The sequence below is a fragment of the Symphalangus syndactylus genome, chromosome X (assembly GCF_028878055.3).
Source record: "Symphalangus syndactylus isolate Jambi chromosome X, NHGRI_mSymSyn1-v2.1_pri, whole genome shotgun sequence".
Lineage (NCBI taxonomy): Eukaryota > Metazoa > Chordata > Mammalia > Primates > Hylobatidae > Symphalangus > Symphalangus syndactylus.
In genome coordinates this window covers 108,039,679-108,164,884 of record NC_072447.2, presented here as the reverse complement: position 1 = coordinate 108,164,884, position 125,206 = coordinate 108,039,679, and the positions used below count along the sequence as shown (strand labels likewise).

The window sequence follows — 125,206 nt, the reverse complement described above, 5'->3', positions numbered from 1 at the left end:
GTTTGCGCGCAATTTGTAAATCTGCTTTGGTGTTACATTTGTACAAGAGCTTTATGAACATGCAGAGTTTAATATTTGTGTACATTTAAGAAATATTATAAAAAGAATTTACAGAAATGTTTGGGTGTGAGAGAATTTTTTTTTTTTTTTTTTTTTTTAAAAAGAGGTCCCAGGCCAGGCATGGTGGCTTATGCCTATAATCCCAGCACTTTGGGAGGCCGAGGCAGGCAGATCACCTGAGGTCAGGAGTTCGAGACCAGCCTGGCCAATATGGTGTAACACCATCTCTACTAAAAATACAAAAATTAGCTGGGCGTGGTGGTGCACGCCTGTAGTCCCAGCTACTTTGGAGGCTGAGACAGGAGAGTCGCTTGAACCTGGCAGGTGGAGGTTGCAGTGAGTCTGGGCAACAAAGCGAGACTCCGTCTCAGGAAAAAAAAAAAGAGGTCTCTCCATATATTTCTCAGTGAGAAATACTGACATAGATACGGATAGCAGTACATAGAGTTGGTGCACTGTATGTATAATGTTTACTTAAATATATAGTAATAATGTATTAATACATCTTAACCAAGTTTTTAATCACTGGAGTTGATGACTGTTGGGCATCCTGCCTTCTTGTCTCACTTCGATTTGGTTTGTCCCTTGGGTGTACTTCACCTCAATGGATTTACCCAATTCATCTCTCCCTTCCACTCTCCAAGATCCTTCCTAATTTCTGTTTCTCTGAAAATGTGGGTGGGTATAGTAGTTCCTTATTTTCTCTGAAGATCTGAGCCTGAGAGCAAACCCTGGGGTAATCTGCCTTGAAGTCTTCAGATGCGTAATTTACCTACCAGAGAGCTGATGGCTGCAGGAAGAGAATGAGTGGTATCGAGAATTGTCAACTAACTTTTATCATTTTGTTTACCATTGGATAGAAATATACTGGACTTGACCCAATAATTGGTGATCTAACCCTTATAATTTTTTCATGTGATTGATGAGCTCAAAGTGTGTGTGTGTGTGTGTGTGTGTGTGTGTGTGTATTTAGCTGACTCAAATATCACCAACAAAATCTGCTGATAAAACAAAGCTTGAATTTCTTACGTATTTTGGCAAGGAAAACCTCAACTTCCACAAAGCTTTGGCAGTGTTTCAGAGGGAAATGTCTGGGCAGAATTTATTAAGAATTGGAAGTTTGATTTAAGGTGGATATTTCAATGTGGGGTCTTGATTAAGACTGGGCAAGAATCATTTTACAACAATCCAGGATTGGTGGAAGCAGCAAGATGAAGATTTTGAGGTGAGGAATTCAGAGAATTATAGGGTACAAACTGTTGATGCTTTCCATTGAAGAGGTGGTAGGTCTTTCAGGAAGTTCTGTGAAAGATGTAAGAATTAGATCCATTCTTTTTGCACATGGATGTCCAGACGTTCCTACATTATTTATTGAAAAGACTATCTTTCCTCCATTGTATTGCCCTTGCTCCTTTGTCAAAGATCAGCGGACATTTAAGGAAAGGATGAATTTGGCTTGGGAGAAAGAAGGTTAGTGAGGTTTTTAAAGTGAGTGACATTTGGCCTGGGCTTTTAGAAGAGTAGGCCAACAAAAGATGGACATTTTAGATGAAACATTGTAACACTGAAATTATGGATCATTCCTGTGATGAAACTAGTGAATTTGAAAGATAGACTTAGAAAACGTTTTTGATAATAAATGGTGTGATATCAATCATATACAATCATAGAAACCCTTATGAACAAATGTGAACCTGAAAGAGCCAATCCTTCAAGATGAATCCGGAAATGCTAATGGCCTAAATTTAAAATAGAGAGCCAAACAGCCATTTGCCGACTAGAGGTCATACACTCACTCTGAGTTCCCAAAAAACCTCCACCTTTTTAACTTTGGGACTTTTAGAACTCAGCTGCATCAACCAGAGCTCAGCCACATCAACCAAATGGGGCTCAGCTGCTTCCACCAATCAGAACTAAGCAAGTTTGTATCCTTCATTTGCATAAATGGATGTGATTGGGAACCTGGGTGTGAACTTTTGCAATTAAACCTAAACTCTCTTTTGTTGTCTGGAACACACCTTCATTTTAAACCTGTTTGCAAACTGTTCAGTGGAATAAAGTCTCTTTCCTCTAAATTCCTTTTCAGAACTTTTGTTCACACCCTTAAGGGTTGATGGCAAAAAAATTTTTGAGAAATACCAACCAAGGGGACGATTATACCATTTTTATATTTGTCCTTGTATAATTTTCTTCTTCTTTTTTTTTTTTTTTTTTTTTTTTGAGACAGAGTCACGCTCTGTTGCCCAGGCTGGAGTGCAGTGGCACGATCTTGGCTCGCTGCAACCTCCACCTCCCAGGTTCAAGCGATTCTCCTGCCTCAGCCTCCTGAGTAGCTGGGATTACAGGCGTGCACCACCATGCCCGGCTAATTTTTGTATTTTTAGTAGAAATGAGGTTTCACCATGTTGATCAGGCTGGTCTCAAACTCCTAACCTCGTGATCCGCCCACCTCGGCCTCCCAAATAGTACAGGGGTGAGCCACTGCGCCCAGCCTCTTTCTTCTTCTTTTTAAAAAGAACATAAGATATATTGTTCCCCTGTAAAATTCTATCCAGTCTAATGTTTAAGTACTTTAAAAATTTTAATGAATGGGGTAATTCAACATTCTTCAATTGCTCTTACCAAACCTTTGTTTAACCATTGTTACAGATAAGTTAGGAAAGTCATATCTCCTCTTTGATGTATATGTGTGTTAAGCAAGTAGCTATGATATTCTTGCCTATGCTTTAATGAAAATCTTGTACACAACTAAAATACTCCATGAGACTTACAAATATTGTAATTTATTTGACTAATGTAGAAAGGGCTTTTCAGAAACAACCAACATTTCTCAGATCAGTATGAATTTTTGGTTTAATGATATTTTCTTAAGAAAATGTTTGTTTTAGTTACCAAAAGTAACCACTTAAAAGACCCTCCATAATCTGATTTTTTTGGAGAGGAAGATGATCATATGTTTTGCTAAACAGCAAAAATGGAATTAAAATAAATTATGATATATAATATATGTAAATAAAAATAATAAAAGGAACCAATTACAAGAGGTCATAGCAAAAGGAATGTATTAAAATATATTCAGAAATAGGTAATCCTAAAGAAAGTTATTATCTTGGTTCTTTTATTGTAGCTACAGGAATGGATTTAGTCAAGTGAGATTAGAATCAGTGACTATACATTATTTACTATGTAAATAATAGGATATATATTTTGGAGGAGATGCTAGATGTTTTGAAATTTTCATCCTTGCAAATATATATTTCAACAATCTGGTCATTTTCAACCTGAACATTTTTTTTCAATCTGAACATTACTCTTAACTAGTACTTGTACACTTTTACAATATTATGATTGAAGTTTGTAAAGATGATCCAATATGTCTTCTGAATCATAGAAGAATTATTAAATTAGGATATGTTTTTATTATTTGCAAGCTGGTAATCCGGTCTGTTGTTGTTTCTTTTTCTTTTAACACTTCTACACTAATCGGAGCATCCTTATCGGGTATCTAACCTTGGGCTCATTCTTTGATCATCTTTGATAACACAGAGTTTACACTCAACAGACATATAGCAACCAACAGCTGATAAATTTAAGATTCATGCTATTATAGCAGTGTCTATCACAAAATAATTGTGACAACTAAAATTTTAACAAATGCCACATAACTCTTTTTAATAAAAACATAATTTTTCCACAATGAAGCACAAACAAATATCTTCATTTCTAATTTGATAGAATGTAGTCTGCTGGTGTCATCAAGACAGTAGATTTCAGGAATAGGCCAGATCTCATTTTAATCTGAGTTAGGACAGATGTTCAAGTTTGACTTGAGAGGTCTTATCCAGTTACATCTTAACTCACTCCTGACTTCCCCAGAGATGGGTACGATGGCTCTGCCTACAACAGAGGGCCTACAGAGGGACTTCTTTACATGATCCTCTGACAAACATGAGCTGAGCATGATGAGTATTAGGGTTCCCTAGAAGCAGAGCCTAAGGTGGGGCATGATTCTTGGGCCAGTGATTTAGAGCGAGTGCTCTCAGCAGCAGGGGAGTGAGAGAAGCAGGATACGGCTGGAGGAAAAAACCTAAGCTCACTGGAAACAAGCTCTAGCCTAATCCCAGGAGGAGCTCTGGAGTAGGATTTATACCACAGAATTGGTCAACCTTGAGGCAAGGTACCCTTGTACTCTCATCATCAGTTAGTCATTGCTTTTGGCTGCAGGGTTGTGTGTGTATGGGTTGGGGGTATTAAACAGCAATCTCCCAGGCAATGAACCTCTTCTGCAGACTGCAGTTCTGCAGAGAAGGAAGCAGCTGTATTTATCAGCTAATACCCACAGCAGCTGGGGGATGGATCTATCTGCCTTGTAAAGGGGGCCTGAACTGGTCACCAGCTGTGTAAAACACTATGCTATAGAAACACTGTCATATATATATGTTAGGACCCCAGAACAGCTCTTAAGAAACAAATAACTGAAACATACTGAAGAAAGCACTGCAGAACCTGAACACTTAAATTATGTACATAGAACACTGCTTCTAAAAATATGCTATGAGTACGACTAAGGATGCTAGGAACACATCTCCCTTTCTAACATTGGGTTTACGAACATCCTCTCCCCTCAACTACCCAGTTTGCTTAGCAGTAGTAGCTGGTGGTGAATTCTGCTATTAGGGCAAGATGCCCAGCAAGGAAAGAACTGGGTTGGTTAGGAGAATTTAAGGCAGATGAAGTCTCTGGAATGGGGATATGGTGTGTAGGGTGAAAGGAGCTAAAAGGGAAAGGTTTCTTTGTGTATGAGACCCACTCACCAATCTCCACCATTTGTTTATTTCTACCGGCCCTAGAGACACTCTTGTCGGCTCATCTTTCCTCTGCCAACACTTTTGCTTTGCATCAGGATTTTTCTCTTTCCTCGCCTCTGAAACGACTTCTCACAGCTCTACCCCTTACACTGACATTTTCTAATAGTTTGACAGCTAGAAATAATGGAGAAAATTAAGTAAAAAGTCTTTCCATGCTACCTCTGTTATTTTTGTTTTTAAATTTGGCCAAGCCCAGACATGTGTGCTATCGTTGGGTGTTGGGGGAAAAAATAAAAGACAAGGTGATTTGTCTGCAATTCAAACCCAAGAGGGTTTCCTAGATATGGAGTGATGGGTTCTGAAATGCCAAATGAGAAAGAAGGTCAGGGAGCTACAAAAGAGGTACGGAGGTAGGGACAAGGCAGTGCTTCATTTACCTTCAGCAAACCTGGGAATTTACCTTCTCCTTCAGTCCCTTCACCATCACCAATCCTTCCCCTGAAAAAACCACTGTGGACTGCCTGATGATAAGTTGGGAAGTGAGAGTGGGTGGGTGTGGAGCAAGAATAACAACATCCTGGGTACCGTACATTCTGAAGGAACAGAGGGAATTCCTGTTTTGTTTTAACCTGGGACAGAGGGGATTGCCCTATTCTCTCCAGGCTGAGGCAGTAATTCCTGACTCTAGGGACTGCTGATATGGAAATTCCTACTACCACTCTGGGTGGAGTCAGATGAGTATATTAAAGAGTCTCTTTGTACTGTCCTAAAATAAGCAAGATCTTTGCTAATATCCAAGCTTTACAGAACGGTGGGATGAGGTGAAGGCCCTGTACCTTTATCCCCAGTGGTCTTCAGTACTATAGGCAGTAATGGGGCCTGTGTGGCACAGTGGAGGGCAATGAGTGAGCTGGTTATGCCAATTCCTACTATAGTTACCTCCTTGGCTGCCAGCCTTCAATGGAGAGATCTTTGCCTTACTGGGGTCTACCCTTCTGCTTCTGAAGAGAACCTAGTCTTTCTGTATGGGCATTGAGGCAACTCTTAGGGTGGGGAGTTGGGGGAGAGAGAGCACTTGAAAAGAATTTATGGTGGCCTTTTTCTCAGTGATATTTGAGAGATACCAGGACACATCTGAATGTCTCTGAGTTTAAGTCTTGGCTCTATTTGTTATTAGCTCTGTGACCGTGGGCAAATTATTGATTTATATGCAATCTGACTAATGAGGTTTCTTAGCTGCCTTAAGCAGACAAAGAGGACAGGAAAGGGTAATACACTTAAGAACCAGCAAAGGGTTATTGTGAGGATGAAGCAATAACAACAAAATGGGTTTAAAGCACTTATCAGTGCGTGGTCCATAGAACTGCAAACGTTGGATTTTGCTTATTTTAGGACAGTACAAAGAGACTCTTTAATATACTCTTCTGACTCCAGCCAGAGTGGTAGTAATTTCCATATCAGCAGTCCCTAGAATCAGGTATTACTGCCTCAGCCTGGAGAGAACAGGGCAATCCCCTCTATCCCAGGTGAAATGATTATCATTTATTATTTATTAGAGGTCTTAGGTGAGATCAAATTCAATCATAATTTATATTTCAATATACTGCTTAACTTCATGACAGACAATGTTCTAGGTGCTCCTCACATGTGAAATTTTAATATTTTTACTGCAACTCTGGAGGTAAGTACTATTATTATACCCATTCTACAAATGAGAAAGCCAAGGAATAGCATGCTTGAATCACTTGCCCAAGATGCCATGTTTAGACAGTGGTACAGTGGGGATTCGAATGCGGGAGCTCAGGTTTCAAAGTCTGTGCTCTTTACATACGCAACTAAAAAGTCAGACAAGAACCAAAAGGAGATGGAGAATGGAGGGGAGAAAGGGCACAGGTTCAAGGTGAAAGGTCAGAAACTGCAAATTCGGAGTTTGGGTTGGTCTAGCAGCTTAAAGGCGTCATCATGAACTGTTCACCTAAGTAAGTTAAGCTCCTGTTTGAGAATGATTGATAAGCTTGCAAGCCAACTTACAAACAAACTGGGGAAATGTTCCAACAGATGACTAAGTCTTTCAGGTCTTTTTACCTGTGTTTTTCGGTCTCTTTACCAGATTAGTCGCCTGGCTCTCCCAAACAGACCGGCCGACGGACGTGGTCGCGAAAGGGTTAATGTCGAGGCGGGTGCGGGGGAGGCGGAAATGGAGCGAGCGGAAGCAAAAAGGATTGTGGGAGCTCCGTTGTGCGTCGCTTAAGTGAGGGCGGCGGATGGGCGAAGGTCCGGTGACTGCGACTGCCGCTGCTCTCCGAGGCCACAGGAAAGGGGCCGTCGGTCGCCGCCATGACAGCGAGCGAGGCGGAGGTTTGTAGCACTTCTTATGGGCTGAGGGCGTAGACACATCCTGCTTCCAGCCGAGTAGGCAAATGGGAACGGAAGTGATAGGGGATCAGAAGTTGCGAGGGGATGAGGAGTAGGGGGAACTGACAAGTGGACGGACCCGGCGGCGAGAATTGATTGCGTAGCTGTAGGATTAAGGGGCGTGTCAACTGTATTGTGTGTGTTGACACTGAGATGTGTGAATCTTCTCATTATTTTTAGCTGGGGACAGGCGGGGTCTATGGGGGAGGGGGCGGACGGATGAATGGAGGATAAAATCAGGGCGAAAACGTGTTGTCTGCCGGGCACCAGTACATCTGAGTCAATCTCAGCAGGATGATTTTATTGGAAAGATCTGGGTCCCTGGTTTCAGATTCTGCTATTGATGCGTTGATTGATTTCCCTTACCAAAATACCAAGTACCTGCTCTGTGTTGGGTACTGCACTAGAGGCTCCGGATGAAGAAAGGAATTAGGCTTTTTCCTCGACATTTACAGCCTGCCGGTTGCTATCTGCATTTGGAGACAGGCTATTACAATACAGGGAGACAGAGATAGATCCTGTGTTATGAAAACCTATTGGGTGCCACCGAACTCATCTGGAAGTTGAGATCTGGGACGGCTCTTTGATGCGGTGACTTAACATATATTTTGAAGACAAAATAAGCAGGGCAAAAACGAAGTGCAATTTTCCTCCAGGCACCTTCCCTCCTTGTTGAGGTGAACTGGAGAACCGAGTAGCATTTAAGGCCCAAAACTAGTTTATTTCTTTTTCTTTTCTTTCTTTCTTTCTTTTTTTTTTTTTTTTTTTGATAAGGAGTCTGTCTACTTCTGTCGCCCAGGCTGGAATGCAGTGGCGTGATCTCGGCTCACTGCAATCTCCGCCTGCCGGGTTCAGGTGATTCTCCTGCCTCAGCCTCCCGGGTTGCTGGGATTAGAGGCACCAGCCACCACTCCCGGCTAATTTTTATACTTTTAGTAGAGACGGGGTTTTACCATGTTGGCCAGGTTGGCCTCGAACTCCTGACCTCAAGTGATCCGCCTGCCTCGGCCTCCCAAAGTGTTGGTATTACAGGCATGAGCCACCGCGTCCGGTCCCCACAACTAGTTTATTTCTGGTAAGAGCATTTGCCCATCACAATGGCACTTCCAGGCCCCTCTGGAAGAATCAGTCTTACGTGAGTGCAAAGCCTGCAAGCTCTGGGTAGGACTACAATGGAGATGCCAGTTACTTGGTTTTCCAGCAAACTCGGTTGACAGCAGGGAATTGTGCACCCACTGGAAATCCTAAGCAATGTTTTAAAGCTTCTGAACAAGAAAAGCAGCCTCTTTGTTTACCAGAGAAACAACAGTATAGCAGTCTAAGTCAGTGGCTCTCAAACTTTCCTGTGAATCAGAATCAGATGGAGGGTTTCTTAAAACAAAGATTGCTAGGTCCCATCCACAGAGTTGCCCCTACAGTTGGTCAGGAGTGGACCCCCGAATTTACATTTCTAACTAGTTCCTAGGAGATGCTGATACTCCTGGATATGGGGCCATACTTGGAGAACTATAGGTCTAAACGGAGCTGACAATAAATCGGAAAGAATATCTCCTGGAATCCCTTAGAACCCGGGAGGCAGAGGTTGCAGTGAGCCAAGATTGCACCACTGCACTCCAGCCTGGGCGACAGAGTGAGACTCTGTCTCAAAAAAAGAGAAAAAAAAAAAAAAAAAAAGAATATTTCCCGTAGGGAAGGCTAGCCACACTCCTAAAGGTCAAGCATGTCTGAATTCAGACACAGTAGATATGAAATAAAATTGACTTATTTGACACTGCTTAGAAAATCTTTTTATTTTTATATTTGTATAATTTTATTGTATATTAACAAATTGTATACATTTATGGAGTTCAAAGTGGTATTATATGTATACAATGTAGAATGATTAAATCAAGCTAAATAACGTATTCATCACCTACAATTTTATCTTTTTTTACACAAAAATGACTCAACATGGAATTTAATAGTTTTTTTGTGTTGCTAACATTTGAAATGTACTCTTAGCTCTTTTGGAATATGAAATTTTGAAATATCACCACCATTCCATTCTCTGCTTTTGTGGGTTCCATTGTTTTAGATTCCACATACAAGTGAGAACATGAAGTATTTGTCTTTCTGTGCCTGGCTTATTTCACTTAGCATAATGTTATCCCGGCTCATCAATGGACAGATTTTCCTGATTTTTGAAGATTGAATAATATTCCATTGTGTATGTGTAGCACATTTGCTTTATCTGTTCATCCACTGATGGACACTTAGGTTGATCTCATAACTTGGCTATTGTGATAAATCCTGCAATGAACATGAGAGTGCAGATATCTCTTCAACATAGTGATTTCAAATTCTTTGGGTATATACCCAGAAGTGGGATTGCTGGATCATATGGTAATTCTATTTTTAGTTTTTTGAGGAACCTCCATACAGTTTTCCATAATGGCTGTACTAATTTATATTCCCACCAACAATGTATAGGGTTGCCTTTTCTCCATATCCTGGCCTGTTATCTTTCACCTTTTTGATAATAGCCATTCTGGAAGGTGTGAGGTAATATATCATTGTGATTTTAATTTGCATGTCCCTAGTGATTAGTGATGTCGAGCATTTTTTCTTATGCCTGTTGGCCATTTGTGTGTCTTCGTTTGAGAAATGTCTATTCAGGTCCTTTGTCCATTTGTTAATCAGGTTATTTGTCTTTTTGCTATTGAGTTATTTGATTTCCTTATATATTTTGGACATTAACCCCTTATTAGAAGTAGGGCTTGCAAATATTTTCTCCCAATCTGTAGGCTGTCTCTCCCCTCTGTTAATTGTTTTCTTTGCTGTGCAGAAGCATTTTAGTTTGATGTAATTCCATTTGTCTAGTTTTGCTTTTGTTACTTGAGCTTTTGGGGTCAAACCCCAAAATTCATTGCCCAGACCAGTGTCCTGTAGTTTCTTCCCTAGGTTTTCTTCTTGTAGTGTTATGGTCTCAGGTCATATATTTAAGTCTTTAATAAAATTGATGTGTTTTTGTTGTTTGTATGTTTTGGATGGTCGAGCAAAGATCATCTTCCTGAACTAAACAAAGCAAATTGTTGTTCTCCATTGTACTTGTCACAGTGACTTATACCATAAATTGTTTAAAAACACAAAGTAGCAGTTTTCTATTCAAATCCCTTGCTGATTTTTATATATTCAAGTAGTTGTTTACAGTGGAGTTCACACCTCCACTGTATCAACAACAAAAAAATGAAGTGTTCCTAATTCCTGGTAATAAATTATGTTTGAGGTTAAAAATTAAAAAGATAATGTGACAAGCTAATTGACAGAGAAAGATTAGTATAAGAAGTCAGAATTGGTAGGTAGTTCCCCCCCACCAATAAAACCCTCCCTTTAGAAGAAATACAGTTATTCACTGCATAGTGGCATTTTGGTCAACGATGGACCTCTTATATTATGGTAGTCCCATAAGATTACAATGGAGCATTTATAGAAACCTGATATACAGCACTTGATACTGGCATTGCAGATCAGTTGGGGTAATGATTGATGTTCATTATTGGTACTGGGACATTTTGTTTTCCATATGAGAAAAATATATATATACACACACACTCTAGGTTTGTGTAAGTATAGTCTACGATATTCTCTCAATGAAATTGCCTAACGATGGATTTCTCAGAATATATTCCTGTTGCTATGCAAGGTGTGACTGAAATCACTTTATTTACTCTAGAACACAGAATCAGAAATTACAGCTTAATTTGAAGCCTTCCTTTAGGGGTTGGCCCTAAACAGACTCCTGGAGGGTGGCAGTCCACAGTTATACCTCCCGTTCAAACCCCCTCCCATGACCCTGAAAAAGGCTAGGACACATTTTCAGAAGTTTCACTAATCATTCTAGACTCTTGTCAATGCTTCATCCCAAATCTCGCTAGGCCAGTTACAAAACAAAATAAATGAAACCCCAAACCAAACAGACACACGTAAAAAGACAACCAAAAAGTCCATACAAACTGGCCTGAGTCTATTGTGAGTCTTTGTAGGGGCCAGCAAGGTGCTAGGATGGCCAGTGCCTTGGATGTTTCAGAAATCTGTTCTCAGGCCGGGTGCGGTGGCTCACGCCTGTAATCCCAGCACTTTAGGAGGCTGAGGCAGGTGGATCACCTGAGGTCAGGAGTTCAAGACCAGCCTGGTCAACATGGTGAAACCCTGTCTCTACTAAAAATACAAAAATTAACTGGGCATGGTGGCAGGTGCCTGTAATCCCAGGTGCTTGGGAGGCTGAGGCAGGAGAATCACTTGAACCTGGGAGGCAGAGGTTGCAGTGAGCCGAGATCGTGCCATTGTACTCCAGCCTGGGCGACAAGAGCGAACCAAGAAAATGTGGCACATATATACCATGGAGTACTATGCAGCCGTAAAAAACGATGAGTTCATGTCCTTTGTAGGGACACGGATGAAGCTGGAAACCATCATTCTCAGCAAACTATCACAAGGACAAAAAACCAAACACCACATGTTCTCACTCATAGGTGGGAATTGAACATTGAGAATATATGGACACAGGAAGGGGAACATCACACACCGGGGCCTATCGTGGGGTGGGGGGAGGGGGGAGGGATAATATTAGGAGATATACCTAATGCTAAATGACGAGTTAATGGGTGCAGCACACCAACATGGCACATGTATACATATGTAACAAACCTGCACGTTGTGCACATGTACCCTAAAACTTAAAGTATAATAAAAAAACAAAAATCAGAAATCTGTTCTCTATCGTATCCATATTCCAAAGGAGTCAGCAAGACAACCACATATGACTCCTGAAAATTAATCAAATTTTGCACGTGATTGGTGAGCCTCTCACTTAATGCTTGTGCACTTACCCTGCCCCTCCACACTAGTCCTCATCTGTCTAAATCCACACCTAGTCTTACAGGCAGTGTTATTTTCCATGAAATGTGAGGAGATAAAACAAACCTATGTAAGTTTGAACTCTGCAGCTCCATTTCCTAAATGATGCCTGAGTAGTAATGATTTAATTCTGTTGCATGAACATTCAGTATCTCAGGGACCCTGAGAGGGGACAGATGGTTGTGAAGGAGAATTTTGGGCCATGGGTGTCAAAGCAGCAAACACGATTACTCCAGAATTCAAGTTCAGATGGGATTGTTTCCAGTCCCTATTTTCTGTGTGCTACAGCTGATTCCTTAAACTAAACTTTAAATCAGTATGTGTCTCTGACCTGAAGTGGGGTGGGGATTCTGGTCTGGCACTGAACTACTAGGTTGTGGAGGTCTGTTTTTTCTTTGGAATGGTTTTTCTGAGGGTAAGAGTCCTTGCATCAAGCGAGTGAGAACTGTAAAGGAGAGGAGGAAAAGGGTAATGATAATGTCACGTTTTTTCTTTGCAAAGTAAGATTAGAAGAAAAATGAAGAACACACTAGGAGGAGGAGGAGGAGGAGGTGGCAGAAATAGGATTGTGAATCTGGGATCTGCAACGGAAATGTCCTATGCCTACCTATTGCTTTTCCCAAAGCAGAGGCTTAAGCACCCTGTGTGTGTGAAGCCAGATTTCCTTTAGGTCCTGTGACTGCTGGGGACAGGGCAGCTGTTGCCATTGTTATCGGAATAACCTTTCTGCACTTGTTAAGGTGATAAGGAGGAAACCTGGGGGACCAGATCTCATATACACATATATTTAAGATATATATATATAACTTTAGGGGCATTTTAATAGCTTCTGGCAGTCTAAGGAGTTTATATAATTGTCTGCCAAAACTGCAGTGTAAAAGAGCCAAATCGAAAGTCTGACTGAAAGCTAGAATTCAGGGGATGGGAAGTGACCTCTGCTAGAAATGAGTTTTCTTATGCGAGGTCCTTAGAAGAGTTGTCAGTGCCCTCTAGCCCAAGACCACCAGGAACACACCTGTGGTTGAAAAGGTTGGGTTGATTGCTCAGTGCATTACATGGAGGGAGAGCGCACACCATGGGCGCTGTGGTGCTTCTCTGTTGGAGGGTGTCAGAAAGGACTTATTACGGGATTTGAATCTGTGTTGGGTGAATTTGGGGAAGATTTAAAGAAGTGAGGCTTTGCCCTGGATTGGACTCTGTTAGGAAATGGGAATAATTCCGTGATTGGGTATCTTAATGACTCTTATCCAGAAGGAGGCTAATTGGTAAAGTAGCAACAGTCACTGTTAGCAAGGATAGCAGAGTGTTTGGTCATTTTTATGGCTTAGTCAAAGTTCATGTTTTGTTTCTTCAGACACAGTTATGAGGTAGTCTTGCTCTTTTCTTGGTCACTGTAGTCACACAGTGGCCTTGTCTGATAGTGGCAGTTTATGAAATTGTTATGTTCATCGAGAGAACACCAAGGCCCAGCTGTGAGTGCCAAGCCAGTTGCCACATGTCAGTGGTTGCTTTTTTTCCTCCAGAGTGATCAGCGCTGGTCCAGCAGCTTATTGGAGGTCAGATTTCCTGGCCATTTATAGCAGATAAATAGTCAGATATGCTGAACAGGAAAGCTTGGGGCTGGATGTGGATAAAAGCATTTACCTTCCTTTTTTTTTTTTTTTTGAGACAGAGTCTTGCTCTGTCACTCAGACTGGAGTGCAGTGGTGCAATCTCAGCTCACTGCAGCCTCCCCCTCCTGGCTTCAAGTGATCCTCCTGCCTCAGCCTCCCAAGTAGCTGGGACTACAGGTGTGCACCACTACGCCTGGCTAATTTTTGTATTTTTAGTGAAGATGGGGTTTTGTCATCTTAGCCAGGCTGGTCTCGAACTCCTGACCTCAAGTGATCCTCCCGCCTTGGCCTCCCAAAGTGTTGGGATTACAGGAATGAGCCACTGTGCCCAGCCCTCTGGTTACCATCTAACAGAGCTTAGGAGCCTCAGTTAAAATATTAGTCTCCTGAGGTGGTTTTTCCCTAAAAAATCAGATCAAAGTATACTTAAGCATGAGAAGTACATGGGAGAAAGTGGCAGATTGTATTTTTCAGAGATGGCCACCATAGTACCTCTCATCCCACACTCTCTTCTGTAATGTGACCTTGCCACCCTTCCATTGAGAAGTAGGGTCAAATGTCTCCTCTCCTTTGAATCCGGGCAGACTTTGATTATATTAACCAATAGAATAGGGGGCAGTGAGACTGTGACTTCTGAGGCTAGGTTATAAGAGGCAGTGTAGCTTCTGGCTCACCTGCAGTGACATTCACCTTTAGAGCCCTGAGCTGCCATGTACAAAGTCTGATTACCCTGAGGCTGCCATACTGTTAGAAGGCCCAGGCCTATGGTAAGGCCACCTATAGGTCCTCTGATCAACAGCCCTAGCTGAGGTTCCAGCTAATAGCCAACATTTACCAGTAGCCTGTAAATGAAAACTCCTAAAGGATTATGGCCCCCAGCCTTCTGGTTTTCCCAGGTGAGGCCACAGACATCATGAAGTAGAAACAAGCTATCTCTGCTCCATGATGTCTCAATTCTTAAACCACAGAATCCTAGAACAAAGTAAAATGATTGTTTAATGCCACTAAACTTGGACTGGTTTATTATGAAGCCATAGTAATTCAAACAGATGTGGGGAGTTTGGTTAACATAAAAGGATTGAAGTAAAAGGAGCAAGGAAGGCAAATAGTCAGTAGAGAAGAAACAGGCTGGTACACAAAGCATTTTGCTTTGCTGCTGATGAGGGGCTCTTTGATCCCAGAGACTTCAGAGTGGACAGAAGTGGACAGTAGAGGGGAAAATGGGAAGAGAATTTATCTATTATGCTAAATGAAACTGCTGTGGATAAATGAAAAATCTATAGATAATTGTGCCTTCTTTTAAAATAAGATCTTGAACTATTTATTTTTTAAACTGAACATCTTGATTAAAACTAACAGAAGTGTGTGGAGTTTTTTGTAAGTAAAAAGTAGTAATAATGTTAACATTGGCCAACTGTTCAGTGAGTAACAAGATTTTTTTTTCTTTTTTTGTTATTATACTTTAAGTTCTGGGGTACATGTGCACAACGTGCAGGTTTGTTACATAGGTATACATGTGACATGTTGGTTTGCTGCACCTATCAACTCATCATCTACATTAGGTATTTCTCCTAATGCTATCCCTCCCCTCTCCCCCCACCCCATGACAGGCCCCAGTGTGTGATGTTCCCCTTCCTGTGTCCAAGTGTTCTCATTGTTCAGTTCTCACCTATGAGTGAGAACATGCAGTGTTTGGTTTTTTGTCCTTGTGATAGTTTGCTGAGAATGATGGTTTCCAGCTTCATCCATGTCTCTACAAAGGACATGAACTCATCCTTTTTTATGGCTGCATAGCATTCCATGGTGTATATGTGCCACATTTTCTTAATCCAGTCTATCATTGATGGACATTTGGATTGGTTCCAAGTCTGCTCTTGTGAATAGTGCTGCAGTAAACATACGTGTGCATGTGTCTTTATAGCAGCATGATTTATAATCCTTTGGGTATATACCCAGTAATGGGATGGCTGGGTCAAATGGTATTTCTAGTTCTAGATCCTTGAGGAATTGCCACACTGTCTTCCACAATGATTGCACTAATTTACACTCCCACCAACAGTGTAAAAGCATGCCTGTTTCTCCACATCCTCTCCAACATCTGTTGTTTCCTGACTTTTTAATGATCACCATTCTAACTGGCATGAGATGGTATCTCATCGTGGTTTTGATTTGCATTTCTCTAATGACCAGTGATGATGAGCATTTCTTCGTAAGTTTGTTGGCTACATAAATGTCTTCTTTTGAGAAGTGTCTGTTCATATCCTTTGCCCATTTTTTGACGGAGTTGTTTGATTTTTTCTTGTAAATTTAAGTTCTTTGTAGATTGTTGATATTAGCCCTTTGTCAGATGGATAGATTGCAAAAATTTTCTCCCATTCTGTAGGTTGCCTGTTCACTGTTGATAGTTTCTTTTGCTGTGTGGTATCTCTTTAGTTTAATTAGATCCCATTTGTCTATTTTGGCTTTTGTTGCCACTGCTTTTGGTGTCTTAGTCATGAAGTCTTTGCCCATCCCTATGCCCTGAATGGTGTTGCCTAGGTTTTCTTCCAGGGTTTTCATGGTTTTAGGTCTTATGTTTAAGTCTTTAATCCACCTTGAGTTAATTTTTGTATAAGGCATAAGGAAGGGTTCCAGTTTGAGCTTTCTGCATATGGCTAGCCAGTTTTCCCAACACCATTTATTAAATAGGGAATCCTTTCCCCATTTCTTGTTTTCGTCAGGTTTGTCAAAGATCAGATGATTGTAGATGTGTGGTGTTATTTCTGAGGCCTCTGTTCTATTCCATTGGTCTATCTCTCTGTTTTGGTACAGTACCATGCTGTTTTGGTTACTGTAGCCTTGTAGTATAGTTTGAAGTCAGGTAGCGTGATGCCTCCAGCTTTGTTCTTTTTGCTTAGGTTTGTCTTGGCTATGCGGACTCTTTTTTGGTTCCATATGAACTTTAAAGTAGTTTTTTCCAATTCTGTGAAGAAAGTCACTGGTAGCTTGATGGGGATAGCATTGAATCTATGAATTACTCTGGGCAGTATGGTCATTTTCACGATATTGGTTCTTCCTATCCATGAGCGTGGAATCTTCTTCCATTTGTTTGTGTCCTCTTTTATTTCCTTGAGCAGTGGTTTGTAGTTCTCTTTGAAGAGGTCCTTCACATTCCTTGAAAGTTGGATTCCTAGTTATTTTATTTTCTTGGTAGCAATTGTGAATGGGAGTTCATTTATGATTTGGCTCTCTGTTTGTCTGTTATTGGTGTATAGGAATGCTTGTGATTTTTGCACATTGATTTTGTATCCTGAGACTTTGCTGAAGTTGCTTGTCAGCTTAAGGAGATTTTGGGCTGAGACATGCGGCTTTCTAAATATACAATCATGTCATTTGCAAACAGAGACAATTTAACTTCTTCTTTTCCTAATTGAATACCCTTTATTTCTTTCTCTTGCCTGATTGCCCTAGCCAGAACTTCCAATACTATGTTGAATAGGAGTGGTTAAAGAGGTCATCCTTGTCTTGTGCTGGTTTTCAAAGGGAATGCTTCCAGTTTTTGCCCAGTCAGTGTGATATTGGCTGTGGGTTTGTCATAAATAGCTCTTAGTATTTGGAGATATGTTCCATCAATACCTAATTTATTGAGAGGTTTTAGCATGAAGGGCTGTTGAATTTTGTCAAAGGCCTTTTCTGCATCTATTGAGATAATCGTGGTTTTTGTCGTTTGTTCTGTTTATGTGATGGATTATGTTTATTGATTTGCATATGTTGAAGCAGCCTTGCATCCCAGGGCTGAAGCTGACTTGATGGTGGTGGATAAGCTTTTTGATGTGCTGCTGGATTCGGTATGCCAGTATTTTATTGAGGATTTTCACATTAATGTTCATCAGGGATATTGGTCTGAAATTCTCTTTTTGTTGTGTCTCCGCCAGGTTTTGGTATCAGGATGATGCTGGCCTCATAAAATGAGTTAGGGAGGATTCCCTCTTTTACTATTGTTTGGAATAGTTTCAGAAGGAATGGTACCCGGTCCTCTTTGTGCCTCTGGTAGAATTCGGCTGTGAATACGTCTGGTCCTGGACTTATTTTGGTTGGTAGGCTATTAATTACTGCCTCAATTTCAAAACCTGTTATTGGTGTATTCAGAGATTCTACTTCTTCCTGGTTTGGTCTTGGGAAGGTGTATGTGTACAGGAATTCATCCATTTCTTCTAGATTTTCTAGTTTATTTGCATAGAAGTGTTCAGAGTATTCTCTGATGGTAGTTTGTAGTTCTGTGGGATCAGTGGTGATATCCCCTTTATCATTTTTTATTGCGTCTATTTGATTCTTCTCTCTTCTTTATTAATCTGGCTAGTGGTCTATCTATTGTGTTGATCTTTTCAAAAAGCAGCTCCTGGGTTCTTGATTTTTTTGAAGGGTTTTTCGTGTCTCTATCTCCTTCAGTTCTGCTCTGATCTTAGTTATTTCTTGTCCTCTGCTAGCTTTTGAATTTGTTTGTTCTTCTCTAGTTCTTTTAATTGTGATATTAGGGTGTTGCTTTTAATCTTCCTGCTTTCTCTTGTGGGCATTTAGTGCTATAAATTTCCCTCTACACACTGCTTTAAATGTGTCCCAGAGATTCTGATACGTTGTGTCTTTGTTCTCATTGGTTTCAAAGAACATCTTTATTTCTGCCTTCATTTTGTTATTTACCTGGTAATCATTCAGGAGCAGATTGTTTAGTTTCCATGTATTTGTGCGGTTTTGAGTGAGTTTCTTAATCCTGACTTATAATTTGATTGCACTGTGGTCTGAGAGACAGTTTGTTGTGATTTCTGTTCTTTTACATTTGCTGAGGAGTGTTTTACTTCCAACTATGTGGTCAATCTTAGAATACGTGCGATGTAGTGCTGAGAAGAATGTATATTCTGTTGATTTGGGGTGGAGAGTTCTGTAGATGTCTATTAGGTCTGCTTGGTCCAGAGCTGAGTTCAAGTCCTGGATATCCTTGTTAATTTTCTGTCTCGTTGATCTAATATTGACAGTGGGGTGTGAAAGTCTCCCACTATTATTGTATCAGAGTCTAAATCTCTTTGTAGGTCTCTAAGAACTTGCTTTATGAATCTAGGTGCTCCTGTATTGGGTGCATGTATATTTAGGATAGTTAGCTCTTCTTGTTGCATTGATCCCTTTACCATTATGTAATGGTCTTCTTTGTCTCTTTTGATCTTTTTATAAACAACTCAAGATAATTGGCTGAAAATGGTTAGTGAGACTTCCTCAAAGGCTGATCAGCATAGGCAACTACAATATTAAATCTTGTTACTCTGATTTCCAGCAAGATGGCCGAATAGGAACAGCTCTGGTCTGCAGCTCCCAGCGAGATCGATGCAGAAGGCCAGTGATTTCTGCATTTCCAACTCAGGCAAACCGGGTCTGGAGTGGACCTCCACTATTTAAGGTCTGTTTTATCAGAGACTAGGATTGCAACCCCTGCTTTTTTTGCTTTCCATTTGCTTGGTAGATCTTCCTCCATCCCTTTATTTTGAGCCTATGTGTGTCTTTGCACATTAGATGGGTATCGTGATTACAGCACACTGATGGGTCTTGGCTCTTTATCCAATTTGCCAGTCTGTGTCTTTTAATTTGGGCATGTAGCCCATTTACATTCAAGGTTAATATTGTTATATGTGAATTTTATCCTGTCATTATGATGCTAACTGGTTATTTTTAGCCTGTTAGTTGATGCAGTTTCTTCATAGCGTCAATGGTCTTTACAATTTGTCATGTTTTTGCAGTGGCTGGTACCTGTTGTTCCTTTCCATGTTTAGTGGTGGTTCCTTCAGGAGCTCTTGTAAGGCAGGCCTGGTGGTGACGAAATCTCTCAGCATTTGCTTGTCTGTAAAGGCTTTTATTTCTCCTTCACTTATGAAGCTTAGTTTGGCTGGATATGAAATTCTGGGTTGAAAAATCTTTTTTTTTTTTTTGAGACGGAGTCTTGCTCTGTCCCCCAGGCTGGAGTGCAGTGGCGCGATCTCGGCTCACTGCAAGCTCCGCCTCCCGGGTTCACGCCATTCTCCTGCCTCAGCCTCCTGAGTAGCTGGGACTACAGGCGCCCGCCAACACGCCCGGCTAATTTTTTGTATTTTTAGTAGAGACGGGGTTTCACCATGTTAGCCAGGATGGTCTCGATCTCCTGACGTCGTGATCCGCCCACCTCGGCCTCCCAAAGTGCTGGGATTACAGGCTTGAGCCACCGTGCGTGGCCGAAAATTCTTTTCTTTAAGAATGTTGAATACTGGCCCCCACTCTCTTCTGGCTTGTAGAGTTTCTGCCGAGAGATCAGCTGTTAGTCTGATGGGCTTCCCTTTGTGGGTAACTTGACCTTTCTCTCTGGATGCCCTTAACATTTTTTCCTTCATTTCAACCTTGGTGAATCTGATGATTATGTGTCTTAGGGTTGCTCTTCTTGAGGAGTATCTCTGTGGTGTTCTCTGTATTTCCTGAATTTGAATGTTGGCCTGCCTTGCCAGGTTGGGGAGGTTCTCCTGGATAATATCCTGCAGAGTGTTTTCCAACTTGATTCCATTCTCCTCGTCACTTTCAGGTACACCAGTCAAACATAGATTTGGTCTTTTCACATAGTCCCATATTTCTTGGAGGCTTTGTTATTTTCTTTTCACTCTTTTTTCTCTAATCTTATCTTCTTGCTTTATTCCATTAAGTTGATCTTCAATCACTGATATCCTTTCTTCCTCTTATTTGGCTATTGAAACTTGTGTATGCTTCACGAAGTTCTCATGCTGTGTTTTTCAGCTCCATCAGGTCATTTATGTTCCTCTCTACACTGGTTATTCTAGTTAGCAATTCGTCTAACCTTTTTTCAAGGTTCTTAGCTTCCTTGCATTGGGTTAGAACATGCTCCTTTAGCTTGTAGGAGTTCATTATTACCCACCTTCTGAAGCCTACTTCTGTCAGTTTGTCAAACTCATTCTCTGTCCAGTTTTCTTCCCTGCTGGTGAGGAGTTGTGATCCTTTGAAGAAGAGGCGTTCTGGTTTTTGGAATTTTCAGCCTTTCTGAGCTGGTTTCTCCCCATCTTTGTGGGTTTATCTACCTTTGGTCTTTGACGTTCGTGACCTACGGATGGGGTTTTGGTGTGGGCATCCTTTTTGTTGATGTTGATGGAATTCCTTTCTTTGTTAGTTTTCATTCTAACAAGTCAGTTGGAGTTTGCTGGAGGTCTACTCCAGACCCTGTTTGCCTCAGTTGGAAATGCAGAAATCACCCGCTGCCTTTTTTTTTTTTAAGATGGAGTCTCGCTCTGTCGCCCAGGCTGGAGTGCAGTGGTGCGATCTCGGCTCACTGTAAGTTCCGCCTCCCAGGTTGATGCCATTCTCTTGCCTCAGCCTCTCGAGTAGCTGGGACTACAGGCGCCCGCCACCATGCCCAGCTAATTTTTTTTTGTATTTTTAGTAGAGACAGGGTTTCACCATGTTAGCCAGGATGGTCTCCATCTCCTGACCTCGAGAAATCACCTGCCTTCTGCCTCGGTCTTGCTGGGAGCTGCAGACCAGAGCTTTTCCTATTTGGCCATCTTGCCGGAAATCAGAGTAACAAGATTTAATATTGTAGTTGCCTATGCTGACGAGCCTTTGAGGAAGTCTCACTAATCATTTTCAGCCAATTATCTTGAGTTGTTTATAAAAAACGATTTCAACTTTGCTTTGGTTATATGAATGTTTGCCTCAGTGTATCTTATTTGAGGTGTTTAACATATGACACGTGGCTAGCGTTAGTGTTGAAACTGTGAAGACGTTTAGCTGTTCAATCTTCCTTGGTAATAGTACTTAGTTATCAGAGATTGAAAGGACATTTGCTCACCTCTGTCTCATTGTGTGAGAGGAAAACACAATGTTATTTCCAATGACATGTATGGAAGTTTCATTCTTTTAATCTGGCAGAATCTGGTTCAGTTTTTTTTTGAAACAGGGTCTCACTGTGTTGACAGTTGGAGTGCAACAGTGAGATCATGGCTCACTGCAGCCTCGACTTCCAGGCTCAAACAATCCTCCCACCTCAGCCTCCCAAATAGCTGGGACTACAGGAGACTGCCACCATGCCCAGCTAATTTTTGTGTTTTTTGTACAGACAGGGTTTAACCATGTTGCCCAGGCTGATCCTGAACACTTTTTCTTTTAAAAGACTAGTCAAGCATAGTAGTGAGAAGGCTGGTTCACTTTTAAAGTCTCCATATGTGGCCACATTTTAGATTTTATATACATCAGTAGTTTTTGCTGGATAATCTATTCTATCTGTAGGTAAGAATGGAAGTCCTAGGGCTGGGCGTGGTGGCTCACACCTGTAATCCCAGCAATTTGGGAGGCCAAGGCAGGTGGGTCGCTTGAGCCCAGTAGTTGGAGACGAGCCTGGGCAACATGGTGAAACCTCGTCTCTACAGAAAATTCAAAAATTAGCCAGGCGTGGTGGTGCATGCCTGTGGTCCCAGCTACTCGGGAGGCTGAGGTGGGAGGATCGCTTGAGCCGAGGAGGTGGAGACTGCTGGGTGATCAGGAGGTGGAGACTCTGGGTGACAGAGTGAGACCCTGTCTGGAAAAAAAGAGAAGTAGAAGTCCTTGTACTGTTGGAATTGTTTAATCAGTGAGCATTCAGAGATATTGGTTATAAATGTTGAGTATGGCTACCAACTGACCACATGGTTATGGGCCAAGGTACAAAATGTCTCAGTGACTTGTTTTATTGTAAAAATTCACGTGAATGTCTAAGGTTTTGAGGATTTACACCTGTGTTTTCTAGGAGTTTTATATTTTTCTTTCCTATGCCTTTGTTTTGTTTTCAGGTAAGTTTGGCATGTGGTGTAAAGTAGGAGCCCAGCTTTGTTTTCCAGGCGCATATCCAGTTGTCCCAGCAGCTGGATTTCACAGCTTACTGCGATTGCGAGGCTTCTGGTTTTCAAGGCTATCACTGAGCAGAAGAGGGGGATGTGAATAGGGCAAGTTAAAAGGCCACAAAGATCAGTGTTCTTGCTAAGATTCAGTTGTTTTCTTGAATAAATGCTCCTTAGATCGCTGCAAGCTTTTGGATAATTTCCAGAATATTGAAAAACTTGATTTTAACAATTTTTGCCAATATTCTCTTTGCTGATTTGAGGAGCAGATTTTTTGGAGGTTCTTACTCTGCCATTCTGAAAGTGCCTACTCATAGGTTTCTGTTTTGCCTGGAGCATGATCAGATCTCCGTATGAAATAATAATTTTGATATATGTGTATGTTTGGGTCAGAACTTCTTAGCAGTGGGCAGGATTTGGACTGACCAACAAAATGCTTAAGGTGGCCTTCTCCTGTCTCTTCAGGACTCTAAAAGACTGTCCTGGATGGAGGCTGGGCTGTGTTCACAAGCAGGCCAGTGGGTGAGAACTATAGGCAGCCAGTGAGACCATGTTGTTTTTGTCCCTGCCAGACTGTTTCTGTGCTCATAGACATATGAAAACATCTGGAGATACGTTTGAGCTCATTTTTTTTTCCCCAGAGATCGACCGCCAATTTCCTCTACTGTTTAAGGTATTCCCCAGAAAATTTATTAGACTTGGACCTCTCCTTTAGAATGAATTTGGGAGAGACCAATGTTAAAGGGGGTAATTGGAGAGACCAGGGAAGGCTTCCTGCAGGAGCTATGAGTTTTAACCTAGTTCCACAGAGTGAGCAAGAGCTGATTAGTTGAAGAAAATAGGTGGTGAGTAAGAAGTAGTTCAATTTAACACAAGCCGTGGAGATTATATGTAATTAAATCCCCTCACTGAACCAGTGCAAGAATAAAACCCAGGCTTATCCCTGGGAGAAAGCCAGAAACTATGCTGTGATCTACACACACACACACACACAAAACCGGAATCCTGTCTCTACAAAAAAGACAGAAATTATCACGGTGTGGTGGCACATGCCTGTAGTCCCAGCTGCTTGGGAGGCTGAGGTGGGAAGATTGCTTCTTGAGCTTGGGAGGTCCAGGCTGCACTGAGCCTTGATCCCACTACTACACTCCAGCCTGGGTAACAGAGTGAGACTCTGTCTCAAAATAAATAAATAAATAAGGAGGGAAGGCTGTATATCGTAGTCATAAAAAATTCAAGACCTGATGTCAGACAACTTAAGTTCAAATGCCAGATCTTCTGCTTATTGGCTGTGTGACCCTGGGAAACTTACTTTATCTCTTTGGTCCTATTATCTTTGTAAAATGGGAATATCTACCTGCTTCACAGGTTTGGTGAGAAGTTTAAATGAGAGAATGCATCAATAGTGCAAAGCACAATGTCTTGCACACAGTGTTTACTAAAAGCCACATTTTATTTTATTTATTTTTATTTTATTTGTTTATTTATGTATTTATTTATTTATTGAGACAGAGTCTTGCTCTGTCGCCAAGCTGGAGTGCAGTGGCATAATCTCGGCTCACTGCAACCTCCGCCTCCTGGGTTCAAGCAGTTCTCCTGCCTCAGTCTCCCTAGTAGCTGGGAGTACAGGCGTACACCACCACACCCAGCTAATTTTTGTATTTTTAGTAGAGATGGGGTTTTGCTATGTTGGCCAGGATGGTCTAGATCTCTTGACCTTGTGATCTGCCCGCCTTGGCCTCTCAAAGTGCTGGGATTACAGGCGTGAGCCACCGTGCCTGGCCTATCTTTATTTTTTTGAGGTGGAGTTTCTCGCTCTGTTACCTAGGCTGGAGTGCAGTGGTGCAGTCTTGGCTCACTGCAGCCTCCGCCTCCCAGGTTCTAGCAATTCTCCTGCCTCAGCTTCGCAAGTAGCTGGGATTACAGGCATGTGACACCACGCCCAGCTAATTTTGTAGTTTTAGTAGAGACGGGGTTTCACCCTGTTGGACAGGTTGGTGTTGAACTCCTGGCCTCAAGTGATTCACTGGGCTCAGTCTCCGAGAGTGCCGGGATTACAGGCGTGAGCCACTGCGCCCAGCCAATTTTTATTTTTGAGACAGGGTCTTACTCTGTCAGCCAGGCTGGAGTGCAGTGGTACCATTTCAGCTCACTGCAACTGATACGGAAGGGGAAAGGGAAGTACTGGGAAGGGAAGAGCATGATCCCTTTAAATGATATGGAAGGAGGGAAGAGTGTGGTCCCTGGCTAGGCCTCTACCCCCGGGCCTATGCCCATGGACCTAGGTGAGGACAGGCATTTTTGTTTTCCTGCCCAAATGTTGCATTTCCGAAGACCACCCTGGCCTGCCATACCACCATCCCGTGCCTATAAAAACCCCAAGATGCTAGCAGGCAGACACACATGTGGCTGGGCGTTGAGAGGAGCACATCAGTGGAGGAACACACAGGTGGCTGGATGTGGAGAGGAATGCATCGACAGGTACCAGCACGCCGGCAGGCCATTGACCAGCAGAACGACATGGAGTTTGGCTAGGGCAGTCAGAAAAAAGCCTGGGCCGCGAGCAGCCTGACTCCTGAGAAAAACCATCTCCCTTCTGGTTCCCCCGTCTACTGAGAGCTACTTCCACTTAATAAAATCTTGAACTCATTCTCCAAGCCCACGTGTGATCTGATTCCTCCAGTACACCAAGGCAAGAACTCCAGGATACAGAAAGCTCTCTGTCCTTGCAATAAGGCAGGGGTCTAATTGAGCTAACACAAGCTGCCTACAGGCAGCTAAACTAAAAGAACACCCTGTAACACACACCCACTGGGGCTTCAGCTGTAAACATTCACCCCTAGACACTGCTGCGGGTCTCCCTGCCCATCCGTATGCTCCTGTAGAGGTTTGAGCAGTGGGGCACTGAAGAAGTGAGCTATACCCCCCATTGTACACCCTGCAAGGGGTACGAGAGAACTTTTCCTTTTTCACAACCTCTGCCTCCTGGGATTAAGTGATCCTCACATCTCAGCCTCCCCAGTAACTGGAAGTACGGGCATGCCACCATGCCCGGCTAAATTTTGTATTTTTTTGTAGAGACGCTGTCTCCCTGTTACTCAGGCTGGTCTCAAACTCCTGGCCTCAAGCGATCTTCGTGCCTCAGCCTCCCAAAGTGCTGGGATTACAGGCGTGAACCACTATCCTGGCAGGTGGGCAGCCACATTTTAAATCTCTGAGTCTAGCCATAAATCCAAATATCAAATGCACAAAGCCTAAAAACTGTGTGAGTGTGGTCAAAATAGAAACTTTTTGAATGCGTTCTGAAATTTATTTCTGTTCTGTTCACTTTTAGTATTTGGTAGCATCTTGAAAATGCCAACTGTCTCCATCATGTTAGGAAGAATCATATGGAGTTTTTTTTTTTTTTTTTTGGCTATATTTGAGACAGAACATCTGTGAACAAAAGGTCTCTGAAAAGGAGACTGGAGGAAAGAGACTCTGTTCCAGTGAACAGTTGCAAACCCAGGAGTCACAGCCTCCAGTGTAAAACAAAAGTACATTTGTAACGAAGGATTGAAGCATGGTTAGTTCTGATTGGTCAATGCAGCTGAGTTCTGGTTGGTCCATATAGCATAGCCCTGATTGGTCAACACAGCTGAGCTCTGATTGGCTGAGGAAGATGAGCTCTGATTGGTTGGTTCAGGGAAGCACCGAAAGTCTGAAAGATAAAAGAGTGCACGTTTTCAGGGAACTCAGAGTATGTGTGTGACCCCTAGTCGGCAAATGGCTCGTTGGCTTTATTTTACATTTAGGCCCAGTGAGCTGCTCAAGATCCATCTTGAAGGATTGGCTTTTTCAGGTTTATGTTTGTTTACACATGAAAAGAGGAGCACTCACTTTGGGGCTTTGGGGGTGCAGGGCTACAGTAGAGGCAGGGATCAAGCAGAGTGTATCTCCAGGGGCTAGGTGAGATTCAGAGGGATGGAGTCAAGTTCCTGATCAGCCAAACCTCCTACTAGGAGATTCTACTACCTGAACTTTTATCTCCTTGAATTTGGGAGGTACAAGGTTTTTATTTATTGAATCATCAAACATGCATTGAGGCGGGGTTACGGGGACAGTAGTTTGTTTGTTTGTTTGTTTTTAACTATTGCATGAGTTCTGGACCCAGGGCAGGCTTGAATCTGAGCTCTAGCATTTCCTGGCTGTGTGACTATGAACAATTTACCCAACCTTTCTGTTCCTCTTTTGCTTCATCTGTAACATGAGGATAATCATATTATCTACCTCACTGAGTTGTGAGCATTAAATGGGATAATACAGATACAGTATTCAGTGCTCAACAAATGTTAAATATTATAATAATTATTTTATAGTGGTTGGAAATATGGCTATTTTAATTCTCTGTGTACATGTTTAATTCTTTACATGGTCAACTGGTTTTGTTCATCATTGTGTCTCCTCTGCCTGTCTGTTCTAGGTACGACACTTATAAATTTGTTGGGTGCATGAATGAATGCGTACAGGTAAACAATTATAATACAATGAGAGGTGCTATAATAGAGCTTGAGTACAAGACACTTTGCAGAACATGGAGAAGGATATGATTAACTTTGAGCAGTTCCGAAACAGTTCACTGAGCGAGGCTGTTCCCTTCCAGAACTTTCACAGTGCAGTGGGCTGTCAGAGCAAACTGCACTGGGGAATTAAGTAAAGGGATGCTAGATAGCCACCAGGTGGCGATATTGCAGAAGGATTCAAGTAGCGGAGGAAAGGAGCAGCCCTCTTCCAGCCAGGAGTCCATGTTTACGTCCACGTCAGATTTTTTTCTCCTGTCCACGAAAGTTCAAGCTGTGATTTCTTTCCCTTTGTTCTGATGGTCTTGGAGCACTGCCGTTCCTGCCCACAGCTGTTTTGGAGCTGCCTGGTGCTCCAGCCACTCTGTCATTACCAGACAGAGGACAGAAATGATGCTGTTTCCAGTTCTTTAGTTCTTGGGCTTCTAATTCTTACATCACTGACCTGCCGTTTCCTCTGCTATGCCTCCCATGATGGAGTTAAAGGGGTGAGGGGAGAAGCAAAACTGACATCTTTTGAGACTTCTGGCACTGTATCAGACATATATACATATATAATGTGTGTGCATATTATATACATATATAATGTGTGTGCATATTATATACATATATAATGTGTGTTATATGTAACATAAATACATAATTATATATTTTGATATGTGAGTTGTGAGCCATTTTATATAGTGGGAAGCTGAGGCTCAGAGAAGGGCATCTTTTCAGTATTCAAATAAAATTCTCTAGTTAATCAAAGTTGGTATCAGATATTGGAGATACAAAGATTAGGAAGATGTGGTTCCTACCTCTAAGTCTTGTGCTCCTGTAATACTCTGTGGGTGTGTCTATCACAGGACTTATTACATCATGTTATTAGTGGTTATTTATATGTCTGTCTGCTCAGATAGATGGTAAATTCCTTAAAAGGCAGCAGCCATTTCAAGCATTCCTCATACTTAGCATAGGCTCCAGTACATAGTAGATATTTAACTACTGTGAGGCACAGAATAATTGTGTCTGATGGAGCAGTGGGAACTAGTGAAGAGTTTCAAGCAGGGCAGTAACATGATGAGGTTTTCGCTGGAGGTGGGTAACAGGTTGCCCATTGGATTGGAGGAGTGAGTGGAGGCAGGCAGGGAGGTGACTGTGGCAGAGTCTGTGCTAGAGGGGATTTGGGCCAGAACGAGGGCGATGGCAGTGAGTATGGAGAGAAGACAGGTTGGAGAGTTATTGAGGACATGAGTTAGGATTTGGTCGTTTCTTAGATGTGGAGATCGAAGAATTCCAGGCTTGGGTGATGGTAGTGCCAGCAACAGGTTCAGAGTAAAGAGGGGAAGTGGGTTTGGGGTGGGGAACATGAGTTCGGTTTTGGACATGCTGAGGTTGAGGTGTCTATTCAGGGAGTGTGATATATCAGGATGTGTGAAACCAAAACTCAGGAAAGAGGTTAGGAGTGAAAATCTGGGGATCCTGAAGCTGTCAGTAGAGCTTAGAAGCTTATCAGGGGATGCCATCACTCAGGGGCAGGACATGCAGTGAAACAGGAAGTGGGCTAAGGGTGGAATCTGGGAACCTTGACACAGATGGGCTGAAGAATGAGAAACCCATGAGAAAGATGGGAAAAGAATAGCCAGGGAGATTGGAAGAAAACCAGGAGGGTGTGGTGCCACAGCAGCCAATGGAGGAAAGAGTTCAGGAGGGAGGGAACACGGGAGTGGTTAGTACTTTAGAGGCAGGTAGGAAGTTGATGGTGGAGAATAATTCAGCGTGGCTGGGCTTTGGGGCATCATGGAGGAGTGGCAGGAGATGAGCCCAGAAAGTCCATTCGGGCCCTTATGCAAGGAACCTTGGTCACCAGGCTAAGGAGTTAAGGCTTTATTTTGTAGGAAAGGAAGAATCATTGAAGGGTTTCCAATAGGAGTAACATGGTCAGGTCAAGGTGTTTCAGAAAGGTCAGGCTGAGGCAATGTGGAGGACGCTGTGGAGGAGGCAATGACTCATTGAAGTGATGTAAAGTGGCTTTTGGGCTGCGAAAGAAGGCACAGTCTTCCAAGATCTTTAGTAGGTAAAATTGAGACGCCTTGAAAATGGTAGTTAACACTCATTGAGCACTGTTCTAAGTGCTTACGTGAATGATCTTAATTCTCACAACCCACCTGTGAGGTACATTAACATCATTTTATGCCTAAGGAAACAGGAACAGAGAGATAAAGTAATGTGCTGAACAGAACTAGTAAGTGGCAGAGCCTAGATTCAAACTCAGGTGGTTTGGCTCTAACCCACACTCTTAACTTCAGTGTTGTTTTGCCTTGACTGGATGTGGGGAGTGAGGGGGTTGTCAGTTAGCATCAGGTTCAGCTGTGAGTTATTAGCCATCCAAAATAACTTATGGACTTTCTGTCCCATCGTCTCCACCGTGTGACACTTGTCCTCTGGTCATTGCATTTATGTTTCAAGCAGTAAAATACTGGGGGAAGGGGAGAACAGATGTTGGGGAACAACAGAAGTCTCTGCTGTAAGAGAAATCCCAGGACGCTAACATTTGCATGGAGGATGATATTGCCACAAATTGAAGTGGCGACCACAGGAAACCTGTTAGACCTTTATCATTTGACAGTTTCTTTTCCCAGAGTCCTTCCTTTGCCCTGGAAATGAACCCCTCTGTGACTCTGGTGTGCTGCTCCTCTCCTGTCTAGCCATTCAGTGCTCATGAGAGCTTCCAATCATAGTACCTGTCTCCCTGGCCACAGTTGATTTGATTGGTTGAGGTGTGGCATGTGGTCTAGGTCAGGACAATCAGAATGTTTTTCTTCAATTTTTAAAAATTTAATTGAGGGAAAATATTGCCTCTTGGTTTTGTGGCACAGCTAGGAGATGTGTGGCCAGAAGCTGCTGGCAGCCCTTTTTACAGCCACGGGGAGGAAACTTGTTTCAGAGAATGAAGTGAACTTACAGGATGAGCAATTGAAAGATTCCTGTTCATGTTTGAGTCTCTGATTGTACCTGTCCTTGAGGCTCATCTACTTATGATTATGTGAAACTTCCAGTAAATTGACTCTTTGGCCCAAATGGTGTTTCTATTACTTGGAATCAGTAAAGTCCTAATTAAATCTGTGTTCAAATAGGTAATTGTGGAATCACTGTAGATGTGTTTAGGGTTTCTGTGTGTGTTGGGGGTCATAGTAAGTAGTAACCAGAAGCAGGGAGGCAATTTTTGAGACTGTTTTAATGGTCTACATGAAAAACAATAACAATCTGAACTAAGACAGTGTCGGTGGGTGCTGTAGGTCCTGGCCAGGCTTGTCACTCCCAGTCTCTTCTATCTTCTAGACTGTGAACCAGCCACCCACCTCTATAGGCTGCTCATCTTTACATGGTTGCAGTACAGCTGGTAACTGTTCATTATGAGCATATTTTCCTCTGTGTCCTTGGGAATCATTATAATAGCTGGTTAAAAATTTCTGTCTGCTAATTCTAACATGTCAGTCATCTCAGGGTCAGTCTTCATTGATTGCCTTTTTTCTTTGGTATAGGTTACATTTTCCTGTTTCCCATAGGAAATGTGTTCAATCATTTTGACTTTTCTCAAAATAATGTTCAGTCAGTTTGACTTGTCTCCTGGCTATTGCAGAGGACATGTTCTAGAGAATCTGGATTCAATTATATCCCTCTGAAAAGTATTGACATTTTTGTTTCAGCAGCATTTAACTTGACTAAACTCAAATTCCATGCTCTGTCTCCCTCATGGCAGGCAGCAACTGAAGTCTCTAGTCAGTTCTTTTAGCCTTATACAGACTGTTTGGAGACTGTCCCATGAATGCATAATTCAGAGGTCAGCCAGTGATTTGGTAGAGTTTATACACAGAATTCAGGGCTCTGCCTATCTGGCTCTCTCCATTCCAAGATTTTATCCCCACAGTTTTCACCTGCTGTGGAAACTCTGAACTCTGTCCTCTTGTCTTCAAGTCAGTAAGGTTCACCCATCAGGGAATTGATTGGGGCCTACCCTGTGGTTCAAAGTCTTAAAAATGGGAATCTCATCTAGTTCTGATCTCTTCTTTTAAATGTAGATTCTCCTCCAGTTTCTGCCTGCCTTGGGTTGCTTGTCAATACTTGCAGGTAATTAAAAAAAATTTTTGTCCAGGGTGTATAGTTGTTACATCTGAAGGAAGATGGGTTTGATAGGAGCTATTTGGTCATTTACTAGAAGCCAGAATCTGTCTGGTCACCGTGATGTAACCTGTGGTGTGTGTAGCCACGATGTGCTGGCAATGTATTAAGAAATTATACACACAATCTGGATGTGAGATCCAGATGATGAGGCTTGATAAAGGCAGTTTTTATAATCACACTAAATACGATGATGTTTCAGGATGGCATGTTCAGGGGTATAAGGAGCTTGATTAGCCAATAAGCCCCCACTTGGGGCTTCCCAGGAACTGAAGTAACCTCACCCTAGAGGTTACCAAAAGGCAACATCCCATTGCTACCAACTTGAGTGTCTTTCCCCATGTGGAGTTTAACTCATTAAATATCTCCTATCCTGATATCTCTGGATCACCTCTGCTTTACAAAAAAAGGTGTTTGAGTGTATTATAGTAAATGGTAATTTCTATATGGTTTACAGATCAGAATGATGAACTGAGACCCCCATCTAGTCCTCTGCCAGAGACCTAGTATTTAGGATGGAGAGGAATAGATAAATTGACAAGCTTTTTAGCAAGTTGAATGGTCGGGGATCAGTGACAGATTGTATTCAGTATAATAGGAGAGATGGTAGAGTTAAGGATGACTTCCAAGTTTCAGCCTTGTGCATCTAGGCAGGTGGTAAATACAGGAGAGAAAAGACAAGGAAGAGAGCATGTGTAAGGAAGATGAATTAAGCTTTGGCTGTTTGAAGTACCCGCTGGACATCTAGGTGAGTATATGCGATTCTGGATCACTGGAGAGAAGTCTGGGATGGAGATATATATTGAGGAATCACCAGTAGATAAGTGATAGATGAGGCTATAGGTATAGTTGATATAATAGGTAGCATATACAGAGTGAGAAGAGAACTGATAGCAAAGCCCAGTAGACAAGGGGAGAGCCTATGAAATAAGTCACTTTAGGAGACTGAAGAAAAGACAAGGAAAGGTGATATATAGAAGCTAGGGGAGGAGAATTTCAAGAAGGAATTTACTGATCAATAGGGTCCAATTCCAAAACCAAAAACAAAAACAAAAAACAAGCAAAACAAGTACTGACAGGCATCTATTGGATTTAACAACTAAGAGGTCTGTCTTTACCTCAAAGATTACAATTTCAGTGGAGTGATGAGGAATGCAGTGGTTTGAGGAGTACATGGGGGCGGTAGTCTGTAACATGTGGCTCCTATCAACCAAGCCTCCAAGTAACCTCTGTGTAGTCCCCCTGCTGTTGAATCTGGTGAGCCCTGTACAAAAGTTTAACTGAAAGAATGCAGGGTAATTAATGCTGCTTGACTTCCAAGGATAGGTTGTAAGAATCCTGTAACTTTTGCCTTGGTCTTTTGGATCCCTCAGGAACCATGTAAGAAGTCTGACTGCCCTGCTGGAGAAACCAAATGGAGAGGTCCAGAGACAACATGGAGAGAGAATGCACAGCTCAGCTGAGCCCAGCTTTCCAGTTATCCCCACCAATGCACCACACATATGAAGGAAGTCATCTTGGTCCCTCCAAAACAACCTAGCCAGCCAGCTGGATACCACTGAGTGACCTCAGTAGATGCCACATGGGACAGAAGAATTCTCTAGTGAGCTTTGCCCACATTCCTTACCCACACAGTCATGAGTATAATTAAATGATTATTGTTTTAAGCCCCAAGTTTTGGGGTGGTTTACTACACAGCAGTATATAACTGGAACATTGGGCACTGAAGTAGCGGAAACCATACATGCACATTATATTTCTGTTAAACTTGGAAAAGGAAAGATCTGATGGAGTGGGAGGATCACGTAAGATCAAGGGAGAATTTTTATGAAGATAACAGAGACTTGGGGGTGTGCATATGCTGATGGGGAAGAGTTAGGAGAAAGAGAATGTTGAAGATAGAGGAGAGAGGAGATGGCTGATGCATGAGGTTTATGAGAAGGGAAGGGAAGGGATGAGATGCAGAATTCTGCTGGACGGACTGATCTTGCGTACAAGGATAGTGGGATGCTTTGCCTTGTAAAATAGGAACTGTCTGCCCACCTCCTGTTCTTTAAAAATGTCAAGCATATCCATGTACTAGAGTCGAGAGAATATATGAAGGTTAGTTGGACAGTACTGGATCTCCTAAGAATTGTTTGACTGAGGCCCTTTCTCTGGATTGCTGACTCAACCCAGGCTGGAGTTAAGTGATTGGAATCCACACCCTTGGACCAGAATCCAAGTTACCTTCTGCTAAAGCCATACATGCACATTAAAACCACACTTCCACAGGGTCAGCTGGTCTGGGCTCAATGGACTCTCAAAATAATACAGGGTTCCATTACCTCTGACCCAGAGGTTCTCTCCAAGAGAAAGAGCTGTTGATGTTACAATTCTGTCTGTCACTGTCCCTGTTATAGCAGGGAGTGCATACTGGATTAGTATCCCCCAGAAGGATGTATGGTAGGTTGGGTTGGTGGTGGATGGCAGTTTGTATCAAAACGTCACTTGAACTTCACCTTTGACAGCTGCAGACTTCCGCGTGCTGGTAAGGAATTAAAGAAAGTGGAAATGCAATGCAGTCCAAAATAAACCACTTTACAAAACTTTATCTTATGGAAAATCGCAAACATACACAAAATTAGACTAGTAAAATGAATCCCCATATACCTATCATCCAGCTTCAACATTTACAATTTCTGCTCATCATTTGAATGGCACACACACACACACACACACACATATTTGTGTGGATATATATGTGTTTGTAGTTTTATATATATAAATAAAACTACATATATAGTTATATATATAGTTGATTCTTACATGTATAAATGTAGTTATATATATACATATATAAAAAGTTGATTATTATTCACAGATTTCATATTTGCAAGTTCACTTACTTCAAACTTATCTATAACCCCAAATCGATACTTGCAGTGCTTTCAATAGTCATTCATAGACCTGCACAGAGTGGCAAAACAATTTAGTTGTCAGGCACTCAATGTTCCCAGCTGAGGTTGGAAAAGGCAATGTTCTTGTTTCTGCTCTCATACTGTAAGCAAGTGTTCTTTTCGTAGCCGATCTAATGCCATATTTTTGTGGCTTTTTTGGTGATTTCACTGTTTAAAATGGCCCCCAATCATAGTGCTGAAGTACTGTCTAGTGTTTCTAAGAGCCAGAAGGCAGTGATGTGCCCTATAGGGGAAAATACATGTGTTAGGCTTCCATCAGGCATGAGTTATAACGCTGTCTGCTGTGAGTTCAATGTTAATAAATCAGCAACACAGTACATCCAGGAAAAGGAATAGGAAAGGCTTGCCAACCTGTATGTGAAGACGCTCTGTATGGTACTAAAATAACATCTTTAGTGTGTGATGAAGGTATGGAATAAATGGAAAAGCAGCAAAATTTGTGGATTCATAACTACTGATTAGAAAAAGCATAATGGACAGCATGGTTGTGAGGCTTTTGAAAACCAAAGTAATTTATGGTTATGTTAACCCAGGATCAGAAAAATGTTAAACCCTTCTTGGCTAGTGTTTTACTATAAAATACTGCATATAATTTATTATTTTAAGAAATATATATTAAAGAAGGTGTCTTTAGACAGAAGCATACATAAAACAAGGTTGTGTATTGATCATTTTAAGGAATGCAACCAGAGGCTCCCAGGAACCTAAACCTGTATTTCCACTAGGAGCAGTGGCTTGGTATTTGGTAATTCATTGCTTTAGGTGACTTTATAGAATATAACTACCACAAATAATGAATCAACTATACATACATGGGTGTGTGTGTGTGTGTGTGTGTGTGTCTATATGTATGTGTGTGTGTCTGTGTCTGTGTATGTGTGTGTGTGTTTTGGAGTACTTTAGTGCAAATTGCTGACATCTTAACATTTTATCTGAAAATGTTTCAATATGTCTCTCTAACATATTGGTTCTTAAAGTGTAGTGTGAGGAGCCCTGGAGACACCTGAGACTGAGACCCTTTCAGGTGACTGGGAAATCCTTTTTCCAACTACATATCTCCATGAGGTTGGATTTGTCTTCATATACTTTATCCAAAACAGCATGTTACAACATTAAATGCAGAAGCAAATATGAAAATCTAGCTGTCTTGTACTGAGGCAGACATTTAAGAGATTTTCAGAAATGTAAAACATTCCTAAATTCTTTGTTTTTGAAAGTACAATTATTTTAATAAAATTTTATTTACAATAATCAGTGGATTTATTATTTTAAATACATTAATACATATTTAAAAATTTTCAGTTTTGATTTCTAATATAATAAATATTGATAGATCTGTAACCTACATTAGCAAAAGCTCTTTAGGGTCTAAAAGTACTAATATTTTCACCATGTGTATATAATTTTTATTTGTAAATATATTATTAAAATAACTGTCACTTAAGAAAACATAATAATGCTTTTTACAAAGAAGCACTGATACACTTCTTTTTAGCACTGTTTGTAAAACTTGTCAAAAGGAGGAGGAATTTTTAAACTACCCCAGCTGTGCATGGAAGACAGCTAACACAGGAGAAACAAGTCTAGCAAAGAAATTCGCCAAGGCTACTTTCTGCCACCCTGGAATCCCACACTAGTTTTTTTTGTTTTTTGGTTTTTTTTGAGACAGCGTCTAGCTCTATCACCCAGGCTGGAGTGCAGTGGCATGATCTCAGCTCACTGCAATCTCCACCTCACCAGTTCAAGCCATTCTTGTGCCTCAGCCTCCTGAGTAGCTGGGATTACAGGCATGTGCCACCATGCCCAGCTAATTTTTATATTTTTAGTAGAGACTCGGTTTCACCATATTGGCCAGGCTGGTCTCGAACTCCTGACCTCAAGTGATCTGCCCACCTTGGCCTCCTAAAGTGCTGAGATTACAGGCGTGAGCCACCACACCCGGCCCCACACAAGTTATTTTTAAAAATTATTTTAAAGTAATTATAGACTCACAAGGAAGTTGCAAAAGTACATAGAGTCCCATGTACCTGAAACCACGCTTCCTCTAATGGTGGCACCTTACGTTATTATAGTACAATATCAAATCCAGGAAATTATTACAAGATTGTTAACTAGAATATAGACCTAATCTTCACCATTTTACATGCATTTGTATGTGTGTGTGTTTTTCTATGTGGTCTTGTCCCATGTATAGATTTAACAACCACTGCAGTCATGATATAAAACTGTTCAATAGGACCTCCCTTGTGCTTCCCCTTCATAATCATACCCACCCTGCCCCATCCTTGCTCCCTGGCAATGATTAATCTGTTCTGTATCTCTAAAATTTTCTAATTTCGAGAATGTTACATAGAGTCCTATACTATGTAGTCTTTTGGGATTGATGTTCTTCACCAAATGTAATCCTTTTGAGTCACATCTGGGTTGTTGTGTGTATCAGCAGTTTGTTCCAGCTGAGTAGTATTCCCTTGGGTGGATAGACCAGAATTTCTTTATCCAATTACTGGTTGAAGGACATTTGGGTTGTTTCCTCGTTTTGCAATTACAGATAAAGCTGCTGTGAACATCAGCATGCAGGTATTTGTGTGACTATAAGTTTTCATTTCTCTGGGATAAATGCCCAGGAGTGCACTTGCAGGGTCATATGATAAGTACATGTTTAGTCTCATAGGAAATTGCCAGAATGATTTCCAGAGGCTTACCATTTTGTATTCCTAACATCATTGTATGAGAGATCCATTTTTTCCACATCCTTGTGAACATTTGGTATTACTGTTGTTTATTTTAGCCATTCTTATAGGTGTACAATGATAGCTTAGCTTATTGTTTTTAATTTGCATTTCCTTAGTGACTAATGATGTTGAACATGTTTTTCATGTTCTTTGCCATCTGCGTATTCTTTTTGGTGAAATTCTGTTCATGTATTGCTCATTTTCTAATGGAATCTATTTTTTACTTTTTTTTTTGGAGACAGGGTCTCACTCTGCCACCCAGATTGGAGTGCAGTGGCACAATCATGTCTCACTGAAACTTTGATGTGGACTCAAGTAATCCTCCTGCCTCAGCCTCCTGAGTACCCAGGACCACAGATGTGCACCACCATACCTGACTAACGTTTTAATTTTTTTTAGAGATGGGGTCTCACTATGTTGTCCAGGCTTGTCTCAAACCCCTGGCCTCAAGTGATCCTCTCACCTCAGCCTCCCAAACTGCTGGGAATACAGGTGTGAGCCACTGTGCCAAGCCTTCTAATGGAATCTTTATGTCTTTTTTACTGTTGAATTTTGAGAGGTTCTTTTCCTTTTCTATCTCCTCCTAACAAGTGCTTTTGCCCAGACTGGAGTGCAGTGATGTGATCGTAGCTCACTGCAGCCTTGAACTCCGGGCTAAAACGATCCTCCCACCTCAGCCTCCCAAGTAGCTAAGACTGCAGGCATGTGCCACCACACCTGGCTAATTTTTAATTTTTTTTTCATAGAGACTGGGTCTCGTAATGTTGCCTAGGCTGGCCTCAAACTCCTGGCCTTAAGTGATCCTCTCGCCTCAACCTCCCAAAGTGCTGGGATTACAGGCATGAGCCACCATGCTGGGCCAGCTTGTGTGTATCTATGAAAAATCCCTCTGGGATTTTGATAGTAATTATGTTAAATCTATAGATAACTTTGGGGAACATTGACATCTTTATTATATTGAGTTTTGCAATCACTGAGTGCTGTGTGTATCTCCATGTTTTCAGATCTTTGCCAGCTTTCTTTCATCAAGTTTTACGGAAAGGGATGGATGTACTTACGAACTCTCAGTGGCTTCATCCTGGCAGAGAACAGGAATGCTGCTTGCTCTGTGAACTCTGCAGCCTCAGTGTCCTCATTTGTGGTGACAGCTCCCTCATAAGGTCATTGTAAAGATTTAAGGAGATGCTGAATGCCCAAGTCCTGCCTCCAGCATATGTGCTTTTCTCCTTAACTTCCCACTCATTACCTCTTGGGCCTTGAGTTTTCATCTGTGAACCCACATAGGATAATAGTGGGACTGATTTCCAAGGGGTTGTTGTGAGGAATGGCTATGAGAATTCAAGTAAAGCACCAAAGAGACTGCCAGACACAGTAGGGGTACCATAAGCAGTAGCTGTTATTACGATATGATTGTAGTGAGGTGAAACTATAATTTCTTCCTTTCACTGAGAGAAAACTCTCAAGCAGCTGGTCCAAAGAGCATAAACATCACAAGGCAAGTAGCAGGATGTTGCTGAAGGTTTGGGACAGTGGAGAGGGTTTATTTTAGCACAGCAGACAATATGAAAGAGAGTATCAGAACCACGTACCTGCTATGACCCAACTTTTATAGAAAAAGAACAAGAATAGATATGTTTGTGTTTGTGTAAAAGCAGAAGAACACACCCCAGACCAGACTGTGGGGAGCTGGGGAACTTTGACTTCTACTTATTCCCCTTTCTATTATTAAACTTTCTGTTTGAAAGTTGTTTTTTGGGCCAGGTGTGGTGGCTCACGCCTGTAATCCCAGCACTTTGGGAGGCTGAGGCGGGCAGATCACTTGAGGTCAGGAGTTTGAGACCAGCCTGGCCAACATGGCGAAATCCCATGTTTCTACTAAAAATACAAAAATTAGCTGGGCATGGTGGTGTGTGCCTGTAATCCCAGCTACTAGGGAGGCTGAGGCAAGAGAATCGCTTGAAACCAGGAGGTGGGGGTTGCAGTGAGCCAAGATAACGCCACTGCACTCCAGCCTGGGCAACAGTGAGACTTTGTCTCAAAAATAAAAAAAAAGAAAAAGATAGAAAAAAGTTATCTCTTTTTAGTTGAGCATGTGCTACACTAAAGAATGTTACAATACATTTTTAAATTGAATTTATTTTTTTTTTTGAGACAGGGTCTTGCTTTGTTGCCCAGGCTGGAGTGTAGTGGCATGATCATAGCTCACTGCAGCCTCAACTTCCTGGGCTCAAGTGATCCTCCTGCCTCAGCTCCCCGAGCAGCTAGGACTACAGGCATGTGCCACTACGCCTGGCTAATTTTTTCATTTTTATTTTTTGTAGAGATGGGGTCTTGCCGTGTTGCCCAGGTTGGTCTTGAACTCTTGGCCTCAAGCAGTCCTCCTCCAGAGCCTCCCAACGTGTTGGGATTACAGGCATGAGCCACTGTGCCTGGCCAGAAATTGTTTTGAAAGGCTAACCAGTAAAACATTAACCAATTTACAAGAGAAAAACAACCCCATCAAAAAGTGAGCAAAAGATATGAACAGACACTTCTCAAAAGAAGACATTTATGTGGCCAACAAACATATGAAAAAAAGCTCATCATCACTGGTCATTAGAGAAATACAAATCAAAACCACAATGAGATACCATCTCATGCCAGTTAGAATGGCGATCATTAAAAAGTCAGGAAACAACATATGCTGGCGAGGCTGTGGAGAAATAGGAACGCTTTTATACTGTTGGTGGGAGTGTAAATTAGTGCAACCATTGTGGAAGACAGTGTGGCGATTCCTCAAGGATCTAGAACCAGAAATACCATTTGACCTAGCAATCCCATTACTGTGTATATAGCCAAAGTATTATACATCATTCTGCTATAAAGACACATGCACATGTATGTTTACTGCAGCACTATTCACAATAGCAAAGACTTGGAACCGACCCAAATGCCCATCAATGATAGACTGGATAAAGAAAATGTAGCACATATACACCATGGAATACTATAAAGATATAAAAACAGATGAGTTCATGTCCTTTGCAGTGACATGGATGAAGCTGGAAACCATTGTTATCAGCAGACTAACACAGGAACAGAAAACCAAACACCACATATTCTCAGTTATAAGTGGGAGTTGAACAATGAGAACACATGGACACAGGGAGGGGAACATCACACAACGGGGCCTGTTAGTGGAGTAGGGGGCTAGAGGAGGGATAGCATTAGCAGAAATACCTAATGTAGATGACAGGTCGATGGATGCAGCAAATCACCATGGCACGTGTATACCTATGTAACCTGCACGTTCTGCACATGTATCCCAGAACTTAAAGTATAATTTAAAAAAAAGAAAAAAAAGTAAAAAAAAATCAACAAATCAGCAAACTACACAGAAGAATATTAGAACAATTTCTCTCAAATTTCTCTTCCATTGAGCTTCCTGCCTGACCCTAGAGCTCCCTCACCTCTTTGGCTTACCAGCTCCCATCCTTCAAAGTTTCTTAGTTTTCTGTGGGGAGTTTGAGCTACTCTTCCTTTAGGTCCAGGCCATCTCAGCTAGGTCCAGAGAGCCTCACTCACCTCCCCAACTAAGCAAACATCCCTGGAGGTATGTTCTTCATGCAAGGGCAGTTCCTGCTCTGAGAGAATTTGTTTGGTTAGCTCATAAAGGGATTATATTCTTCTCCCCTGCACATGAGACAGAGTAGCTGAAGTCTACTGACTTTAATGAAATTCTCTGTGAAGAGTCTGGGAGGGACGGTTTAGGTAATCCATCTACAAGGGTGCTCAGAGTTTGGAGAGAAGCGATTGGTGTCATTATGATGGCATTCTATGGCACAGTACTTACAGTGCACCAGCCACTCTTTTAAAGACTTCTCAAGTGTTCATTCAATTCTTACCACAACCCTGTGAGGGACTTCCTGTTATTGTCTCCATTTTACCAATGAGGAACCTGAAGCAGAGAAGTTAACTACTTTGCCGAAGTTTCTTTCCTCCTTTGAGGATAAGGAGCCAAAGGTTCAGGAATGCCCAAATCACATCCCTCTTCTTGTCCAACCACCCAACCCCTCCACAGGCAACCTGATCAGCCACCTTTATGCAAAGTACAGTATTCAGATTGGAATAAAAATATATCTCCTTGACTCCCTGCTCTGAGAGGTATTTCCTCTCAGACTCCCAAAAGCTGGATTGAGGAACATGGCTTAGTTGGTACAGTATAGCAAAATGTCTGCTTGTTGAAACTGAATTTGTGATTATCTTCTTTTTCCCCAAGAAGTCATTGAGGGCTGTTGTATCCCTATAAAAGAAGAATTTAGAATAGCCAAAAAAAGGGGGGGTGAAGTAGTCTCATTACAGAAAAAGAGAGTGTGAGCAGCCTTTTAGTAGTTGATTGCCTCAAGATGTGGTATTCAGCCAGGGTGAAGGGAAAGTAGTTGGGGATGTGGATCTGGAGGTTTACAGAAGCCTTTACCCATCCTGAGACTCCGTCCTGCTGTTGGTCTTCGGAGAAGTGTCTGCACCTGCTGAGAAGAAATCACACCACTGCACTCCAGCCTGGGCAACAGAGCGAGACTCTGTCTCAAAAAAAAAAAAAAAAGAGGAAATCAGCAGACATGTAAATTTGTACAAAAACTAATAAACCTCTGGAAAAATGGACTCAGAATAAAGACATGTACAAATGAAAAATATTTGGAATGTGCACTAAATGCCACTGAATTGTACACTTTAAAATGGTCAAAATGGTGAATTTTTTGTAACTTTTACCCCAATGAAAGTTTTGGAACAAAAAGGGGAGATAGAACTATGGGTAGAATACAGAAGAATCAGGCCAGGGATGGTGGTTCACACCTGTAATCCCAGCACTTTGGGAGACTAAGGCGGGAGGATCACTTGAGGCCAGGAATTTGAGACCAGCCTGGGCAACAGAGTGCGATTGCCATCTCTACCAAATATATATATTCATATATTCATATATATATATATTCATATATTCATATATATTCATATATTCATATATATATTCATATATTCATATATATTCATATATATTCATATATTCATATATATTCATGTATTCATATATATATTCATATATATAAATCATACCATTTGATGTGATATCTAGTAATTGCTTTAAAATACTCCATCAAAATGTGGGGGATGAGACAAATTATGCAACATATTGATAATTCTTGAAGCTGAGTGATGGGTACATGGGGATTCATCATTATTTTCTGTAATTTCATGTGGGTTTGGAAAATTCCATTGAAAATGTTAAAAACAACCCGCTCCTCCTGCCAAATCATTTGAAAACTTAATTTGGGGAGTTTCTTAGAGCTGAATTGACCTTTAAATATTATTAAGTATTAAAGTCTCTAGTAGCTCAGAGTTAAAGGGTATTCCCAGCAAGTTTAAGAGATGAGGAAGGGCCCTGAATGTGAGCCAGAGCTACTAAAGTAGGATGTGCCACAGGTCACCTCTCTTTCTGCTCTGGTTCCTGTGAAACATAGTGCTTGTTCCAGTAACGTCACCTCTAGGAATGTATCCTCAGGAAATAATTGTTCATATGTGCAAACCTGTGTGTGAATAAGGATGCTGTTCTCAGTGGGTTTATAACAGTGAAACAAGGAAACAAGGTAATGAATGGCTCTAAAGAGGCTGGTTTAATAAATCATGGATACAAGTAAATAATTGGATTTAATGCAGTTATAAAAAATAATCTAAACACCTTGGACCTCAGTTGCCTGGTTTTTAAATGAAGAAAGCCAGAGAAGAATTGTATTCCTCAACTAGTTTTAGGAGGCCAGCAAATCTTTGATACCAATATCTCACAAAGACATTATACAGAAAGGAAAATTAGAGGTGAATCTCTCTTACAGACATAGATCTAAAAATCCTAAACAAAATATTAGCAATTGAATCCAGCAATATATAACAATTGTAATAAATCAGGACCAAATCTTGTTTATTTCAGGAATGCCTGGTTGGTTTATTATTAGAAACCCAAATAATGTAATTTAGCATTTTAACTAATAAATGAGAAAAAAGCATAGATAATAGATACAGAAAAAGCATTTCATAAAATTCAGCATCCATTGATTATTTTAAAAACTTATGGTAAATTAGGAATGGAAGGAAACATTTTTAAACTGATAAGTGGTATTTACTAAAAACCTGCAGCAAGCATCCACTTAATGTTGGTTCAGGAATAAGACAAGAATGTCTCTTCTGACTACTTGTTGTACTCTAGGTCCCAGTCAATACAGTAAGGTAAGAAAAAGAAATGTATATGGATTGGGAAAGAAGAAATAAAACTACCATCATTCACAGATGACATGCTTGTGTATGCAGAAAATTCTAAGGAAGCTACAGATTAAAATTATTAAGAGAGATTAGCAAAGTCAGTATACAATATCAACATCAAAAGACCAGTTATATTTCTATATACCATCAACAAGCACTTAGAAAATGAAATTTAAACCAATATTTAATTTATAGTAGTATACACAATTACCTTGAACTAAATGTAATAATAGACGTACAAAACCTCAAGCAAAAGTTATGAAGCTTTGTTGACAATGTCAAGTGTTTGTGAGGATGTGGAGCAACAGGAACTCTCAAACACTGACGGTGGAAGTGGGAATTGGTACAACTTTGGTATACAGTTTGGTGGTATCTAGTGAAGTTGAAAATATACACAATCTATGAGCCAGCAATTCCTCTCCTACATATATACCTTGTGTGTGCACATATGTACCAGGAGACATTAAAAACATGTTCTTAACAACATTTTTCATAATTGTCCCAAACTGGAAACAGCCCAAATGTCCATCGACAGTAAAAGGATAAATAATTTCTTGTAAAGTCATAGAATGGAAAGCTGTAACACAATACTGAGAATGATGAACCAATGCTGCATGCAACCAGGTTGAATCTCAGAATCATAATTGTAAGGGCAATGAGCTGGATATAGAAGGATATATGCATTATAGTTCTATTTATATAAAGCTCAAGAAACAATAGTGTTTGGGCATCTATATTTGAGTGGTAAAGCTATAAAGGAAAGTAAGAAAGCAACAGCCAAAACTGTCATGAGAGTGTTTTGTTTTGGAGAGAGGAAAGAGGTTGTGATTGGGCAAGGACTTACAAGAATTTCTAGAGTTCTGGTGTGTTCTGTTTCTTGATCTTTATGGTGATTTGCTTTATAATAATTTGTTAAGCTGTAAATTCATATTTTATGCACTTCCCCCCCCCCCCCACTTAGAGTGTTTTACAATGTGGAAATGTTAAGATCTATCTCAGGGCTTGTTGTAAGAGTGAAATGAAGTATAAAGCCATGTAGAGCTTGTAGAATATGCCTGGCACTTTGTAAGACCTTAGTAAATGTTATCTATCTAAACACAATACAGATTTGCTGTTATTATTGCTTCTCTTATTTGTTGCCAACCCTGCCCCCTTTCCATGATATTTGTTGCCAGTGTTTCTCAGTTTAGTGTTGGTATCTTATTTCTGTTAATGCTGTCTTCTGAGTTATCGATCTTTTCCTTTATACTTTCTTTCATTACTCTTAAGCATAGAAAGTTCTCTCCAACCCAGAGATTTAACATGTATTGTGTTGCAGCTTTAAAAGGGGTTGCTTTTGAACATTTGATTCTTTTTATTCATTTTATAACAACAAAATATACGATTAAAGAAGAATTAATACATAATTGCATAAAATCTATATTTACTGCTCAAATGTATCTGGGATTCATATTTGGTGTCATGGGAGAAAGGAAACTGACCTTTTTTCCAATCAGGTAATGAAGTTCCCCCCAGCACCACAAATTGAACAATTTATCTCTCCTCCACTCATTGTTGCAGCTGTCTCCTCTTGCATACATTAAATTCAAAACCATTTGCACCAAAAGCATAGACTGGAAACTTGATGCCTGAACTGAATGTGATAATGCAACTCTGAAGGGGGAGGGGATGGTTGCCAGGCAGCAGGAAGGATAGCTGCAACAAGAGGTTGTGAAAGAAAAGTGGCCTGTGTCAAACAAATATTCCTTAAAGGCTGCATCCTTGTGTATGGCGCACAAGCCACTTGCTGCTATGACATTTGGCTAATTATGTCTGTTGACCTTGCTTTCCTCATGTATCATCTCTATATAATAGTAACACCTACCTCATAGGGTGCTGTGCACATGATGGCTAACTCAAGTAAGGAACACAGACTTTGGGATCAGTCAGTCCAATGTCTTATCCTTGACTGTACCACTAAATAATTACATGACCCTAAGTACGTTTCCTAACTTCCCAGCCTGTTTCATCACCTGAAATATGTGTCAATTAATAGTAATTAAATTAATAGCAAGTTAGAAATAGAAAGTAATACTTAAGGGAGTTGCTATGAAAAGCTAATAATGCATTTTAAAGGCTTGGCACTGGGTGCCTGGCATGGAGTAAGCTTGGAATAAATCGCACTTGCAGTGGTTTTAATTTTTATTGCTATTGTGGAAGGATCAGGAAGGGAAAGAATATTCAGCAAAAGACACTGAGAAGTAGGCACCAAAAAGATCTGGGAGAGGGAAACCATGAGACGGATGTCATGGAAACAAGGGAAAATAGTATCAAGAAGGAGGGAAGTAATGCAAAAGGAGGTCATTCAAAGGCTGGTTTCTCCTGACAAAAGAGCAATTTTCATCTCTTGGCGACTAATGAGAATGAAGGGAGAAAGGAAAGGAAAAAACAATAATTATAAATGAAGAGTATCGAACACAAAATTTTTTAAAAGCCTTCTTTCACTTAACCCTGTAATCACTCCAAGTCTTCTATGTCTTCCAATTAGGGAAAATACATACTTCTTGAATAAAGGAAAGCCAGTGTGGCACAAAATGAAATAAAAAGTCTCACTTTTGCATCATTTTGATGAAGTAAAAATTTAGACAGTTTCAGGTTTACACAACAGAGGACAGGATTGGGGGAGGAGGAAAGAGGATGAACTACACAGCAGGGTTTCAAAGTAATGATCTTGAACCTCCAAGCTAACTCCAGTGAAAAGGAGGGTGGGGGTAGGTGTAGCATTTATTCCTCTCTTCACTCTACCTGGTTTCAGAAAGAAATTATGACAGCATATCTAGGTAAATCATTCAATAGCATTTATAGAGTGAATTTGAGAAAAGGTGAGCAGCCAGTGGAACTATATTCTAATCTTGGAGAGATGAGTGGGCAAATCCCCTCCAAGGATAGACTTTGGGAGAGGTAGGGAGGAATAGGGGGCTGTAAGAGCCAGGTAGTGTTGGGGGACCCTGTGGCTTTGAGGGCTTGATGAAGCTGCCTCCTGCCTGGGTGGTGGGGTCCACTTTGCCTGTGGTGAGATGGACGTGGCTGCCAGGGGCCAGAGGTGCTCCAGAGGGATGCAAAAAGTGGGTCTCTTGAACCTTTACTCCTGCTCAGTTCTCAGCTAAAAGGTCAGAGGCAGAGGGGCCCTCCCAGTCTACTGGCCATGAGCATTAAGGAGGCTGAAGCTTAAGGCCATCATGGAATGCAGAGGAGGGGGAGGTGGTGATGGGCAGAGCACATGAGGCTGAGCCTCCATCTCCCTCCACCAAGAGGTGAGTGTGGCTCCACGGAAGGGGAGTGGTGGTAAAGTGAGATTGTGAGAAAATGGATGGAGCAAGGGGGATAGGAATGAGATTGCGGGGATATGGATGAAGCAGGGGGGATCTGAATGAGATTGTGGGGATATGGATGGAGCAAGGAGGGATATGAATGAGATTGTGGGGATATGGATGGGGCAGGGGGGATCTGAATGAGATTGTGGGGATATGGATGAAGCAGGGGGGATCTGAATGAGATTGTGGGGATATGGATGGAGCAGGGGGGATAGGAATGAGACTGAGGATACAGATGGAGCAGGAAGGATCTGAATGAGATTGTGGGGATATGCATGGAGCAGGGGGGAGCTGAATGGGATTGTGGGGATATGGATGGAGCAGGGGGCTATGAATGAGACTGTGAGGATATAGATTGAGCAGAGGGGATAGGAATGTAATTGTAGGGATATGGATGGAGCAGGGGTGATAGGAATGAGATTGTGGGGATATGGATGGAGCAGTGGGGATAGGAATGGGATTATGGGGATGTGGATGAAGCAAGGGAAAGGGGCCAGGGAAGAGCAGAGTTGGAGGTGATTCTGGAAGGAGAGCACTCCAAGGCGGATTCTGGGCCTGGCAGCCCCGGGAAGGCTTCATTGGGCTCCTTGCAGTGTGTGGCTTCTACTCCTCCCTGGGGACCTCAGCCTAGACCCTTTTGTCCCCCATCAGCCTGCTAGTCTAATTAGAGTCCCAACCTCCACTCCCCCCACAACATAGCCCAGGGTTCTGTGTGAAACCTGTGGGTCTGCGGTTTCTGCCAGGCCTCCTGTCCCTGTCACTGTAGATGGGAGCCCACCAGCCTGGCCATCAGACCCCTCCCCCTCTCCCCTGTCCTCCACCTACATAGCTCTGTGCTCCTTTCCCTGAGGTGCCAGCTCTGGCTGCTGCACACTCTGTCTCGTCAGCTCAGGGACCCCTTCTTTCCTCCCAGGCAAACTCCCTCAGGTCCTCAGGTCTGCATTCATTTCACTCCACTCCTTGCCTTAAATAAAATCATTCCCCACTGCCCTTTGCCAGTTTTGACCTCTTCGTGAAGATAGGGACTACTGTACCTACAAGAAACTTGGGACCCTCAGGGATAGAGGTCACATGTCATCTTTTATCACCCTCTCATCTGAGGTCAAGAGATGGGGCAGGAGTAGTTGTCCCTTCCCAATACAAACAGGAATGGAGCCTCGGGAATACCCATTTTCAATTTTTGTCCCCCCCTGTTCCCCATCTGATGTCTCATGATATGTTCAAGAAGAAAACATTGGAACATTATTAACTCATGGGTGTAGGGATTGGCTCTATGACCTAGGAGACAGGTCAGTTGTGTTAAGGGGTTGTATGGGAGATATTCAGTCCATTTCAGCTTCCTTTCTCCTTTCCTATAAATGAGGTTGATAAAAACCCCTCCTCGTGGTATGACCCCCCCTTATAGCTTCTATATTTAGTTTCATTTTTCTTTATCTTTCTAAAAGTAACATCACACAGAGACATGAAATTAGATATTTATATATATTCATCGACATAGAAGTCCACGAGATATATTATTTGGTGAAGAATACACAATATAGAACAGCACTTAATATTTGATCACTCTTATCTATACATATATCTATCTGGGTACACAGGTGCAGGGAGATATCTGGAAGGACATTCACCAAAGGGCTGACAATGGTTACAAAAGGGTGCTGAGTTTCAGGTAATTTGTACTTTAGTTTTTGTATCTTCCTTTATTTTTGAAGGTTTAATGAAAAGATGCTCCTTTCATAAAAAGTATAAAGTCATCAAAGAAATAGACACATGGAGAATAGACCCTTAAGCCAGCAGAGAAGAGAGCAGGGACAGAGGTCACACCATTCCCCATCCACTGTGCTGGTATGCAAGACCTCTTCTTCCCAAAGGAAAACTGCTTTGTGGATTAACTCATGCAGTTAGAAACCCACCCCCCTCTCCTGTTATTCCCATTACCAGACTCTGAATACAGTTGACTCATTTAGGGCTGGACTAGATCCTTACTGTGGCTCAGAAGCATCACTGTGTTCTCCAGGGACCTCTTTTGACCTCTCCTCTGTATGTGTCAGCTCCTGCAGGGTGATGATCAGATTCTCAAAAACCTGGGCCTTGTTGCTCTCATTGTCACAGGTTTCTTTTGAGTGGCCCTCCTCACCACAATATGAACAGCAGGTTGTGTATTTTCGCTTCCTGGCTCTACGAATATTCCCAGGACCATCATTCTTATACCCAGAACCACCACTGGTAGAAACAGACTGAGCCCCAGAATTGTTGGGGGAATCAATAACCAGCACTTGATCCAGAGGTCTGCTTCTTCCTCTGAAGGGAGGAGCACCTGTGGGTGTCAGTGGAGGGTCCAGAGACGCCACCAGGATCACATCCTCATCGGAGTCATCAAGGGTATCATCTATTTCTATCACGTTGCAGTTACAGTCAGCACTGCTGATTGCTATTGGCTGGGCGCCCTGAAATGCCACAGGGCTGGCTGCCCTCTTCATTATTGGCTCAGACCTTTTCGGCCGCTTCCGTTTAATAAAAGCATCATCCCAATCCTCTTCCTCCCTTATCATCTTGATTAACTCCAGGAAATTGGGAAGCCGCTCCTGCTCATTTGCATACATCCTGAGAAGATGCTTAAGCCTGAAGCGCAGGTCCCTATTCAGCTCAGCGCCTAAAAGAAGCTGTTGCAAGCGAGTCTGGTTTGCATCTTTCTCAGCTAGGATGCCTGCCTGAATAGCATTCTGGAGCTGCACCTCTAAACGGATCACATAAAGGGAGGCTTTCTCCCCTTGTGCCTGCAGGGTGTTAAAAAATTTACCATGGGCAGTCACACTGCTTTCAGACTCCCCAAACACCAATTTCATTGCCCGCAAGAAATCTGCTACACTTAGGTTGGGGTTGGCCGCCTGAAGCAAACGCATGACCTCCCGGGCAGGGCCCCTAAGTGTTTTCATCAAGCGCTTGAGTTTTTCCTCCTCAGACATACTCCAATCTGGCAGGACCCCATTGACTTGGATCAGCCAGTTTTCAAAGGTTTCTTTCCCCTGGGCTGGCACCACTCTTCCCGAGAACAACTTCATGTTTCTCTCTGCCATTTTGACCACTAAAGGACCGAGACTCCTCCCCAGAGACCTCAACATGGAATGGGCCCAAGGCGGCAAAGGTGCATTCTGCTGCCTGCTGTTACCCACACGCGCCATGATGCTAGCCATGACTGACGACGATAGGGTATCGGAATACAACAAGATGCTCGTGCTTTTTGGAAAAGCCTTATCTGCAGGATTCTCCAAAGCAACGTTCCTGGGCTGTGCCTGCCTTGTATTTCAGTAGGGATTCTAAGGAAAATAAAAAAGGTTAATAAGATAGTGGGCTGTGGGGAAGCAGTCTGCAGTAGCATTCTCTATCTTCCTGAATGGCCTTGCAGTGCATTTCATATCTGCCCAGTGCCTTAACAATACCCTGCAGGAGACTGGCAATTACAACATTCCAGAGCTAGCAGGTGTCCCTGGACTAGTAGGTAGTTTTTCAGAGCCACATCCATCCCCTCCTGCCTGTACTCCAGGAGGGGCGACAACTGTTGCTTCTAATTCTAGATGACATAGTGTTGGGGGCTGATACTGGGCCCTCAAAACGGAACGCAATGGTTGTGTGTCACAGATTTATGGTAATAAGAAACCATTAACCTCATGGCCTCAGGTCTCAATCACACCCCCTTGTCAACGTTCCCTCCCGTTATTTCTCAGATTCTTACATGAACTCGGAAACTAGCGTTCACCTTTATTTTACTTGCAGCCTCTGCAACAGGTGCCTGCCCTGAGAAAATTAGCCTCTGGGGTACGGCCGACTTTTGTCCACTGGGGGTCGCAGATCCCAGTCCTCAGGGCCTCAAGACTGTGCCGCGAAAGAGGGAAAGGAAGGATTGGAAGCAGCTTCATCTGAAAACCTGATACCTCCCCTCCACCGCCTCCACTGTCGCCAGGCGGAAAATTCCCTCTCCCATCTTCCGAACGCAAGCCAAAGTGCCACCTGCCCTCCCCCCCACCCCCCTTACATTTCCTCCGGGAGACCCTTGCCCTACCAGCTCTGCAATCCGCCGCACGGTATTCAAGTTCGGATTCGGCTTTGATGACCTGCCAGGGAGAAAGAGACTAGAAGTTGGATAACCTCCCACCCTCATATTCCTTCCCAGGAAGAGATGAGGAGATGCAAAAGGGGTTCAAGACAGCTTGCGATCGTCTCCTCCCGCCCCTTGCCGCCTCCCCGAATACACCCCGCCCCCGACGCCCGACAACACCCCCGACCTCCGACAACACCCCCACCCACCTTAATCCAGGCAAATCCTAAATCCTACCCAGTCGGCAGCATCCAGATGAACCACAACTCCTTCCTCAGCGCAACCAGGCCAAGGGAGTGCTCCATCCCCTGCCTCGCAGTTACTGATTCTCCAAGCCGGGCGCCGCTCAGTCCTGGCGGGGCTTCCCCCACCCCTCTCCGCGCCGGGCAATCGCGCGCTCTTTCTTTACCTGTGCTCCACTGGTGGGCAGCATGTGCTCCCGCGTCCACAGCTCTGTTTCGTCTTCCGGTCCCCGTAGCTCTGCAGGGGAACGAGATCTCTGGCGCCTCCTCGGCCGCTAAGCGACCCGGGGCTGCCCGACCTAGCGAGTGCGCACAGCCGCCCAGCGAGTGGTAGCCGAGTCGAGGCAGCACGGTTCCCAAGGCAGCCAAGGCTGCGCCCACCCTCCAGTTCGGCCCTCCGGGCAGCCGCGGTTGCTTTCAGTCTCTGCCGACTGAGACAAAAGAGCGTGACGAGCCGGGCGACGCGGCCAATCAGCGGGGCGAGGGGGCGGCCTCCCCGCACAGCCTCCGGCCCCGAAGCTACTGCTAGCAAGAAGGAGGAGCGGGCCGGCGGGCCGGCGGGCGGGGGCTGCGGCAGACAGGCGCGGGAGGCGGCACGGCGTCAAGTGCAGCTCGGACGCACGGACTGGGCCCATTTCCCTTTCATCCGTGAGTTTGCTGCTACCCCATCTCCTCCCTTCTTCCTATCCCCTTACACCTCGGCTCTCCTCCGGGCTTTTAGACCGGATACCTTAAACACGAGGTGGGACAGAAACCAAGTGAACAATGAGAGTTCCTCACCTTTGTATAGGGGGAAGGGGGGAAACAGCGTTTACCGAGTGCTTTCTGTGTGCAGAGGCGCCTGCATGGACATCTCCTTTTCTCTTCTCAGCAGCCGTGTGAAGGAGGTAGTAGTGTGCCCATTTAACAGGAAAGGACTGAAGCACCCAGGCAGTACAGTTAGGAAATGCAGAGTTAAGAGCTCACACCCAAGTCAACATGTCTGACTTCAAAGGCTGCCCCTTGCCAGCACTCCTCTATGCTGTCAGATTAAGGGATAGCGGAGAAAAACCAAAGCCAGATGGGAGGACCAACTTGGGATTGCATAGAATTGGTGAGCAAGAACCATCATCTCCATTTCACAGATGAAGAAACTGAGCCAGAGAGAGACAGGTTACTCGTTTTGGCCTGTAACCTGCAGCAAATAAGTTACAGCATCCAACCTAGCACCGCCTGTTGCTCTCTAGATGCTAATTCTTTGCCCTGCAGCATTGTCTGAAGAGCATTTTTGCACAGGTAGTCTCAAACCATCTCAACAGCAGTCTCAATGTGATGATAGTGCTGAGGGAGGGGGTGAGGAGGTAGTGGGGAGAGGGCTGAGGGAAGATGAAGGCAACCTTTATGGTGCCCATTGTACAGAAGAGGAAACTCTTCTTGGCACTTTTCTTTCCTTCGTTTTTTTTTTTATTACTAATCTTTTTTTCTTTTCGTCTTCTTTTTTTTATACACAACAAGCTGCCTGTTTTATAAAAGCAACATTATTTCTACAGCCCTTTATGACCCCAAAGAGGCCAGGCTCAGAGAGGTAAAATCATTTGTCTGAAAATACAAGGTGAATCCAAAATTTGAACTGAGTCTCTGAATCCAGAACTCATGCTGTTAACCAAAGTGTGAGTACAGGGTGGGCTGCCTCAGAATCATTTTGGAGAGCTTGTTATAAATGTAGATTATTGGGCCTTACCCCTGGGGAATTTTGATGTAGTAGGACTAGGGATGAAGAGTGTGATTTGTAGTTTTAACCAGCCCTGTAGTTGATTCTGAGGTGTAGAGAGATTCGTGAACCACTGTTCTAAACACCACCACGTGATGCTGAAGTATTATAAGTAAATGGGCCTGCCATCAGTGTATCTGTCCATGGCATATCTGTCATGAAATGTAACTCCAGAGCACAGGTTCCTACCCGAGGTCCTTCCTGGAATTGTATGCAAAGAATCTGGACTCCGTATATTCTTCTGAGTCCACAGCTTTGCAGATTTTCAAATGGGTCTGTCATAACGTCTTCCTTCTTCAAGCCATGCTTGACGAAGAAGTGTGAGAAATAAAACCCCATTTAACCTAACCCCCAAACCACAGCTCTCTGTTGCTGATATAGCTCTTTCATTTCCTGGCTCAAGGACAGGTTGCTAGGTTGCCCTTCTGTGAGCTCTTCAGGGGACTTCTCCTTTGCTGGATTTGGCATCACTGGCCCCAGAGAAGGAGCAACTCCATGGAAACGGCATGCAGGGCTGTCCAAAGTGAATGGCCATGAAGGCAGTGGCTGGAAAACCTGCTCCATTTTTCCCTGACTTAGAGAGCAGGTATTACTTCCTTTATGTATAGTGTGGCTAGGAGGCTCCTGTGGGGCTTGTTCTTGACTCCTGATGTTTAGAAGCAAGTGAACAGTCTGATGCCCTTCCACTGCTGTTGGCTTCATCTTCAGTCTGCCAAGGTACTTCACTTGCTCCTTTCCGCCATCTAATTTACAACCCCAAGATCTAGAGTTCCTTGGAGTAAACAATAAAAATTTGGAGATAAAGCACCTTCCATCTCAGGATCATGGTCTGTGGATGGAACAGTGGGGTAGTGGTGGTGGAGGGTGGAAAGTGTGGATGTACAGAGAAGGCAAGTTGCTCACCTCACATACTTAGGGGTGATGCTGGTTAGGTTTCCTTCAGACTTTTGCTTCTGCTCCCCCATCCTGTAACATCTGACCCTTACCTCCCAGAAGACTCTTGTTCAGTGTTTAAATTGGCTTCATCACCAAATTAGGTATTTGCAGCTGGACTTGGTAGGGATGGAATCACATAGGACCAAGAATAGGTGTCAGTGCTCTGACAAAAACAATGACAGGAAATGGATTGTGTAAAGGTGCCAGGGTTGGGCTACTAGAACAAGCGAGGGACTCTTCATGCAGGGATGGGGGGAGTATTTGCAACCTGGCTCCAATTGGATACAGGACATCCTATCTCTGGCCTCATGTGTGTGTGTTCCTATTGATGGCTCTAATGAGACCACATTTTCTAATTTCAACAAATAAACCTTAAAAGCTTGAAGGTTTGGAGATAAAGCTTTCAGTTGAAACAATAATAGCTGCCTTTGGCTGCCCTCCTCCTTTGTGCCAGGAACTTTCTGTCTGTTATCTCTTTTAAGCTTCTTAGCAACCCTGTTGAGACAGCTATTGTATCCCATTTTGCAGACAGGGAAACTGAATTTCAGGGACGTTAAGTAACTTGTGTTAGGCTTCACAACTTGTAAGTGGAGGCACTGGGATTGCAGGCCGGGGATGTCAAACTCCAAAGCCCATGAAAACTCTTCTTTGCTGCCTTCCAAACAAGCAGTCCAAAATGCATTCTGCAGATGACCCAGTTCATTAGACCAATTGCAGCCTTTAGAACAATTTGTCATCTTGCCTTTATTTCTATTATCTCATTTTTAAAAAATGAAACTACTAATATAACTTATGAAGCAACTTATATACTAGGTGCTGTGCTAAGCACTTTCCGTACTTTGTCTCATGCATCCTTCATGACAATCATTTTACATATAAGGATACTGAGGATCAGCGAGATGACAAAACTTGGCCAAGGTTATAAAGCTAGGAAGTGACAGAGTGAAATTCAAACCCAGGGCTGGCTGTATCCAGAGCCCATCTCTGTGCCCTACAACACAATGCAGTGGAGAAGACAAATGTGGTCCTCATCTTAAATGGGCTTCTCTCTGTCAACCACAGCTCTATTTCCTTCTCACCACATGGGGTAGGCCAGCCCCATGCACAACTCACACTCTTAAGCCTATGTGCCTTAGGCCACTTCCTCAGCCTAGAATGCTTGCCCTCACTCCCCACCTAACAACAGCCTATTCTACTCTACTCAATTAAGGATTGAGTCATATGCCCCTTCTCAGGTGGAATAAATTGCTCTTGTCTTTTTGCTTCCACCTTCATTAGTGTACCCCTTGTCTTTCTGTAGAGTTTAGCACGCTGTTGACCTGTCTCCCAAGCTAGCTGACTAGATTTCTAAGCACTTGAGGGCAGGCACCAAGTTCTATTCACTATAGCTCCATGGTGGTTTACCCACAGTGATTTAGTGGATGATCAATACATGTTTGTGAGCAGACCAAAGGACTGGCTGAGAGATGCCCTGAATGAACAGACAAATGCGTTCATTTGTGGCTGGATCCTGGGGCAGTCACACAGGCTACCCATGTGGACTAGACTGGCTGGGAGAGTCTGGAATCCTCTGGGCTCATTTTACTAGGCTGTAAACATAGGAGGCAGGTCATAGGGTACAGGTGATATCTGCTTAAGGCCAACTCTAGGTCCATTTTGTGGTCTATACTTTGAATTCATGTGAAGGGGCCAGGATCTCCTAGATTGCTTATGTTGCGCCTTCCTATTCGTGGAAGTAAGGGCTTCCCTGCCTCCCTTGGGAACAGAAGATTTGTTCCCAAATGCCCCTGTATCTGGTTATGGCTGTCCCGAGAGCGTCCAGAAGGAGCATGCATTCTGTGGAGACAGATAGTGAAGTCCAGAAGCATCTTTTTTTGATACTTCTTATCAAGGCCACCATGTTATGGATTCTCAACCACTTTATCTCATTTTATGTTATTAATCTCTGCCACAACGCTTTGAGGTGGATCTTAATACCCCTGTTTTGTAGCTGAAGAACCTGAGACTGAATGAAATGTCTTGTCCAAGGTCACACAACTAAGTGGCAGAGGCAGAATTCAGTCTCGGGTCTGTCTGCCCTTTCCAAAGCCTGGCATCTTAACAGAAAATACATGGGAGAAACACGAACTCCCCTCCCATAAAATGGAAAGGATTGGATTTATAAAATGGATTACATATTAAGGGTAGATGTTTCTCAATTATTGTTCACCTTTAATCCCTCAAAATGATTTACAAAAATGGCAGAAGGAGTTGAGGATTGAAAAGTACAATTCCTCTATCAACTATTGACCTGAATGCCCCCTTATCACCCCCCTCTGGCAGATACAGTATGGAGATGACTAAAAATTATTTTACCCTTTCTGCTCCATTTACAGCTCAGGTGGGTAAGGCTCCAAGATGTCACTGAATTTCTAAAGGTCACACATCAAGTTGATAACAAAACTCACTTATAATGCTAGTATCTCATACTACCCCACCTGCTTCCTGGCCTTTCTGGGGTAGGTGCGATAGTTGGGAGTCCTTGCACTGCCAAATCCTAGCCCAGTTTTCTTTCTGCTAAATCATCCTGCCTCATGGTGTCAGTGAACACGTTTATAAATGGTAGGGAGGAAATGGAACATTATTGCACTCTGAGGTAGAAGAAAGGACAAATATTTACTTCACCACCTGTCCTTATTTAGGTGAAGGTAAGACTTTGGAAAGAAGATCTTTGGTAGGAGAGCTGAGGACTGTTGGGGGCTCCTGTAGATTTAGCAGCCTGGGTATCTGGGAGGAGTACCCTTTGGCTCTGGAGAAATGGAAGTGGGGCTTCCAGGGGCCAGAGGTGGCCCAAAGGGATGCAAAGAGTGGGCCTCTTGAGCTTTTACTCCTGCTCCGTTCTCAGCTAAAGGGTCAGAGGCAGAGGGGCCCTCCCGGTGTACTGGCTATGAGGGTAAAGGAGGCTGAGGCTTAAGGCCATCATGGAATGTGGGGGTAGGGGGAGGTGGTGATGGGCAGAGTACAGGAGGCTGAGCCTCCATCTCCCTCCACCAAGAGGTGAGTGTGGCTCCAGGGGAGGGGAGTGGTGGTAAAGTGAGATTGTGAGAAAATGGATGGAGCAAAGGGGATAGAAATGAGAATGTGGCGATATGGATGGAACAGGGTGGGGTTATGAATGAGATTGTGGGGGTGAGGATGGAGCAGGGTGATATGAATGAGACTGTGGGATATGGATGGAGCAGGGGGGATAGAATGAGATTGTGGGGATATGGATGGCGCAGGAGGATAGGAATGAGATTGTGGGGATATGGATGGAGCAGGGGGGATAGGAATGGGATTGTTGGGAGATGGATGGAGCAGGGAGAAGGGGCTAGGGAAGAGCAGAGCTGGTGGGAGTGATTTTGGAAGGAGTAGTACGCCAAGGCGGATTCTTGTCCTGGCAGCCTCGGGAAGGCTGCATTGGGCTTCTTGCAGTGTGTGGCTTCTACTCCTCCCTGGGGACCTCAGCCTGGACTCTCTGGTTCCCCATTGGTCTGCTAGCTTAATTAGAGTCCCAACCTTCATGCCCCCCACCACATAGCCCAGGGTTCTGTGTGAAACTTGTGGGTCTGCAGTTCCTGCCAAGCTTCTTGTCCCTGTCACTGTAGATGGAAGCCCTCCGTCCTGGCCATCATGCTCCTCCGCCTCTCCCCTGTCCTCCTGCCCCACACCCACACATCTCTGTTCCTTTCCCTGAGGTGGCAGCTCTGGCTTCTGCACACCCTGTCTCGTCAGCCCAGGGACCCCCTCTTTCCTCTCTGGCAAACTCCCTCAGATCTGCACTGAGCATTCATTTTTTTCTTTAGATCCCAAAGTTCCTTCATATGTCCTGGCTTCCAAGTTGCTTCTCATACTAGCCATCTGCTTCCTGGCCTTTCTGGGGTAAGGAGCAATAGTTTGGGGTCCTTGCACTGCCTATTCTATCTAGTACAGTGGTTCTAAGCCGGGAGCAGTTTTGCCTCCCAGGGGACATTTGGCAAGGTCTCAAGATATTTTTGGTCATCACACTGTGTAAGTCACTACTGGTGCTACCGGCATGCAGTGAGCCGAAGCCAGGGAGCCTCTGAACATTCTCAAGTGCAGAGGACAGGTGCCAAGAATAAAAAATTATCCTGCCCAAAATGTCAATAGCACTGAGGTTAAGAAACGCTGCTCTATTATATAGCTACAGGTCTTCAAGGTTAGGCTTAGAAGTTGCCAGGTGCTGAGCCTTTAGGCACTGAACTTCCAGAAGCAGCTGCTCTTTCCTTTCCTCACTTGCTGGAGGGGGGCTGGGCGTTGCCATGAAACAGCTACAGCTTGGGCAGGAATCTATGGAGAGAAAGGCGAGGGGAGATTCCCCCTCCCCAAATTTAATACCAACTTTTAGAGAAAGCATTGCACTTCAACTGTTAAATGCCTTTCTGCCTCTACAAGATAGTGCCAGATTTTTTTAAACAGAATAGCAATGTATTATTCAAGTGGTTTATAAAATGCACAGTTTCATGTCGTGAAAGTTGATGCATTAAGTTTTGGAGTCTTCCCCTCCTCTATTTCATGTTTTTCAGTCGTAATCCTTTGAATATTGGAATATTTGCTGTGTCAGCAAAATACTGTAGTGGTGGCTCTGTCCAGAAAAACTGATTGCCTTTCTTTTAATTTAAAGTTAATTAATTCTTAATTTCTTAAGGGTGTGCTTATATATCAGAAACTGGCTCAAAGAGTTGCTTGTTTCCATCGACCTGAGTTTCTTAGAGTTCATTTCTAATTAAGCAATGAAAATGCTTGCCAACAGAATTAATTGGTCAGTCTAATCTCTTTTTTTCCACCCTTGCCAGTTTCTTCCATCTGCACCCAGTTGTCTTCAGCATGGGGGAGCAGAACCACTCTCCCAGGAAGGAGCTTCAGCACAGGACGCGAGCAGAGGCTCCAGGAAAGGAAAGCTGGCATTCCCAGGCCTACGCCCTTGGGGCCGTTTCCAACTTTATGTCTACTTTTCTGACCTTTCCTATCTATAAGGTTGTGTTCCGGCAACAGATCCATGCCATGGCAGTGTCAGAGGCTGTGAGACAGCTTTGGCATGAAGGTCCTCAATACTTCTACCGGGGAATCTACCCTCCTCTTCTGTCCAAGACGTTGCAAGGGACTCTTCTGTTTGGGACTTATGATAGCCTGCTGTGCTTTCTCTCTCCTGTTGGGCCACACACCCTGGGACACCGCTGGGCTGCAGGGCTCATGTCTGGTGTGGTGGAGGCTGTGGCACTCAGCCCCTTTGAAAGGGTGCAAAATGTGCTCCAGGATGGTCGCAAGCAAGCTCGCTTCCCCAGCACCTTCAGCATTCTCAAGGAATTCAACTCTTATGGGCTTTGGGGGCGGCTGTCACTGGGTTACTATCGTGGTTTCTGGCCTGTCCTGGCCAGGAACAGCCTGGGGAGTGCTCTATATTTTTCTTTCAAGGACCCCATCCAGGATGGCCTGGCAGAGCAAGGCCTGCCCCACTGGGTTCCTGCCTTGGTGTCTGGTAGTGTCAATGGAACAATCACCTGCCTAGTTCTGTATCCTCTGATTGTGCTGGTTGCTAATATGCAGTCCCACATTGGATGGCAGAACATGCCAAGCCTGTGGGCCTCTGCCCAGGATGTGTGGAACACTCGGGGCCGAAAGCTGCTCCTGATCTACCGTGGAGGCTCCCTGGTCATCCTAAGGTCCAGTGTGACATGGGGCCTCACTACAGCAATCCATGACTTCCTGCAGAGGAAGTCACACTCCAGGAAAGAGCTGAAGACTGACTAGCTGCAGAAAGTGTGGCATGGCAGCTTTGTTATTCTAAATCTTCCCTGGTTGGTTCTATATAGCTTACTTCTTTGGCTCGGTTGCCTAATACAGCCATCTTTTAGCATCTGTAAACTCATTGCATGGGAGAAGTTCCCAACTACCAACCTGTTGAGCCAGGACAAAGCCCAACGGGATTCCTTAGTCAAAAAGAAACGTTTGCCCCCGTCTCTCCACAGCTTCAGTAGCCTCAGAGCCAGGAAGCCTTTAAATAACGTGTAACCCAGATTAAGTGTCATTCCGTTAAGGAATTCCTTGGCAATAAGTGGAAACTTAAAAAGATGACCTTACTTAGGCACTTTGAGCTCTGGGACCCTCTAGGTGTCCTCCAGACCAAACTGAGTGGAACTCCAATTTCAAAGAACTATGCTTGATTCTTAGGATGGGAATTCCATAAAACTTCTCAGATGGCTACATTTTCATGATATTGTTCACTGCCTCTACCACCACCTCTCACTTCTCAAGGCTGTGGGTCCTACTTTCAGGGTAGCAGCTGTGGCTGGAAATCCGAAATTAGGCTTGCGTGAACTCGTCAGGTGCCACAAGAGCTAGTGGGGCTGGAGATGGGAGTGAGAAGAGGCGTGGCCCATGGATGGAAAGAATAAAAACTTTGAAAGAAAAGATTTAATTACATGCAAAATAGAAACATTTGCTATAGTCTGCTTGGTGTTATCTGCTAGGACATTTCTGAGAGCAAGGTGATAACATTGCCTAGAAACCATTTGAGTTTCCCTAAGAAACCTGGAAGTGAAGTGACCATATCTTTTCACAGATAATTGCATATTTTGTTGATGTGGTTAATGTAGTTACTATGACATAAATATCAGAAATCTTAGCCTGTCATTCAGAGCCATTCAAAATATGGTCGTCATATAACTTTCAACATATTGTCACTCCACTTACATAAACCCCAAACACTACCCATAATGAACTATTGTTCTCTCCCCAGACATTCCATGAACTTTCCCGTGGCCATACTTTGGCCCACACTATTCTTTCCACCTGCAGTGCTCCTTCTTCACGTGCCAGTCTACCAAAATCCTTCCAGTTCCTCGAAGCCCAGCTCAGAGGTCACCTTCTCTATGGAGCTCTTGATTTTCCCCAACTGAATGTGACGTTAGTCTCTGTGATGCCCCTTTCTTTTTTTTTTTTTTTTTTTTTGAGACGGAGTTTCGCTCTTGTTGCCCAGGCTGGAGTGCCAATGGCGTGATCTCGACTCACTGCAACCTCCGCCTCCCAGATTCAAGTGATTCTCCTGCCTCAGCCTCCCGAGTAGCTGGAATTACAGGCGCCCACCACCATGCCCGGCTAATTTTGTATTTTTAGTAGAGATGGGGTCTCTCCATGTTGGTCAGGCTGGTCTCGAACTCCCAACCTCATCAGGTGATCCACCCACCTTGGCCTCCCAAAGTGCTGGGATTACAGGCGTGAGCCACCGTACCCAGCCTCTGTGATGCCCCTTTCTAACAGCACTTCATACAGGGTACTGATTCCATTATGTCACTAATCTCATATGACCCTGTGTTCTTGTATTCTTCAATACCTCCTACTAGACTGTAAAACTCCTTGAAAGCAGGGATTCTTATATGCATTTTAAAATCTTCCATTGTGCCTAGGTGCTCAATAACGTTGGTCAAATTATTGAATTGATTATCAAGCTGTGATATGGTATATCCTCAGGGTGCTGTCCCTTGTACACGAAGATAAAGTTATTGACTCACTGTCAGCAAGACACATGCCTTTGGGCTGTGTTTTTGGTTTCTTTTAATAATCGATTTAGTTTTGTGCTAATGATAATGATGCTGCTGCTGATAATAATAATAACAATAAAAAAAATTACTTTCAACTGGCACATTTCATGAGTTTATATTACTGATGGCATGTTTGCTATTAGCACCAGTTCAGGAACTGAAATTTCACAAACAGACTCACACTGTATAACTGTACCATTTGTTTCAACTCTGGGATTTTGAGGATTTCCAAGATGACATGTGTTATAGTTTCCCCCTACAGACATCTTAGTAATGCCCTCCTCTTGCATCTCCTTACTGAACCAAATTTGTCCTGTATTTGTCTTACTTGGTTGTAGATTTAGCAGTGAGAACTTCTCACTGAATGCCACAGAAATTAAAGACACGGTTGTTGGAGGTATGATGTCAGACAGCATTTGCCACCAAGGTTGGCAGAAAATGGCTGGTCCAGGAGAGCTGAAGATGAATTTCCACATCTGCAGATCGGGATGTGTTGGGACAGTACTCAACTTGTGGATTCAAGGAAGTATGAACACAGGGTCTGCATAAGGAAAGGAAAAAGATGCATTTATCTCCCAAGTACACTGGTGATTTCCACTTATGTCATTCTGTCCATCCATGTCCCTTTCTTCATTTTAGCTTCTTATTTAAAAATAATTTCAAACATTTAAAAATGCTGCAAGCATAAATAAAGCTTAAAGAACACCCATGTCCCCTTTACCCTAATTCCCCTATTATTAATGTTTCTCCCCATTTGCTTTATTATGTAAGTGTGCACTCTGTCTATACACACACAGGATATTTTTTCCCTGAACTATCTGAGAGTTGCATACATCAATTTTCAATATTCCTAGATTCAATGTTTGTAGATCCAAATTATTTTTTAAAAGACTGTGTTTTATCTCTGACAATGGCACAGTTATTACAGAATATAATGAAATGAAAACTCACACGATATATGTGATATTGTGAAATATATACTTGGTCTTTGATCCTGTTTCCCGGCATACAACTCCTAAAATCCTTAGAATTTCCAAAGGGATATCTTTTTGTATGCTAATAATTGACTGATGGCTGGCAGCCCCTGGTTGCTTCAGGATGGGAACTGGTCACCAGGAAGACCAAGGCACCATTAGAGGGTCGGGACTTAACAGCCTCATTCCTGACCTCCAGGGAGGGGAGAGGGGTGGAAGGTTAAGTTGATCGCCAGTAGCCAATGATTTAATCAATCGTGCCTACGCAATGAAGCTTCCATAAAAACCCCAAAGCACTCGGTTTGGAGAGCTTCCAGATAGCTGAACATGTGGAGGTTCCTGGAGGGTGGTGCCCCAGGGAGGGCACGGAAGCTCTGAGCCCCTTCGGCAGTACCTCACCCTATGCATCTCTTCATCTGTATCCTTTGATATATCCTTTATAATAAGGTGGTAAACGTTAAGTATTTCCCTAAGTTCTGTGACCCTTTCTGGCAAATTAAACCCAAAGAAAGGGTCATGTGAACTCAAACTTGAAGCCCATCTGTCAGAAGTTCTGGAGGCTTGGATTTGCAACTGGTGTCTGAAGGGCCTGGGAAGAGTCTTGTGAGACCTAGTCCTCAGCTTGTGGGATATGACGCTATCTCCAGGTAGATTGTGTCAGAATGGAATTGGAGCACACCCATCTGGTGTTCGCTGCAGAACTGATTGCTCACTCAGTGTGTGGGAAAACCCCACACATCTGGACATGGAAGTATTCTGTGTTGATTGCTGTGGTGTAAAAGCAAAGGAAAAAGTTTGGGTATTTTCCCTTCAGCGTATATTTTAAAGCTAAATTGCTAATAATTGCTTAAATTTACTATATTTGCCTTTATAAAAACTTTACATTATGTATGTTGAAGCTTGAAGCTATGCAATTATAATATAAACATAGATTTACAACTAAAGCATGTTATAATTTAAATAATTGAGTTTTTCAAATCGGTTCATATGAAATCCCAGGCAATATTGTAAAATTATACAGACCTGTCAACTTTTTCCACTTAAAAGTTGTGAGCAAAATTTAAGGGCATAGTCGTTTTCAAGTAATTTTAAATGTCAATGTTAATATTTAGTTTAGTGATGTTAATGTAGCTATGTTTTCTGATATTAAAAATGACTTAGGAGTTGAGACCAATAAAATAAGGAGGTAATAAATATCTATATCTGTTTAAACACATAAAATATACAATTTAACGCTAAAATTACTTGGTATAAAAAGTCAAAAGAAAAAGAATAAAAAGCCATCGTACAACACAATATATGCATGATATATATTTTTATCTAAATATAAACTACATCAGCTTTTATAAAGCTCAAGTTGAAATAATAAGTAACGTTTTATGAAAAATCATTATATGGTATATTTTGACTTAATTTTGCTTTTACAATTTATTTTTAAACACTAAATAGCATTATAATTTTACTGGGATAACTACATATAGTGTAGTATATTAAAGTTAATAAAATAACGTTGCATATGAGAGAAAAAGCGTAATAAATCAGAAACAATATAAAAAGCTTTCAGAAAAGATAAAAATACTGTATTTCTCTAGTCTGTTCACTCTCCAGTGTCTCTGGTTCTTTCATATCATCTTCCTTTCCTCAAATCTTTTAATACTCCCTCCCTCATCATTTCCAACTAGTGACCCTACTTTCTATTTCATTAAGAAAACAGATACATTCAGAAGAGAACTGCCAGTTTAAAGAACATTTACAAAGCCATCACTCATGTAATAACCAGCCAGAGTAAGAAATAGAACCCTTTAATAACCTACTCTTCTCCCCCCACCACTGATGACATCCCTCCTTCCATCTTAGGTGTAGCCCCCATGCTGACTTTTGTAATGATAATTTCTTTGCTTTTGTTTATAAGTTTTCTTCCTTACAAGCATCCCTAAACAACAGTTTTGTTTTACAGATGTTCAAACATTAAATGCTTTTTAAACTTGGAATTGTGACTATCTTGTTTCACTCCACATTGCTTGTGAGACTCACTGATATTGCAGATAGCTGTAGTTGATCCATTTTTATTGTTGTACAGTTCACCACTGTATAAATATACCATGATTTATTCATGATAACTTTGAGGAACATTCTGGTTGTTTGCAGGTTTTATTTTTACAGTTCATTAGTTTTATTGATGTATAATAATTGTATATGTTTATGGGGTATATGTGATATTTTGATACATGTGTACAATGTGTAATGATCAAATCAAGCTAATTGGGATATCCATCAGCTCAAACATTTATCATTTCTTTGCATTGAGAACATTCCAAATCTTCTCTTCTAGCTATTTTGAAATACACAATAAATTGAATACTGTGGTCACTCTGTTGTGCTGTTAAACACTAGATCTTATTCCTTCTCTCTAACTGTATTTTTGCACCCATTAACCAATCTCTCTTCATTCGCCCCTCTGCAGTACCCTTCCCAGCCTCTGGTAATCACAGTTCTACTCTCCACCTCCTTGAGATCAACTTTTTTAGCTCCCACATATGAGTGAGGACATGTGATATTTGTCTTTCTGTGCTTGGCTTATTTCACTTCACATAAAATCCTCCAAGCTCATCTATGTTGCCACAAATGACAGGATTGCATTCTTTTTTTTTTATAGCTGAATACTATTAAATCATGTAGATATATCACATTTTCTTTACCCATTTATTTATTGATGGACACTTAGGTTGATTTCATAACTTGGATATTGTAAATAGTGCTGCAATAAACATAAGAGTGCAGATATCTCTTCAATATACTGTTAAAAAAAATTTTTTGGATATATGCCCAGCAGCAAGATTGCTGAATCATAATAGTAGTGCTATTTTTAGTTTTTTGAGGGACACCCATACCGCTTTCCATAATGGCTGCACCATCTTACATTCCCAATAACAGTGTATGAGAGTTCCCCTTTCTCCACATCCTTGCCAGATTCTGTTTTGTTTTGTCTTTTTGATAATGGCCATTTTAACTGGGGTGAGATGAAACCTAATTTTTGACTGTTACAAAACGGTGCTACTATCAATGTTCTTGGTAGTGTGTATAAACACAGGTATCTCTAGGGCACTTATGTAAGAATGGAATTACTGGTTTATGGAATACGAGCACCTTCAATTTAATTGCATGATGCCTAACTTCCTCATGGCATGTACCAATTCACACTCTTACTAGCCAGGTTTAACAATTCCCATTCCTCCACCTGCTGGCCAACACTTGGTATTACCAGACTTCTTAATTTTTGCCTATCTAGTTGGTGTAAATGGCATCTCTTAATTTGATTTTCCTGATGACTAATAATGTTGAGCATCTTTTCACATGCCTATTGAACATTAGGATTTCCTCTTTTGTGAAGCATTTATTCTAGACATTTGTCATTTTTTCCTGTTGAGTTGTATGACTTTTTCAAATTAATTTGTAGAAGTTATTTAATTTTAGTTCTTCTTTATATATGTTCCATACATCTCTCCCCACCTTGTCACTTATTTTTCCATTTTAGTGATTTCTTTTGATAAACATAAGTTCTAATTATAAGATAGATATCGAAGTTATCAATCTCTTTTTACGGTAAGTGCTTTTGTGTCTTTTCAAAGGAATCTTTCTATACTCCAATATCATGAAGATATTCCTTTATACTATAATAAAATTTACAATTTTTATGGTTTCGACTTTCATATTTGGGTTTTTAATATACTTGGAATTAATTTTCGTGTAGCATATGAGAATAGAGGTCTAATTTTTTTCCTTATGAATATCCAATGCCCTAATATCATTTGTTGAAAAGTCTTTCCTTCTCCCATTCAGTTACAATGCCAACTCTGTCAAATATCAAGTTTTCATATATTATTGGGACTATTTCTGACCTGTCTGTTCTATTCCATCAGTTTATTTATCTAACCTTGTGCCAGTACAGCATTGCCTTATTACCTGTAACAGCAATAATAATAAATGTCTTGATATCTGATAGGGAAAGTCTTCCTACCTCATTCTTATTCCTCAAGAGTTTCTTAACTATTCTTATTAATATGTACAGAAATAGATGCTGAGATTTTCTTTTCACAAAATTACTGCTGAGATTTTAATTTCAGCAAAACTTAACTGTTGAGGGTTTGTTTGTTTGTTTGTTTTCGAGACGAAGTCTCACTCTGTTGCCGAAGCTGGAGTGCAGTGGCGCGATCTCGGCTCACTGCAACCTCCACTTCCTATGTTCCAGCGATTTTCCTCCATCAGCCTCCCGAGTAGCTGGGACTACAGGCAGGCACCACCATACCCAGCTAATTTTTGTATTTTTAGTAGAGATGGGGTTTCACTATGTTGGCCAGGCTGGTCTTGAACTCCTGACCTCGTGATCCACCAGCCTCAGCCTCCCAAAGTGCTGAGATTGCAGGCGTGGGCCACCGTGCCCGGCCAACTGTTGAGTTTTAATGTAAACAAAAATAATGGTTGAAATTCTAATTTTAATGTTTCTCCAAGTTTCATAATATCCTTCATAGTGTTCAATATATCTTTTTTGGGATTTTTATTTGTTGCTTACTTTGTTAAACAATTACCAACAGTAAAGCGGATTATCATAAATGGGATTATTATGAGTTTCTTACATATAATGTCCTTCTATTTTAAGAGAAAAAATATATATCTGTTAAGAAATCAATTTATATGTGTTGATGCCTCATGTTGACATATTCAGTATAACATATTAACATAATGTACTATGTTATTATCTATAAAGATGCCACTAATTCCTTAGGTTTTCAAAAAGTAAACAGCAAACCTTAAAACATTTATTATGATAATGGAGATGGAGTACAAAAAAGGTCAACTCTGAGATAGAGTACATGAAAGCTCAAGATACCTGTATCCAACTGCCTACTCGATATTCTCACTGACATATAGGCATTCCAAACTTACTATGTCAAGATTAAACTCTTTATTCTCCCTAACAGTGTGTCCCTAGCCTTCCCACTTCCAATGGTATCATCATTTTCTGGTACTTTCAGCACAAAGGGTACTAACATATAGGGAACTTGACTCTCTACTCATCACTCTATTTCCAGTGCCCAGACTATCATGCACATAGTAAGTGCTCAATAGATATTTATAGAATGAATGAATGAATGGGTCCCGCCCTCCAAACATGTTTGATTAAAAATCATTCAACAATATACACATAGTAGTATATGAAAACCCGCCAAAAGACTTCTGTCCTTAATTTTCAATTATTAGACCCACAGCCTTAGTTCAGTCTCTTCTTATTTTATACCCGAACAACTGCCACAACTATTTTCAGTGGATTTTCTTGTCACCGTCCAATGTGAATAGCTTACAAGATAAAATCCAAACCACTCAGCATGACATTCAAGGTCCTCCATAATCTGACACCAGCCTACTTTTTTCACCTGATTTTCCTCTGCTTAAATATTATGAAACTTGATGTCCCAACCACATAAGACTACCGGATGTTTCCCAAGTGTGCCCTACATTTCTCTTTGTTCTTTTCCCCTCTTCCTGTAATTCCATTGCACCCATTTCTTCCTTCAACAAATGCTATCCATTTTTAAAGGCCCAATTCAAATGTCATTTCCTCTATGCAGGCTTCTTGGACTCCCTCAGGTAGAATTAGATTTCTTTCTTTTCCACTTACCCCTGGTACTTATTAACCTTGATGTAACATTTAAAATCATAGATGTCATAGAATTATTAGACTTAGAAGTGGTCTTGATGAACATGTGGTCTGACTTTTTCATGCTATCAAGGGCCAGAGCTAGAAGAATCCAGTTCTTTTGATTTGCCTTGCCTCATGATTATTTGTGTCTTTATATATATACATATGTATATACATATATACACATATATAAATATATACATATAAATATATATACATATATAAATATATATACATATATAAATATATATACATATATAAATATATATATATATTTTTTTGAGACAGAGTCTCACTCTGTTGCCAAGGCTGGAGTGCAGTGGCACGATCTCGGCTTACTGCAACCTCCACTTCCCGGGTTAAAGCGATTTTCCTGCCTCAGCCTCCCGAGTATCTAGGAATACAGGCGCGTGCCACCACGCCTAGCAAATTTTGTATTTTTAGTAGAGACAGGGTTTTGCCATGTTGGCCAGGCCTGTCTCCAACTCCTGACCTCAAGTGATCCTCCTGCCTCAGCCTCACCAAGTGCTGGGATTACAGGCGTGAGCCACTGCACCCGGCCTATTTGTGTATATACTTTTTATTCTCTACCTGACATGTCACTGGGCAGAAATAGGGTCTCATTCATCTTTGTGTTCTTCATGATACTTAATACAATCTATTGCACATAGTGGATATACAGTAAGTATGTTTTAATTGACTTGAGATCACAGGGATGGATAAAGTAGAGGTAGCATTCATAGTATTGTACTCTGTACCAGGTACCATGCCAAAGTTTTACAAGAATTACCTGACTGATCACACAGTCCTATAAGATAAGCAGCATTTCTAGCTTTACTTGCCCAATATTTCATAGCCAGTAAGTTGTAGAATCTGGACCAGAATCCAAATTCCATTGGCTCTAGATACTTTGCTCTTAGTCATTGTGCTATAGTGCAAAACAGCAAGGTGGGGACTCAAAGATTTTGAGTTTAGAATGTGATTGATGGATGAATTTGGCATGAAAGACTAACTTTTATTTCCTGGAGGACATAGCAGCTAGGTTTGGGAAGATAGTTTGGGACTATATTGTGGAAGACTCTGAATGCCAGGCATGGTATCAGAAGTTACCTCCCTTCCCCAGCTCTCCGTCTGCACCAGTCTAGATCACTGTCTGAGGCTCAACTCAAACACTACTTATTGTTTGAAGACGTCCAGAATCTTCCAAGTCACGATGAATTGCCCCTACTCCCACAGCACTTTGTTCATACCTTTGTTATGATACATAATATCACTTTCTTTTTTTTTTTTACTTTTTTTTTTGATGGAGCCTTGCTCTGTTACCCAGGCTGGAGTGCAGTGGCATGATCTCGCCTACCCTGGGTTCATGTGATTCTCCCACCTCAGCCTCTGAGTAGCTGGGACTACAGGTGTGCACCACCATGCCCAGCTAGTTTTTGTATTTTTAGTAAAGACGAGGTTTTACTATGTTGACCAGGCTGTTCTTGAACTCCTGACCTCAGGTGATCCATCAGCCTCGGCCTCCCAAAGTGCTGGGATTACAGGCGTGAGCCACCGGTGCCTGGCCAATATGACTTTCTTAACAGAAATATTTTGCGGCTCCATTTGTCTTCTTCACATTTTATAAATTCCTTGAGAGCAGGCACTTTATTTATGATTGTATACCTCTTTTTATTTAGCAACTGATACATAGTAGATGCTTGTCTTAGTCCATTTTGTGTTGCTATAAGTGAATACCTGAAACTGGGCAATTTACAAAGAAAAGAGGTTTATTTAGCTCATGGTTCTGCACGCTGGGAAGTTTAAGATTGGGCAGCTGCATCTGGTACCTTCTGATGAGGGCCTTGTACTGTGGCAAAACATGGCAGAGAAATGGAAGGGAAACCAGGTCCCTGCAAAGACAGTAAAATACAAAACACAAGAGGCAACCTCGCTTTAAAATAACTTGTACTTGCATAACCAATCCAGTCCCACAAAGAGTAAGAACTGACTCACTCCCACCAGACTGCTTTAATCCCTTCATGAGAGTGAATCCCTAATGACCCAGAAGGCTGTTAAAGGTTCCACCCCCTCTCAACACTGTTACATTGGGGACCAAGTCTCAATATGAGTTTTGGTGGGCACAAATCATATTTAAATCATAACAATGCTCAATAAATATTAGTTGAATTAAATGTTTCATTGGGAGAATATAGACATGGGTGAGGCATGGTTTCTGCTTTCAAGATAAGCCAACATTCTATCAAGGGAAATAGTACATTATTCCATATGAGAAGCTATACTAATGACATGTATAGGCGTGTGGAATTCAGCAATCAATTAGAAAATGCAATAGGAAAAATAACCCATTTATGATATTCCCAAAATCTATAAGGCAGCTAGGAAGATAGCTAACAAAGATGTATAAGCCATTATGCAGAAAAGTATGAGATTGTACTAAAGGAAATTTAATAAAAATCGGAAAGTGGAGGAATATATTTGTCAGGAACTACAAAAAGTCTAGAATTTGACCCTATTTACAAACTTACAAATTAGCTTGACACACAGTTTCAGGTATTCTGTCAGAAGACATGAGAATCTTGGGTGAGAGGCAGAGGACTTTATTACTCAGAAAAAGCAGTAGCTAGAACTTTCTGTTGGCTTGTGTTTGTACCCAATGCCCCCCAAATCCCACAAGGGAAATGCAAAGGACCAATGATGGATGGCTGCACAGTGGATTGCATTACAGGAAAGAAACAATACATTTGGAGGATCCACTGCTTTTATAGAAAATGGAAATAAGCCGGCTCTTTGTGACGTTTCCTCATCCTTCAGGGTTTCTCACTGCAAACATGGCCCTGAGAATGGCCAAGGTGGAGTCTTCAGTGCCTTACATTTTTTGGCATACTCAGAAAGAACATTCATGAATGCTTAGGGACCATGATGGGTTGTGTTTCCCAACAATACTCCATTTGTATGTGGGGAGACTTTAAGTGAGCAAATTGGTAATTCTTCTCAAATTAATCCATAAATCCAATATTATTCCAATCAAAATATTAACAGGCCAACTTTTGCGGAATTTGAAACATTGATTACAAAATTAGAAAAGGCGCATATAGTAAATTGTTATATGAAAGAAGTGACTTTGCAAAGGAGTGAAAAAAGGATGAATAATTTAATAAATGTGATTGGGACAGTTGTTTCCCTTCTTGAAGAAAAATCTAGATCCATGCCTTATATAAAATAAAGTCTAGATGTATAAAAGACCAAAGTATACAACCAAAATCTTAAAACCAATAAAAAATCATGTCCTCAGAATAGAGAGTTTCCTAAACAAAATCCCAAAACATAAGTTTTAAAGGAAAATATCAATATATTTGATTCCACAAACATTGTATAATAAAAGACATGAGAAATAACATTAGTGTTAAAAGATGAGCAATCATTGGTACAAGCTTTTTGGAAAACTAGTTTGCTCTATCTACTGAAGCTGAACCTATGCATTCCCTATGACCAGAAACTCCATTTCTTGGTATATACCCAAGAAAAATGCATATGTATATTCACTAAAGACATTATGAATATGCTCATAACCGCATTATTTGTAATAGCCCCAAACTGAAAAAAACAAGTGTCCACCAACAGTAGAATGAATAAATAAATTGTGGTATACATTAAAACGTAGCAATAAAGGAGAATAACTACAATTACAAATTCATGACAACGTGGGTGAATCTCACAAACCTAATGTTGAGCAAAAGAAGCCAGACACAGAGGAGTATATACTGAAAGATCCCATTTATTTAAAGCAGAAAAGGCAAAACTAATTGTCAGGAGAGTGGTTATCATCCTTGGGCATAGTGACTGGAAAGGGGCACAAAAGAAGCTTGTGGTGGGGTGGGGGGAGGTTGGTAATGTACTGTGTCTTGATCTGAGAGCTGGTTATATGGGTGTCTTTACTTTGTGAACATTTATCAAGATATACACCTAAGATGTGTATGTATGTATATTGTACTTAAATAAAACATTTTGAAAATCTGCCTAACAGGATAGTTTCTTATATATGGCTCTCACCAGTAGAGTTGCATGCATACCAAAAGTCATGTTTTTTCCTCAAACAGGGTTATTCCAGTTATACTTGCTGTAAATGAACATAATATGGATTCGAAAAAGAAAACCAGCAACAGATTTAGAGAAACTTTTTGCAAAATATATTGCTTACCAATAATTAGATACAGAATATGTGAAGAACCCCTAAGAAGCAATACTTAAAAAACAAACAACTTATAGGAAAAATAGGTAAATGACCTGAAAACGTACTTCACAGAAGAGGAAAGGTATATAACCAGGAAACCTATAAAAAGATGCTCATCCTCGTTCATGTCTTTTTCAGGGACATGGATGAAGCTGGAAACCATCATTCTCAGCAAACCAACACAGGAACAGAAATCAAACACTGCATGTTCTCACTCATAAGTGGGAGTTGAACAATGAGAACACATTGACACAGGGAGGGGAACATCACACACCAGGTCCTGTCAGTGGGTGCGGGACTAGGGGAGGGATAGCATTAGGAGAAATAGCTAATGTAGATGACGGGTTGATGGGTGCCGCAAACCACCATGGTACGTGTATACCTGTGTAACAAATCTGCACATTCTGCACATGTATCCCAGAACTTAAAGTATAATTAAAAAAAGATGCTCATCCTCATGAAATAATCTGGGACATACAGGTTCAAACACTAGGGAGATACTCACTTTCACCCATTTGATGGGCTAACGAAGTCTGAAAATACTAAATATTGGCAAGAATATGGGGAAAATGGGACTCATACACTGCTGGTATGAATGTAACTTGATGCAATTACTGTGGAAACTTATTTGGTAGTGTGCAGTCGGGTTGAAGATGCATGTACTATGTAATCTAGCAATTTCAATTCTAGAAGACATGTTTATAGACTAAAAGGAGGCTATTGCAAGAACATGAACTGCCACATTGCTTGTAATAGAAAAAATGGAAGCAACTTAAATGTCTATGAGGATGGAAATGCATTTGTTAGCTATGGAATATTCATCTAACGGAATATTATATATCATTTAAATGCACCTCTATTGGCTACAGTATGAACATAGGTAAAATGTTTAGAAATGCATAATATTAGGTGAAAATTCATAATGTTGGGTGAAAAAAACAAGTTGTAGAAGATTACACACAGATATGATCTAACTTATCATAATGCAAAAATCACCAGAAAATGATTCATTTAACAAATATTTATTGTAGGCACAATTCTAGGTACTTGGGATCAGTGAAGAAAGCAGAGATCTCTTCCCTTGTAGATCTTACATTTCAATGGGTGAAGACTGAAATAAGATAATTAGCATAATAAGTAAATAAATTATACAGTGTGTTAGATGGTGATGAAGCAAAAATGGAGGATGGTAAGAGGGATAGAGAAAACAGGGTGGGCAGTTTGCAGCATAAAGTAGGATGGTTCAGGTAAGTCTCATTGATATAGTGAGATCTGAGCCTTGAAATACGTGAGAGAATTTAAATGAGTGGCTCTATTGGAAAACAGCACTCCTTCCTGGAGGAACAGACATTGCCATGGTCCTATGGCAAGAGTGAGCCCAGGCTGTTTGAAGGATAGCAAGAAGGCCACAGCTGTGGCAGAATGAGGAGAGCAGATAAGAGGTCAGAGATATAACAGAGAACCAGAAAATGTCAGACTTCTGCAGGGACTTTGACTCTGACTGCAAGTGGAATATGGTGTCTTTGCAGGATTTTGAACAGAGAAATGCCATGATTTGATTTATATTTTAAAATGATCTCTTTAATTTTTGCGTTGAGAATGTACCACCATAGGGGAATGAGCGTGGAAGCAGAGAGGCATGTTAGAAAGCTGTTGCAGTTATCCAGAAGAGATATAGATGGTGGATTCAACCTTACGTGTACCAATGGAGATAGTGAGAAGTGGTTGGATTTTGGATGCATTTTGAAGTAGAGTGAAAATGATTTCCTGATGGATTGGATGTTTAGTGGGAGAGAAAGAAAGAAATTGAAGGTGATGTCAAGGTTTTTGGCTCAAGCAGATGGACAGATGGAGTTGCCATCAATTGAAGTGAGGAAGGCAGTAGGAACAATAGGTTTTACAGAACAGATTAGTTCTGCCTATGACATTTGAGTTTGAAATGTCCATTAGACATTGAGTGGAGGTGCTGAGTAGGCAGTTGTATGTATCAGACAGGAGTTTAAGATGAAGATCTGGCCTGCAAACATGAATTTGGAAGTTAACCTAGAAATATTTTGTATTAGCTATTGGACTGGAAGAGATCACCAAGGGAGTGCACATAGAAATGCAAAGAACAGGGAAGGAGCCCTGGGGCATTCTCATTTTAAGAGGTTTGGAAGCAGAGGAGGAGCCAGTAAAGAAAACTGAGAAGGAGCACCCAGTGAGATCAGAGAGTGTGTTGACCTGGGAGCCACGGGAAGAAACTGAACCAAAGAGGAGTGACTTGTTAGCAGTGCCCAGTGCTGCTGATAGGTTAAGTAAAGTGAGGACTAAGAACTGATCACTACATTGAACAACATGAAGTCATTCATGGCCATAACCATGACCATGACAGGAGCAATTTCAACAGATTTGTGGAGGTGGATCCCTGATTAGAATGTGTCCAAGAGAGAATGGGAGAAGAAAAATTGGGAACATTAAATAGAGACCACTATTACAAGGGGATGAGAGAGTAGTCAAACTAGTTACCTGGGGGAAGAACTTTCCTGATAGATGAAACAGACATTGCAAATGCTCTAAGACAATAGTGAGTATGGCTTGTTTGAGGAACAGCAGGGAGGCTACAGCTGGGGCAGAGTGAGTGAGGAACAGAACAGGCAGAGCTAGTGGGAGATAGAAAAGTATGGTCATCTGGGGCTCCCTCCTGGCCCCAAACTGATGTAGGTAGAAGGCCCAGGGGAGTATAGTCTTAGACAGGAACACTGGTTCAAATGATGTCTTATATTGTATATAGAAACATATTTCATATGTATGTGTAAAAGAGATTTGCATCAAAGGGGAGCAAGGGAATTGTGCAATGGCAGGTGGGAAAGTGGAGCCAAGAGAATATAAATATAAATATATATATATATGTATACAATGATAAATATTTGAGTATGTTATATAATAAAGATGAGAAATAACAGTATAATTGAATCCTGACTGACTGATCGAAATGACCCAATAGAGAGCACAGCATTGATAATGCTGGAGTTAGGGGAGAGAAAGAAGGTAAAGAAGGTAGTGCTATCATTTAGTCGATGTGAGAAGAAGATATCTAGTGGGAAAGGAGAGTGGCTGGCTTTAGAGTGCAGTCTGGAAATATCATTATATTAGTTTGCTAAGATTGCTATAACAAAATACCACACACTGGGTGGCTTAAACAACAGACATTTATTGTCTCACAGGGTTGGTTTCTTCTGAGGCTTCTCTCCTTTGCTTGCAGATGGCCATCTTCTCCCTGTGTCTTCACATGGTCAGCCCTCAGTGTGCCTTATCTGTGTCCTTATCTCTTCTTATAAAGGCACCAGTAGTATTGGGTTAGGACCCACCTTAATGACCTTGCTTTGACTTAAGAGGTAATTATGTCACATTATGAGGTACTGGGGGTTAGGACTCCAACATATGAATTTTCAAGGACACAATTCAGCCCATAATAATCGTGTATGATATCAACAGGAAGACCATGTATACGGATGTGGGTGCAGGTAGGTGAAGTGATGTGGTGGTAGGAGTCTCTAGAAGTTCTCTTCTGATGGCTTCAATTTTCCAGTGAAATAGGAAGCAGTGGAAGAGTTAGGATATGGAGATAGTGTTGGGAATTTGAGGAGAAAGAAGTTGCAAAATAATAACTTGGAAAAGTCAGAAAGTTAAGGGACAGCATGATTGCCTAGCAGCATTAAAGTCTGGTTGGATTTCATGGTCATGAAGTTAAACTGACAGTTGTCATGTGGTTGTGAATTTTCCCCTAGCCAGCTTTAGCTATGTGGGTGTGGGCTCATGGGGACACAGCTGGATTTAGCCAGGGGTTGTGATTTTGCCAAGCAACACAAAGTGAGAGAGGGGAAGGATACTGGAGGGTATTGTGTAGAGGAGTGGTTTTAAATTGAGCATGGCATCTTAACTAGGAAAGGAGAAGAGAGAAGACAATAAAGGGAAGAAGAGATAGTAAAAATCTGATAAGGTCAATGGATTGAAGATTCTGGTGAGGTTGAAAGAATATAGGGTCCAAAGTGAGTGGGCTAAAAAGGGAGGAGTGTATGGTCAGAAAGAGGGATGTTTGAAATTGAGATTACAGAGAGGTTCCCAAAATTATAGTGACAAGGGCTAGGGTATGGCTACATGAGTGAGTACATGAGTGAGTAACTGAGGTGGAGTTGAGGACAATGTCATGGAGGAGAAATGTTCAAGGTACAGAAGGGGCTAGTTTGTCAGATTATCAGAATGATTTTGTTTTGAGATGGGGGTTTTGCTAGGTTGCTCAGGCTGGCTCAAACTCCTGGGTAACCTTCCCAACTTAGTCTTCTGAGCAGGTAGGACTATAGTGAGCACCACCATGTCTAGCTTTAGAATGATCGATATTGAACTCACTAAGAATTAAGACAGGACAACTGCCTTTGAGAATGACCATGTTCTCAGAGACAAAATGTCTGAGAAATGAGGGGAGACTATTTCTGACAACAGCAATAAGAGCTAGTTGGTGACACTAGCTGTCAAAAGCTGGAAGTTTTTAGGGAGGTGGGAGAGGGATTGCTATCTAAAGGCAGCAATGAGAAGCAGTAAAGTCCTTACACAACTTTTAGGATCTGTGGTACAGCGGTGGTAGGACAGAAAAATCATCTGCTCCTTGTGAGTGGGCTTCAGGGGATCCAGAGTCCTCAGGGAAGGGGGCATTCAGAGAAGAGGCTTAGACTATGGAGGCATTATTGAGGGTGCATTGTGTTTTATTAGCAGGGGAGCAGTGAGAGAGTGACCTAAAGAGGGGATGTGGACACAACCTTATGAAGGTTAGAATGTAGCAGTTGAGAGGTGTCTTGGAATACTTGTGGTGACTGGCACAAATGGAGATAAATGTTATCATTAGTTGAGTTCTAATAGATTCAAGGGAGATCAGGGTGGGAGGATTTTGAGGTTTGGACTATGAAGAGGTGGGTATCTGGAGCTTCCTCTCAACCCCAAGGGATGTGGGGGGTGTGGTCTTAGACTTGGATCACTGGTTCAAACGAGGCTTCATTTTGCTCCTTCATTGTGCTCAGAAATTAAATTAATCTGCAATGACAGAAAAACAGGCCAGAGGGCCAAGATGGCTGACTGGAAGCAGCTAGTGTGCGCGGCTCTCATGGAGTGGAATGGAAGGGGAGAGTAAATATAGTACCTTCAACTGAAACATCCAGGTTCTCTCACTGGGATTAATCAAGGAAATAACTTGACCCACGGAGAACGGAGAAAAGCAAGACAGGACGACGGCACACCCAGGAGCAACACAAAGCCAAGGGAAGCTCCCCGGCAAGAGAAGTGGTAAGTGAATGTGTGGTCCTGGGAACCCATGCTTCTCCCATGGATTTTTGCAACACACAGGTTAGGAGATCCCCTTATGAGCCCACTCCATCAGGGCCTTCAGTCTCACACACACAGCTATATGGAGTCCCGGCAGTACAGCAGGCATATGTGGAGAACCAGGAACTTTAGATACTCTGGCTATCTGGGCATCCCAGCAAAAGTAGCTGCAACTCCAGCAAAGCAGGAGGTTAGACCCCTGTACATACCCCTAGGAAAGAGGCTGAATCCAGGGGGCCAAGTAGCCATGGACTGCGGGCCCCACTTCCACAACACCTCACAGGATAAGACCTACTGGCCTGGAATTCCAGCTAGCCACCAGTAGCAGTGCTGCACCTACCTGGGACAGAGCTCCAAGGGGGAGGGGCAGGCAGCCATATTTGCTGTTTGGGTGGCTTAGCCCTTCCTCTTCACTGGGAGGGACCTCCCAACCGGAGACTCCAGCCACCCCTGCTGGTGTTCTGTGGGTGACAGAGATTTGAAAACTCCCTGGGACAGATCTCCCAGAGAAAGGGCAGGCCACCATCTTTGTTGTTCGGATGACTTAGCCATTCCAGCCTTCAGGCTTTGGAGAGCCCAAACTGACCAGGGCCAGAAGCGGTACCCCAGCACAGTACAGCTGCCTTATGAAAACGTGGCCAGACTGCTTTTTTAAGTGGGCGCCCGATCCCCTTCCTCATCACTGGGTGGGGCCTCCCAACCAGGGTCTCTGGCTATACCCATTGGTGTGTCTCTGAAGTTTCAGGCCTCCATGGGACGGAGCTCCCAGGGAAAGGGGCGGGCTACATCTTTGCTGTTTGGGTGCATTAGCAGTTCTAGCCTTAAGGCTTTGGAATGTCCAAGGTGATCAGGGGCTGAAGCAGATCCCGGGCACAGCACAGCTGCTCTATGAGAACGTGGCCAGACTACTTTTTAAAGCAGGTCCCCGATCGCATTCCCCCTGACTGGGTGAGACCTCCCTATGGAGGTCTTCAGCCACCTCCAACAGTTGTATTCGGGCTGGCAACAGGCCCATACCTCCTTGGGATAGAGCTCCCAGAGGGAGGGGCAGGCTGCGATCTTTGCTGTTTCACAGCCTTCACTGGTGATACCTCCAGGTAGTAGAATATCTGAAGCGACTAGGGACTGGAATGGACCCCCAGCATACCACAGCATCCCTGTAGAAAAGTGGCTAGACTGTTACATGGGTGCCCATTCCCATACCCTCCTTACTAGGCAGGTCTTCCAGGCCTGGGATTCCAACTACCCCCTGCCAGAGCTATTCGGCCAGTAGCAACTCAGCAACTTCCTGGACAGAGTCCCCAGGGGCAAGTGAAAGCCTCTCTGCCTCTGCTTCGGCAGTGGAACCATCCTTGCTAACTTCGGACTAACAAAGAAGCAGAGACCCTAAGTGCCTTCTCCACACCTCCAACAAGCTACACTCAACCCAAGGAGAGGAGGCCAGTTTGTCTCTCATGGGTCCCACACACCGTCCACTGCTTGTCACCAGACAGGGAACCCCTGGTTTGGGCTTACAGCACAGAAACTCTATCCTGGGCTAACTGCACTGAGCTACTGCTGACTCACATTTCTCTGGGGAGGAGCCCCCAGGAGATAAGCAAAGTGGTGAAGCAGCAAGCCAGCTGATGTGGAGCCCAGAAGTTTTGGCACAGGAACATCTGTAGCAGAGCATGGCCAAGCATGGCCACCCCTTCAAGCTCAACATGCTCCCCTAAGAGACTTTAGCACTATGGGAACTGTCTGACCTGATCTGTGCTGGGCAGTATTGCACATCAGACAGGGCTGGTCAGACCTGAGCACTCCTTGGTCTGCTTTCCTCTCCCAGGGCCCCAGCCTGGCCACACCTGCTTACAGGGCAGTCTTGTGTGCCCTGGGGGCCCACACCATGGCTTCTGTGCTGGTGGGTCATGCCTGACTGGTAGAGAGCTCCAGTGTGGCAGCTCCTATGGCCTTGCACCAGCCTGCATGTTAACTCCCCATTGTGCAGCTACCCCCAAGCCCACAGCAACTCCCTACATCACTCTGCGGGCACCTGTCTGCACGGGCGGGTTTTGCTTTACTTGCCCTGCTGGCAAGTGGGAGTGCAGTAGGCCCCCAAACCCTGTCGACTACCACTGGAGATGGAGCCTTGGCAGGCACAGAGCCAGCAAGTCTTGCCTCACCAGCAAACAGCGAACAGGGGATCTGCCCATACCCTGAGCAATCACTCCTGCTTGTGGGGCACAGAAAAGGCATCCAGACCTGAGCCAGCCAGCACTCTGACCCAAGCCAACACTACCTCCATTGTAACAGCCCATATAGTCTCCAGCAGTGGCCCCCTGCTCCCCGCTCCCCACAGCTGCTTTGCCTCTGCTGCTGTGGTGAATGCCCAGAGGGAGGCAGGCACCTCTGCATCCACTAGCACGTGGCTGCAGCTGCTGCACCTTGATCCCCCCAGTACAGTAGACTCCAAACATCAAGGAGCCAGAGAACAAAGCTAGGGCCCAATACAAGCCCCCAGAGATACAGCATGCAGTCCAGGGGTTGAGAGCTGAACATTGGCCCCCTAAAATCTTCCAGAAACGAAGCCAGATGGCTGAATCCACCTTATACCACAATCAAATCCTCAAGGTCATCAAACAGGATAAAAGAAAAAAAAACCCATCCAAAGGTCAGCAACCTCAAAGGTTGAAGGTAGATAAGCCCACAAAGATGAGAAAGAATCAGTGCAAGAATGCTGAAAACTCAAAAAGCCAGAGTACCTTCTTTCCTCCAAATGACTTCATCACCTCTCCAGCAAGGGTTTGGAACCAGGCTGAGGCTAAGATGGCTGAAATGACAGAAGTATAGGAGAGAAGTTCACTGAGCTACAGGAGTACATTGTAACCCAATGCAAGGAAGTTAGAAATCATGATAAAACATGTTAGGAGCTGACATAAAAAATAGTCAGTATAGAGAATGTAACTGACCTGATAGAGCTGCAAAACACACTACAAGAATTTCATAATGCAATCACAAGTATTAACTGCAGAATAGACCAAGAGGAGGAAAGAATCTCAGAACCTGAGGGCTGACTTTCTGAAGTAAGACAAGCAGATAAGAGTATATAAAAAAGAATGAAAATGAATGAAAAAGCCATGAAGAAATATGTGATTATGTAAAGAGACTGAATCTACGACTGCTTGTTGTACCTGAAAGAGATGGGAAGAATGGAATCAAGTTGGAAAACAGATTTCAGGATGTCCTCTATGAGAACTTCCCCAACCTAACTAAAGGGGCCAACATTCAAATTCAGGAAATGCAGACAACCCCAGTAAGATGCTCCACGAGAAGATCATCCCTAACACATATAATCATAAGCTTCTCCAAGGTCGAAATGGAAGAAAAAAATGTTAAAGGCAGCTGGAGAGAAAGGCCAGGTCACCTACAAAGGGAAGCCCATCAGACTAACAGCAGACCTCTTCACAGAAACCCTAAAAGCCAGAAGAGATTAGGGGCCAATATTCAACATTCTTAAAGAAAAGAAATTCCAACACAGAATTTCACATCCAGCCAAACTAAGCTTCATAAGCAAAGGAGAAATAAGATCCCTTTCAGACAAGCAAATGCTGAGGGAATTTGTTACCACCAGACATGCCTTACAAGAGCTCCTGAAGGAAGCCCTAAATATGGAAAGGAAAGACTGTTACTGGCGACTACAACAGCACACTGAAGTACACAGACCAGTGATACTATAAAGCAATCACATAACCAAGTCTGCAGCTAACATCATGATGAAAGGATCAAATCCACATAGATAAGTACTAACCTTAAATGTAAATGGGCCAAATGGCCCAATTAAAAGACACAGAGTGGCAAGCTGGATAAAGAACTAAGACCCATTGGTATGCTATCTTCAAGACACCCATCTCACATGCAATGACAGACATAGACTCAACATAAAAGGATGGAGAAAAATCTACCAAGCAAATGGAAAACAGAAAAAAGCAGGGGTTGCAATCCTAGTTTCTGACAAAACAGACTTTAAACCAACAGAGATAATAAAAGACAAAGAAGGGCATTAAATAATGGTAAAGGGTTCAGTTCAACAAAAAGATCTAACTATCCTAAATATATATGCACCCAACACAGGAGCACCCAAAGCAAGCTCTTAGAGACCTTCAAAGATACTTAGACTCCCACGCAATAATAGTGGGAGACTCACTGACAATATTAGACAGATCATCAAAGCAGATAATTAACAAAGACATTCGGGACCTGAATTCTGCACTGGATCAAATGGATCTGATGTATATCTACAGAACTCTCCACTCCAAAACAACAGAATGTACATTCTTCTCATTGCCAGATGGCATGTACTCTAAAACTGATCACACAATTGGAAGTAAAACACTCCTCAGCAAATGCAAAACAACTGAAATCATAACAAACAATCTCCTGGACCACAGCTCAATCAACTTAGAAATCAAGACTAAGAAATTCACTCAAAACCGTACAATTACATGGAAATGGTAATTGTATTACAATTCCATGAAAGACTTCTCCTGGAAGATTTTAGGGTAAATAATGAAACTAAGGCAGAAATCAAGAAGTTCTTTGAAAGTATTCAAAACAAAGATATAACATACCAGAATCTCTGGGACACAGCTGAGGTAGTGTTAAGAGGGAAATTTATAGCACTAAATGCCCACATCAAAAAGACAGAAAGATCTTGAGTTAACAATCTAACATCACAACCAAGAGAACTAGAGAATCAAGAGCAAACAAATTCCAAAGCTAGAAGAAGACAAATAACCAAAATCAGAGCTGAACTGAAGGAGACAGAGACACGGAAAGCCATTCATAAGATCAATGAATCCAGGAGCTGGTTTTTTGAAAAAAATTAATAAAATCAGTAGGCCACCAGCTAGAGTAATGAAGAAGAAAAGAGAGAAGATTCAAATAAACACAATCAGAAACGGCAAGGGAGATATTACCACTGAGTCCCATAGAAATACAAACAACCATCAGAGAATATTATAACTGTATGCACATAAACTAGAAACTCTAGAAGAAATGGATAAATTCCTGACACATACACACTCCCAGGACTGAACCAGGAAGAAACTGAATTCCTGAACAGACCAATAGTGAACTCTGAAATGCAGGCAGTAATAAATAACCTAGCAACTGAAAAAAAGCCCAGGACCAGGGGATTCACAGCTGAATTCTACCAGATGCACAAAGAAGAGCTGGTACTGTGCTTACTGAAACTATTCCAAAAAATTGAGGAGGAGGGACTCTGCCCTAACTCATTCTATGAGGCCAGCATCATCCTGATATTAAAACCTGGGAGAGATACAACAACAACAAAAACTTCAGGTCAATATCCTTGATAAATATCAATGCAAAAATCTTCAACAAAATACTGGCAAACCGAATCCAACAGCATATCAAAAGGCTTACCCACCACAATAAAGTAGGCTTTATCCCTGGGAGGCAAGGTTGGTTCAACATATGCAGATCAATAAGTGTGATTAATAACAGAAACAGAACTAAAGACAAAAACCACATGATTATCCCAATAGATGCAGAAAAGGCTTTCAATAAAATTCAACATCCATTCGTGTTAAAAACTCTCAATAAACTTGGTATTGAAGGAACATACCTCAAAATAATAAGACCCATATTTGACAAACCCACAGCCAGCATCATACTGAATGGGCAAAAGCTGGAAGCATTCCCCTTGAAAACTGGCAACAAGACAAGGATGCCGTCTCTCACTGCTCCTATCCAATATAGTACTGGAAATTCTGGCCAGGGCAATCAGGCAAGAGAAAGAAATAAAGGGCATCCAAATAGCAAGAGAGGAAGTCAAGCCATCCCTATTTGCGGATGACATGCTCCTATATCTAGAAAGCGCCATCATCTCAGCCCAAAAGCTTCTTAAGCTGATAGGCAACTTTTGTAAAGTCTCGGGATACAAAATCAATGTGCAAAAATCACTAGCATTCCTATACACCAACAACAGTCAAGCAAAGAGCCAAATCAGAAATGAACTCCCATTCACAATTGCCACACAAAGAATAAAACACTGCCAGGCGCGGTGGCTCACGCTTGTAATCCCAGCACTTTGGGAGGCCGAGGCGGGCGGATCACGAGGTCAGGAGATTGAGACCACGGTGAAACCCCGTCTCTACTAAAAAATACAAAAAAAAAAAAAAAAAAAAATTAGCCAGGCGTGGTGGCGGGCGCCTGTAGTCCCATCTACTCGGAGAAGCTGAGGCAGGAGAATGGCATGAACCCGGGAGGCGGAGCTTGCAGTGAGCCGAGATCGCGCCACTGCACTCCAGCCTGGGCTACAGAGCAAGACTCCGTCTCAAAAATAAATAAATAAATAAATAAATAAATAAATAAATAAATAAAACACCTAGGAATACAGCTAACTAGGGAAGTGAAAAATTTCTTAAAAAATACAATAGAACAATGGTTTCCAGCTAGAACTTAAAGTATAATAATAAAAAAATTAAAATTAAAATTAAAAAATACAATAGAACTACAAATAAAAAAGGAGAACTGCCCAAATAAATCAGAGAACACAAACAAATGGAAAGACATTCCAAGTTCATGGATAGGAAACATCAATATTAAAATGGGCATACTGCCCAAAGCAATTGATATTAATAGATTCAGTGCTATGCCTATTAAACTATTATTGACATATTTCACAGAACTAGAAAAAATATTTTAGAATTCACATGGAACCAAAAAATAGCGAAGGCAATCCTAAGCAAAATGAACAAAGTTGGAGGCAAACCATACTACAGGGCTACAGTAGCTAAAACCGCATGGTACTGGTACAAAAACAGGCACATAGACCAATGGAACACACTAGAGAAGCCAGAAATAAGACCACATACCTACAATTATATGATCTTTGACAAACCTGACAAAAACAAGCAGTGGGGAAAGGTTCCCTATTCAACAAATTGTGCTCGCATAAGTGGTTAGCCATATGCAGATTAAAACTGGACTCTTTCCTTACATCATATAGAAAAATTAACTCAAGATGGATTAAAGATTTAAATGTAAAACCCAAAACTATAAAAATCCTGGAAGACAACCAGGCATGCGCAAATATTTCATGACAAAGATGCCAAAAGCAATTGTAACAAAAGCTTCTGCACAACAAAAGAAACTATCGATAGACAGAAAACCTACGAAATGGGAAATACATTTTTGCAAACTGCGCATCTGATAAAAGTCTAATATCCAGCATCTATAGGGAACTTAAATAAGTATACAAGAGAAAAACAAACCACATTAAAAAGTGGGCAAAGGATGTTAACAGATACTTTTCAATAGAAGACATACATGTGGCCAAAAATCATATATAAAAAAAGCTCAACATCACTGATCATTAGAGAACTGCAAATCAAAACCACAAGGAAATACCATCTCACACCAGTCAGAATGGCTATAATTAAAAAGTGAAAAAATAACAGATGCTGTCAAGGTTGTGGAGAAAAAGATAGGCTTGTACACTGTTGCTGGGCGTATAAATTCATTCAGCCCTTGTGGAAGACAGTGTGGTGATTCCTCAAAGACTTAAAGACAGAAATACCATTTGACCCGCCAATCTCATTACTGGGTATATACCTGATGGAATAGAAATTGTTCTATTATAAAGACACATGCACAGGTATGTTCACTGCAATACTATTCACAGTAGTAAAGGCATGGAATCAACCTAAATGCCCATCAATCATAGACTGGATAAATAAAATGTGGTATATATACAGCATGGGATACTATGCAGTCATAGAAAAGAAAGAGATCATGTCCTTTGCAGGGACATGGATGGAGCTGGAGACCATTATCCTTAGCAAACTAACGCAGGAACAGAAAACCAAATACCGCATGTTCTCACTTGTAAGTGGGAGTTAAATGATGAGAACACATGGATACAGAGGGAAACAACACACATTGGGACCTCTCAGGGGGTGGAAGGTGGGAGGATGGAGAGGATCAGAAAAAATATCTAATGGGTGTTAGGCTCAATATCTGGGTGATGAAATAATCTGTAGAAAATACCCATGACACAGTTTACCTATGTAACAAACCTGCACATGTACCCCTGAACTTAAAAGTTAAAAAAAAATGTGCTGGAAGCTACACATCACATTCAGGATAGGACTACCCCTGGGGAAGAGGGAAGGTGAATGGAAATGGAGCGAAGGTCAAGGAAACCTCAATCTTTTTCTGTAAAGTTTTCATTCCTTAAAAGAAAGACAAAGTAAATACACCTAATGTTAACAACATTGAAATCTGAGTAGTGAAAACACTGGTGTTTATTATATTTAATGCCAAGGACGTTGTAGGTACTCAATTAATATTATTTGTTGAATGAGTATGCTTTTCTGTTTTAAAAGTTTCTCCAACAAACATACACGATTCTCAAATTAACAGAAAGTGCTACAAGAGCAAAGAAAAGGAATGAAGTGAGGTGGGGAAGGCTTGAGAAATCCTTGTGGAAAGAGTGATTTCTGATCTATACAGACCTATACCACCATACATGGGGTGCAAGCTAAAGACATAGTTCTACCTCCATCTTACCTTAATGCTCTAAAGTTCTGGATAAACATCCAGAAAATGATCTTGAACGTTTAGTCCTTTCAAGTAAATACCGGATCCTCAATTTTCTCTTCCAGCAGACACTGGGTGGTGCTATTGTCCAAAAATTCCTCCCTGTCACAGATTTATTACTTCAATCTATAGACATCTCCACAACCAATGTGTCTTGTGGGTCAAAGTGCTAGGGATTGGGGATACAAAGGTGAATAGCCTCAGTTGTTCTGTGATTATTATAAACTGATTGCTATCGTGTTCAGTGGCCAAGAAAGTTGCAAATGTGAGTTTTACATTTCACAGGAGAGCACCACTGTCATAGAAATGTCCAGTTGTAGGGGTGGCCCTGAACCACCCACCCTCACCATGAGCACCCCTACTCCACGACCTGGCCAAGGATTAGAGCAGACAACACCGAGCCCCACTTCCAACCTACTGTTATGTTGTCACAGCATCCTTGGGCCCAATGGCTATAAAAAGCTGAAAGAGCCTAAATACCGGTCATTCAGCTTGGACCTCGGAGTTCCAAATGTTCTAAGCTCCCTGGGCAAGATGTGCCTGTTTATTGCAGAGGCCTCTGTTATTCTGAAAGAGTGAGGGTACTTAGGATGAAGGGAATGTGGACCCTTAGGACTAAAGCAGTGGGAGAGGCCCGGGAGGTGGGGCCTGGGGAGGCGGGGTCTGCTCTGACGTCACCAAGCCCCGATCGTAGAGGAGATGGTGGGCGCAGGCTCCGGAGGCTCAAGAGGAGGAGGGGAAAGAGGCAAGTCCGGAAACCTTCGGCCAATCAGACGGCCGGGGCCGAGCCTGCTGGGGGGGCTTCGCGCTGCAGGGCTCTGCGCGGGAACGCTAACCTGGTCCGGAGTGAGCCTGGGTCTCAGTCCCGCGGACAGGTTTTCACGAGTCTTCTAGCCTTCAGGTGAGGACCTGCGGCCTCGCAGGAGCCAGAGGACCATGGGGACGGGGAGGCGTCGGGGTCGTGAGGCGGCTGATGTCGCGCCTTCGGGAGCCAGAGAGGCCGGGGTTGGGACTGGCGCTTCGCGTCTGCGCCGCCGCCAGGCCCGGCGAGTCCGCGCCTTTGTCTTCCCCGGGCGCCGCCTTCTGCGCGCGACAGCGAGCCCTGCCGGGGGCGGGTCCTGGGAACAAGATCCGGAGGTGGTGGGGTGGGGGCGGACCCTTAAAGCGGCCGGTCCGCGGTAGCTGCAGGTCAGAGGCTTCGAGGATCAGGAGTTTGGTGGCCGCCCGGAATGGGCCCTCTGGGGCTGGGCCCTCATTCCTTCCCCTCCCGTGGCCGTTAGGCTGGGCGCCAGACAACGCTAATAGTTATTTGAAAAAGTATGCAAACTGCTTCTGACAGACTGGCCTATGCTCCCAGCCCTGCTATTATTTATTTGTTAGTTCCAGTTTCCCAGCTCGGAGCTTGGCGTCTGATCGCTTGGCAGAGGAGGGTCTTAGGGTAACCTCGACGGAATGGAGGCATGTTCGACACTTCCGGCTGCTTGGGGGCCTCTCCATTCTACCCCAGGGACTAGACGAAGTGTCTTACTCCACCAGGATGGGGCCGGGCTCACTCATGAGAGCTCTGCCTTCCGATTTCTGGGATATCCTATTGTCTCTTTTGGACAAACTCAGGACGCTCCCAGGGCACCAGGCATTTCGTCAGGTCCATAGCCACGGACCTCTGAGTCTCATCTCCTTGCCTGTCTCTTTGCAGAGAAAACATGGTGAAAGAAGACTCACTTCTATTTGGTTTATCCCATTCTGCTGAAGTCATGGGTCTGATCCTAGTTAGCTGCCTCTTCTTACAACATTTACAAACCAGTGCCACAAGGAGCTATTATGAGGCGTGTATTGTACTGCCTTAATGTACTGTCGTCTTTGGGGATTTAAAATAGAAAGAAATTAGTACAACTTATGCCACTCTGTTTTGTGTGCTGCTCCCGGTCTCAAGAAAAATGCCAAAACCAAAAGTAATTTAATAGAAAGTGAAGATGCTCAAATAGTGCTATCTCCTGTTAGAAAATCATTACCTGTTTAAAGCCAGTCTTTATTTTTTCTTCTATCCCTTATCTGCTCTTGTGCTTCTGTCACCTCCGTTTTACTCTTGCTGTGATTTTAAGAGTCGGACATATTGGCTCTGGGTTTCTAGGGCATCTTGGTTTCTAGTGCGTTGTGATGTAGTGGCATTTACTGCCTATCAGAAACGGGCCAATGATGTGGAGCTGAAATTATTCTAACAAAAATATAACTTTTTTTTTTTTGATAGAGGCTTGCTCTGTTGCGCAGGCTGGAGTGCAGTGGTGCGATCTTGGCTCACTACAACCTCCGTCTCCCGGGTTCAAGCAATTCTCCTCCCTCAGCCTCCCGAGTAACTGGGATTACAGGTGCGTGCCACCATGTCCGGCTAATTTTTGTATTTTTAGTAGAGACGGGGTTTCATCATGTTGGCCAGGCTGGTCTCGAATTCCTGACCTCCAGTGATCCGCCCATCTCGGCCTCCCAAAGTGCTGGGATTATCTAAGATCTGTTGCTGTTTTTCTGTTGAAAATAAGCAGGTAGAATATACGTTGATAGGAAATATGAAATTTTTTGCTTGTGATCCGTTAGTCCGAAGATAGTTCTGCCATGTACGTTTTCTTAAAAATGTTTTTTCTTTACAGGCTTTCTTCTAGTCAAGATGAGTGATAAACCAGACTTGTCAGAAGTGGAGAAGTTTGACAGGTCAAAACTGAAGAAAACTAATACTGAAGAAAAAAATACTCTTCCTTCAAAGGAAAGTAAGTCATGGGGGATTCTAATGGAAACAAACAATAGAGAAAGTTAATACGTTCACCAAATAAACCTATCGTCTAGTAAATTTTTGATGCAAAGTAAGCAATAATTAGAGTACCATGGTATTTAATGCAGCAGTTAAAACTATCAAATAGTTTTCTTCTGGTTCTCACATGATGGGCCCAATAGTGATGGGGGAATAAAAAACTAGTTTCTTGTGGGAAAATTATTAAAAACCACGTTAAAACCAATCTTGGGATATTGGATGTAGCACTAAAAAACACTAGTTTTTGTCTACTTTTGGGTATTTGGCATTTTTCTGCAATTAGAAATTTGAGTCCATAATATTATCCCTGAAGAACTCTGTAGACTCAGCAGTTTTGGCCTTCTATATCTGATGACAAGATAAGGTGAGACAACAAATTTAGATCTTGGTATATTCAAAGCTCTCAGATTCAAGGGATCGGTTTTGCCCTCTGGAGTTAGAGCCTGCTGGAGAAATTCTAAGCATATTCACAAAAGCCGAGGGGCACTTTTTGTTATGTCACTTTTATTTGAGAGTGGCAACGTTAGTTAAAATTATCTGAAAGTGTATAATTTCCTAACTGTATAGTGATAGATAAATCTGAGGAAAGTGCTTCACTTACTCCTCTGTCTTGAATAGTCTGAAAAAATGACAACAGCATTTGGAAAAACAAACCCTACAGTTGATGTAGTTTCTAATGAATGTTCAGGTGGTTAACGTGCACATGCATGCATGCACACACCCCACTGTGAATTTTTTGGTTAATGCCTTGGCATTCTAAATTTAAAGCAGCCTTCAGTGACTTACAAAGAGCTCTTTTGGAAGAAGCTGAACTTAGTCTTAGGAAAATTCTTTTGTAATTTTTTGTTTCTTTTTTCCCCCAGCTATCCAGCAGGAGAAAGAGTGTATTCAAACGTCGTAAAATGGGGATCTCCTCCAAAGAACATATTTCAACATTGCCTGACAGTCTTGGTTTTAGTCTTGTTTTTTTGTAAACCTTCTGATTTCTTCTTAACTGTATTCCCTGGCTAAGGTAGTGAGTGTTTCCTTAAGTTCCTTTTTAAATTTCCCATTGGTATGTAAATTCCAAATGGCAGATGCTGTCAATAATCTTGCCATTGATGACCTTTGTATGTTTAGTCCTTGCATCTCATACAAGATAAGCCGATTTTAACCTTCTACAATGGATGCCTCAATTGTTTCATAATCTTCATGAAGATGCATCCTTTGGCAGCTTCTTTTTTTTTTTTTTTTTTTTTTGAGGTGGAGTCTCGCTCTGTCGCCCAGGCTGGAGTGCAGTGGTGCAAATCTCGGCTCACTGCAAGCTCCGCCTCCTGGGTTCACGCCATTCTCCTGCCTCAGCCTCTCTGAGTAGCTGGGACTACAGGCGCCCGCCACCACGCCCGGCTAATTTTTTGTATTTTTTTAGTAGAGACGGGGTTTCACCGTGGTCTCGATCTCCTGACCTCGTGATCCGCCCGCCTCGGCCTCCCAAAGTGCTGGGATTACAAGCGTGAGCCACCGCGCCCGGCCTTGGCAGCTTCTTATAGTTTATTTTCACTTCCAATGTAGCAATAAAATAATAAATATAATAGTTATCGTGTGACTCTTGTGGTTCATTCTGGTAGGTAGTCTAAGGAATGAAAAGTACACAAGGCTACCCTTTCAGCCAAACAAAATGATTGAAGGAAAACTTTTAGCAGATTATTCCTGGGGGGAAATACTCAATTCTGTCCAGGTCCAGTGGGTCCTGACTTGGGGATGGTAGGTGCTTTTTCTTTACAGTTGGAATCACGGAGTCAAGAGAACCTTGGGAGAGAAGGTCATGTGGACTACTCTCCTTATTGCAGAATGAAGAAATGAAAACAGGGTCTAATGTGATCTGCTCAAGGTGAATAAGGGCTGGAGTTCAAGCTGGGCTCTCTTGCCTTCTGGAAAGTATTTTTCAGCTTAATGGGAGTTAACATCCAAGACTGAAGTTGGATGGAGAAAGGGGCAGGAGGCACTTGCTAACAAACCCCATATTAAGCACATTACATCTTCTAATGACCTGTAGCAGTGAACTTCTGGTATGATTTTTTCTACTGAACAGAATTTGCTGTTTTATTAACTAAACATGTCTGGTGTTCATGGTGAGCATAAATGCTATGGATGAATTTTGTCACCTGTGACCCCCTGATTAATATGTTGAAGCCCTAATCCTTAGTGTGATTGTATCTTTAGATAGGTTGTTTCAGAGGTAATTTAGGTTATGAAGTGATAACAGTCAGGGTGTCATCCAATAGGACCGTGGCCTTATAAGGAGAGAGAGAACAGTCTGAAACATGCGAGGACACAGCAAGAAGGTGGCTGTCTACAAGCCAGGAAGAGAGCCCTCACCAGAATGTGACTGTGCTGGACGTCGACTTGAGATTTCTAGAATCTAGAACTGTGAGCAAGTAAATTTTTGTTGCTTAAGTCACCTAGTCTATAGTATTTTGTTATGGTAGCCCGAGCTAATACAGTAAGGAATATGTATAAATGCATGCAATTTAATTCCTGCCTTTAAACAATATTTTTATCCCTTTTAAAAAATTATTTTATTTCATTTTTATGAGACGGGGTCTTGCTCTGTCACCTAGGCTAGAGTGCAGTGGTACAATCATAGCTTACCGCAGCCTTGACCTCCTGGGCTCAAGCAATCCTCCCACCCCAGCCTCCCTAGTACCTGGGACTGCAGGCACATGCCACCACACCCAGCTAATCTTTCTGATTATTAGTAGAGATGAGATCTTGCTATGTTGCCCAGGCTGGTCTTGAACTCCTGGGCTCAAGCAATCTGCCTGCCTCAGCCTCCCAAAGTGCTGGGATTACAGGCATCAGCTACCATGCCCGGCCTACTTTAATCACGTGTATAAAAACAAATCACCTATAATCCCACCAATTAGAAGTATTAACCATCCAGACTTGTGATCTGTTAATGTATGTATCTTCCTACAAAGATGGATTATACCGTTCATACCTATTTTCAACTTCAAGTATTATCTTACCTCCCCCTTTCTAAGGGCTCACATTCTTAAATAATCAGTGGGATTACATGAAGTGGAAGCTGTTTTCTCTGCTATAGCTTAAAGTTTCAAAATCAAAACAGTAGGTAGGTCAACTCTGATCAAGTGCCAGTGAGGTGACACAGTCACAGGGCTTAGTGTAGCCAGAGGATCTGAGCCTTGGAAGTGACCATGTTAGTCACCAGTACCTTATCTCCTGCCTGAGGCAATTGTCCAGTAGAGTCGCTCAACCCCTTGCAGTGATATGCTGCTTATATTGTGCCCAAACGTGCCTCCCTGTAGCTTCTATCCAATAGTCTTGGGATTGTGTGCTGGAGACTAGAGAGGGTAGTTAATCCATCCTCCAGAATTTGAAGTCAGCTGTTGTGTGCCTGCCCGTGTATCTCCAAGTCTTCTGCAGCTGACTATTCTCAGATCCTTCAGACCCAAATTACATACACGGGAAACCATCCTGGTTGCAGATCTGCTCAGATTTGCTAATTATCAGGTCTCTGAATCCTGGTAATAATCCTATCATCCAACACATTTGCTTCCCTTTCTGTGTTGTCATTTGCAAATTTGATAAAGATGCTATTTATCTATGATAGGTTCAGCAACCTCTTCATTTGCACACTAATGAAGCTCAAAGGAAAGCAAGAACATTGTCAGGTGACCTGAGGTTGAACAATAACTCCTGGTTAGTTGCATCTGGTAGCCATCCTTTTCATTAAAGTCTTGATTTGTACTCTGGGTATTGTAAGTGTTAAACTGAGTGGGAGCAGATGAGAAGTGCGTGGTGGGAGGTGAAAGACATATAATTACTAAGTGACTACTCATACAGAAATGAGACAGGAAAAACTGCAGTTGCTCATCTGCAGTAGTTTTGCCCCACGTTTCTCAAGTATTTAATGTTGGGCTACTCTTTTAGTCACTAGGTTTACTTGTCTTTTCAATCAGGGGGAGATTTTTTTCTAAATAAGCAAAGACTGAGATTTAGGTCCCTGAATCTATCTATTCTCTGCAGAACTGGCAGTTCCAGGGCTTTGTTGTAGCAGTTGCATTTATATGGAAAGGAAAGGCTGAAGTTAAATAATTGTCTTCTTTTATGCATCTACATCCTTTGGTAATCACTGGTCAGTGGCTTTACACCTTTATTCTGTCAGTATACATAGGCAGATATGACTTTAATTACTAAGAACAGAAAAGGATGAAATGTCAGAAAGAAAAAATATACTGAAAATTAAAAGAGAAAAATCAGCCAAATAAAACTTCATGCCTAATTCATCTTTGCAAAGGGTAAAAAAGTTTCATTTAGTATCATGGCTTAAAATTCCCATGAAACTGTACAGGCCAGTGAGTTTTATAAACACTCTTAGAATTTAACCAATGCATATTCATACCTAAAAAGAATACCTTGCCTTTGGATCTGTTTGAACTTGGGCAAGTGACAATCTTTTGTGGTTCAGGTTCTTCCTCCATAAAAATGGAGATAATAACATTACTTCACAGAGATCTTATGAAAGGTAATTGAAGTGTTCTTTGTAAAGCACTTAGAACAATGCCTGGCACAGTCGCCAGTCCGTGGTGACTCTTTTTATTACTATAGCAATGCCTGGTTTAATTGACACCAACAAATATGAGTGTTGGCTATATGGGTGGTAATGAAAGAGAGTGCGATAAACTGGCAAGGTAAGAAGTAGGGTAAGTTCATTCAATCTTCTGGTTAATACATGCCACGTGGACTCTACCAATGTTTGAGGGATTGCTATTTTCAGTAATAATAATTGTAATTAGTCTTCGGCTTTACCATTGAACTGAATATGTTGTTGTCCCCAGTCATATCAAATGGTGACGAAACATCTCTAAAGAGCCAGGAAAAACTACTGACAGAACTGTGTTGTCACTAACTAAATGCAAAGGTATTGATTAATGGAATCATGAAAATGTCTAATATATAACTGGATGTTTTATGTGTGGAAACCACACTCAGATGGCAACTTTCCCTCTAAAAGCCATATCCTCTTTTAGTTCTCTGGAACTGCACCTTTGTTTTACACTGAAGTCTGCACCTCCATGGTGTGCAAACTGTTCACAGGAATAGTCTCTTTCCTCCAAATTCCGTTTCAGAGAACTTTTCTTCACAATATGATGCAAGAGGTAGGAGACATGCTTACTCACAGCTTTGGATTCATATTCTGAAATCACCACAATCACAATAAAATGAAAAATCAAACGAAGAAATGAAAAGTAGACAAAAACTTGAAACTAATTTTCTCCTCAATTTACAAGGCTGAACAGCTAGGAGGGCATTTATTGGTTCAGGACTGGTCACCTGCTCACATTCTGAGCCAATGGCTGAGGCCCAGGGCTGAAGATACTTCATTAGTTGAGCCAGTGGAGAGTGGGGTTTGGGTGCTCTCATTGGATACTTCCATCCTAAGTGATGCATACTCAGAAGACATTAAGCTTTGCATTAAAAATGATTGTAGACTGGGAAATAATAGAATTAGAGAAATGTGAATGAGTTAGAGTCCTTACTTAAGTTTCTCGGAAGCTTGAAAAGGGTGCTGTTCACTTAATTTTTGATTTAGTTATTTCTGCACTGTGGGTTTTTGTTATGTATTTAAATGAATTCTGTAATAGAGGTAATGTTGAAAAAAGATTGTATGAGGTCTGCTTGTTCCATTAGTAATGTTTGTCTCAGTTTGATGCGTCTGAATTGTTATTTAGAGCAGTAAACTATTTCTCTTATCTTTTTGTGTGTAATGCAATTTAATAACATTTCAGATACAAATTTGTAATCACATTTATAAATAAGCTGCTCAGATTTTTTTTTTAGTATGCATCCTTCAATGGGTATCAACATCATGTTATATTTTCTTGAAATAAGTTTTGTTGGCTGCACACAGTAGCTCATGCCTGTAATCCCAGCACCTTGGGAGGTCAAGGCAGGAGGAGAGTTTGAGTCCAGGAATTCGAGACCAGCCTGGGGAAACATGGTGAAACCTGGTCTTTACAAAAAAAATACAAAAATTAGCCGGGCGTGATGGTGTGCACCTCTAGTCCCAGCTACTTGGGAGGCTGAGGTGGGAGAATAATTTGAACCCAAGAGGCAGAGCTTGCAGTGAGATGAGTTCACGCTGCTGCACTCCAGCCTGGGCGACAGCAAGACTCTGTCTTTAAAAAAAAAAATTCTCTTTAAACCGAGATCCATCTTATTAACAATAAATCACCTGATCTTAAAAGTCTGACAAGAAACAACATTGGAATTTGGGATGGTAACTTCTTGGTGACCTCCATTTCTTCAATTCTTCTTAATCATTAAATCCTTGTTTGGTTCAATTTCTGGTGTTTATGTTTTACATTTATATATTTGAGAAATGTTTCTGAATGTATTATCATAGATTCTTGAAGTGTATTTTTTTAACTCCAAAATGTTTCCAATTTCATAGATTCAATTTTTCTCCATAAGGAGGTTTCTTAGTGAATTGGGGTATTGTTTTCTTCACCCAACACCACTTACTCACCAACACTAACATTCAGAGTGTTTTGGGGATCAAAATACTGTTAAGAAAACAATTTTAAATTTCGTATGTGTTTAAGGATTTGTAATATTTTTACAAGCATCTCAATTTCTGTTTGTGCTGTCTGCTTGGAGCCTGTGGTTTGGCCATTGTTCCTTATGCACATTCACTGAAGGTGTTGATCAGCACTGAAGACAGGAGCCAGATGGCCAGGTCCTTTGATGCCCAGGAGCTCTCGACCGCCATGTCAGGGAGTTCCTGCTCAAGCCAGGGTGGCTTAGCCCAGAATAACAGTATATTCTGAGATGGGTAAGAAATGGTCCACAAGTGGCCACCGTCATTCCTCCAAAATAATGGACTTGGGCTCAGGAGGTCAAGCCCTCTTCAAGGAGCATGAGCTGAAATTGCTAAACTTTGGGAGTTTTCAGTGACACCCTTCAAAGTGCTCACGGTGTGGCATGGATCAGCTGGGGAGAGCTGATACGGTTTTGCCCTGTTGGGTATCTATCTGTGTCCCTTTGTCTGAGGTAGGCAACCGGGGCCACTTAGGCCCGCAGATGCCCACCGTGATTGGTTGACATGATGCCAAGCAACAGGATCATCCAATCACCTTCAATGCAGGGAGGATTGCTGACAGTCTCCCTCGGTGACACTTCATCCAATTGGATGTCGGGTTGGCCTGTGACATAGAGCCATGCAGCCATACCAAAGTGCCCCCCATTCCTAAATGGCCATTTTTATTAGTTATCTTTCTAGGTTATCGTTATGGTGATATTAGCAATGTTCTGATGTTTACCTTTTTCACTTTCATTCTGCTGCGAGTGGATGGAGGGATTTTCCAGAATTTCATTATGTGTGATACGGCAACACAGAAAATGAATATGCTGATATAAGAAGCAAGGTAACCCTCCTAAACGAATTCAATATGTCTCCCATCACGAATCCATGTAAATAAGCAAATGAGGCCCAGTTACAGTGTACATACAGCTAAATAAAATTTTCAAGAATCCATTTATTTTCCAGCTTCCTCGACTCTGAGATCATTATTGCAATTCATTCTTTTTTCGCCCTGACGATGATCTTTTTATTTCCTTTTGAACAGAAAAACCTTCCTTACTTCGAGGAATGTGTCAGTAGGATTAGGGAATGTCCACGGAAACAGCTCATGCCCTAGTGTACAGTGGTGCAGCCAATGAGTGACCTGCAGTCTATGAGCAACAGTCATTGTCCCAATTTGGAGGGAGTGACCCAGGCTGAACCCACAAGAGCCTTTCTGTGATATTCAGCATGGCGGTTCAAGGGGCGGCGGTGTGATTCTTTACCTGATGTTTTAGTTTTCAGTATTTGTAATCATGGTCATTTAAGGATATGAATTCAAAGCTAGGAGTAGTATCTATTCCTTGCCCCTAGCATCAAGCTATTCAGAGCATTGTCAGTCATTAGGATAAGTAAGATAACGCTTATTTCCTCAAGAGATTTGCATATTAATATTCATGTTAATGTTAATATGGCTACCTTTCATTGTGCTTTCTTCTGGGTCCCAAGTCTACGTATTTTTAGCATTTTTTTTCTATAAGTGTATTGCTGAATTTCAGAGCAGCTAGTGACTTTCCCATTGCTTTTCTTTTCAGTGGATTTCCAGCCGCTCGAGTATGCGGACAAGAGAACATACTCTGGGACTGCAACCCGTAGGAATTTATTATGTTGTTCCTTGAAGCTCAGTATGTGGCCATTTTTGTTAGCTGTTTCCAGTGAATTTTCAAGCATCTTATAACCAACCCTTCTCCTTCATATTTAGAAACCAGTAAAGGATGGCATTCTCAGTCAAACCATGAAACAAAAGCTGGATAATGACAAATTCAAAATTTTCCCGAGCCCATCGGAAGTGGGAAAGAACCACCGCAAAGGGCCCAACCCATAGCCACATAGATTATTCCACCTTTGACAGAGGACCGCTTGGTCAAGAGGGAAATGGGGGCAGGACAGGATAGTAGCCAGAGCTTCCCTGAGTAGTGTCGATTGGAAGAGGGGGAAGGTCACCTCCAGAGCTATACTTGGGATCCAAAGAGATAGGATATAGTATCAAGAATTCCCCTCAACGAGATTTGTTACTTTCTGATTTTCCAGAATATTATAAAAATGTTATGAAAATAGTTGAAGAGAAATACTCACTGCACAAGGAAAGTGTGGGGAGGTAACCTAGACATGAACCAGTGAGAACCTCCCTGGGTTGTTTAACCTTGCAGATTGTGAAGAAAAATGATGTGGCTCTTTCCTGATTGTTTGTTTGCTTTTATTTTTTTTTGAAGAAAAATATCATGCTGACTTACTGATATGAATACAGAGATTGTTGTGGACAGGTCTCTTGTGCCTTGTACCAAAATAAGAGAAAGATTGGCTTGCTAAACGTTTAAGTAGATTCATAAAATCATTTGTAAAGGGAACTGTTCAAAAATCGTTGACTAGACTTCAGTCACAGAGTTTACCATATACGATGTTATCTAATAACAAAAATGAGACTTTTTGTCCTTCTTAATCGTGAACCAATTTATTAGGAGTAGAATAAGTTGTTTGTTAAAGATATGACAAGAAATACACTTGAAAGCCTGACCTTTGAAATGACAGTTCATTGGTGACCTTTACTTCTTCAGTATTTCTTAAGAATCTTTTTTGTTCAATTCCTGCAACTTAATGTTACTCTTGAAAGCTATCTTTCTAACTTGAACATAATTTTATATATTATATATAATTATATAAATATATATATTTAAATATATAAATATATATAAATAAATATATATAAATATATATATACAACATAATTTTCATTTTTGGAATCCCTTTCTCTTCCTCAGGGGCTTCCAAGGAGATTTAAGGTGATATATTTTAACCCAATATCTCTTAAACTTATTAGCCATTTCCAGCTTCTGAGTTGTGATTTGTGGTTGTTGTTTTGTTTTCCTTTTCTTTATTTTTTTTAAAACCTGGTCAGTGTTGAGTGTTGTCATATGTTTTTAATAAAAGCGCCTTTCTGTTTCTATCGTCTGCTTGGAGGCTATGGTATGGCCATTTCTAGCTCTCCTGATTCACGGAAGATGTTGATCAGAACTGAAGCCAGGAGCCAGACCGCCAGGTCGTTTGATGCCCAGGAGCCCTCGGCAGCCATGTCAGGGAGTTCCTGCTCTCGCCAGGGTGGCTTAGCCCAGGATAACAGTATATTCTGAGATGGGTGAGAATTGTTCCACACGTGGCCAGTCATTCTTCCGGCATAATGGACTTGGGCTCAGGAGGTCTGTCTCCCTTCAAGGATCATGAGCTGAAATTGCTAAACTTTGGGAGTTTTCAGTAACACCCTTCAAAGTGCTCACGGTGTGACATGGATCAGCTGAGGAGGGCGGATGCGCTTTTGCCCCGTGGGGCATCTATCTGTGTAACTTTCTCTGACCTAGGCCACAGGGGGCGCTTAGGCCCACAGACGCCCACTGTGATTGGTTGACGAGATGCCACGCAACGGGACCATCCAGTCACCTTCAACGCAGGAAGATTTCATCCAATCAGACGTGAAGCTGGCCCCTGACGTGGAGCCATGCTGCGTACCCAAGCGTCCCCGCTTCCCCAGTCCACAACTGCCATTGTCTGGTCGTGTCAGCTAATGGCTGCTGTCTCCGCCATGGCTGGACCTTCCTCTGAGATGACCTCTGAGGAACAGCTGATCACCCAGGAGCCCAAAGAGGCTCCTGACTCCACGACTGCCCAGAAGCAGAGGAAGCAAGGGCGCCGTGGGCCCCGCAAGTGCCACGCCAACTGCCGCGGGGACAGCTTCGCCACCTATTTCCACCGGGTGCTGAAGCAGGTTCACCAGGGCCTCAGCCTTTCCCGGGAGGCCGTGAGTGTCATGGATTCCTTGGTTCATGACATATTGGGCCGCATCGCCACTGAGGCTGGTCACCTGGCCCGCTCCACCAAGCGCCAGACCATCACCACCTGGGAGATCCGGACCACTGTGCGCCTGCTGCTGCCGGGGGAGATGGGCAAGCTCGCTGAGTCCAAAGGCACGAAGGCTGTCCTCAGTTACACCAGGAGCAAGTACACTCCCTCAGGAGTGCCCGAGCACCACGGAAACCCAAAGGGACTTTTTAGAGCCACCGAACGTGGCCCAAAAGACCAGTAGCTCACCAAGGGGGGGGCCCCACCAGAGGTTGCGGTAGGTGGTGCCCTTCCGACTTGAGGGGCATGTGGGGTGTGGCATCCTGTGATTTTGCAAGCATTTTTCCCTCAGTACGAAACATTGTCAACTCCGATATATCTGCAGTGCAGTTTGCTCCAAGGAAAAGTAGTGGGTGTTTCCGTGATCATGTTTCATTTCCTCAGTTTCCAAAATGGTCATTTTTATTAGTTATGTTTCTAGGTTATCTATATGGTGATATTATTATTGCACTGATTTTTACCTTTTTCTCTCTCATTCTCCTGCGACTGGATGGTGGAATTTTCCAGAACTTCACTATATGCCGTACAGGAACAGAAAAAATGAATACGCTGATAAAAGAAGCAAGGTAAACCTCCTAAACATTTTCAACACCTCTCCTATCACGAATCCACATAAATAAGTAAATGAGGCCCAGTTACAGTGTACATACAGCTAAATAAAATTTTCAAGAATCCATTCATTTTCCAGCTTCCTCAACTCTGAGATCACTATTGCAGTCGGTTCGTTTTTTGCCATGACGATAATCTTTTCATTTCTTTTTAAACAGAAACCTTTGTTACTTCCAGGTTTGTGTCAGTAGGCCTACGGAGTGCCCACGGAAAACACTCATGCCCTAGTGTTCAGTGGTGCAGCGAATGAATGACCAGCAGTCCATGAGCAACAGTCATTGTCCCAATGTAGGGGGAGTGAACCAGGCTGAACCCACAACAGCCTTGCACTGTTACGCAGCCTGGTTGTTGGAGGGACAGGGTTGTGATTCTTTACCTGATGTTTTTGTTTTCAGTGTTTGTAATCACGGTCATTTAAGGATATGAATCCAAAGGTAGCAGTAGTATATGTTCCTTGCCCCTAGAATCAAGTTATGCAGAGCATGGTCAGCCTTTAGCAGAACTCAGATAATCCTTATTTCCTCAAGAGATTTACATATTAATATTCATGTTAATGTTAATATAGGTTAGCTTTCTTTTTTTTTTTTTTTTTTTTTTGAGACAGAGTCTCACTCTATCGCCCAGGCTGGAGTGCAGTGGCGCAATCTCGGCTCACTGCAAGCTCCGCCTCCCAGGTTCACGCCATTCTCCTGCCTCAGCCTCTCCGAGTAGCTGGGACTACAGGTGCCCGCCACCACACCCAGCTAATTTTTTGTATTTTTAGTAGAGACGGGGTTTCACTGTGGTCTCGATCTCCTGACCTCGTGATCCGCCCGCCTCGGCCTCCCAAAGTGCTGGGATTACAAGCGTGAGCCACCGCGCCCGGCAGATTAGCTTTCATTGTGCTTTCTTCTGGGTCCGAAGTCTTTGTATTTTTAGCACTTTTTCCTATAAGTGTATTGCTGAATTTCAGAGCAGCTTCTGACTTTCCCATTGCTTTTCTTTTTTTTTTTTTTTTTTGAGATGGAGTCTCGCTCTGTCGCCCAGGATGGAGTGCAGTGGCGCAATCTCGGCTCACTGCAAGCTCCGCCTCCCGGGTTCACGCCATTCTCCTGCCTCAGCCTCTCCGAGTAGCTGGGACTACAGGCGCCCGCCACCACGCCCGGCTAATTTTTTTTTTTTTTTTGTATTTTTAGTAGAGACGGGGTTTCACCGTGGTCTCGATCTCCTGACCTCGTGATTCGCCCGCCTCGGCCTCCCAAAGTGCTGGGATTACAAGCGTGAGCCACCGCGCCCGGCCCCCATTGCTTTTCTTTTCAATGGATCTCCAGACGCCCCAGTATGTGGACAAGAGAACATACTCTGGGACTGCAACCCACAGGAATTTATTATGTCGTGCCTTGAAGCTCGACATGTGGCCATTTTTGTCAAATGTTTCCTGTGAATTTTGAAACATCTCATGAACAATACTTCTCCTTCATATGTAGAAAGCAGCAAAGGATGGCACTCTCAGTCAAACCATGAAACGAAAGCTGGATAAATGACAAAAATCAAAATTTTCTTGAGCCCATCAGAAGTGGGAAAGAACCACCCCAGAGGGCCCAACACATAGCCACATAGATTACTCCACCTTTGACAGAGAACCGTTTACTCAGGAGGGAAATGTGAGCAGGGCAGGGTAGTAGCCACAGCTTCCCTGAGTAGTGCAGATGGGAAGCAGGGGAAGGTCACCTCCAGAGCTCTGGTTGGGATCCATAGAGAAAGGATGTAGAGCCAAGAAGTCCACTCATCAGGATTTGTTACTTTCTGTTTTTGCAGAATATTAGGAAAATGTTATGAAAATAGTTGAAGAGAAATGCTCACTGCACAAGGAGACCAGGAAAAACCCCCGTGAAATCAGCCACAACTAAATCCCTCAGGACCGTGCTGCCAGGTGGTCCTACATGTTCGGAGCAACACTTTGAAAACCAAAGACGCTTGGCAGAACTCTGTTGCTTTCCAGAGACAGAGCTGCGTACCTGGTCCAAAACACCACATCTCACTCAGTGACTTATTTCTCATTATGCTAATTGTTTTGCTATAAAGTGCCAATCTTTCTGTCAAATGGGACATACGAATAAATTTCTAAAGTTATCTTTGCGTGTCTACTGGGTAATTTGACATGTCTTTTTCAGAAACTATATCCATTGGGATATTTTACCCTGGAGTGTGTGTTTTCCATTTGTAAATTCAGAAATGAATGAGGAGTGTTAGTAAAACAGGGCTAACAATGAACTCTGATTGGGCTGTGGGTGTGAAGAGTGGGAGTTCAAGAGGACTGATGCCAGTGAATTATAGGAAGAACAAGAAAAAGGCTGCTTTGGTGTGAAGGTCGGCACAGGAAGCTCACACATGTGACATAGCATTTCAATGGGTGATTCAGGAGAAGGGGAACCTAGTGAGCAATCGTGATGTCAAGCTGTGGTTTACTAAAAACACAAAGTAGGGGAAACAGCTTTACCGCTTAAACAACAAATTAGAAATATCAGTATATGGAAGATAGGATGAATAGGACAAACATAGTCAAATCAATCTTTTCATCAGCATTCCCTGTACCATGGAGTTCATTTGAAAACATAAGCAAGACCCAAACACAGTACAGAGAAAACTACATCAAAAAGTTTAAGGAACAATACCTATTCTAGGCTCCCTAGAAATGGAATCCCACTTGTTTAGATTTATCTGATTCTGCTCTTCTTCAGGCTAGAATCTTTTGTTTTTGGAGACCTTCATGTCTGGCCTCTATGCATCATGGGGATGACTGAATACTGTCCAGTGGAGCAGCACAAGCTCCACTCGGATCTATGTCAGCCAGTGAGGCACCTGCAGCCAAGGAGCCACTGCCCAACGTGTGATCAGGTTTCCCCGCCTGAACTAGTAACGGTTAGTTGTCCAGGGATGTTCTTTGGGAGTTGAAGGGGAAAACTGTGATTAGATGGATGTGCTTGTTTGGATGTTCGATGGGTTGTATGCTTTTAATGCTGTTGATGGAGGTGTACTCTATTAGTTTTCTAGAGCTGCTGCAAAAGTATTCCAGAGACTGGCTGACTTAAACACTATTTATTTTTTATCTCACAGTTCTGGATACCAGTTGTCACCTTTTTGTAAAGAGACCAATCCTGTTGGGTAGGGTCAACCCTCATAACTTCACTTTAACCAGATAACCTGTGTAGAGACTCTCTCCAAATAAGGTCACATTCTAAAACACTGGGGGCCAGGACCTCTACCTGTGAATTTTAGGGAGACACAACTCCATCCATACTTGGACATGTTCTGCATCCGCTCTGTGGCACAAATTAACGTCCTCACATAGAAAATACTTTCGTTTCATCACAACATCTGCAAAGTCTTAACTCACTCCAAAATCAATTCTCCAATATCTCACCTGATAATCTTCTATATCTGGAATGGGTGAGTCTCCAGGTATGACTCATGCTGAGGTGGGAATTCTCTCCACTACTGCACCTGTGAAGCTAGACAAGTTATCTGCTTCTGAAAGACAGTTGTGGGACTGGTAAACGATAGGGCTTATCATACCAAAAGCAGGAAATCCGAAAAAACTACTGGAGTTCATGGGCCCTAACCACCTTTGAAACCTAGTGGGGGCAAATTTCATTAGATTCTAAGGGTGGAAAAGATTCTACTTGGGCTCAATGCTCTGTCCTTCAGGTCCAATGGGGTAACAGCTTCACACCCTAAGCCCTGGGCAGCGGGGTGGGGGCTTTACCACCAGCCTGGGCTGCTGCAGCCCATCCCTCTGAAACCGAGGAGGTGGGCCACATGCCTGGAACTCAGGAGGTGACCTCCATTTCTGGGACCAAGGGAGAGATGGCCCAGTCCCCTAGTACCATGCCCCTGGTTCTTGGGGGCAGTGACGGCCATGCCAACCTCTGACCCAGCTTTGGAGTCCTTCCACTCTGTCTTGAAAATGAAGAAATGGTCACAGCTGGGTACCTCAGTCAGTCCCTTTCTTGCCAGTACAATCCAGACACTCCAACAGCCTTCTTTCATTTTGTCCCTTCTTTGTCCCATTCAGTCCAGTCTGGCAACGGTTTTCTGGTATAAAATTCTCAAAAAATTGTTGGCTTCTCATGGAATTCACATGAGTCCAGGCCATCAGACAAGAAGTTGTCTAGAGATTGTGTTTGAATATCCATATCTCCTGTATCTCAATTCCTACCTTTTGCAGAGATGGTTGATTGAATCCGTGAGCCACGTGCCTCACCTCTTTAGCTAATGGTTTTCCAGGCGCACCCTTGCACCTGTTTCCAGAGCAAGGTATCTGCATACTTTGAGTACCTTCTGAATCATCCAATGCTGGCTTCCTTTTCCTCAGTGTTTCCTTGCCTAATTTCTCTCTCTTTTCTCCCATTTACTATACGGATCTTGGAGAAATCAGATTAAATGCTAAATATTTTGTCAGTTTGTCCGTGTAGTGGCCAAGATTCCCCCTGGTCCTGTAAAGTTTCACTCCGGGCGCGGTGGCTCACGCTTGTAATCCCAGCACTTTGGGAGGCCGAGGCGGGCGGATCACAAGGTCAGGAGATCGAGACCACGGTGAAACCCCATCTCTACTAAAAATACAAAAAAAATTAGCCGGGCGTGGTGGTGGGCGCCTGTAGTCCCAGCTACTCGGAGAGGCTGAGGCAGGAGAATGGCGTGAACCCGGGAGGCGGAGCTTGCAGTGAGCCGAGATTGCGCCACTGCACTCCAGCCTGGGCGACAGAGCGAGACTCCGTCTCAAAAAAAAAAAAAATAAAAAAAAAAAAAAAAAAAAAAAAAGAAAACTCAAGTCACGAAAGGCAGATCTGTAGGAAATAAGGCATACCAACTTATTTAACGTGTATCCGCAGGAGACTTTCGTGTTAATAGCTGAAGATACATGGGAAATTATATATTTTTATGCCTGGGCTCAAAGGAGCATGGACAGCTGTGTACAAATATGATGGGACAAAAAGGCTATGATCTAATGCTAACAGATTGAGGGGGAAACCCAGCAAGGCCTGTCCATCTAGACTCTGCTTGGCCTATCTGAGCACACAGTCCTCCCTCCCGGATACGGGGCAGGACTCTGTCTGGAATGGGGATCTTGTGACTTCCATTCAAACAAGATAGGTTAGATCCTTTCTTCACGGACAGTTTTTACATTAAAATGTGGAAAATGTTACAATATTATTTCTAGGTTTTGTAAGTATCTTTAGAAAAAAGAGCTTCTGGTTTCTAGGACCCACCTTCGGGAGGAGGGATTCTGTTCTCTATGTTTAGCCCCCAGGGCTGAATGGGACTGAGAGACAGGAGGACCAAAACATCAGAGAAAATCTTTTCCATCCGAGACTACTTCTGAAGCCCTCATTTTGGGGTATTGTTCCCTGAGTTCCAACACTAGAAATCAGCTACGTGTGCAAGTTTATCACTTACAATTTCTACTTTCCTCAAAGACACTAAGAACACTATACAGCCCAAACCTTTGCCACTGTAAAACTAGGATCGCCTTTCCTCATGCTTCCAATAACCTCTTCCTAGTCTCCGTCTGAAAACACACCACAAGCGCCTTTAACATATATATTTTTAGAAACTTTCCGATGATCATGATATATGTATTCTCTAAGTCAGAAATCCTTTCTCTACAGCAAAGAATTCTTTCTTAATCCTCGTTCCAATTGCATTTAGTGTTCGTATTTCCCCCTGCGGCTTCTTAAGAGCACTCTAGGCTTCTTGCGTCATGCATGTCAAAACACTTCCAGCCTCTATGCGTTAACTAGTTCCAAGGCCTCTTCCAATCTTTCTGATGTTCCTTATCGCATCATCCCACTGCTTGGCAACAGAATCTCTAGTAGTTTGCTAGGGCTATTCTGAAAAAGTACCACAAACCTGGCAGCATAAACAACAGAAATTTATTGTTCACGTTTCGTCACGCTGGAAGTCCAAATCAAAGCGTCAGCTGGGGTGGTTCCTTCTGAGTAGTAAGAGGGAAGGATCTCTTTCAGGGATCTTTCCTTGGCTTGTAAATGGCCCACTTCTTCCTATGCCACTTCACATTTTCTTCCCTGGACTCATGTCCCTCTGCTGAATTTCCTCTTTTGCTATGCACAATGCATGCTAGTCATTTTGGTTAGAGCGCACCCTAATGAATGTAACTGAACTTGAGTACCCCAGTAAAGGACCTAACTTCAAGTAGGAGAGATATGGGGGGATCAGGAGTCTTATAGATGTATTGGTGACAGAGGGTTCTTAGGTTGCACACTCATTATGGAACTCTAATGCCTGATGATCTGTCACTGTCCCCCATCACCCCATTATGGGACCATCTAGTTGCAGGAAAACAAGCTCAGGGCTCCCACTAATTCTACATTATGGAGAGTCGTAAAATTATTTTATTTCACATTAAAGTATAATAATAATAGAAATAAAGTGCACAATAAGTGTAATGCACTTGAGTCATCCCAAAACCATCCCCCCAATGCCATTCTGTGGAAAAACTGTCTTCCGTGAAACCGGTCACTGGTGCCAGAAAGGTTGGGGATCGCTGGCCTAGCTAGCACGTGCTGGCAAACTGCAGTCCCCGAGTCATTTGTTATCTTAGTCTATGTCTGGGAAGAGGGGCAATCTTTGAAATTACTTCTTCTCTGAAGAGAGTATGGCATCCAGTCGCTATTGAACTTCAGAACACTATTGAGAATTCTAATTGTCAATGGCCAATAGATTGATCCTGTAAATTAACCTGCTAAATTATATTAAAAGGATTTTAGAGATTTCTCATTCTAACCGATTGATAAAAAGGTTAAATATATAAAAAGACACATCATGGTGTGACAGCTAGCCTTAAAACTTGGCTTGACAAAAGTGAAGAGCAATAATCTGACTAAAACAAAGATAACCTCCTGTGTCTGCTCAAACTGCCCCATGTGGAATAACTACAAAGGTCACTCCACCTTGTGCCCTTCGAGTTCAAATTCTGCACTTTTGCCTGAACACCGTGGGTTGCATTGCTTTTCAGAAAACCAGCTCCTCCTGGTTCAATATTGGTGTGACCCTTTTCCCTTTCTTGGATTGCTTTTGATTTCCTGTCTTCCTTCACCTGCAATGGGGACACATGAAGCCCTTTGGCCTTCGTGTGGAGATAGCTGAGAATCTAAGACCCTACAAATTTGGTAGGACAAATATGTGAGTTGTATCCTGTTAAGGCTAGCAAAACTTTCTTTCCTCTTTGAGCTGTCTCTGGGGTTTGGGGCTGTTCTGGACCTTGTGAAATCGACTTTCCACCTCTTTGGAAACACCTCATGCATCCTTGGTTGTGTCATAATCTTGGTGAAATTTAACTGAAAAGGTACCTTTACTTTACAGAAAACAAAACAAACAAGAACAGGTCAAAACCCAGAAATATTAGCTGCTTGTCTTCTGCTTGTGGGCCATAATGACTTTGGCCGCTTTGGGCTCTTTGGGGCTCAGGCCTTCATCAGAGGTCCTCTCAGAGGAAGGCTTAGCTATCTCGGAGGCAACTGCCAGTTGATGTGAGGAACAGACAATAACGGTTGACCACCGGCAGGAGGGCCTTTTGTAGGTACCACATGGCTGATGTCATGGGCCGCCAACTCCACGTCTGACTGAATGAAGTGCCACGCAGGCAGCCTATCAGCAAGCCTCCTGGCCTCAGAGGTGATTTGATGGTCCCATTGCTTGGCAATCACAGTGGGTGTCTGTCGACCTGCTCCCTGACCCTCACCTGCCACAGAGCAAGTGCTCAACCCTTCCTACTCTCAAGTAGGGCGAGCTCTGCATTCCACGCATTCTTCCACTCCTGTTCTGCGACCACTCCAGTTCCACACAAGCTGGGTTGTACTAGGAATCCTCTCTAAATCATATTCCTCATCTGTTCATTCCTTATTTCTTCCTCCAGGAGCCCACTATCTCTTTGGAGAGCTGTGAATCCTTGCTCTGTATGGTGTGTCAGAGTTGCCAAAGACCTGATGTGTGAGGCTTCTTTGTCTTTTCATAGGCAGGCTGAGCACACAATTTCTTCTCAAATAAATGTGGGGGCAGCTTTTTGAGTGAATGAGACACTACAAATTATTGGGCTGGGACAATAGGCAAAATCAGGACGTGTGGCCACCCTTCGAGGGGAAAGATCTGGGGATACAATAAGAACATCTCTTGGGGTTTGGAACACAAAGGTTGGTGGGTAATGAGACTGATTTACTTTTAGTAGCATCTTTTTCATGATGTCTTCTCTTTGAAGTTCTGGTGCTTTTCTTTCCTGGAGACAACTGGTGTGGCTATGCTGCATTAACATGGGAAAGAGACCCAACACCATGAGAGTGTCTGTTTGGGTCCTAGGACTCATGTGAGCTAGTAGGACTGGTCTCGACAGCAAGAGTGATTGAGGGCACAGCTTTGGGAGTCAGAGGAGACCTGGGCTCAGACGCCAGCTGTGTCTCTTACTGGCTGTACTGCCCTGGACAAGTGGCTTGACCTCTCTGAGCCTCAGTTTCCTCCTTTATGGAATACGGGTCTAGAAGGTGGTTGTGAAGATCCGGTGTGATGATGCAGACGGGGTGCCAGATACATAGTAAGCAACCAATGAATGCCGGCTGTACGTGTTCCCAATTCCAAGATTCGTGCCCTCGGGCATTCGCTGGTGGTGGTGGTGGGAACCAGTGCCAGACAGCTGTATGAACGCTCTCTCCTGGCTACCTGGGCCCCATCTGTTTGCTTCGGGCCGTCAGATAAGGGAGGATGACTTTTCCCTCCTGAGCCACATGTTAGTGAAGCAGTAGAGATAATGCTGCTCTGAGTCCTGATGGGAAGTTGCTGGGGAGCAACTTTACAGTGCTCCTGGCTTGGGGCACTACTCACCTGGTACTTTGTGGCAAACGATTCCCCCTCACGGCCAAGGAACCTGGCTTCCCATACCACCTCCTTGCCCCTGCCCACCATCTCCTTATCTGAATCCTATTCATTTTTCAGGTCTTGGCTCACATCCTGCCTCCCCTGTGAAGATGTCCTGACCCTCCCAGCCTAGAGCCACTGCTCCCTCCTTGAGTCTCAGGATCTCCAAATGTGACGTGGGCATACTGTTTGCAACATCCCCACAAACGGATGGTGATGAGGTAGGAAAGACAGAGTCCATGTAGCATGCTAGGTGCAGTGTCTGGTGCAGGCCTGTGGTGAGTTTCCTGCCTCTTCCTCTTCCTCCCCTCTGACCCCCAGCATGCAGGCATGGCGGCCTTGATCACATGCTGCCTTCTCTTGATAGTCATTGGGGATCATGCCTGTGCTAGTTGTCCCCTCAGTTGCAATGTCACAGACGGTGGGGGCCACATATCCTTCCTCACCTTCCAGCATCCAGCACTACAATAAACGCCATCATAACCATTTTTCATTGGGCACCTTAGAGTACCATGTGGCGGGCACTCGGCTATGTAGGTAATGCACATAAGTGTCATCCTCATTCTTTCCCCTCCTAGCTCTCTTCCAGGATGTGCAGTGATTGATTCTCCTTTGAATTATATCAGACTGATTGGGTCAACCTTTTCCAAGGTCGCATCATGAGTAAATGGACTTGTCAGGCATCAAGTCCTATGCTAGATTCAGTTTCTAGTGAATGCCTGCTAATGGGTGGATGGCAGAAGGGACAGACATAGAGGCCAGAATAGGAGTGCCTGCCCCATGACTTTTACCCGGGAGAGGCAGGCCTGCTTGAGAGAAATCTGTAGGCAATGAAGATATAGGACTCAGTGGGTCCTTGAGCTTAGGAAAGGGGATATAGTCACTCCAGGACAGGGGGATAAATGGAGAGGGGATGGGTCAAGCTAAACCTCAAGGCAGCTGTCCCAGGGAATTCCACAGTGGCTCCAGGATCCCCCAAAATGGTGGCAGATGACCCACCCACTGACCATCCTCGAGGTGAACTGTAGAACAAGCCCGGGTCAAGTGAGCCTTCTTGGAAGAGCTTTGTTAGTCAAAAGATATTTGAATCTCTTGGGAGTCCATGGTGGGCATTTCACTCCCACAGATCCTTGGGAGAGAACCAGGCCACAAGATCACACACGGTACCTATGATGCAACAAGGAGACAGGCTCCACTGTGCTTAAGTGTCCCTTACAAGTAGAAGCCAGAGGAGCTTCACTCAGTGCTATTCAGCCAACGTCTAAGGTCACTGGGGAAGGTCCCAGACACCTTGTGCCAGCATGCCTGGTGCCTTGGAGGGGCTGGTTGGAGGGCTGAGCTCAGCTGGGCCTCTGCACCTCTCCAAGGCCCCTCAGAGCATATCACTCTGGTGTCTCCAGCAGGAAAGGCAGACTTCTTACGTGGCAGCTCAGAGCTTTCAGAAAGCCAGGCAGAGGCCACTCTAGTCCTCTGAAAGGTTACCTCTGGGACAGGCTAAAGTCCACCATTCTCCATGCGTCAAAGCCATCACGGGCCTGTCGGGAGCCCAGAGGGAGGGGCAAACAGACGCAACAAATGCGCCAATGGAAGGAGCATTCAGGAAAGAGCAGCCTTCTTGAGATGCAGCCTATTCAGCACATACTTCTTGAGATGCTGCTGGGTGGCACACACAGAGCATATGCATAAGAAGATGTCCTTTACTCTCTGGGTCAAAGGGGTAGGCTCTGGAATGGTTTTACGTTGGACCTATCGCTAGCAGGGTGACCCCTTCCATTTAGTGGATCCTCCTTCTCCATGCCACAGTGATTGCCCTTAAGTGGCGTGAGGTTTCTAACCATTATAGATGCTCTTTCTCCCTTCTGGGGCCCTGGCCATACATTAACAGACACACGTTATGACAGTAAGGAGAATATGGGGAATCAGTACTTGTTAATAGGAGCTTGACTAGAACCTGGTCTCAATATCTGAACCTCCAGATTTAGGGCTCCCCGAGTGTTCTGAATTCCCTCATCAACCTTCTCCTTCAGGGCTCCCCTAAAATCTGACACTCCAATGACAATCCATACCTCTCTATACAGCCTATGACAGCACACATCTCAGCCTCCTAGAGAGAACAGGTTTGAGGCCACTGGAGGAATTTAGGGAGTGAGAACTGCAGGAGCGACCTTATCCCTCGCTGTTTGAACAAGCACTTTGGGCCAATGGCCATGGCTCAGTAGCTGCAGGGCCTTCATGAACTGAGTTAGTGGAGGGTGGGGCTTTGGCTCCTCTGATTGGACGTTTCCTTCATCCCAAACGATGCGGTAGTTCCACGGCATGAAGGTGGGCATTTCCAGAAAGAAAAGACTACAACCTGGAAAAGAACAGACAGAATCAGATACATTCAAACTAGTTACAGTAATAACTTCAGTTTTTAGGGAGCTTGGAGAGGTATTGGTACTTGAACTTTCTGATGTACTTATGTCATCAAAAACAAATACATTTTGTGGATGGGTGACTGCTAATTTTTTTATATATTATATATATTTTTATATGTTTTATATATCTTTTATAATATATGTATATTTTTTTTATTTATTTTTATTTTTTCTTATTTTAGGGCATCACTTTGTCACCCGGGCTGGAGTACAGTGGCGCCATCTCGGCTCACTGCAGTCTGGACCTCCTGGGTTCAACCGATTCTCCTACCTCAGCCCCAGAAGTGGCTGAGACTGCAGACATGTGGCACTGCGCCTGGCTAATTTTGTGTGGGTGTTTGTGTATTTTTGTATTTTTGGTAGATCAGGAGTTTCCCATGGTGCCTATCCCACCAGGGTCCTGGGTTTCAAGCAAAAAACTGGGTGGCCATTTGGGCAGCACCGAACTAGCTCCAGGGGTTTTTGTTTTGTTTTTCCATACCCCAGTAGTGCCTGGAATGCCAGCAAGACAGAACCATTCACTGCCCTGGAAAGGGGTGCTGAAGCCAGGGAGCCAAGTGGTCTGGCTCGGCGGTTCCCACCCCTACGGAGCCCAGCAAACTAAGATCCACTGGCTTGAAATTCTCACTGATGGCACAGCAGCAGTTTGAGATCGACCTGGGACGCTTGAGCGTGGTGGGGGAGGGGCCTCTGCCATTTCTAAGGCTTGAGTAGGCAGTTTCAACCCCCCAGGGTAAACAAAGCCACCTGGAAGTTCGAACTCATCGTAGCTCAGCAAGGCCGCTGTGGCCAGACTGTCAGATTTTTCCTCTCTGGGCAGGGCATCTCTGAAAAAAATGCAGCAGCCCCAGTCAGGGATTTAGAGATAAAACCCCCATCTCCCTGGGACAGAGCACCTGGGGGAAGGGGTGGCATGGCTGCCACTTCAGCAGACTTAAACGTCCCTACCTGCCGGCTCTGAAGAGAGCAGCGGACCTCCCAGCACAGCGTTTGAGCTCTGCTAAGGGTCAGAATGCCTCCCCAAGTGGGTCCCTGATCCCCGTGTATCCTGACTGGAGACACCTTTCAGTAGGGGCTGACAGACACACCTCATACAGGAGAGCTCTGGCTGGCATATGGCAGGTGACCCTCTGGGATGAAGCTTCCAGAGAAAAAAACAGGCAGCAATCGTTGCTGTTCTGCAGCCTCCGCTGGTGATACCCAGGCAAACAGGGTCTGTAGTGGACCTCTAGCAAACTCCAGCAGATCTGCAGCAGAGGAGCCTGACTTTAAGAAGGAAAACTAAGAAACAGAAAGGAATAGCACATCCATTCAAAGACCCCATCTGAAGGTCCTCAACATCAAAGACCAACAATAGATAAGTCCACAAAGATGGGGAGAAACCAGTGCAAAAAGGCTGAAAATTCCAAAAAACAGAATGCCTCTTCTCCTCCAAAGGATCACAACTCCTTGCTAGCAAGGGAACGAAACTGGATGGAGAATGAGTTTGATGAATTGACAGAAGTAGGCTTCAGAAGGTGGGTAATAACAAACTCCTCCAAGCTAAAGGAGCATGTTAGAACCCAATGCAAGGAAGCTAAGAATCTTGAAAAAAGGTTACACGAATTGCTAACTAGAATAACCAGTTTAGAGAAGAACATAAATGACCTGCTGGTGCCAAAAAACACAGCATGAGAACTTCGTGAAGCATACAGAGGTATCAATAGCCGAATCGATCAAGTGGAAGGAAGGACATCAGTGATTGAAGATAAACTTAATGAAATAAAGCAAGAAGACAAGATTAGAGAAAAAAGAATAAAAAGGAACGAACAAAGCCTCCAAGAAACATAGGACTATGTGAAAAGCCCAAATCTACGTTTGATTGGCGTACCTGAAAGTGATGGGGAGAATGGAACCAAGGTGGAAAACACTCTTCAGGATATTATCCAGGAGAACTTCCCCAACCTTGCAAGGCAGGCCAACATTCAAATTCAGGGAATACAGAGAACACCACAAAGATACTACTCAAGAAGAGCAACCCCAAGACATATAATCATCAGATTCATCATGGTTGAAATGAAAGAAAAAATGTTAAGGGCAGCCAGAGAGAAAGATCGGGTTACCCACAGAGGGAAGCCCATCAGACTAACAGTGGATCTCTCTGAAGAAACCCTACAAGCCAGAAGAGAGTGGGGGCCAATATTCAACATTCTTAAAGAAAATAATTTTCAACCCAGAATTTCATATCCAGGCAAACTAAGCTTCTTAAGCAAAGGAGAAATAAAATCCTTTACAGACAAGTAAATGCTGAGAGATTTTGTCACCAGCAGGCCTGCCTTACAAGAGTTCCTGAAGGAAATATTAAACATGGAAAGGAACAACTGGTACCAGCCACTGAAAAAACATAACAAACTGTAAAGGCCATCGACACTATGAAGAAACTGCATCAACTAACAGGCAAAATAACCAGCTAGCATCATAATGACAGGATCAAATTCACACATAACAACATTAACCTTAAATGTAAGTAAGCTAAATATCCCAATTAAAAGACACAGACTGGCAAATTGGATAAAGAGTCAACACCCATCAGTGTGCTGTATTCAGGAGACCAGACTCACATGCAAAGACACACATAGGCTCAAAATAAAGAGGTGGTGGAGTATTTGCCAAGCAAATGGAAAGCAAAAAAAAAAAAAAAAGGAAATGCAGGAGTTGTGATCCTAATCTCTGATAAAACAGACCTTAAACCAACAAAAATCAAAAGGGACAAAGAAGGGCATTACATAATGGTAAAGGGATCAATGCAACAAGAAGAGCTAAATATCCTAAATATATATGCACCCAACACAGCAGCACCCAGATTCATAAAGCAAGTTCTTAGAGACCTACAAAGAGACTTAGTCTTTCACACAATAATGATGGGAGACTTTCACACTCCACTGTCAATATTAGACAGATCAACGAGACAGAAAATTAACAAGGATATTCAGGACTTGAACTCAGCTCTGGACCAAGTGGACCTAATAGACATCTACAGAACTCTCCACCCCAAATCAACAGAATATACATTCTTCTCAGCACCTCATCACACTTATTCTAAAATTGACCACATTATTGGAAGTAAAACCCTCCTCAGCAAATACAAAAGAATGGAAATCATAACAAAGAGTCTTTCAGACCACAGTGCAATCAAATTAGAACTCAGGATTAAGAAACTCACTCAAAACCGCACAACTACATGGAAACTGAACAACCTGCTCCTGAGGTTGGGTAAATGACGAAATGAAGGCAGAAATAAAGATGTTCTTTGAAACCAATAAGAACAAAGACACAACATACCAGAATCTCTGGGACACATTTAAAGCAATGCGAAGAGGGAAATTTATAGCACTAAATGCCCACAAGAGAAAGCAGGAAAGATCTAAAATCCACACCCTAACATCATAATTAAAAGAACTAGAGAAGCAAGAGCAAACACATTTAAAAGCTAGCAGAAGACAATAAATAACTAAGATCAGAGCAGAACTGAAGGAGATAAAGACACGAAAAACCTTTCAAAAAATCAATGAATCCAGGAGCTGGCTTTTGGAAAAGGTCAACAAAATACATAGACCGCTAGGTAGACTAACAAAGAAGAAAAGAGAGAAGAATCAAATAGAGGCAATAAAAATGATATAGGGGATATCACCACTGATCCCACAGAAATACAAACTATCATCAGAGAATACTATAAACACCTCTATGCACATAAACTAGAAAATCTAGAAGAAATGGATAAATTCCTGGACACACACACCCTCCCAAGTCTAAACCAGTAAGAAGTGGAATCCCTGAATAGGCCAATAACAGGTTCTGAAATTGAGGCAGTAATTAATAGCCTACCAGCCTAAAAAAGTCCAGGGCCAGAGGGAATCACAGCCGAATTCTACCAGAGGTACAAAGGGGAGCTTGTACCATTCCTTCTGAAACTATTCCAAACAATAGAAAAAGAGGGACTCCTCTCTGACTCATTTTATGAGGCCAGCATTATCCTGAAACCAAAACCTGGCGGAGATACAACAACAAAAAAAGAAAATTTCAGACCAATATCCCTGATGCACATCGATGCAAAAATCCTCAATGAAATACTGGCAAACCGAAGCCAGCAGCACATCAAAAAACTTATCCACCACAATGAAGTCAGCTTCATACCTGGGATGCAAGGCTGATCTAACATATGCAAATCAAGAAACGTAATCCATCACATAAACAGAACCATTGATAAACAGCACGTGATTATCTCAATAGATGCAGAAAAGGCCTTCGACAAAATTCAACACCCCATCGTGCTAAAAACTCTCAATAAACTAGGTATTGATGGAACCTATCTCAAAATAATAAGAGCTAGTTATGACAAACCCACAGCCAATATCATACTGAAGGGACAAAAACAGGAAGCATTCCCTTTGAAAATCAGCACAAGACAAGGTTGCCGTCTCTCACCACTCCTATTCAACATAGTATTGCAAGTTCTGACCCAGGGAATCAGGCAAGAGAAGGAAATAAAGCATATTCAATTAGGAAGAAAGGAAGTCAAATTGTCTCTGTTTGCAGATGACATGATTGTATATTTAGAAAACCCCATCGTCTCAGCCCCAAATCTCCTTAAGCTAATAAGCAACTTCAGCAAAGTCTCAGGATACAAAATCAATGTGCAAAAATCACAAGCATTCCTATACACCAATAACAGACAAACAGAGAGCCAAATCATGAGTGAACTCCCATTCACAACTACAACTAAGAGAATAAAAAACCTAGGAATCCAACTTACAAGGGATGTGAAGGACCTCTTCAAGGAGAACTACAAACCACTGCTCAAGGAAATAAGAGAGGACACAAACGGAAAATCACTCCATGCTCCTGGATAGGAAGAATCAACATGGTGAAAATGGCTATACTGCCCAAAATAATTTATAGATTCAATGCTATCCACATCAAGCTACCATTCACTTTCTTCAGAGAACTGGAAAAAACTACTTTAAAGTTCATATGGAACCAAAAAAGAGCCTGCATAGCCAAGACAATTCTAAGCGAAAAGAAGAAAGCTGGAGGCATCATGCTACCTGACTTTGAACGATACTACAAGGCTACAGTAACCAAAACAGCATGATACTGGTACCAAAACAGCATGATACTGGTACCAAAACAGATATATAGACCAATGGAACAGAACAGAGGCCTCAGAAATACCACCACACATCTACAACCATCTGTTCTTTGAAAAACCTGATACAAACAAGCAATGGGGAAAAGATTCCCTATTTAATAAGTGATGCTGGGAAAATGCCCAGCCATATGCAGAGCACTGAAACTGGACCCCTTCCTTACGCCTTATACAAAAATCAACTCAAGGTGGATTAAAGACTTAAACGTAAGACCTAAAACCATAAAAACCCTAGAAGAAAACCAAGGCAATACCATTCAGGACATACGCATGGGCAAAGACTTCATGTCTAGAACATCAAAAGCAATGGCAACAAAAGCCAAAATTGACGAATGGGATCTAATTAAACTAAAGAGCTTCTGCACAGCAAAAGAAACTACCATCAGAGTGAACAGGAAACCTATGGAATGGGAGAAAATGTTTGCAATCTTTCCATCTGATAAAGGGCTAATATCCAGAATCTGCAAAGAACGTAAACAAATTTACAAGAAAAAAACAAACCACTCCATCAAAAAGCGGGCAAAGGATATGAACAGACACTTCTCAAAAGAGGACATTTATGTGGCCAACAAACATATGAAAAAATGCTCATTATCACTTGTCATTGGAGAAATGCAAATCAAAACCACAATCAGATACCATCTCACGATCAGTAAAAAGTCAGGAAACAACAGATGCTGGAGAGGATGTGAAGAAACAGGAACGCTTTTACACTGTTGGTGGGAGGGTAAATTAGTTCAACCATTGTGGAAGACACTGTGGCAATTCTTCAACGATCTAGAACTAGAAATACCATTTGACCCAACAATCCCATTACTGGATATATATCAAAGGATTAAAAATCATTCTACTGTAAAGACACATGCACATGTATGTTTATTGCAGCACTATTCACAATCGCAAAGACTTGCAACCAACCCAAATGTCCATCAATGATAGACTGGATAAAGAAAATGTGGCACATATACATGATGGAATACTATGCAGCCATTAAAAAGGATGTGTTCCTGTCCATTGCAGATATACAGATGAAGCTGGAAACCATCATTCTCAGCAAACTATCACAAGAACAGAAAACCAAACACCACATGTTCTCACTCATAAGTCGGAGTTGAACAATGAGAACACACAGACACAGGGAGGGGAATATCACACACTGGGGCCTGTCGGGGGTTAGGGGGAGAGGGGAGGGATAGTATTAGGAGAAATACCTAATGTAGATGATGGGTTGATGGGTGCAACAAACCACCATGGCACGTGTATACTTCTGTAACAAAACTGCACGTTCTGCACATGTACACCAGAACTTGAAGTGTAAATAAAAAAAGATACACACACACACACACACAGAGAGAGAGAGAGAGACAGAGAGAGAGACAGAGAGAGAGAGGGAGAGAGAGAGAGTTTTAAAGCCTCGGTTCTGTGGAAAAAATTCTCAGCCAACTAAATTTCTCTCTTCTTGCACCCCTGCTAAGCATCTGTGCTCCCTTTGTGTATTTCTCCATTTACTTCTGTCTGTCCCTCCTTTCTCTTGCCAACCCCAATGCCACGTGAGAATACCCAAAACCTTTTTTTTTCCTTTGCAACAGCCTGAGATCCCTTAAGGAAAACACATAAGGCTCCACAAACTCCTTTTGGGGGATAAAACTTAGGTATTTCCTCACAGAACCCCAAAAGCAGCAAGTGGACAGATTCCTCTCAAGTCTAAACCTCTACTCTCTTATAGATGATACCCCTTGACCTCTTCGGCTTTTAGATATACACATTTGTGTGTAGGGAAAAGAGAGGTCAGACTGTCACTGTGTCTATGTAGAAAGGGAAGACATAAGAGACTCCATTTTGAAAAAGACCTGTACTTTAAACAATTGCTTTGCTGAGATGTTGTTAATTTGTAGCTTTGCCCCAGCCACTTTGCCCTAGGCAGTTTGACCCAACCTGGAGCTCACAAAAACATGTGTTGTGTAAAAATCAAGGTTTAAGGGATCTAGGGCTGTGCAGGACGTGCCTTGTTAACAAAATGTTTACAAGCACTATACTTGGTAAAAGTCATCGCTATTCTCTAGTCTCAATAAACCAGGGGCACAATGCACTGTGGAAAGCCGCAGGGACCTCTGCCCTTGAAAGCGGGGTATTGTCCAAGGTTTCTCCCCATGTGATAGTCTGAAATATGGCCTCGTGGCATGAGAAAGACCTGATCGTCCCCCAACCCGACACCTGTAAAGGGTCTGTGCTGAGGTGGATTAGTAAAAGAGGAAAGCTTCTTGCAGTTGAGATAGAGGAAGGCCACTGTCTCCTGCCTGCCCCTGGGAACTGAATGTCTCGGTATAAAATCCGATTGTACATTTGTTCAATTCTGAGATAGGAGAAAAGCTGCCCTGTGGCTGCAGTCGAGACATGTTTGCAGTAACGCTGCCTTGTTATTCTTTACTCCGCTGAGAGGTTTGGGTGGAGAGAAACATAAATCTGGCCTATGTGCAGATCCAGGCATAGTGGCTTCCCTTGAACTTAATTATGATATAGATTCTTTTGCTCACCTGTTTTTTGCTGACCTTCTCCTTATTATCACCCTGCTCACCTACTACATTCCTTTTTGCTGAAATAATGAAAATAATAATCAATAAAAACTGAGGGAACTCAGAGGCCGGTGCAGGTCCTTGGTGTGCTGAGCACCGGTCCCCTGGGCCCACTATTGTTTCTCTATACTTTGTCTCTGTGTCTTATTTCTTTTCTCAGTCTCTCGTCCCACCTGACTAGAAATGCCCACAGTTGTGGAGGAGAAGGTCACCCCTTCATGTGTGCATGTAAATTTTATATATTATGCCTACATATATTTATATGTCTATACATATGTCTATATATTGGCTACTCATGGTACCAAATGAATTTAAACATAAATGAGTATTCATAAATTAAATAACTAGGCCAAATACTTCTCAAGTTCACGAGACCTCAGTAAACTATGGTAAATTCGAACACTTGTAAAAGTATTGGTAAATCAAATGAAAAATGTTGTGAAACTTAAATTAGACAGTTTGAGTCTACTGGTCAGATACTGTCTCTATCAGATGTCTTAAGGTCATTAAACAGTTACTTCTGTAATACTTTTGATACCCACTTGTCTGGGAACTTATGCCTTTAAATTTAAACCTTTAGAGGTCCGTGGGGAGGCCTGACTCCAGGCATTGCCCTTTGTCCTGGGCTCTACATCTGATACATAAGTAAAATTACTTACCTCCTGGGTTATTCAAGAATAATCAGGGCTACTGAGAGTTAACATTATAGTAAACATGTACAATTAAAATTTCTGGATATAAGAGAAACAATTTTATGTACAAGGTATATATAAAAAGCAGCTTGAGTTTTTGTAATTTACTAAAGGTCATAAAAAGGAATGGGAGTGTAGGTTGTGTGAGGAAATGTACTGTTGCCTAGTTCAAAAGTTATGAAGAACTGTTTTAAATTTAAAAATAAAATAAAATAACTAAGACAAAGTGAAAAAGGGGAATAAAACCTTATAAGGCTTTATTAAAAATCTTACCTTGTGGTCAAACGAACTGAAATTGAATGTATTTATTTAAAAGATTTTAGGAAAATTAGCTTTGGCGTTAAGAATACACTAATGTGAAGGTAAAATTTGGGAATAGGTAGTAAAAGATTTTTGTTTACCTTTTACATAAACACACAAAAACAGAGGAGGGAGGGAGAGAGAGAGACAGATTCATTTGACCTCATGTCTTCCTTATCAGTTCTGATGATTGTTTGGGAAACCCAGCCTCGCCTTCATCAAACAGTAAAGGTTTATGCTTTTCAAAATCTTTAATTCATCATTTTGCATAAATAAATGACCGTTATTTTACAGAGAATTCCTGCCTCAGCATGAGTCATACCTGGAGACTCACCCGTTCCAGATATAGAAGGCTTTCAGATGAGATGTTGGAGAGCTGATTTCAGAGTGGGTTAACACTGTGGGAATGCTGTGATGAAATGAATGCATTTTCTATGTGAGGACATTAATTTGGGCAGGGGAGTGGATGCAGAAGATGTATTAGTATGCACGGAGTTGTGTCTCCATAAAATTCACATGTAGAAGTCGTGGCCCCCAGTGTTTTAGAATGTGACCTTATTTGGAGTGAGTCTCTACATGGGTATCCGGTTAAAGTGAAGTTATGAGGGTTGACCCTACCCAATAGGATTGGTCTCCTTATAAAAAGGTGACAATTAGCATCCAGAGCTATGAGATAAAAAATAAATAGTGTTGAAATCAGCCAGTCTGTGGAATACTTTTGCAGAGATGCCCTGCCCAGAGAGGAGAAATCTGACAGTTTGGCCACAGCGGCCTTGCTGAGCTGCAGTGGTCTCTGCCCAGTTCCAACTTCCTGAGCTGCTTTTTTTACACTGTAACCAAACTGCCTACTCAAGCCTCAGCAATGGTAGACCCCCCTCCACCCACCAAACTCGAGAATCCCAGGTCGATCTCAGACTGTGGCTGTGCTGCAGTGAGAATTTCAAGCCAGTGGATCTTAGTTTGCTGTGCTTCGTGGGGGTGGGACCTGCTGAAGCAGACCACTTGGCTCCCTGGCTTCAGCACCCCTTTCCAGGGGAGCGAATGTTTCCAGGTGCCACTGGGGTATTGAAAAAAAAAAAAACCCTCCGGCAGCTAGTTCGGTGTCTGCCCAAATGGCCACCCAGTTTTGTGCTTCAAACCCAGGGCCCTGGTGGGGTAGGCACTGGGGGAGACTCCGGGTATGTGGGTTTCGAAGACTGTGGGTGAAGCACAGTATCTGGGCCAGAGTACACGGTTCTTCAGGGTCAGTCCCTCACGGCTTCCCCTGGGTAGGGGAGAAAATTCCCCAACCTCTTGCACTTCGCAGGTGAGGTGAAGCCCTACCCTGCTTCGGCTTGCCCTCCGTGGGCTGCACCCACAGTCCAACCAGTCCCAATGAGATGAACAGTGTACGTCAGTTGGAAATGCAGAAATCACCCACTTTCTACATCAATCTCAATGGGAGCTGCAGACCGGAGCTGCTCCTATTCAGTCATCATGCAAGCAAATCAACACGTGTGTGTATCTTAAGTATTAACATATATTGAGTTGATTTTTGACTATCAAGCTCTTAAAAAATCCTTAGAAATTTCTTCTTATTAGATTTTAACCAGGGCAAACAGCTGATATTTCTGGCTTTTGGCCTTTTGTTGTTTGCTTTGTTATCTGTAAAGGTACATTTCCAGTTAAGTTTATCCAAGACTGTGACTTAACCTGGGATGCACAAGGTGTCTGCAAAGAGGGGGAAAGTAGTTTCACAAGATCCAGAACTGACCCAAACCCCAGAGACAGCCCAAAGAGAAAAGGAAGTTTTGCTAGGCATTAACAGGATACAGCCCACATGTTTGTCTCACCAAATTTTCTAGGGTCTTAGATTTTCAGCTGTCTACACACAATGACCAAAGGGGCTCATGTGCCCTTGTCGCAGATGGAAAAATACAGGAAATCAAAAGCAATCCAAGGAAGGGAAAAGGTCAATAAGAAATAGGTACTTCCCAAAAGTCACACAAATGTTAAACCGAGAGGGGCTGGTTTCCTGACCAGGAATGCAACCCATGGCGTCGAGGTGAAAGCAAATAATTTGAACTCAAAGGCCACAAGGTGGAGTGGCCTTTTTTGTTATTCTCACAGGGGCAGTTTGAGCAGACTCAGGAGTTTAACTTTGCTTAGGTTGAACTTTTTGCTCTCTACTTTTGTCAAGAAAAGTTTTAAGGCTAGCTCTCATACCTTTATGTGTCTTTTTATACATTTAACCTTTCTATCAATTGGTTAGAATAATTCATCTCTAAAATCCCTTTTATATAATTGAGAAGGCTAATTTAAAGGTTAGATCTTTTGGCCATTGACAAATAGGATTCTCAATAGCGTACTGAATTTCAATAGTGACTGGACGCAATAGCCTCTTCAGAGAAGAAGTAATCCCAAAGATTCCCCATTTTCAGAGATAGCCTATGATAGCAAATAACTCCTGAGATTGCAGTTTGCCAGCACTCGCTAGCTAGACCAGTAGTCCCTAACCTTTCCGGCACCAGGGACCAGTTTCATGGAGGTCAAATTTTCCATGGACATTGGGGCATTAGGGGGATGGTTTTGGGATGATTCAAGGGCATTACATTTATTGTGCATTTTATTTTTATTATTATTACATTGTAATACATAATGAAATAATTATACAACTCATCATACTGTAGAATCAGTGGGAGGCCTGAGCTTGTTTTACCGCAACTAGATGTTCTCACCTGGGGGTGATGGGAGAGGGTGACATATCATCAGGCATTAGATTCCCATAAGGAGTGTGCAACCCAACCTAAGATCCCTCGTATGTTCAGTTCTCCATAGGCTTCACGCTTCTATGAGACTCTAATGCAGCTGATCTGACAGGATGCGGAGCTCAGGCGGTAAAGCCAGCAATGGGTGGTGGCTGTAAATATAGATGAAGCTTCCCTTGCTCGCTGCTGCTCACCTCCTGCTGTATGGTCCAGCTCCTAAGAGGTCCCGGTCCTGTATCGTTCCCTGGATTATGGGTTGGTGATCCCTGCCCTAGGCAATAAAGTTAGAGATGACAAAGCCCCTTCTGGATGGGACTTCTTCTGAGAGCTTCGCACATTTGGAACAAAACATAATCTCTCTGATTCCCAGCGAAGAGACTTCTTAGACCAGACACCTGCTGTGACTCAAACATCACTTCCCCTGCATGGTGGAGAGCAAGAGAGAGTGTTTCCTCTTGCTCACAAATCAAGCTCTCAAGAACACAGATCAAGATGAGAGGGAATTTCTCCCTGTAACCCTCTCTATGAAAAACACAGAAAGACAAAGACAAAGGAACGCACCATTTCTGGCAGGAAAGAGATCAAACAATATGAATATTCACACCACAAGTAGTGCAAAGTGTACCAGAATCGGTACATCCAGACTTGTCACACACAGACTTTTTTTCTCCCAGGTATGAAAACTTGTAGAGGGACAAACAGAGAGATTTGTTTTCTACCATCTGCCCAACTGGGATGCACCAAGAGAGAACCTGGGAACCTGACTGGTAAGAAATTCTCACCCTTTTGTCAGCTTGTCAGGTTCCTGCATTCCCTTAGCTGTGGGTTCAAGAAGAGCAGGCTGGCTTTGGTGACCCTGCTCGCTATGCCAAACTGTCTGAAGGTTTGCTGAGAAATCCACTGGCAAAAGGCAGATTCACAGGAGAAAAGGCATACAAATTTAACGTCTATACACGTGAGCCTTTAGAATAGGGCAGAAAGATACAGAGGAAATTGTCTATTTGTATGCTCAGGTTCAACAAAGTATGGGCAGTCCTGTAGAAATAGGATGGGATGAAAAGGCTATGATCTAATGCCAATAGGCTGAGTGGGGAAACTTGGCAGGGCCTGTCTGTCTAGACTGTGCTTGGCCTCTCTGAGCACACGTTTCTTCCTCCTGAGCATGGGACAGGACCCTCTGTGTAATGGCCATCTTGTGAACTGCAGTCAAACAAGGTAGGTCAGATCATCTCCATATGGCCAGTGTTACACACACACACAAAAAAAGGTGGAAGAAAAATTAGAATACAATTTTTGGGTTTTGTGACTATCTTTAGAAAAAAGGGCTTCTGGTTTCTAGGAACCACCTTGGGGAAGAGGGATTCTGGTCTGTACAGTATGCTCTGGGGGCAGAATGGGACTGAGAGACAGGAGGACCGGGAAGGTCACAGAAAATCTGTTATATCTGGGACTACTTCTGAGACCTTCATTTTGGGACATTGTGCTCTGACCTCTAACACTAGAAATCAGCTTCATGTGTAGGTTCATCACTTACAGTTTCTACTTCTCTCAAAAACATTAAGAACACAATACTGCCCAATTCTTGGCCGCTGTAAATCCAGGATCACCTTTCCTCAAGCTTCCAATAACATCTTCTGAGTTTCTGTCTGATAACTCACCACAAGCACCTTTAACACTCATAGTTCTAGCAACATATCAGTGATCATCATATATGTATTCTCTAAGTCAGAGACTCTTTCTCTACAGAAAATAATTCTGTCTAAACCGTCATTTGAATTGCATTTGGCCTCCACATTTCCCCCAGCTGTCTCCTTAAGGCACTCTAGGCTTATCGTGTCATGTATGTCAAAACATTTTCAGCCTCAATCCTCAACCTAGTTCCAACCTGCTTCCAGTCTTTCAGGCGTTGGTTATCGAATTGCCCCACTGCATGGCAAATGGAATCCGTATTAGTTTTGTTTGTTATTCTGTCAATATACCACACACCTGGTGGCTTAAACAGCAAAAATTTATTGGTCATAGTTCTGGAGGATGGAAGTCCCACTGAAAGTGTCAGTTGGGTTTGTTCCTTTTGAGTAGAAAGAGGGAAAGATCTTTTCCAGGGATCTCTCCTTAGCTTGTAGATGGCCCACTTCTCCCTATGGCATTTCACATTTTCTTCCCTGTACGCATGTCTCCATTTCTGAATTTCCCCTTTTGATAGGCAAAATGCATGATAGCCATTTTGGGTTAGAGCCCACCCTAATGAATGTAATTTAACTTGAATACCCCAGTAA

General features: G+C 42.6%; 4 protein-coding genes and 1 long non-coding RNA gene across 16 annotated transcripts; 3 read left to right on the top strand and 2 right to left on the bottom strand.

Moving 5' to 3' along the window:
• Positions 1-7,094: 7,094 nt before the first annotated feature.
• Positions 7,095-61,423, top strand: SLC25A53 (solute carrier family 25 member 53). 9 transcript variants are annotated; one of them, XR_008654748.2, is made up of 3 exons: positions 7,095-7,226; positions 32,759-32,988; positions 38,082-44,466. XR_008654748.2 is itself a non-coding variant. In XM_055266939.2 (3 exons), exon 3 carries the CDS (start codon positions 58,609-58,611, stop codon positions 59,530-59,532), a length of 924 nt encoding a protein of 307 aa, XP_055122914.1. In that variant the 5' UTR covers positions 51,572-51,704; positions 57,567-57,642; positions 58,578-58,608; the 3' UTR covers positions 59,533-61,423. The 9 variants fall into 9 exon arrangements, 5 of the variants coding, with proteins under 5 accessions (XP_055122915.1, XP_055122914.1, XP_055122913.1 ...); XR_010119624.1 differs by having other exon boundaries at positions 32,759-33,915; XM_055266939.2 differs by lacking the exons at positions 7,095-7,226; positions 32,759-32,988; positions 38,082-44,466 and adding exons at positions 51,572-51,704; positions 57,567-57,642; positions 58,578-61,423.
• ZCCHC18 (zinc finger CCHC-type containing 18) lies at positions 48,187-51,772 on the bottom strand. The gene is made up of 4 exons (XM_055266934.2): positions 51,224-51,772; positions 50,779-50,830; positions 50,476-50,591; positions 48,187-50,035 (listed from the first exon to the last, which is right to left on the bottom strand). The coding sequence occupies exon 4, from the start codon at positions 49,910-49,912 to the stop codon at positions 48,701-48,703; it is 1,212 nt and encodes a 403-aa protein (XP_055122909.1). The 5' UTR covers positions 49,913-50,035; positions 50,476-50,591; positions 50,779-50,830; positions 51,224-51,772; the 3' UTR covers positions 48,187-48,700.
• Positions 61,295-87,150, bottom strand: LOC129475074 (uncharacterized). The gene is made up of 2 exons (XR_008654749.2): positions 87,024-87,150; positions 61,295-61,863 (listed from the first exon to the last, which is right to left on the bottom strand). It is a non-coding gene; the product is annotated as an uncharacterized lncRNA (long non-coding RNA).
• A 1,685-nt stretch (positions 87,151-88,835) lies between these two features.
• On the top strand, positions 88,836-90,560 carry LOC129475073 (thymosin beta-15A-like). Its single transcript, XM_055266943.2, has 2 exons — positions 88,836-88,946; positions 89,851-90,560. Exons 1-2 carry the CDS (start codon positions 88,847-88,849, stop codon positions 89,886-89,888), a joined length of 138 nt encoding a protein of 45 aa, XP_055122918.1. The 5' UTR covers positions 88,836-88,846; the 3' UTR covers positions 89,889-90,560.
• A 23-nt stretch (positions 90,561-90,583) lies between these two features.
• LOC129476184 (histone H2B type W-T) lies at positions 90,584-102,224 on the top strand. 4 transcript variants are annotated; one of them, XR_010119629.1, is made up of 4 exons: positions 90,584-91,035; positions 91,252-97,237; positions 98,571-100,069; positions 101,910-102,224. XR_010119629.1 is itself a non-coding variant. In XM_063634786.1 (4 exons), exons 2-3 carry the CDS (start codon positions 99,103-99,105, stop codon positions 100,045-100,047), a joined length of 537 nt encoding a protein of 178 aa, XP_063490856.1. In that variant the 5' UTR covers positions 91,651-97,237; positions 98,571-99,102; the 3' UTR covers positions 100,048-100,069; positions 101,910-102,224. The 4 variants fall into 4 exon arrangements, 1 of the variants encoding a protein (XP_063490856.1); XR_010119630.1 differs by lacking the exon at positions 90,584-91,035 and having other exon boundaries at positions 91,651-97,237; positions 98,571-99,720; positions 100,011-100,069; XM_063634786.1 differs by lacking the exon at positions 90,584-91,035 and having other exon boundaries at positions 91,651-97,237; positions 98,571-99,602; positions 100,011-100,069.
• Positions 102,225-125,206: the final 22,982 nt, after the last annotated feature.

Bases quoted from the DNA above. Each gene is read 5' to 3' on its own strand.
- ZCCHC18 (XM_055266934.2), bottom strand. From the start codon at position 49,912: ATGGCTAGCATCATGGCGCGTGTGGGTAACAGCAGGCAGCAGAATGCA.
- SLC25A53 (XM_063634778.1), top strand. From the start codon at position 53,334: ATGGCCATGAAGGCAGTGGCTGGAAAACCTGCTCCATTTTTCCCTGAC. The intron at 53,393-58,577 runs GTATTACTTCCT...CACCCTTGCCAG, and splicing joins TTCCCTGACTTAGAGAGCAG to TTTCTTCCATCTGCACCCAG.
- LOC129475073 (XM_055266943.2), top strand. From the start codon at position 88,847: ATGAGTGATAAACCAGACTTGTCAGAAGTGGAGAAGTTTGACAGGTCA. The intron at 88,947-89,850 runs GTAAGTCATGGG...TTTTTCCCCCAG, and splicing joins TACTCTTCCTTCAAAGGAAA to CTATCCAGCAGGAGAAAGAG.
- LOC129476184 (XM_063634786.1), top strand. From the start codon at position 99,103: ATGCTGCGTACCCAAGCGTCCCCGCTTCCCCAGTCCACAACTGCCATT. The intron at 99,603-100,010 runs GTACACTCCCTC...GGAATTTTCCAG, and splicing joins CTCAGTTACACCAGGAGCAA to AACTTCACTATATGCCGTAC.